Genomic DNA, 142,863 nt, shown 5'->3' on the forward strand with positions numbered 1-142,863 from the left:
CGTGCGCCCCATGTAGGCTGAGACCTTTCCAGTGGCCCGGGTTCGAGTCAGACCTGCGGCCCTTTGCTGTGTGTCATCCCCCATCTCTCTCCCACCTTTCCTGTCTATCCACTGTCACTGTCTAACAAAGGGAAAAGAAAAGCACGTGACCACCAAGAGACTGAGCTCCGGCACTCAACTCCATATTTCATTAAATAACCAGGTCTATTACTTTTTCTTCGACGCCAAATCGTTTTGTCTGTTATCACGGTGACTCTGTGAAACACCTGCAGGCTCGTAAAGGCAGGTCTTGTTGTCGCCTAAACCATCTACTCATTCAGAGAAATTTGCTAGCATGTCGACGGCTAATGGAGTAGTGGCTAAAATGTTCTCTAATATGGAGGAATTAATCAACCGGGTCTTGGAGAAGCAGCTAAGTGTGCTTAAATCAGTGATCTACAGCGCAGTGAAGAGAGTGCTGGCCGAAATTAATGCAGCAACACATCGGGGCAGAACCTGAGATGTAGGAAATCATGGTATGTGAACCGGACCAATCTGACTGCGTCATATTAAAGATCCAGCGGCTTTGGATGCCTGAAGGGATACAACATGAGCTGCACGCTGAACGCAACTCAGACTTGTTCATCTGCCGCGCTGCCCTGGGAGTAGAGCTGGGCAATATATGGATATTATATCGATATCGCGATATGAGACTAGATATCGTCTTAGATTTTGGATATCGTAATATGACATAAGTGTTGTCTTTTACTGGTTTTAAAGGCTTTCATATGCATTACAGTAAAGTGATGTCATTTTCTGAACTTACCAGATTGTTCTAGCTGTTTTATTATTTGCCTTTACCCACTTAGTCATTATATCCACATTACTTATGGTTATTTATCAAAAATCTCATTATGTAAATATTTTGTGGAAGCACCAATAGTCAACACTACAATTTTGTTGTGGTATCGATATGGAGGTATTTGGTCAAAAATATTGTGATATTTGATTTTCTACTTATCGCCCAACCCTACCTGGGAGCGACCCATGGAGGGAGAGAGTTCGCTGCAGCCGTGGAGTCGGGTGTTTTCTGGCTGGAATTAGAAGATGAGAGATGATCACCCCGCGCTGCGAGGAACCGGAGGGCGGCGGTGGGACTTTGTGTTCGATGCCGGGGCCGCGACTGGAGGATTCAGCACCTGTGGACTAACGGTATTTGGGCCACTGTACCAAGTTTGACTGGAGGACGCTGTGTGTAAGTTTTGGAACCAACCGTTGAAGGGACATCTAACCAGACTGTCAGAATTGACGACTGGAGAAGAGGCTTTTCAAGTTCCCAATTTGTGTTTTTATTACAAAAATGACACTAAACCATACTCAAAACCAAAATACAAAACAGAATATTAAAAGGTCCCATGGCATGAAAATTTCACTTTATGAGGTTTTTTAACATTAATATGCGTTCCCCCAGCCTGCCCATGGTCCCCCAGTGGCTAGAATTGGCGATAGGTGTAAACCGAGCCCTGGGTATCCTGCTCTGCCTTTGAGAAAATGAAAGCTCAGCTGGGCCGATCTGGAATCTAGCTCCTTATGACCTCATAAGGAGCAAGGTTACCTCCCCTTTCTCTGCTTTGCCCGCCCAGAGAATTTGGCCCACCCATGAGAGAGAGAGAGAGAGAGAGAGAGAGAGAGAGAGAGAGAGAGAGAGAGAGAGAGAGAGAGAGAGACATCATGGCTTTCAAACGAGCAAAGTGGCAGTTGGTCAAGGCCACACCCCCACCCTCCACCTTGCCCCCCCCCTCTCTCCTCCTCAATAGCTACAGACACAGAAATGGCACATACTAAGGGAAGCTCATTATGGGACTGGCTCTAGTGGCTGTAATTCTGCACCAAGGATGAATTTCAGGAAAGAGACTGCAGATACAGTATTAGGGGACCACTAAGGTCTATATAAAAGCATCCAAAGAGCACCATATCATGGGACTTTTAAACTGAGGCCAAATAACAACAAACAAATAAACAAATCCTCACGCTCACAGCAAGTTGCCAAGAGTCCCCGAGCCTTCTTCTACTGAAGCCCTTTTTAACTCAGCTTCCCCTAATTAGAACCTACCACCTACACAGGTGATTATAGGGTGAGCTATCCTGAGCAAGCACCAGTAACACTTGTTTCTCAAAACATCATTACAAATTGGATAGATCAGTTACTGCCAACATTACTATTTATACATAATATGTGCACCCACTACAATAGGTACCCCAAATATTAGAAACATGTCATCTACTACAGAACTATCTTACCTATTGTTCTTCACCTTAGGATTGCCCAGCCCCTCCCTACAGAAAAGACCTAATGAGGCAAACCTGCATCCACTCTCCCTGATTAAGCTGATGAGCAGCTGAGCTACCCCCCCACATCACAGGCAGAACCACAGCAAAACGCTATGAACCCATAAAACCTGCCGAACAGGCCTATGTCAGATAATAAAGTAACAAATACACTAAAACAATAACCTAAACATTAGTGATATTAAGAATTAAGCAGACACGAAACAGTCTTAATTTTGGGACTGTAAGAAATGATGAATGCTGGCTAAACAGTCTATCTATAGTTATGAGGACACTTAAAAAAGGGATGGTGATGAATCCTGAGGATGCGCTATGCAAGTTTCGTAACTAAGCTTTAAAGGGACACTTAACCAGTCTGAAAATACATGATGAATACTGGCTGGTCAGTTTACAGTCTATGTTTGATAACATTTAAGCTAGACTGAAAGAACATGAGGTATACGGTCTGTTCAGCTCTTAGTCTGCTTATTGGTCCAACTAGATTGGTCTGTTATTCACACAGCTTAGTCCAGAAATTGTTCAATGGTGTTTATAATATTGTTCACGATTAACATAAGAATTCACTATACCTGTTTCAATTAACCTGTGATTAAGACAGGAGGTATAGTTTTGAGCTGAAGTTTTGCGCAAACTGCGTTTGATGTGGTCACGCATCTTACAAATAGGGGAGGGGGTTTCAGAGGGTTAGGGGAATTATTTTACTTTTTATGTTTTTGTCACACCTTGCTCAGTCTTTCATTTAATGTGAAATATTTGTTTTATATTTCCCTTAGAAATGAAATGTCCAGCCGCTCTGCTCTCTTAAATAAAGCTGAAATTAAAAAAGAAAGATTTTAAATTAGAATCACTGTCTTTCTGTCCAAGCTCTCCTGCATTTCCCTTTTGTTTGATCAACAAGAAAAAAATGTCCACTGTCCAGAACGTCGTCTTTTATATGAAGGCAACGCCGCAAAAAGAACTTTGCCCCTGTGTTGCTGAAGTGATTTACTATCAAGTCTGAGTAATGTCTGAGGCAAGTCTGAAGTCAATAATCACGAGTTGCACATCAAATCTAAAGCCTGTGTGGGACTTCCGTGTAAGTCACTACCTCAAGAGTGCTGTTCTCCCTTACAAAAATGGTAATATCATTGGGCTAGTTATTCAAAACAGATTGTGTGCAGTGTTTTGCTCAAGAATGTGTAGTCAGGAGTCGGAGATTGAACTACAAAACCTGCAATTAACAACTGACCTTGTCGCCTGTAAAAATGTAGTGTGAAGTGAGGAAGTGAGACCACAATGGTTGTTAACCAGGATGGGAACAATCCCATAAATCTAACATTTCTCAATAGAACAGTATTGTCCCCCACATTACAAGATACAGATGGACAAGTTAAAAATCATTATATAATTATTTAAATGAATGTGCAAGAGCAATTTAAGTCAGTAAACTGTGTCTCTGTGTATTACTAAACAGTCAGATGCTAATCTTTTCTAAAATTCAGTCTGACTGTCTGACAGTGTCAAGTATTTGTGAGCCACTGTGGCTGGGGAATAAAAGGGTCAGTTTGCTGCTCTAGTTAAGAGCCTATTTTGTGATTAAAGGCTCATTCATGGTCTCTTAGAGAATTAGACTCCTCATTTCTTTCTTCACTTTGAAATCATATCATAGAAGGGGAAAAACAAGGTCTAGTGTGCCATTGAGAGGAGAAATTCAATCATGTGTATTTTGGGCTTTGGTCAAGGTGAATTAAAGAGCAACACCGTTGACTGTTTTAGTTGATTGTGTAAACTTCGTAAGTTGGCTGGTATTTGACATAAGTTAAGTCATATGAAAGCAGCTCTTTCTTTATTTAATTATGTAACAGGAATTCTTTTGTAATAAAATGGCATTTTCAACACACATATACTGTACATCATGTGCATACCACCAGAAGCATCTCCCACCAGACTGATCTTGTGTACCAGGCTGAGAAGTGTGGTACTGATCCTTGTATAAAAAAAAAAATCATGCTTCTTCTAATTTTACTTCCCAGCCTAACCTTAAATCGCACAGAAAACACAGCACCTTTTCATTGCTATTCTATTATTAGGATCTGTCAACCAATTCCTCTCCTATATTTGGGATTTGGGAGTCTAACACGTTTCATTTTAAGTCAAGTAAAGCCATGCCAGATCAAAGGTATTTCCTCTTTAAAAGCAAAGTGACCAGATCCTCATTTTGTTTCAGACAACATACAGTTCTAAAACACTTTGATGAATTAGATGTTTCTTAACATTTACCATAATAGCACTCTCTCTTTTTTAGTTTATGCTGAGAACACATCTTTTCTGTCCTATAGTAATATGTCTATATATAGTTGCTCTGCAATTGTTTTGGCAGACCTCAGACATCAAAGTACACATTGTTCCATTTTCAGCAGAAGATGGTAGTAAAATGTGACTCATTTTACATCAACTTAAAGGTCAGAAGAAACTGCATTTAAACAGTTTCAACTATTTTTGTTCAAATCTGATGAAGAGGGACAATTTGACCATGCAATTAGTAGCACAGTTGGTAGAAATACATTTATGTGACTTCCCTTTAAGTTAGTCACAGGGGATGAATCAACAGTGTGTGTGTGTGTGTGTGTGTTTTTTTTTTTTTGTGTGTGTGTGTGTGTGTGTGTGTGTGTGTGTGTGTGTGTGTGTGTGTGTGTGTGTGTGTGTGTGTGTGTGTGTGTTGTTCTTTCAACATAATCAGTTACAGTTAGCAGATCACTGCCCTTAGGCCTGTGTAGAGGTCTTGCTGTGCATCATTTTCAAAAATTATTTCCTTAATGTACCAATCAGCAATATTAATTTTCACATTCATCCTGCTTAGTGGCATTACAGTAAAATCTTCTCTGGCATCAGAATATATCTGGAATCTGAATATATCTGCACTTGGAAGCTAAATGTTTGTGACCAATACACATCAATGGTAGTTTCAAAGCTATACTTTTTTGACTGCTTTAGGGAAGATAGTAGAGTCCAAAACAAACTCATACCAACAAGCCCCGGTATGCCCATTTATGAAGTTTTTATGGCTAATGTACCAAATTATTGCATGATATTATTTACACATCAAAGAGAAACAGAGCAACATGGACATCCCACTGCGGTCCTTTGTCTGGCTGACTGCTGAGAAGAATATCTACCGGTAGCTCCCCTAGGCTTGTCGGATGTGAACCTTTTTTCACCAGCCCCTCATTTACTGCATCACCCCACCATTTCACTCTGGACAGGTATTGTAAAATCGGCTAGTGTGAGCTTTTGAGCAGCCCACAGTCTTAGATAAGGGGGAGTCAACCATACACGCTGGAAACAATGAGCTGAAAGTGGCTTGTAGCTATATACAGCTCCATAAATGGCAGTGGCAACATACAGTAGCCTCTCCATGTGTATCTACAGCAGGTCGTTATTCTCAACACACAGCCCATGTGGCTACTAATTATAGTTTGGCATTGAACGTTTCAGTGTGTCCAAATCAGAGCCAGGGATGGGTACCTCGCTCCTGACCTTTCTGTAGATCTGAGAGGCATCAGCTGTGAATAGCAGTAACAATGTCCTCAGTGACATTACCATTGGGATGTGAACAACATTTCACAGATCATGGAGCAAGACTGTCAAGTTGGGATCACTGCTACTGAGAAATGAAAGACGCCAAACTCTTAAAGTCTTAAATAAGTTGTTGTGGTCCGATATGACATCTTTTATTGAAAAGTTTTACCTTGCAATTTATCTTCCATCTCCAAATTCTCTCTCTCCTGTCTTGCTCTCTGGTTACTGTGTGTTATTATTGCGGGACTGTTCTCAAACCCAACCACCTGAAGGTAGGGGGGAGCTACCACTGCCATGTTGACCATATGGCCAGCTTATTATGCACTGGCAGAGCATCTTAATGAGAGTCCACAACCTGACAGAGACATCCTTTTGAGCCCACACCGACACAGATGCACGCAACACAGGCGCAATAACATGCAGGCACATGGCTTCGTAGATCCAAACACACACATATGGAAAAGACTGGTACAAATGTACACACACATGAAGTATGTACACAAACTCCTTTCACACACACTGCTGAAAACTGTGAAAAATCTTTCAAGCATAGACAGTGGCTAAAATCAAAGCTCTGTACTGACACCCAGTGGTAACACACTAAATTTGTCCTGGCCAACAAGGTCAGCAATTGACACAAACGTTTGTGCAGGTGCAATTGTTAATGCTTATATAGCCAAAATGCTGTATTACATGTAAGAATGGTGTACAGCCCGCAAGAAAAGGTCCTGACCATGTTTACAAAAGGTGACGTCAATGTTGAATGCTATGGCAAACAAGCCTGTTTACATTAACTGTGAAACCAAAAAACTGTGATCAGGTTAGGTTATAAAACAACAACAATAAGATGAACAGAGTACTGGTTCCCATGGTGTTGGTTGAGTCATAAGCTTTACAACCAGAATGAGATAAAGAAAAGATCAAACTTGCCAGCTCATGCTTCCATGGGGTCATTGCTCATCAACCCTAAAAATAAAATTTCATATGGCGCGCAACCCATGTACTAAGGCTGAGTCCTTATCACAGCAGCCCGGGGTCGATTCTGACCTGCGGCACCTTTTGCTGCATGTCGTCCATGCTCTCTCTCTCTCTCTCTCTCTCCAAATCTCAAGCTGCGCTATCAAATAAAGGTGAAAAAGGCCCCTCAAAAGACCCAACAATTTCATATATACACCAGTACAAAACAGTATCTTGGAGTCATATATAGGTATGGCATTATATCATAAGGAATGTTTTGTATATAACTGATGTACTCATGGAATAAAACGGATGCAGCATTTATGTGAGACCCCCAAACACAACACCAGTGCACTCTCCATAAAGCATTTCCATTGCCCAGGTTTATCCTTAGTATAGAAAACTAAGATAGGTGTTGGCCTAAGTTAAAGAGAGAGAGAGAGAGAGAGAGAGAGAGCACAGTGTGGTAAAAGCAGTTGTGTGAAGTACTGGAAATAGTCTGGAGTCCACGTTTGTGTGTTCCAGTGTAAATGATCCTTGTATGTTTTTATTGCCACTCATAAAAACTGGATATATGACTTGAAATTTCCAGTCACTGACAAACTTTGATTAGTGATTATCGCGCGCACACGCACGCACAAAAATCACGTACCTTGTTCATGTTGGGTGGTTACGGTATCTTATGCTCATGGTTACCTTTCAATATTGGTCAAACTCACACACACACACTTTCTGGTTTACATAGCTTTCATAAACTACGATCATCAGAACGCAAGCACGCACGCATGCGCGCATGCGCGCGCGCACACACACACACACACACACACACACACACACACACACACACACACACACACACACCTGAGGGGGCTGGATCTGACTGTATATGGGTGTCCCTTTCATGAACTAGTGATAACGCAGACAACTAGATGAGGACGAACGACTGAGACTTTGACACAGTCGGTTTCCAGTCGACTCAACAATTACAAACTTTTCAAAATGAGAGCAAATTAAAAATACATTTATGGGATTTCACATAATTTCAATATACTTTGAATGACTGGAACCTCTTTCCTGCAGATAAAAGTTTGCTGATATTTGAGTTTGGAAAAAATAATATTGTGACTTGGAGGTGAACTGAAAGTAGAGCTTCTGTGGGGATTGCTGAAGACTTGAGGAGAAAATCTAATCAACAGAATAATTAAACATAACAAGGTAAGATTTATCATATACTAACACGTTTTCTTATATTTAAACATGATTTAATGAGATCAATGCTGACCATAACATACATAACACAACTTGTATGTTTTACTTTTAAAATACATACTGTATCTGTCTGAAAAAAAACTCTGAACTTTTAATATTTTTCCTCTTAGACACAGACTCTACATTGGCCACCATAAGGAGTACGGAGGATAAGCAAGATGGAGGAACTGACATACAGAGGGAAAAAAAGAGAGGGAAGACACAGGTAAAAACTAACCTACAGTATTAGTGTTGCTCTTTGTCATCACATTTCATTTCTGCTTTATTTAAGGTGGTGACTGATGTTACAGTTGAGAGACAGAGGGTCATACTTGACATGAAATACATTTCCCACTGAGCCCAGCTACCACAGTTTAATCTTAATTAGTATGCTCACATACAATTGGAGAAAATAATGCGTCTTGCCGACACTTTCTTTTTAGGCAGCAGAAATCCATCTTCTTCTCTGGGGGCTACATTTATTCTGTTGTCTTTGTGAGACTTGATGGTAGACTTAAATTGCTTCTGTGATGTGAGTTGTAACACAAATCTGTTTCTGTGTATGTCACAATGTTATCTGTATTTGGATTAATACTGGAAGTATGCAGAGCCTATCACTGAAAACAAAGAAAGTGTTGGCTCAAGGGAATGTTTAGTACTCACGCTTGAATAATGACTTAAACAAGTAATCAATTATCAAAATAGTTAAATTATCAAAATAGCAGAAGCCAATTAATTTTCTGTCAAACAACTAATGGATTAATCGTTGCAGCTCTAGTCATTACATGACAAGGTTAGAATACCATATCATAAAAGCTATATCCTGTACTGCCCTACGAATCTAGTGAAAACTGATCAAAAGTTCTTGATAATAATGAATCTTGCTTAAATGAATATCTACGTGAACACTATATTATCACAAATGTTAATGCACAAATTCAGATGCGGCCATCTGTTCAGGGCCCATCAATCATTCCTAATTTATAAGAATAATGTATTAAAATTTGTTTACATATCTAGGTTTTAGTCTGAAATTACCAGTGGTCTGTCCAGATGAAAATAGATTGTATTGTACTGCCAGTTGTATTGTACAATAGTTGTAAAGGAGAGGTAAAGGTTACAGTTTACGATTTGGCTTCAATATGTGCTTAACCCCAACAACTTACTGGAAGTGAAAGCGCCTTTCACAGTGAACGTATTTCCTTCTTTATTTAAAGGGGTGATAGAATGATTATATAGGGTATTTCACACTGTTCCTTATGGTCTCCTAATGGGGTATGTAACATTGATTGGGCTGAAAATGGCCTGGTTGATATTTTATTGGCCCTTATGCATCCCTGTGTTTTGGCCCTATTTGTAACAAGAGCTTTTCTTCCAAATATGGTATTCTCATGAATATTTAGATGAGCTGCACGCTGATTGGTTGAGCGAATTGCCATACGCACACATTAGAGATGCGCGCTGATTGGTTGAGCGAATCCCCAATACACACACATTAGAGACGCGCACCGATTGGTTGAGCGAATCCCCAATACACATACATTAGAGAAGCGACAGAATCTCATATTCCAGACACTACAATGTTTCCTTACCAAATTCACTTCTGAGACTTTTTTATGTGAGAAATCAACTATATAAAGCTCAAATATGGGCCATTTTACGAAAATTGATGGCTAATTGCAAATTTGGTAAGACTGTGTGTCGGAGTTAAGCGGCGGTGCTGCTGCCTCGCCGCCCGGCCTGCTGTGAGCTCGATTGAGCTCTGTTACGGCTGGCAGCCCTGACAGAGCTCCAGGGCCTGCAACTCCCCTCTTCCTGCTAGCTAAATGGCCCGTTGTGTGAGAGTGAGAGCGCGGTCAGCGAGCTTGTTACACCAGCAATCTCTTACCACATGTTACCCACATGTCATGCCACTTATACAACATCTAACTAAATGTCTTATAAAGCTAACAACGGTGTCCGATTTCAAGTTAATGAATATTTGTGAAGATTAGCTAGGTGTTTCGTTAGCTGCGACTGTCCCTTCAATCCTAGCTGTGTGTAGCTAGCTACAAATCACGGATAGTTAGCTTCATTTTCGGCCTAATTCGAGTATATTTACAGTTTGAATTTCCTCACGCCACTTATACGACATCTAACTAAATGTCTTATAAAGCTAACAACGGTGTCCGATTTCAAGTTAATGAATTTTTGTTTTTTGTTTGTCAGTTTCAAAATATGAGATTTTCATAGTAAAGAGGTGTCAATGGGATTTTGAGCTTATATGTATGTCCTATTTACCCACCGAACTGTCGTTATTCAACTATGACAGGGTAAAATCGGTTTTGCATTCTATCACCCCTTTAAGCACAGTGCATTCATTTAACTAACAAAGCTATAGAAGAAAAATGCATCGTGCCATCAAGTTGTTAAAGTTGTGTGATTGGCTGTATCAGACAGATTTAGAAAGAAATACATTCAACACACCATTAAGCTTCGAACTAGTCAGCTATTCCACTTCCTGTCTGTAGGCACACAACCAAAATCTATTAACCTCTTCATCATCATCATTAGGACGTTAATTGTTAGCAGTGACACAGTATATCATTAAGTATCGTATTACCAGGTTTTCTAGTTGGTATAATACACAGTTTGAGGAAACAGTTAATTTCCCTAGTGCACCTCTGTGCCTCTCTTTATTGCTGTAGCTGATATCTTCCCTGCAGATACGACTGCTGCTAGGGGAGTGGTGCTCCATTTAAAATGTTAAATACGTACCACAGTTTTAAACACATTCTGCATGTTGGAATCTCTGGGGTCACAATTTTTTTAAATACACTTAATTGATGTGCTGCTATTCTCTATATAATTAGGAGAAAGTTTTATAGGAAAACAACTTACATTTTCAACAACAAATCATGATTTTAATAACTCTGAACTTCAAAAAGACAAATGTTATGTGTCAAATAGTATCTGTAAAGTCTGAGAATACTAGCAAATGACTACATGAAGTGTTATGCAACTGTTATGAGTGATGTGCATGTAAGTGTGTTGTAAGTTTACCAGAGGTCAACAAACAAAATCTAGGCAAGTTGAACCATTCCGCTATGTTATAAAAGTGTGCAGAGGCCTAGAGTAGAAAACAATAGTGTATCATTATAAACATACAGTTGGGCAGAACTACTAGAAAAGCCGAACTGAAATAAAATAATCTTTATTCAGTTTCCCTGAAAAGGAATGTGCCATGTAATCCAACACACGCCTAAGGTCATGTTTTGGGCGTTCACAGTTGGCAGATAAGGTCATACAATACATGATATGTAAAGATTTGTATCTGAAGTCTTCAGGTCCAGTCACTGTCCCTCATTCTACTACAGATTTTTTTAAATGCTTATGTAAATGCTTAGTATTTGCAGCAGACGTGACGTCACTTTTGTGTCGCCCGAGGGAGACATACCGGTAAATAAACTTAAAAAGAAGAAGTTTGTGCATGAGTGCACTGGACAACTGAAATAGAGAATCTCACCCAAACTGTGATTTTTCCACCTTTTTGGCCTTTTCAGTGCTAATGTCACTGCATGTTTGCTTTGGCACAAGTACACGCAACAATTGCCATTCATCATCAATTGTGACATTCTTTCACTAGACTGTAAATAATTAAAGTATTTGTACAGCTCTCTCTCTCTCTCTCTCTCTCTCTCTCTCTCTCTCTCTCTCTTTTTTTCTCTCTTTTTTTTTTTTTTTTTTTTTTTTTTTTTTTTTTTTTTTTTTTCTCTCTCTCTCTCTCTCTCTCTCTCTCTCTCTCTCTCTCTCTCTCTCTCTCTCTCTCTCTCTCTCTCTGGCTGTCCAGAGGAAATATGCAATTCAAACTAACCAAACTGATGATTCTGGCATCACGATTGAATCATTTAGCAACATGAAAAACTTAATGGTTAAAAATAGATAACAAAAATCCTTCCTTCCAAAAATCATTCCTTTCCTTACTGACATTCCTGCCTATTAAATGGATTCAGAATATGCTTGTGTTCTGGATTACTTACAGTTTTCAGTAATTCTCTCTGACAAGATACCGTCTTTGTACTTTGTACTATGTGATTATAGAACTGCCATTAACTAGTAAAAAGAAAAACTGTCTTTCAACCAGCATTACACACACACACACACACACACACACACACACACACACACACACACACACTTAATTGTGATTAACAGACAGCTGAAAGTTCTTTAAAGAAGCGCCTTTGCTCTTCTGAAATCAGCAGCTTTCCCTGGCTATTCATGTATTTATATGCTTTATTAAAAAAATTAAAATAAGAAAAATAAAGAAAAGGGTGTCATTGTGCACTCTCATCTCCCAAACACACCTTCTGCCAGCGTGGCCATATAAAGCAGGTTCACCTGAACAGGTGGTATTATTCATAGTTGCTATGGCGATGTCAAAGATCACAAAGTATTATCAATAAGGAAGACAAACCACACCCTGATAATAATTCTGTACTTGACATTAATCAGCCAGCAGGGATGACACAGGGGATGATAAAACCTCAAATGTCAACTCAAATATTTCTGTACCCTGACCTGTACTGTCTATATTTTATAGATGGATTTATATAAGAATCATAATTATCTATTGAACCTTCTGAAGACAATCCAAATCCACACCCTGATTATGACCTGTATCAGCCAATCATTTAAATTATCATATGATAATAAACATCTTTATATGGTCTCATTGGCTTCCTTGTGACAGGCTAATGCACCCTCTTGTTAATGAATTTTCCCGTATATCAAACCACATATTTACAGTCGCTTTCCTTCTGATACTCTGACCTATGCGTAACACTAGCACATTCAGTAAACTACACAGCATAACGTTTTCTCTGAGTTACACATAGATACAAACTAAATCTGGACTGTTAAAACATGTTTCACATCAGTCTATAATTCAATGGTTCTCCTAGGCGTTCTGCCATCTTGATCAAGTGAGTTGGGATGAATTCTGACCTTAATACATAGATAACTGCGATGAGACCTAATCAATAATAATAATAATAATAATCAATGTATGTGTTGATGTGTGTCTCAGGGATACATGGGATCCATTCCAGCTGAACCCAATTGGAGCTGAGAAGGAAACTAAGAGAAGATGTTTCCAACTGTGCCAGTACCTGGTGGCTGTTATTGTGGGGTTAGCTGTCTTGACCAGTGCCGTTATCGCTAAGGTAGGACTATCTGTCTGTCTGTCATTTAGTAAGTATTTCAATTGCAATTTAGTTTTTTGGTACAGGGATTGTAGTACATGTTTTCATCAAAACTTAAATAATTTATAAAAACTTGTGTCTTTTCTGTCTGTGCCTGCCTGTCCACAAAGTAACATGGACAACAGTGCTATTTGGTTGGGCAGAACTTAAGAGTACTTACTCCCTGTGTACCCTACTTTGTCTTTTTGTCGTATTATCTCTCTCTCTCTTTTTTTATATCGGTCTCCCTCTTTGCAGATGTCATCTTCATTTTCTTACTATCAATCTTTAACTCTGCAGTATGTGCATGCGTTTGCATCGTCTACCCCGCTGCTTCTGCCTCTATTCCTTTTCAATTTCTCATCTTACTCCTTTGGTCTAGTCTTTGTCACAGGACTATGCTCAGCCATAAAACAATGCATTCCCTGAATATCACAGTCTGTATTCCCATCTAATCAAAGAATTGAGTTCAACCTGATGAACTCTGTTATTGGTGTTAGGGTGAATGACGACAATAAAGCAATGATGAGTCCTTCAAGGTAATCAGGAAGGGATTGCCAGTAAATCATTTTTACGTTTACAGGATATGGAAGTACTGCTACACACAGGACTCTGCTGTAACTGCACTCAAAACAAGTGAAATGCACTCACTTAAATCTCAATCTAATGACAGAAACATGTATTAATTGTAAAACTAGTATATGACAGCAATTTTTTACTTTTGGTCTTCGGTCTCATCTGTCCACACTCTATGGTTTTCTTTAACATACTCTTGGTCTCTGTTCAATCAGGGCTCTCTCTTGGTGTTGTCAACTATGTCCAGTCCAACCTCCATGCGCAGCCCAAAGGAAAAACAGTTCTACATGCTGATGTTGGTTTTCTGCCTGGTCTGCCCCAACGTCCTGGTGTTTTTTAAATCATTGTGGAGGTGTGCCTTCAAGAGCTTTGTACAGCCCAACATGAAGACCATGTCACTTGTACGTTTTTCTAAAGCATACTCATTTATTATGTAATCTGCTTTGCATGTAATTACAACGGAATGGGAAAAATGTATCTCATGAATCCGTATTGACAACCTTACAAGGTAGGACTATTACTACAAGGATATTATAGCAATAATTGTTTTGATTTAGATTTAGATTTACTATACTCAGCAGCTCAGAATATAAATATTTTAGGAAGACCGGTTAGGGAATACTGTAAAATGGGTCCACACTGTCATTTATCTTACAAGTGCATGTGCAATCAGCAGATCTTGACCATAATATGACAATGGGTGTTTCCCCTACCATAGCAGACTTTTTGTGATCGCCCTCAAATTCTGAGATTGAGAGGTGTATCAATAAATAAATAAAAAAAAGAGGAATATCTTGACTGTGATGCTTAATGTAATGCTTTCACCTACCCTACTGAATAGCCAATAGAGTTAGTGTAATAATGTGTGTCTTTGCATCTTTTCCAGATTTGTGCCATTGAGTGTCTGGTGTCTCTTGGTACTTCAGTCCTGGTGCTAGTCGTTATGCCTCAGTTTGATGTGTTGACTAATCTCTTCATCAGCGGAGGAGTCTGTATTGTGTCTGCCATTCTGCAGATAGTTTACAAACTACAGAGAGACACATGGAAAATCCTGTTCCCAATCTGCTCCCTCATTCTCACAGTTGCTGGTAACTACCTTTATATGTATCTGCAACACTGTCTGTCTCTTTTTTGAACATAGTACTAGTATCACTAGTAGGCAGTGGATTGAAGTGGAAGACAATTTGTTATCCTCCTCCTACAGAACATGCGCTATAATAGATGTCATAAAACTGATCGTTTTTGCTCCGTTTCTCCACTTGTTTTGAACACATTTCAGTTATCGTGTGTGTCTTCAGGTTTTGACTGAGCTGAGGTGTCTCTAATTATTTGTCAAGTCGGCTCTTTCACTTTTTTCCCCACTGTTATGTTTTTTCATCCAATGTCTGGTTCAGTAAACCTGCCACCCTCACTATGACAACAGTCTGATGAATGATGTAAGATTTACCAACTGGCATGACAACACTGACAAGTTCTGATTTGAGCATTCACATACAAGTTGCATGTAGGTTACAAACTCCAGGAAAAACACCTCAGCTGGGCATCCGGATAGCTTAGTTGGTAGAGTGGATGCCCATATATAGAGGTTTACTCCGTCGACGCAGTGGGCCCGGGTTCGACTCCGACCTGTGGCCCTTTGCTGCATGTCATTCTCCCTTCTCTCTCCCCTTTCATTTCTTCAGCTGTCCTGTCATTAAAGGCCTAAAAATGACCCCCCCCCCAAAAAAAAAAAAAAAAAAAAAAACCTCAGCAGCACACATTGTTTAGAAATCGCTTTGATTACTGAGACACTTTTAGCTGCAAAGTGAACAAAGCATTTAGGTGCCAGTGACTACCTCAGTAACAAGTTACAATAGTGTGTGACTGTATATTGCATTTTTTAAGTAATTAGCTTGCATTTGAACTCACTGACATCATAGACATCGTTATCTAACTGCTTTACTCAACTAACTAACTTACTAACTGACAAACTAACAGGTTACTGCCTCTTGGGGGCTGACTACTATGTCCGTGTGTCATCATATGTGGATCGACAGAGCGCCGACTGCTATATCTACATTGGAATTGGAATTTTCTCTTCACTCCTCATCTCCCTCTGCTGGTGGGAAAATCCACTGCAAGCTACTAATCGCATGCAGGTATCATGTCTTTTTATAATGTGGTTATATTGTCTTCACCGCACCAACCTCCAAACTAAAGAACTACTTCTTTATCAGCCACCAAACTGGAATTTGCCCCATCCATTTATCCCAGTGTAGACTACAAGTTAATGATTTAAAAAGCTGAGCCCTTGCCTTAAAGTTACAACCTCGAAGATCTCTGTTTCGCTCTCCCTCTATGGTGATAAGCATAGAGATTTGTGTTTTTTATCTCACTTTTACTTGTTTTTGGTGTTTTCATTGTCGTTTCAACATTACGCCGTTTCACACACACGTGTTGTGTTCACTCTGCCGACCCTCTCCGGGGGACCAACCCCTGCTGGGTGATGGAAAGCTTGTGATTTTTCCCGGAAATGCGGCCACAGACAGCCAGTTCGTAATACATATTATATATATATATATATATATATATATATATATAAAAAAAACACATGGGCTTATCAATGGGCCATAGGCTCGTTACCTCATTCGGCAATGGATAGTGACTTGACAGATATTTAAATTGAAATCTTCCAGATTATTAATAAAAAATATAAATGTAATTGTTGCAACTTTACCTTTTTGGCCAGCTGTGCTGGTGTTTTTCCATGTGTTCTGATAGAGATACAGCTGCATGTCAAACTGTTTTGGGCCATTTGTAGTATATAAATATATTGACTTGATATGATCAGTTAGACTCTCCCCATCTGTCTCTCGCTGCAGGAAAAGTTGTCAGAATTGGAGGGTTTCAGGGACTTTGTGTTCGTCATCAGCAGTATTCTGAGGATCATAGTGATAGGTAATTATCTGCCATCAACGTCTGTATCAACATACAACACTCAAAAAAACCTGCTGACAAAATAACAGGCTCTTGAAATGTATTATCAACACCAACGTCACTGGGTTTTGCAGAGCTTTCTCGTCATCCCATTTCCAACATTCACACTGGAGAACAAACAGATTTCTGTGATGTTAGAGGTGCAGATGATTGCGGAGGATTTTCTCCAGCTGTCTATAATTGTTGTTTTCAAAATTTGTAAAGCTATGCTTTCTATTCTGCACAACAATTGTAGTCCTCTCTATACAACAGCCTAATTTCCTTATATTTACTTGCATCTCACTTGAATCTTTTGTAGTATTTCAAATCAGTACAGCTGATTTCATGTTAACCTATTTGAACATGTGCTCTTCTTTATATTGTATTTATTGTATATTAGCCTATTAATGATTGATATTTTGTTTTTCATATTGTACTTTTTCATAGTTAACTTTACTATTAGATTGTCTCTTTTACATCAGTGATACTGTGTGTTCTGTTGTAGGAGCGGTATACCTGTTCTACCATGTGCTTATTGAGAAATCCATCACCTGGTCGGACTTTAACCTTCAGAACAATGACTGGGAACTACTGCAAATAGGACTGGTGCTGTTTTTCTTACAGGTAGGTAGAAAGAAGACAGAAAAACAAAAAGGCACAGATTATCTTATATTAACTTTAATTTCCCATTTTTTGGATCAATAAAAATCTATCCATCCATCTATCTATCTCTCTGTATCATGTGCTACTGTCAGAATACAGTGAAAATTTGACAAAAAATATATTTCAGTTTCCGCTAGAAGATGTGAAAACAATGTGTAGTTCCTTTTTAGCAACAGTTTGCCTTATTTGTAATAATTTCTCAAAAGCATCATATGTCTTACAATCTTACTAGTTTTACATTTCAGGATATAATGTTAGTGTCCCTTGTCTGACCTTTCTCACACAAAGACTTTTTGGATCAGAATAAAATCAGTTTTAGCCTACTGTGAGTCTGTTCAGCTTTACAGATATCACATAGCTAATGAACAATTCCAGATACATCACACATTTAGCAACGTGCATCTCACAACACACTTTCACTCTCACTATGACCACTAACTTTACTACTGGCATTACTAAACATTGTGTCAAAATATGAATAACATCGCCTTCAGTGGGCTTATTTGCTAACATTAGCTAACCTTACCTCAGAAAAATCCAGCAAATAGACGGTACCCTAGGATACCATTACCTGAAACATTTTAAACACAGTTTAGCAACAAAACAAAATGCTGAGGAAATTACAAATTTTTTTTCATTTCGGTTTTGAGCATTATGCATCTTCACTAACATGGAAAAGGTTTGATAAGTAAGTGAATATACAGCATGTTGGGGGAATAAAACTTTATTTTTAATGGCTCACAGTCTAGATCAATAGATTTAAGCAGCCAGTTAAACACATATTAATCAGACCCGCTAGATTCATTTCCTGTTCTAATCCAGTCAAAGGTGTTTATACTTAAAAGGAGAATTCCGGCCGATTTTTACCTGAATCTTGATCGCTAGAGGTCTCCGAGTACTATCGATGGAAAAAAAACGACCAAAATCGGTGCCAGCAAACTGGAGTTGCTGCAGCTAATGGCCAGAGCTCCCAGTTAGCTAAAATGCCAGTTGTGAGGGCATGTTCTAAAGAGTGCCTTTAAGAACTACTAAAAATCTCCCACATTGATTCTTAATAATTCCAGCAGGTTCACCTCAATCAATGATCAGAATCAGATCCTACTGCACTCATTTGAGTAGTCTAAAAGTAATTGGCTAAAGTGAAAAATTTAATTTTGCGCCCTAACAGTAATTATAATTGGCTTAATAAATAATCTCTTGCCTCCTGCCTCAGGCATTCTGCTCAGCAGCCTGCCACTGGTTTGGTGTGGTGGCCTGTAAGATTCATGCAGTCAGGATGAGTTTTGCGCTGCCAGTATGCTGCACGGGACCTGCAGTTCTGCTGTTGGGACTGATACTTTTCCTAACCCAGGTACAACAATTGAACGGAGCACAGCACGGGAACATCACAGGTGAGTTTATTCTTTTAACACACTGAGAATTGTTTGTGCTCTGCTTAAATGAACTTTTGTTGTTCAGGTTAGTTTAATTTTGTTATGTTAGCGATAAATCAGAAAGCTGAACATGTTTGTACCCCATTAGTCATGTGGTAAACGGTGAGCAATCTTTGGCTACAAGTTACTCACGTCTATATACTTTGGAAGACAAATATATAATGGGAAGCTCTGTGTGATAATAGTAAGAAACATAATTCCACCATTTAGCTATGTTCCTATTGCAGAGTTTTGTGAAAGCTTGGTCTACTTGAGCACTAAGAACACAACTCCTGTGGTTTTACTGGAAATCACAAGGAGCATTTGTCGGACTTCACTCAACAGGTACATGTTTGTGTGTTTGCATCAGGTTTAAAGGTCCCATGGCATGAAAATGTCACTTTATGACGTTTTTTAACATTAATATGAGTTCCCCCAGCCTGTCTATGGTCCCCCAGTGGCTAGAAATGGCGATAGGTGTAAACCGAGCCCTGGGTATCCTGCTCTGCCTTTGAGAAAATGAAAGCTCAGATGAATCTGCTTGTTATGAGGTCATAACAAGCAACGTTACCTCCCCTTTCTCTGCTTTGCCCGCCCAGAGAATTTGGCCAACCCATGAGAGAGAGACATCATGGCTTTCAAACGAGAAAAGTGGCAGTTGGTCAAGGCCACACCCCCACCCTCCACCTTGCCACTCCCACTCTCCTCCTCAATAGCTACAGACACAGAAATGGCACATACTAAGGAAAGCTCATTGTAGGACTGGCTCTAGTGGCTCTAGTTCTGTACCAAAGCTGAATTTCGGGAAAGAGACTTCAGATACAGTATTAGGGGACCACTAAGGTCTATATAAAAGCATCCAAAGAGCACCATGTCATGGGACCATTAAACTGTGTATGCTTGTGTGTAGCTTAATGTGAGTAAAATGTCCTAGAATTACACATCATGCAAAGTAATCTATGTACAGGCATCTATATACACATCCAATCTATGTATATTTTGCCAAAAATGTTTATGGTCTATTTGATTGACAGCTACTACATGCAATGGCCTTTTTCAATGCTGGCACTGGAGGGAGTGTGTATGTGGTCAGGCTTCGTCACGTGTACCTACTATGTTTGGAAGATCAAGGTAGAGATATAAACGTGCACACACACACACACACACACACACACACACACGCACGCCTCCATGCCCTTCATTTATGTAAAGTTCTTTAAAAGGGTCAGTTCACCCAAATTATGAAAAGAAATATCCCCCTCTCTGAGATTTCTGCCGTCAACCCAATACAGCAGCAACATCTCTCCCCAGAAACAATGTCTATGTTAATGTTGATGAGCCTAAGAACAGTTTTTGTTGGAACTTCTATTTTACAAAAGAAAGAGTCCCAATCAAAAATGTTGTGAGGTTAGAGGGAAAGCTGTGTCTGGAAAGATGTTGCTGCTGTAGCTTTTAAATGTAATTTTCCAAGTCTGCACCAGATACAAAACCCCAATCACACCTTTGTATTAGGGTAGCAGCAGAAAATGTGGACATCTCAAAATCTGGCAAAATAAAACCAAAACTATTCTAGATAAGTAAATCAGGCAGAATTGGTTTTCTTTGTAATTTGAACGACTTAAAAAAGACAGGTTCTGCATTTCAAGCATCCATTTACTCTAAAACTACAGCTTATTGCCAGAGTCAAACTTAAAATCACATTACATGGCACACTACTAGTAATTTCATCAACCCAAGGACCTCTTATGTTAGCATCAGGCAGAAAGACATACACCTAAATACCTTTATGGTTTACCATGTCTTAGGTCCAGCGTATAGAGAGAACCTCTCAGCTCTTTGTTCGTCGACTCTATGAATCCGCTTTCATTGACCTGTCTCTGCTACTCAACACCAAGATGAAGGTGCCACGAGCCAAAAATCAAGACAGGTAAGAGTGGTATGAAGAGAAGTTTCCCTGATTATTTTGTGATGTGGTCATATTTTAAGCAGGTATATGGAACAATCACACTAGGGTGATAATTGTGTGCAGATGCAGTAGAAGCACGGAGTACATTTCTTGCACGAAAATAAAATATGTTGTCATGAGTAAAAGACATGCATTTAAGTGGAATGATTTAGCATATTTTAATATCTGTGTGATAATGCACACAGACATTGTTGTGATAAAGAAAATGTGGTGATGATGATTTAGAATCAACAAAAAATTGAAACACTTTTTTGCATTACAAAGTTAGTTGTATCTTTTTTCATTTCATTTATTTCGAACAAAACTAAAAAATACATATACGCATACAGTATGTACCCATATATACACATACACACATGCATACATACACATATGTATACACACAAATACACATACACACATTATGTATGTATGTATGTATGTATGTATGTATGTATGTATGTATGTATGTATGTATGTATGTATATATATATATATATATATATATATATATATATATATATATATATATACACACACATACACACACACATATATATACACATACACACATATACACATACATATATATACATACATACCTATACATATAAAATAAAGTGTGTAGCAACACACAAAAGGAAAAAGAACAATATCCATACAGTGTTTACAAATATTAAAAATACTATTACAATTTCTAATTTAAATCTGCACATGTGGTTATTGTATGAAATCATTGGCACCATGGGTCAGTCACCAGCAGCCATCAACGTAAAGCTTGTTTCCTACACTGTTGCATGGTCACAACATGAAAGGTTTAAAGCTTCTGCTGAAAACCTCTCCCCTCTCCTCAACAGCCAAGATGACATACAGAACTGCGTGATCTATCTTTGTGCCACCATGTGGCATGAGACTTATGATGAAATGCTGAAAATCCTCACCTCCATGTTCAGGTAAAATACACTGTCACTGCAGACACATAGGTGTACCAGTTGTTGTAATACACAACATGGGTTTCGTTCCTTTCTCACATGCTTTTAAAGAGCAATTGAATAGCAACTGAGAATGTTGTTTTTGCTGACCTCCCTTGGTTAAACGTCACACCTTGCTGCAGTGATGCAGAAGTGTACTCCAGGGTGTGTCCGTACACATGACATCAATATGTGTGTGAAGCTTACTTCTGATCAGAGGTGCAAAAGACGTGACATTTTCAACCAGAGAGGCAGTAAAACATCTTTTCAGCCTGGTGTTATGTTGCTTTTTTAAATATTAATTATGAATTAAATGTATTCACTTCATTTGCGTATGACTTAAGATATTCAAGGGGGCTAAAAAAACATTTGTGCAGTTTAACATTTGAAATTGTATTTTCCTATTTATTTCTTTTCTGTCATGCTTTGACGGTTTGTGCAAAAGAAGAAAACGCTTAAGTGAATAGTGTTTGCAGTATTGGTACAGTTGTTTGTTGTTGTTTCAGGTTGGACCGCTATCGAGGTGATCCAAAGGAGGAACATAAGGACTGTTTTAACTTTGAGAGTCACATTTACGTAGACGACGCCTTCATGACTGAAAAGGACACAGGCAAGAGGCTGGTTAACTCTTATGTTACCGACTTGATCCATGTTGTCCTAGAAGTTTATAGGTGAGATTATCCATCAGTCTCTTATCCAGCTTTACATTTATCTATCCATCCATCCATCCATCCTTCTAACCAACCATCTATCCATCCATCCATTCAGAGTGTTTACCAACAAAGAACCAGATGATGTGTCGATCAGTGAGACTCCCTACGGTGGCAGGCTAATGTTTGTTATGCCAGAAGGCAACATGCTCTATGTTCACCTAAAAGACAAAGAACTCATCAGGAACAAGAAAAGATGGTCCCAGGTATGGTTATGGTGAAGTAGTGGTGTTTTTTTCCCCAAAAGGTATTAAGGTACAAGATGCTATGCACTGGCCAACAGTAAAAGATTTTCACCAGGTAGTTCCCAGCTAAAACTGCATTAGTATGATGCAGGGTATTGCTAAAAGAAATGCCTGAGTCCTCTAATGAAATATACAGGCTTGCCTAGTAATAAGTAAGGTTTAGAATTGAGATATGCTTTATAATATTGTGGGTATATTTATACTGTTTCCTATTTGTATTATGGTTCCTTTACACACAATTTTATGTCTCTCGAATAATGAAATTAATAATAGATAAGTCACCTCTATGAAAAGTCTTTGTGGGAAAAATACACTATTTAAATTGCACCCATGTCTTTAAGAGCAGGTCTTGGATTTTTACACTATACATTACTGTATATGACTTTCAGATTATGTATATGTACTATCTACTTGGCTGGAAGGGCTACATCGTCAAGAACCCTCAGAAGATCACAGTAAGACTGTTCTGCTTTTTGTATGAAAAGTGTACATAATGGTATTTTGACAGTATACAAATATACAGTGTATACACTGTATACAGTATACAAAATATTTTAATATTTAAAATATCTATCCTGTTTTGTCCAGCGCCAGAATAACCCGTGCAGAGACAGTATGATCTCTATGTATGGAGAGATTTATATGATGCCTCAGTATGACAATGACTACAAGAGAAGATACATCTCAGATGACAATACATACATCCTGGCTCTGGACGGAGACACAGACTTCCAACCTAAAGCTGTGATTCTGCTTGTAGATAGGTCAGTGGCAGACACATCAACAATTGTTTTTCAGTTATTATTGTATATAAAACATGTTTAACAACATAGTAATTAAAAAAAACATTTATATTGACAGGTTGAGGATGTATCAAAACGTAGGTGCTGCGTGTGGTAGAATCCATCCTACTGGTATGGGTAAGTAGACATTGTTTTGGCCTTCATTTTACTTTACTTGTTGCCCTGTGCAGCTGGCATGTAGAGCCAGTATATTGTAACCATAATGGCAGCTGGGGTTATGTAGGAGCTTCCACTGGACCCATTCAACACAGTAGGACATAGCAAAATATCTACTAGCAGGAATTTGTAGACCCAGTTGCAGTGGGAAAGCAACCCAAATTCATGCCCTAAATGTATATTAGGGCTGCACAATATATTGTTTTTTTTTAAATCAACATCGCAATATAAACTGGGCCAATATACACATCGGCTGCGATACATCGCAAAAGACAGAGATTTGCTGTGTGAGTTGAAAGAAAATATCAGTAGAAAACTGCAAGAAAGGCAGAACTGATTACACTTTAATAACTGTTTATCGGTTGCTTAGGTGGGAACTTCATTACATAGTATCCTGTAGTTATTAATTGGAAATGTGTATTTTTTGTACATCAGGTCCCATGGTGTGGTACCAGAAGTTTGAGTATGCAGTAGGCCACTGGCTACAGAAGACAGCAGAGCATGTCTTTGGCTCCGTGCTGTGCAGTCCAGGATGTTTCAGTCTGTTCAGAGGATCGGCCTTAATGGATGACAATGTATTGAAGAGATACACAACAACTGCAACCAGAGCTTCGGAATATGTGCAATATGACCAAGGTTGGTTGGAAAGTGCACCGGCCATTTTTACCTCGCCTAGTTTTATCTCTTTGCCTTTTTTCGACTGTTCGCGTCTTGTCTCATATTTCCGTCTTGTTTGTGCATGTATATATTTGTAGGAGAGGATCGTTGGCTTTGTACTTTGTTACTGCAACAAGGGTGGCGTGTCGAATACAATGCTGCATCAGATGCATACACCAACTCACCAGAAGAGTTCAAAGAGTTTTATAACCAGAGGAGACGATGGGGACCATCTACACTGGCTAATACACTGGACCTTCTGCACAGGTTAGTGTTTTTTTATTATTAATAATAGTGGAGTTTACCCTTCTTGGGGGTTGTCTATTGACCGCAGTTGGGCAAACATATTCTTCTTCTCTATCATCTCCATCCATTTCCCCTTATCATACTTTTTTACGAGTCAGGGAGGTTTGAATGCATCAATCAGGTCAGGCTCTTTCTGCATTTAGATTAATTAAATAATATAATATAATAATAAAGCTTTATTGCAATCAGACAGAGCACATTTACCACCTTGGGCAGCTTTTTGTTATTATTTTCATTGAGAGTGAAGTATTTGGGAGCGAGGCATTTTGCTCGCTGTTTTTTTGCGTTGCTGAGCGCCTTGCGTTGTTTTGCTGGAGCGGCCTGAACGCCTTGAAGCTAAAAAACTCTGAGCCGAAAAAATGTCCACTGTCTTTTAACTTCACAGCAAAATAAAGTTTAGTAGAGACAAGAATAACAAAGACGCAACTGATCGGGGAGTCTTCAACAAGAAAGGCAGTGCAGTGTGCCTTGCATTTATTAATTGCATTGCTAAGTTCTCATTTGATTCTATTTTTTTTGTGGTATTTCAGTGATATCTACAGGCTATACATCTTCAATCAGACCCTATGACATGTACATTGTATTAATATGAACTTTTCTGTGGTTGTGACTTACATGGCAGTGGTGAAGAGACAGTGAAAAGAAACTCGTCCATCTCCAGGCTTTACATCTTCTACCAGATGTTCACTGTTGGTTCCTCTATCCTTGGTCCAGCTTCTGTGACTCTCATGATAGCAGGTAGGTTCAGGTCTAGTTCATTACTCTACAAGCCCTTCCTTCTTGGGGGTTGTCTATTGACCGCAGTTGGGCAAACATATTCTTCTTCTCTATCATCTCCATCCATTTCCCCTTATCATACTTTTTTACGAGTCAGGGAGGTTTGAATGCATCAATCAGGTCAGGCTCTTTCTGCATTTAGATGAATTAAATAATATAATATAATAATAAAGCTTTATTGCAGACCCAATTCCATATAGCACATAATACAGTATACATAGTATAAAAATATAAAAAGGTACAACAATACATAATAATTACATATTAGCCTATAGCAATTCAATATATATTCAAATAAATAATTGTTTTGCTAGTTAAGTGTATCTGTTCACAGACAATGGATTTAAAAAAAAAAAATATTTTTTTTTCAAAAAAATATTTATTTTTTTTTTTGTTTGTTTTTTTTTTTTTAAAAAAATATTTTTTAATTTAAAAAGATTTAAAAAAAAAAAAATTTTTAAAATCTTGGCTGATCTTTTTCATAAAACATCTATGGACTTGGCCTAAATCAAAACAGACTTTATAATAAAATGTAATTCTCTCTCTCTCTCTCTCTCTCTCTCTCTCTCTCTCTCTCTTTTTTTTTTTTTTTTTTTTTTTTTTTTTTTTTTTTTTTTTTTTTTTTTTTTTTTTTTTTTTTTTTTTTTTCTCTCTCAGGTGCTTTCCAGTTTGTCTTCCAACTCGCTGGAACACTTTCCATCATCATCGCAAGCATTCCTCCTGTGTTCTACATCATCATCTGTTTTATGGCCAAGCCTAATTCCCAAATAACCATTGCTGCCATTATGAGTGTTCTATACGCATTCCTTATGACTGCATCCCTTTTTTCCATCATCGGTGGGTAAAAACTCGTGACTTCATATTACTGTGTGACTTATTTTTTTCCTTTCTTCAATATTATTATCTAGTACATTTATTTTAAACCCCTAAATGTACATGCACACACTATGTTCCCCTTTTAGGTGACATGGTGATTCAGCAAACCTTCCTGACCCCGACGGGCTTGTTTTTGGTTTCTATGGCAATCATGTATGCAGTCACAGCTATACTACACCCAGAGGAGTGGGGTATGCTTAGATTATATTATTATAAACATTATTTTCATTTTATAATATGGACATTTTTGTTATACAGTATTATGAAATTTTTGTTATACAGTATTATGTTACCAGCTTTATGTTCTGTTAAATTATGTTCTTATGTTATGTAACGTTAACGGATTTATGATATGTTATTTTCTCCTCCAGGGATGATTATCTATGGTCTCATGTATTTCATCTGTATCCCCAGTGGATACCTCTTACTCACCATCTACTCACTGGTTAACATGCACATTGTGTCCTGGGGCACAAGGGAATCCAACAAGTAATGCATTGATCATTGTTAGAAGAAATAGTAGTACTTTCACCTGCAAACGATCATTTTCATTATTGATTCATCCATTAATTACTTTAATTTTTTATGATATTAAGCAAAGAAAAGCAGTAAACCCCCTAATTTACAAATCAAAGAATCCATAATCTAAAGCCAATCTATTGGTTGATTACCTGACTTCTGATTTCATCTAATGGTGTGGGCTGACTGAGGGTATATCATGATATGTGATACTGTACAGTTACGTAGAATTTAAGCTGATGAAATACATCCAGTCATCCATCCTTTTTGCCCTGCTTGACTAGTTCAGGTCATGGTGGGAGCAGGCTATTGTTGACCAATGATTCGCTTATCCAACAGATATGTGGAGGCAGCCAGGAATTATTTGTTTTAAATGTATCCAAATCTGCTTTCCCCATAATCCCTTGCTGTCACAATCACGATAATCTGTCTATATTTCATTGACAGTATGTTTTTTCTCACTGTCCATCATTCTGTCTGTCTCTCAGGGGAGAAGGAGAAGTGAAGAAGAACCAGAATTTACTGTGTGACAAGAACTGTAGACTCTGCTGCTGGGACATGAAGATACAGGTAGGTACTGTTACCAAACAGCTACTGAGAAGCCTTCCAGTGGAGGAATAGATTGACGGATTCATTAATTGTATCCCGTGGCTTTACAGGTAACACAGGAAACAGAGCACCTGATGCTTCGACAGATCACAGGCCAGACTGCACAGCAAGCCCTTCCCCTTACAATCACCAACCAGGCAGCTGCAGAGATGGAGCCTCAAACCAAAGTCGATTCAACCAAAGCTGTCGAAGAAGCTAAAGAACTTCCAACTGACAAACTCAATGAGAAGGCAGACAAAGGCAATGACGCTGCCTCCAGTAGCAGGTATTGATTTGTCTTTTCTCTTTCTCATCTTCTGTTTATCAATAATCTATTCGGACACTAGAAATTTCAGTCAATCCATCAGAAACCTGTTCTGCCATTAAGTTAATCAGCTACTTACTCATTTGGCCAAACTGACACTCATGAGATTAGTAACACACCCATGAACACAAACTCACTTCTACATACTGCTGACTTAGATTTAGATTATACTCTGTCCATGAAGAACAAAAGCACATGAACACTTGAATTGTGATATCCATACTACCCACACAAATGTGTGTTTCTCTGTGCAGTGATAACAGTGTCAAAAAAAGCAGCATGGAGAGTGGATCCGATGAAGATGATGATGATGACTTAATGATTGCTGACCTGGAGGAAACAGAGGAGCTTCCTGTCAAAGGTGAGAAGCACCTTAACTGTGTTTGTTCATACAAGTCATTATGTAGAACACAGTAAGTATAGTGTACAACAATGATGGGGTGTGTGTGTGTGTGTGTGTGTGTGTGTGTGTGTGTGTGTGTGTGTGTGTGTGTGTGTGTGTGTGTGTGTGTGTGTGTGTGTGTGTGTGTGTGTGTGTGTGTGTGTGTGTATAGACTGGGTACAGCCGGTAAAAGAGGAGTTTTTGAAGAAACTGACTTATGCCAACATGAAGAGAAATCTTCAAGAACAAATACGGTAAATAAATAACAGAGAAATGTCTTCAGGCTTTTGCCACAGTAGCCACAAAAACTGTGGCAATGTTTGCACGAAATGAACAGTGAAAGAAAAATGTATAAACTATTTTGTATCCATTTGTTTACACATTTTATACATGTGTCTGTACGTGTTGTTACTTATGTTATCACATGGGCTTTAGACACACTCATCGACCAATCTAAAATTTGTATCCAATGTTTTAATTGATAGTGAAACATTGTATAATATTACCCGCTCATGTGTGTGTGTTGTTTACTTGTAGGTATGTGTACAAGCATAAGTTGTATGTTTCTGTTATTCATTAAGTGTGTATTTTTTGTGTCCTAAGGCAGTTTAAAAAAAAAATCTTTTGCATCCGTGTAAATACTTGTTTATGTGCTTTTTTTGTCCTCAGATACACACTCCGTAACAAAGATGAGGATGATGTGTGTGAGGAGCTGGTCTTAATGTTAACAGACACTCTTAACCAAGAGCTAAGTGGAGTGGGACCTGAAGATGTTCTGTCAGAAAGCCAGCTCGAGGAGTTAGAATATGCACTGGAAGAGCATGTAATAATAATAATAATAATAATAATAATAATAATAATAATAATAATAATAATAAGCAACTGATTTGGTTTTAAAAGAAATAGTACTGATGTCTTAAAATAAGTGAAATATTTTCAGTTCTCTATTTTCAGGTATTTCCATTATAACATTACCATTATAAATAAGATATGTCATTGTATTTATTACATTTAAATGCTATTTCAGAGGATTTTCATTTCATTAAAAAACTAAACGTAAAACGAAAGAAGGACCAGCAGAATTATTGAATCCCTGAATGATTGATTTTCTTCCTCTTCCAGGCTCGGCGTATCCTCAAAACCAGTCATGTGGAGAAATTACATAAGAGAGTAACCAACGCCATCAAGAAAACACTCACCGCCCCGCAAGTGCAAAAACTTGATGAGGTAGGATGCTGATTCAGCCCCTGGCTCTGTGAGAAGCAAATACTGTACAACAGCTAGCAAGTCACATGTTGGCTGAAGAGAGCTGTAAATTTTTTTTTTTTTTTTTACAGATAAACTAATAGTAACTTAAATGGGTAATCAAAAGAATGTATTGCTACAATAATAGTTTATAACTGACAAGTCTGCGAGGGTAAGGGGACAAAGCCAGGTAGATGTACACGTTTTTGCAGCTTTACTTTAAATTAAGTTAATAAAAAGGTACATCAACAAAAAAAGAAGTAACCATACTGAAATATTATTTCATAATCATCTTTGTGGTAGCCTCAGTCAGATAAACCAGCATTGCCTATGGAGCCATTAACTTCCACTTTTGCCTTAATTCAAATAAAATGCATGCATTTGTGTGTGTGTTTAGGGTGAGCAAGACTTCTGGAACAAGTTACTGGAGCGCTACCTGTCGCCTATTAAAGACAGTAAAGCACATCTGGAGGAAGTTACCAAAGAACTAAAGTCACTACGCAACAAGGTCAGCTAACTGCATTTACTGTTTTTGCAAAGGTTTCTCTTTTTTTGTGTTTGTGGCATTCATTTTTGTCTCACATGAAGTGTGCATCTATTGCTTGGACCTTGAAATAGTGATAATGTGTTAGGACAGTTTATTTTTGTAACTATTTATTTATTAACTCATTAACACATAAGTCTGAATTGGTAGTGAGCCTACTGAGGGCTCTACTACAGAAAGGGCCAAAGACATAACAAACATAAAATTGCTATATCTATTTATGTTTATTGTTCTTCTGACTGGTGTGTGGTTGAATTGACCACTGTCAAGCCACTCACGAACAGGGGGGTTCCTGAAGTGCATATGCCATAATAACATCCAAGAAAGTTAAACGCAAAAACTCCGTCCAAGCAAGAGCTAAAATACCATTCACCTCTCTTTACTGTTGCACAATTTAGAACTAAGTAACAAGTTAGCATAGAATTGCAGGCTGTATTGATCGCGACATTTTACATTTGACAAACAATTGTCAGTGCAGTCTTGTGGACAAACTTAAGTGTATAATGATGACAGTTTTTAACCTTATGTGCAATTGCTATTTTTAAGTCCTACTCTAAGTAGAAATTGCTAGCTTCGTTAATTACTGTATTATTCAGAAAACACCCCTTGACTGGGTTGTTTGGAATGGGAATGACAATGAGCAAAGACTCATGGGACATTTTAGGTCTTTCTGGGACATTAATCCCAGTGAAATTTGAATCCATTTTGTATGCATTTTGACATTGCAGGCACTAAGATTGACATGTTCTTAGTAATTAGTATGAAGACTTAGGCTAAGAGTAGTAGGCTGTTTTAAATTCTCCTTCCTCCCCACAGGCCGTCTTCCTGTATTTCATCATCAACGTGCTGTGGGTGGTAGCTACCTTCTTCCTGCAGGCCATTGGAAATGATGTCATCAGCATCAAGATCCCTAAATACTTTCCAAATGGAACTTTATCTGATGAAGTCCTCAAGGTTTGGACAGACACATATACAAACATACAGACAGACAGTCGTGAATGCATGTGCTGCAGAGATAGAGATAGTTAAAGGAGGACTGGGGCATATTTCTGAACGTTTGTCAATACTGCTGTAACTCCTGCTAAAAGTAATCACCATTACTGTCATTTTGTGTTGACAGGTGGAGCCTGTCAGTTTGATGTTCCTGTTGTCTTTTGCTGTTCTTCTCATAATCCAGTTTCTGGCCATGTTATATCACAGGTACACACACACACACTGAATTTTCATAACTTCTAATCACTTCACATTCAGTTTTTATAGCTGTAATATCAGACCTGTATTTGACAGCCCCACTGCTAACTCACAGACTGACGTTGAAAAGTAAGCAGGAATTGGAACGTCCAAACTTTCAGATACTGGAGATTTGATTATGTGGCAAAGAAATACCAAATATTTTAAACTACTTCTGAATATTTCCCCCCACCATGAGCAGGGAAATTTTGATTAATAAATTCCTGCCTTTCGTGTCTCATCTTGGTGCCTCTCTGTTTACAGAGTCTACACTCTGATCCATGTGGTGTCCTATCGCAGCACAGAGAAAGACTACAAACAGAGAGACGATGTAAGCAACAACACTCAAACACATACACACACACCTAAATAAAACTACAGGGATTTTTTTTAATTGGTCTTGTCAGGTACAAGACTGGCAGAGGCTTGATTATATTAAGGCACATACCACTTGGGTCTGTCAACATAAACATGTTAAAGAAAGAGAACTAAATTGCCAAGGGACTTAACTATACACACATCTAAACTATCAATTCAAACATAATGACGGCTAGTTCAGACATCCAAACACTTAATGATACTCCATACTAAACCACATTCTCTGAAATGCAACCTAGTTGCAAACGAAGTACAGATCAGCCTTGACTAACAGGGAAATAATGAAAGACTTTTACAGTGTTTGAGTTTCATAAAGCAAATGAAACGAACAGCAGGGTACCCCACACAGGACCAACAACAACAGCTGGCTCCATATTAATGCAGTATTCCTTAGCAGGGTAGTTATTAAAACGAATTACTCATTATACAGCACAACTTAAAAAGAAAAGGAAGGATGATAACAATCCAATAAGCAACTACCCAACTTCTGCATGGACTGCAAACAGTCACATACAGCCAAATAGGTGAACTAAAATATCAAACTGCAGTAGCCCTGACTATGGTGCCCCACAAACAGCTAAATTCAGGCAAACCCATTACAAGCAATATGTCAACATCAACAATTGCACACGTATACAACAGTAAAGTTATGTTAAGGACAGTAAAAGCTGGTCATCAGGAAAGCCACAGCACGAGCAGGGAGAGGGATGGGGGGCGTGTTTAACTCACGTACCGGTGTTTGAAGAAGACCGCTGTCCTCCCTATGTGTCCTCCATGGTAGCAAAGTGTCCAGATATTTCCCCGCTGTAACGTTACTCCTTGTCTGAAATATTTTTATAAGTCTTTGGACTGCCATGCGCTGCGACTTCGTCCTCCTTGTGTATCAGTGTGTAGGTCCAGTTTCGGAGTTATTTTCAGGTTAGTCTCGCATTGCCAGACCTATTTTTTTTTTCAGGTTAACTGGCTCTAAACAGTCTCTGTTTTAAGTTAGCTAACTTAAGCAACGTTAGCTCATGGACGTTAGCTAGTCTCGCAAAGGCACGTAACGTAAACTGATATAATTAACGTTAGCTGGAAAACTCGCTAACAAATTTTATCAAGTTTGTTTAATGTGAACAACCTTTCTAACTTTCTACTTTAATTGGAGTAACGTTAAAACGTTAACAATGTTTCCCCGAGCCCTGGCCGCTCTCTCTCTCTCTGTTGTTTCCCAGTGGCGTAAAGTTACTAATCAAGGGACGTCAACTTCACCTGCGCATCTTGACCAATACTATGTGCAACACCATCTATCACCACCAGTCTATGGTCACCACACAAGCTCATTAACATTGACCACATATTGCCATCCAGAGGGCGCTGTTTTACTCATTTTCACTGAATAGGAAAAAAAAACTTGGGGATAGATTAATTTAATGGAAAACTGAAAATATTCAATGATCTGACAAATGAGAATGTAATGGAAAAGGATTAGGGCCACACATAGGACCAAAAATGTATTGCGTTCTGAGATTAAAGTAATTTTAATCTCAGAACTCAATACATTTTTTTTCACGTAATCCTCCTTCACCCTAATCCTCTTCCATAAGAATGCTACTGAACATATGAGATTTCAAAAATATTTAAGATTGATACATTACTTAATTAATCCCAATCAGTTTTACCTACTTAGCTAACACTTCTGTAATTTAGTCCAGTGGTAGATAGATAGATAGATAGATAGATAGATAGATAGATAGATAGATAGATAGATAGATAGATAGATAGATAGATAGATAAATAGATAGTAAGATAGATAGATAGATAGATAGATAGATAGACTTTATTAATCCCAAATTGGGAAATTACTCTGTTACAGCAGCAAGTTACAAGTAACCAAGGACATACACACATACTACCTCACACACATACAGAAAATACAAGAAATATACTAGAAATAATAAATAAGATTAAAAAAATAAGACAATAAAATAAGACAGCAAAATAAAAATGTCAGAACAACTAATGACAATGACATTCATACAGACAACCTCCAATCTTTTTGAGATACACTCACTAACAAAGCCATCTAGGTGAAATCAATGAACACAAAACTAATTGTCTTTGTTTGAATAGCTCCAACTTCAATAATCTACATTTAAACATCTATTTTTGTATAACCATGTGGGTATAATTGTGACATTCCAACATTTTAAAAAGCATAAATTGGCAGGCTGTACTAATTATGTTTTACAAAAGCTCAAATCTTTTGAAGACAAAGCAGCTTTTCAAAAGGTTTTGATTCAGTATTGTATCTATAATATTTATTTCAATAATAAATCAAATTTTGTGTTGATCAGAACAAAAGCTGGGTGCAACAAACATGGCCAAAGAACAGTTAGTAACATTTAAAGCCAGAGACATCATCATTCTGTTAACATAGAACATAGAAACTCAGTTAGGATAAGTCTCACCAATGCTGCCCATGAGATCTTATGTGTGTGTGCTTTCCTGTCACCTAGGTGGAAGATGATGATTATGAGTTGACTCTGGAAAACCACTCCGCCAATGGACTTTCCATTACCAGTGATGATCTGTAGTCCATAACAACCAACTGTAACCAGTACAACCTAACAACCAGCACTTATTTGGATCACCAGCAGGCCTCTCACCATCTAAGGGCTGCCAATCAAATACTTATTTTCCAGCTTTCACAATTTCCCAAATACAGTACATTTTAATGATTGAACGGTATAGAGGGCATCTTGTCACACAGTCTTTGTAGACAGGCTATGTATTAATCTTGATGTCACAGGAAATCATCTCGTTTTCAGCTATTCAGCAGCAGGTGTTTTAGCTCCAAGCTAGTGAGATTTGAGTAGCACAAAGAAAACCAGTTATAACCAATCCAATACGCTTTGTTTTACAATTGATAATGAGGAATTATTAAGATGTTAGTTCTTGTTTTTACACTATGGGATCTCAGGTAGTATTGTCTTTAATGATCAAGCATTTTATTTAATGCATTTGCTCTAAGGACTTGTATTTATTGTATTTGAAGTGTGGTTAAATGCACCGGGTCCACAGAGTAAATGAATGTCCTTATCCAAATCAGGGTCAGCACGTTGGTCCAATGGTTAGCACTGTGGCCTCACAGCAAAATGGTACCGGATTCAACCCTTGGTCATCCCGGGCCTTTCTGTGTGGAGTTTGCATGTTCTCCCTTGTGTCTGCGTGGGGTTTTCTCCGGGTGCTCCGGTTTCCCCCACCACTAAAAACATGTTCCCCTCCTTCTCACTTAATTGGAAGTCGCTTTGGATAAAAGCATCAGCTGAATGTCATGTAACGTAATGTAAAAAGTGTTATGTTGTCCAGACTGCACATCCCATCGGAAACTATTTCTAAAAAATCCTTAAAGATACACTTCACATTTAATCACATAAATTATCAAAAGGTGTGCAGAAAAATCGGTTAATTGGTGATTGTTCCTGATTGCCCACCTGTATTAAAATCATTTCTTAATCAGAAGGAAGTAGATATTGATGGAAGGAAATCATTTTCATTTGTCCAAGAAAAATGAATATCTGAGCTCCTTGTCTAGTAGGATCCTTGTTAAGTTAGAAAGTCAAATACAAAAAGCAGTACCTTCCTTTTAAGATTTTTTTTAATGTGATATTTGAACTTGAAATATTGTAAGAAATACTTTTAACATTTTATTGTTAACCCCCATTATTTATATTATGAATAGTTTCTGGTGTCATTTACACTGTGTTTTCTTTTTAATATTGTGTTAAGATTGCATCAGTGTAAATATGTATACCACTTGTAACAATGCACTTTATAAAGGGTTAGAATATTGTAAACTCCCTGGAAAACTACTGAATTGATTAACATAATGGGTGGACAATCTCTTTGTAAACTACATTTGTCAGAAATATATATCATAATCAGCAGCTGATATTCACCTTCTCATCCCATTACATGAGTAAAAAGTATATTTTATGTCCTTTGAATGGATGCAGAAATTTAATTTGGTTCCATGTTTTTTTTTCTTCTAATTGACAGACTTGGTCAAAAAATAAATGACATCAGGAATCCGACCACAGCTTATAGTTCTCAGTTTGGTGTTCTTTCCTGGTAGTCTCAACTTTACAACACTGACTTGTTAGTGATCCATTCACGCACTTAAGACTAAATCTTCTAGAAGGCCAGGTGAAATGAAAAAGTTAATTACCACATAACCGTAAAAGCTGCTGACATTGTAATGTATACTTTAAAACATTTGTGCTTGTATATATATGCTTATTTAGCACCCCTTTAAAAGAATAAAACACAACCTGAGTTGACCTTTTTTTTAATTAGTCTTTACATTCAAATGAATGGAAGCACTAGGCACAGTTATTAAATAGAGGCAATTGCAACGCAATCATCCAATACATCTTTGGGGACAGAGGTTTGAGCAGAGGGTAAGGCAGCCATCGGACACTGAGCACAACTTTAAAGGTTAACACCCGTTTCATCACTGTTCTCATTGTGTGCAGAGCAGAAACAATTACTGTGTCACCTAAAAGAAGCACACATCAGGCCTTTAAATATGGCTGCCAGTGGTCAGGTCTTAATATACTGTACACAGAAAACCTGATCTTAAACCAGTAGGAAATGGCTAATTGGACATAAATCCAACTTATCAGATAACATGCAATTGGTCATTTCATGTACTGTATATGAAACTCGAATATGTAAGAGTTTACAATTCAGCCTATGGAGACAGATTATAAGCCAGCCCACAGGTTGGCACTTCAATAATCAAAAGCTTGACTGAAGTTGCGTTTGTGTCCTCCTCTGTTGCTATAGCCACCACCGCCGCCACCATTCCGGAACCCGTTACTACGGCCACCATTTCCCCCAAAGCTCCGCCCCCTTCCACCTCTGAACCCTCCTCCTCTATCGCCGCGGCTACCACCGCCAAAGCCTCTGTCGCCACGGTTACTGAACTGCTTCTCCTCCAGCTCTGGGAGCTCGGTGGCTACAGTCAGTTGCCAACGGCGACCGTCCTTCCAGCTGTCCTGTTGAAGGATCAAGTGGGGTGAAAAGGATGTTAGCAGGACTGCCACAGTCTGTCAACTACAACAAGAAACACTGTAAAAACTATTGATATTTTACTTTGGATTATTTATCGTCACAAATTTAATCTTGAAGACACTAAACAGTCCACCCCGCATCTTGACCAGATGCGAGTTTTTGCGGTTGTTCTCACCTGAATCTCCTTGACTTTGTCAGCTGGGACATCAAAACAAACTCCCTGTTATAAACACAACAAAGGTGAGATGGTGAGCGTTTCTGTGTCACTATCTTTTTGAGAGGAGTCAGTCTATGTACGTACCTGCTGTGCTATCAGAATAAGAGCCATTTTCCATTTGCTAAGTCTATTAGTCTATTCCAAGTGAGATCTAACGAAGGTACTCTTTTTTTTTTTTTTTTTTTTTGTCATCTGAGCCAATTATTTGTGGCCTCCATGCTCAACTTTATAACTGTATACACCAAATCAACTGTTCCTAGTACAGAGATTACTCAAACACCTATTCTTAACCTTAAAAGTAGAATCTGACAAGCTGAAGTTTCACAATGACTTCCACACTAGACTACAAAAACAGGAAATATAATATAATTTCTTAAAACACGTTTATAAAGCTCAGCAGCACATATGTACATATTTGTGTGTTTACATCAGGGGTTCATGCATAGAGTGTATAAGTGAAGCCAAATGTATTGATTGCCCCCTGGTGGCCAGCTGCAGTATAGGTCATAAATCCCCACCCCTCCATGTTATGGATTGGACATGGGCCAAACTTAAAAATCTAAGTACACGTCAAATACATTTTTCCCCAAAAATAGTTCCTGTCATTTTAGATGTTTGTTCAAGTGTTCATTTTTCTGATAGGTTTCTTTTTTTTTTATTAGTTATTTGATGCTATAAAAATGGGGCGAAACGTCATGATTGACAGCTGTGATTGAGTCGTGATTGGTCGGGCGGGTGTATGGGGAGGACCGCCAGATCACTACTGCACAGACTCTAGCTGGCGGCAGCGCCCGTATCCAGGACATTTTGGCTTCACTTTTGTACAGTGGGAGGAAGTGGAGACACGTCGTCCATATTTATTTACAGTCTATGGTTTACATACCGTTTTGCCTTTGAGGAAGGTCATTCTCTGAATGTGGTTCTCAAACTCTTCTCCAAGTTGTTCTTTGATGCATTTCCAGGCGTAACCCAGATTATGCATCTCCTGAGAACACACCATCTGCACAGTGGTGTAACCCTGCAAAAGCAAACAGAAACATAAAGGCCCCGACACACCAACCCTATAATTGGCCGTCGGACAGTCTGGCGAGGTCAGTGACTCCAGTCTGTTCGGTGTGTTCCGCGCCGTCATCCGTTGGAGGGGCCGTCGGCCTTCATTTGAGCCGATTTGACATGTTGAATCGGAAGGCGGGCAGTCGGACTCAATGGCCAATCTGATCGGTGGAGCGCTAACCCGGAAATGACGAGCGGGATGAGCCTGACTAAAGCCTCTCAAAATCTGACGAAAATCTTTTAAAACTGACCTTTGTCGATCTGAAATTAAGACAGATTCAGCAACTGCATGGCCCATTTCTCGCTTAAAATGTTTTCAGAAACACGTCTCGGTGAACTATCTTCGTAAAATATGAGATCGTATTCACAATGAAGCCGCCATTATGCCCGGTTGTAAAATCCAGGAGCAGCCAGACCCACGTGACGCGTTCGTCCAATCAGCTGCCGGTTTTCATTTTTTGGGCGACAATACAGATTAGCACCGCCTGCTGTTATGGAGACGTATTCAGTATTGTGCACGCGCAGAACGTATGCTCAAGTCAGCGTCGCTTCGGTGTCAATGACTTTGTGGTTTACAGCACCTAAAAGCACAAAAATTCATGATGGAATCTAAATGGAGAACAAGTGTAACATTAAGTGTGGAACAGGGATAACCTGTGTGTGTAAACAAACATGAGGTTACCTGTCTGGCAATGCTTTCAGGGTGAGCAGTGGCCGCTGTTATACAGTACTGTGTCCAGATTTGTTGCTATACTTTATGAGTGTGTGTGTATGTATAACTTTTTGTGTCTTTTGTTCTGGGTTTCTACTTCCTTTTTTCTTAACTTATTAGCGTGTAATGTAAAGGTGGTTTATGACGAGAATAAAAACCAAACTTACAGCATCAGAGTTGAGCAGTGACCTCTGCTCTAGACTTGTGGCTCCAGAAATATGTGCCAGGGCAGCAGCTAGTGCATCGACTGCTCCTCTCTCCTCAATCAGCTTCTCAGCTGACGCTCTGAAGTACCCGATGGCTGCAGCTGGAACAGAGTCCAGAAACCTGGACACAATACAGAAACAAAATCATAACAATCCGACACTTTGCTTACTGTAGGGAAATTAGTTTCACATTGAGCGGTATCATCTCATATGACCTACCTGACAGCATCCTTGCTTGATGACTTGATGATATCGTTGGCGGTGGGGACACCAACTCTTCTGAATGTGATACCCTGGAATAAATAAGGTCAAATGTATTTACTGTAGGTTGATGTTCAATATAGAAACATTTGAAGTAGTCACACAGGTTGAATAGATAATAAAATGTGCAATTTTACACACTATTTCCGACTGCTAATGTGGCTTTCGTTCTTAATGTCCATGTAGCACAGCGGCCCATTCCTCAACTCTTGCCTTTCTCATAAAACATTCTCACTCCTCTTCTTTTCTAACCACTATTTATTCACCCCTTTCTTCTTGTTCATTCCCATCCCATGTGTAGCACAGATGTCATTGAAAGCAATGTTTCATATTTTCACATAACTCCTCAAAAGACTAAAGTTGCCGCTCTTTTTTGCCCCACTTTCTTCTTATACTTCGACTGAATTTAAAAAGGGCACGTACTGCTTTGTTTTCCACGTAGCGCAGCTGGTCCTCCTCTTTCCTCTGGTAGAAACAGATGCAGACTCCAGTCCTGCCTGCCCTGCCCGTACGTCCTGAACGATGGATGTATGACTCCACATCCTGACACCAACCACAGACACAGAAACATTTTGAGAAAAACGAAATGTGACAGGCCTTTATGATTCATATTTTATGCAACACTGTTTACGACAAAGTGTGCAGTACCTTCATCCCCCAAGTTTATTTCACTATTTTTAATTGATCAACCAGTGCACATAAGTGTACTGCACCAATATCCATTTTCAATTCAATTCAGTGTGCAAATGCCAATTTATTTACATGTATTGTCTTATGTGAATGGAATCTGAACCTTAAAATCTGAACATATTTATGAATCTAAAACATAACATCTACACAGCAACGAAATAGCACGTCCAATAAACGCCAAGATATACTCTCATGTGGTGAAATTCTTGTTGAACACTGGCAACGCATCACACCTTGGGTGGAGAACACTGGACCACCAGGTCGACTTCAGGGATGTCTAATCCACGGGCTGCAACATTGGTGGCAACCAGAACCTCAAAACCCCCATTCCTGAAGCCCTTCAGCGTAATCTCTCTCTGTTTCTGAGGAATATCACCATGGAGGGACTGGGTGCTCTGATAACATACAGACAAAATGAAATAAGAAATGAACACCACACATTCTTTTTCTAATGGTATTGTTGAAGTGACACATTAAACACTCAAAAATAAAAGCAGAACAACATAGGTTTTAACCCAACAGCACTGGTTTTGCCTTATCACACAGTTCAAGATGTAATGTATTGCCGCCGTTATGAATTGGCTATTAATAAACTGTTAACATATGTTAAGTGTGGGTGCGTCTACCTGTTTGATGGATGCATTAAGGGAAAGTTCATTGGCCTCTTTCTTTGTCTCGCAGAACACGATGGTTCTGCCATGGCTGCCGCTGTAAACCTGGATCACATCTCCGATCACGGCTGCACGCTGTGACCAGTGGCACGCTATGGCCAGATGCTACAGAGGAAATGACAGCGAGAAACAGAAGGAGAGGAAAAAACCAGGGAGGACAGACATTTTCATGAATCCAGCTGGCAGATTTTTAACTTGTCCTCGATTACAATTTCACTGATGTTCATGATGATAAATACTGCAGTTTTTTCTCCAAACGAACTTCCTGGATTATCCTGATGGAGATACTGTATATGCGAGTGTATTTTTCTGTCTCAATTACGATAACTGCCCTGCTTATAGGCAACTTTGAGAGATCTAAGAGAGCTGTAACTCTTGTTAAATTGCACCCATCACCTCTGCCAACACACACACTTACTTCTACAGTTGTTGCAGCTTTCTGTGTTTTCTTGCCAATCAGATCAACATGTTTGCACTCTGGTCTCATGTATTTCTTGGCAACCTCGTAGACCCAGGGGGGGCAGGTGGCCGAAAACAGAAGAGTCTGTGGGTTGGAGTCAGAGTCTGGAGAAGAGCACAAGCACACATTCCTATACCAATCTTTGAATCTACTTCCACATATGATACACACACCAGAATGTTAACACTCCACCCTATACACATTGAAAACAACAACACCTATAGATCTTCGACCCGAAATAAGTGTCAGTTAACACTTTCAAAAACATACACACCAAATTACTTTAATTACCTTTCTGATATGATGAAGACAAAATCTCTTCAACCTGTTCTGCAAATCCCATGTCCAACATTTGGTCTACCTCATCCAGAACAACATGTTTCAGTTTAGAGAGGTCCAGTTTATTGTTCTGGAGGTGGTCTTTGATGCGACCAGGGGTGCCGACCAAAATATCGATACCGTTACGGATAGCTTCGACTAGACAAGAGTAGAGGAGTGGAAAGATATTTTATTTTAATGAATTAAAGTTGTTAAAACAGAACACAGAAACCACATTAAAAAAATTATATATATTTAAATAACATAAAACATAAAGAACCCATCAATGAAAATAAATTGACTATTTCAATGATTTGAACTATTTCAGAATTACTTTTATTTAAAGGGAAACGCCACCGTTTGTTGAAATAGGGCTTGTCACGATCCCCCCTAGCTGTAGATAGGTGGGCAAACGCACTTTGTGTGCATGCAATGTTTTAGTCCGGTGCAACACCGGCAGCGCCACCGCTAGTTAGCTTAGCGTAGCGAATGGAATCCTATGTTGCCGGTTAGCATGTTGTGAGTAAAAGTGAGCCAACAAAAAAAACAACAACAACAACAACCTAATTACTTGCAGTGAGACAAAACATGCGTTGGCCCACCTATCTACAGCTAGGAAGACCGTGATAAGCCCTATTTCAACAAAAGGTGGCATATCCCTTTAACAGATATTTATGTGTTTGCACAAGACTTACGCTGTGGATTGTATGAGCTGCCTCCATAGAAACAGGTGAGAGCCAGTTTCTTGGTGATGTCTTTAAAGTCCTTTGCAACCTGGATAGCTAACTCTCTGGTTGGCGTTAACACCAGTATCTACAGACAGACAGGAACGAGACTAAGTCGTACAACAAACATACTCAGAGAACAAACTGATACTGGGACTCTGACTGATGCTAGTTTTAAGCTATCGGTGTGAAAGTGTATGAGTGTGCACCTTGGGAGCGCGGCCTCTGGCAAACTGCACTGTCTCCCTCTGGAGCTTCTCCACCAAAGGGATGGCAAATGAAAAAGTCTTTCCCGTTCCTGTTCGGGCTTGGGCAATTACGTCCTCTCCATCGTATACAGAATTAAATGTCTTCACCTGAATGTCAAACAGGTAAGAGACTCCACGAGCTGAGAGAAAAAAATAGAGAGAGAGTTGACAGAGAGTGAAAAAGGCAGAAGATCCATGGAAATTTGTTATTTAGCAAACCCCAAAGCATCCCAACAGCGCCAAACCTATGTTAACAGTCTAGAGCACATTTTAAGTACAAAAAGAGTTAACATGAATTAATGCATTTCAGTCCATGAAGTTGCTCACCAAATTTCTAATTTAAATGTTTTAATGTCAGATTATCAAACCATGTGTATTCAATAAAAAAAGCAGTTGTTCAGACACAACAAATATGTTATAAAGTAAAGATCATCAAATATGTTAAAGTCTGGGCAGCTTCTCTTTTTTTTTGGCAGAGCGGCAAGCATGTCTGATTTCGGACGTATACCTGTACACCTCTGTTGTCAAGCAACAGTGGAAGAAACTAAGGATGAAAATGTAAGTATGATGTTTACCTTTTAGTTTATCGATGGTGAATTGGGAGATCCTGAAGTTGGAGAAGGCCCCTTCCTTTTGCTCTGGTGTCTCCTCCTAAACAAATAAACAGAGTCAGTCTATAAATTAAATGGAATAATTCAAGTGTATATAATTCATGAAACTTGAAAACATGCAAAAGTAGTTGCTTTGAAGTCATCTTTGTGGTTATTTTGTTTAACTTAATTTATTATTATTTAATTTCCAACATCTTGCGGGCCAGGCCATTCTTGTGAACAAAGTCTAACCACGCTGTGCCTCTACTTTTATTTTACAGTTACAGGATGAGTTAAGCTCAAAAGGTGAGCAATAAAATATTACAGAATGGACATTTTCCAATATAACGAAATAAAAAGCAGTAATATATTATAACCAAAATGTATTAACACCTAGAAAGAAGGGTTTAGAAACCGCGTCCATGGTGGTCACCTTGATTTCTCTTGAACTATCCAACAGAACCCATACTTCACCACTTAATTTCCACAAAGCAGAGTTATCATTCAGTAAGTAACAACACACTGTGAAGTTCTCCTGTGAGGAAGAAATGAGCACAATCTGTCTGCGAGTCGTACCGGTTCTTTTTCGCTGTCACTAGCAGAGTCTTCACTTGATTGTGCCGGTGTCTGGATGGGCGTCTGGACAGGGGTGTTTGGGGTGGAATGTCCGTTGGTTTCTGCCTCTTCGATTGCTTTCTTTTGCTTCTTCTTCTTTTTCTAAACCCAAAAATAAAAGTAGAGACGATGTTACCACAGGGGTTCTGCAGGTTTCACCAAGTCAAATTTAAGATTTTTTTAAGACCTTTTTAAGACCATTACGAATGAAATTTAAGACCTATATCACAACACTAAATAAGAAAAACATACAGAGTCAGGGAATGCAGTCACAAAATGCCTTGCAAAGTAAATGTATTCATTAAAAAAAATATATATATAAATAAAATGTAATTTTGAAATGTGTATTTTTCAACTTAGAGCAGTAGTGGTAGTGTGCACATCCCCATCGGTGAGGTGCAGGGCAAAAAGGAGCTGGATAAAACTGAAAAGAATGAGATGCCCGCACTCTGCTAATACTCCCATATGTTTATTGTGGTGCAATTCTTTTTCGGGTCTTCCTCACCCATTTGCCTGAGGAAGACCCGGCTGGGTCGAAACGTTGCAGCACAATAAACGTATGTGAGTATTAGCAGAGTGCGGGCATCTCATTCTTTTCAGTTATTACTCAATTTAAACATAAGAAGTTAAAAAAAAAAAGAGCATAAAAAATAAATACATAAATGTAAAATATTGTTTTTTAAATAACTTATTTTACAAAATTAAATAACAAAAAGCAATATTTTCAAAATAGACATTTTTGCTTTGCTCAATAGTACAAATGAAATAATTAAAACAATAAATAGGCTAATAAAAATACTACAAATAATACATTATGTATGCCCTTTTAAACAATGACAATTAAAATGGGTGTAATAGAATAACTAGCGATTAGGTAATGAAATATACTTGCATGCTCTAAAACCCTCTACACTTGATACTCACGTGACCATACGCAACACACAGGCTACTGCCGAAACAGACTGACTGGTCATATCTTCTGTAGACGTTTTTACGAGGGGTGCGTAAACTGCGCATGGTAAGGGCTCCTGCACACCGACTTTGTGAGCGTGGCGTTTCTGTTGCGTGGCCTTTTTTAATGTCTTTGCACACCAGAAACATGTCTGACGCGGCGCTGCTACTAGCCTTGTCTGTACACATGTATGTTTCCCATTGATAAAATGAAATAGCTATATATACGTATATACTGATTTGATTACAGCAAAGACAACGTCTGCAGTATTCACGGCAAAATAGGCTACAGAATATTCGTAATTGACAGGTGCTATAATTATTTATTATACTTTTTTTTTAAATTATGTTTATATCTGCATTTATGTCTAAACCTAGAAACTTTCAAACATCAGAATGTCATTTTTTAAATTTATTCGTGTCAAAATGGCATATAAGTATGAATTTCGTATGATAATGTAAAGCAAGTTAACAGTAAACTAATAAAAACACCAAGCTTCTTAAGACACGGTGGCTTCATCTGTAGTTAATACTGTCCGTGAAGTGACGGGTGTTACAACGTGGAAACTGCAGTGTACACAGATTGTCACCTACACAGCACACCTTTTTGTTTACTTAAATCGCAATTTTTTCACGGTTATGTAATCGCACAGAGTGGCATCGTGATTGCGATTAGATCGTGCGGCCCTAAAAGAGACTTGCGCCAATAACATAAAAACTGATTGGCTGCAATAGAAGTTGCATGTTGGTCTCATTTGTAGTAATACAGGCCGATTATATTTGGACTCGCAAAAGAAAGAACTACAACACCATGGAAACAAAATAAAAACATTCTAAAAAGCGTTGTGGAGCATTTCAATGAGCATTAGAGGTAGTGTTACATTAATATGATCTAAGACCCAGAATGCAAATTTAACCTGAAACTTTTTATTTTGAAATTCTAGACTTTGGACTTACCCTGTAGCAGGACAGATTTTCCAATGTCTCACTAAACAACTTGATGGATAATAAATATAGTTTGTTGTCCATTTAGTGCCATGACTAGGCCTTTTTTCGTATGGAAAACGGTTCACTACATATTCAGACTAACAACACAGCACTGACCTCTGTGTCTCCTTCGGCTTTTTTCTTAATCTTCTTTGGTGTTTTGAGACCATTACTGTTGCCGTTCACTTCTGTGGCCTCATCTATGTTGCCGTTCACTTGGTCCACTGCCAGCTTGTCTTTTTTCTTTTTCTTCTTCGGTGCTGGAGGTTCACAGTCCGGGTCCTCTTGCTCTGCCTGGTCCTGCAACTGCTTCTTCTTCAGTTTCTTGCCCTCCTTGGTCTTGTTCTTTTTTTAAAACAAAAACAATGAAGGCAAATAGGTTTCAGTTGAACCAAATACTGTGCAGCTCCTCAACGTTTTCAGACAAAACAATGTTGGCAGCTTGAGTACAATCTAGTTTGCAGTTATCTCATGGTATTGCAATTTCACTGACAAGCAACTTTTAATTGTGGTTATGTGAGGTATAATTAAAATATGGGTGGATGATTTCAAAGCTCTGAAGCTTGTTTCACTACATTGTGTCGGCGCTGTGTCTCAAATAAATTATACCTCGTGACGTCTAAAGTTTCAAACGTCATTGGAGCTTCAGAAAGCGCTTCATTCAGTTTGATTACTCAGCTAAACTATGCGATCGGCACATTAGCGGGATAAAAAGAGAGGAGAATAACGGAAAACTAAGGCAATGTACACTAAAATGACATAATCATAAGTAGGAGAACATTCCACCTGATACCAAGTAATCTAATCTAAAGTAAGCTAATTTAATGAATATCATTCTCCCATCACACCGCATCACTTTGTGAATTGTATGAAACGTTACATAAATATCAACCATGAAGTTAATACACATGTGCACACAGTGAACACTACTAGGGCTAAAATACTCCAATAAGTAGCATTAATAGTTAGTATCAGCTAAATTATTTTATATCTCGGCTTTTTGTACCAGGTGGCAGCACCTCTGAACAAGAGCATTACATATTGAATAATAACATGCAGGCTTGCTGAACTTTCATTGCACACATGTCTATAAGTCAGTGAGGTGTTGAGGTGCTTTGGCTGACAGATGGGACTGTGCTTGCTGCCCCGAAGCTTGGAATCTTTTTTCAGCACAAACAGAAAGAAAGCCCCAAAGCTTCATAATGCTTTATCAGCCCATCACTATGTATAATATACCCAAGTGGTTTAAGAACACCATTTTATTTGTTATAATTATTTGGAAAACTAAATATAAATATTATAAGAAATAAATCATTTTTGAAGTGAATCTAAATTATTGTTTGTTTATAATTAAATAAAACGTTTCAGTTCAACACCACATAATAAATATTAGTTTAGCATCAGGTTCATTATCTACCTAGTAGTTCGACCAAACAATCCCAATTAAACGTTCATCTTACTGTAAGTAAGTGGAGCTTGAGTTGGGAATGTTTCGTGAAAACATATCATTAATCAACATTAACAAGCATTAGTAGCAGGCTAGCGGTTATCATGAAGTTACATTATTGTTTGTACTATTAGGAGCAGATTGTTTTGTATAGACTACCAGCTGACGAGCCCAGCTGTATAAAACGTCATCAGGTCGCGTCCACAGCGCATATAGCCTAGCCTAGATAGCATACATATTCCTTTTTTTTTTTTTTTTTTTTTTAACTTTTTACTTCTTACAAAAAAGACAACTTCTTTTCTCAAGGGAGTTCACCAGTAAACACATTTCAGGAGATGTGCCCTTGATTTCTCTTTCTAAATACAGGATATCTTGCATTTAACATACGGATGTAAGCAGTAGCCTGTGTTAAGCCTTCCACGTTGTCCACCCGTGAAGCTCACTAACACATGGGCATGCCATGTGAACTTCTAGCTAGGCTAAGTTATGCTAATGTTGACTTTCTTAATTCACACCGCTGAACGCTATGTTAATAACAATTCACTACTAGTGTTACTCCATAAACCTCTTCGTTGGTCTCCTAACAGTTAGCTGGCCGGTTAGCCGAGTGCTAGCACGTTCAGCCATGGCTGTATTAAAGGCTCAGCCACATGTTGTCAAACATGGAGACGCCGCACTAAAGCTAGGTGGATATTTAAGTCTATCCAGGGCGACACGACACACGCTGCTCACCTTTAGGGGTTTAGCCTCCGCGACAGTGTCCACATCGTCCTCCATGGCTTGATCTTCGGTATCAAATATGATTTTTGACGGCATTTCTCTTCTTGATGGAATCCCTCAGTGTAGACACACAGGCTAACACACGGGCACGCGGATGGAAAGGAACGCGCAAAGCTGCGCGACTCGACTCGCGAGGAAGTGTGTTCACCAGACATAACAGCAATGACAAGCAAATTGTTAATTTGATTTTAAGATAAACATGAAAGACAATCAACACATCGGCGTTGACAGCTCTGACTCAGCCTGTACAAGGACTAGCATAATTAAAAACAGTAAATCAAGGACAGATAATCGTTATATGTTATGTGTTATCAAATGAGATGTTGATATTAGCCTGTATTTATATATTAAAAAAAACGTATGTTATAATGGTTGCACATATTCTGACAAGAAATTGCAGAGAATTTAATATTTTCCTAATATCATTTTTATCATAGACTGAGACTTGGGCTAGACAGCACAGGTGTGGACTTCTCACATGAATAGGTTATAGGTATTAAAATAAATCTTGAGTGATAGGCCCAGCCCAGCACTGCTGAAACTTTATAGAAAAATGTGAGAGAAAAAAAACGGAACTGGACACAGTGACAAACATGCAGCACCACACAGAGATCTAAGTCCGGTCATATTCTGTTTCAGGTATCAGCACCTTGATGGCAATGTTTAAAGCTGTCATAAAATATTTACTGTTTAGCAGAAAAGGTAGACTGTTTGTCCTGTCATGTGTGTCCCCAAGTGTCAGGCAGCAGCTATGATCTGCCTTCAGCTTAGGCAAACATGTTATTTAAAGCAATGTGAATATATTTCAGCCTGCCAGCAATGAGCCGTCCCCTCACTTCCAGCACCAAATGGTATGCAGGCATCTTGACCAACCACCAGGGCCACTTGTTCAGCGACAAATAGAAGAAGGTGAACAGGCTTCCCACCCACAACATCGCTGATTGTGCTGATGATGGATAAAGTGAATTTCAACGTCAGGAAAATACCAAACTGTCAGAACACCACACACATAGAGCCTAGAGGTGTTGAAATTAATCAAATAATCGATGCATCGAATTGTGGACATAGACGATGCTGCATCGATAATCGGCAGGCTCATAATAGATTATTTCTGTTTACAATTTAATGTAGGCCTAACAACATTTCTGTTTACATATTCTGTTATGTTTTGCACATTCAGCAAGTGCCATGTGCTCAGTGCTGTAGTTTTATGTATCCAATTTATTTAGTATTAGAGCACTGCAGAATGTTTTGTTTTTGAAGCTTGAAAAGCTATGAATTAAATATCCTACATGACTTTAATAGAAAAATGTATTTGACGCATCGTGATGCTTCGAGATATCGAATCAAATTGAATCGCTGACATGATAATCGTAATTGAATCGAATCGGGAGATCACACACCTCCATGTGTTTTTCACAGACAGAACATGAAAATATACTCCCTGTCATAAAAGCTAAACTGTGAAAGAACTCAAGAATGCATAAACTCATGACTGCCAGCTGTTTTTAGCCCTTTGAGAAATGTTTAGCCAGCTCTTTACAAAGAACATTTTAGGGTAAGAATGAACCCAGTGCTTCACCCCACCACTATAAATCCCTGTCCATCACAATTAAAAATACATCATGCAGGATTGCCAAAACAACAGGAGCACCTGGCAGTGTAAAGCAATACAACAATACTATGCCCACAAGTTACCCTAGTATTGAATCAAAAAAGGAACCTTTTAAGTTTTCCTGCAGGGTCACTGATCCAGATTGCAATATATTATCGGGCGTTACTGCTGATTTTGTAAACAGCTTGTATGTATGTATCTAACATCTTTCTTCTGTTATCAGGTTTCATCAGGTTTTTGTTGTCACAAACAATCAAATAATTTACTAAAACAGTCTTGTTCTTGGTGCTCATGACAATATGAGGAAAATCTAGCTTGAATGTGTTATTAAGACAGTGTTTTTCCTACTATGACAAATTAAAATATCATAGTAAGATATGAAGCCTATTGTTGCAGAAAAACTCAGACTTATTCAGCCATTAATTTGAAGCTGTGCGATGGGCAAGAGTGTCACCAGCACACCGCGTGCATCTCAAAATGCAAGCTAGTGCTATTCTCTAAGCTTGTTTCTAATTCAATGCAGAAATATGGTCCTCAAGCTTTCAATAATTTAAATTATCTGGAAAGTGGTCATTCAGTTATGCTGGTTTCAACAACATTCTTTGTCACAAATATCTCAGTCCAAACACACAGCAGATGTACTGCAAGCTATAAAGAAAATGTCGGTGAACATTTAGTTCCCTACTTAAATAGCAGGTGAACATTAACTTCTTGAGTCTGAGAAACATGGCATGATTAACAACAGTGTATACCATCAGTAGATAATGTGGCTAAACTTGAGCTTTCTAAATGTAGAGACTGTTACTAAATCTATTTTCATACTCGATACAGAGTATTGCAATTTTATAATTTTAATTAAACATGAAAAAAAAAACGTATTTTTCAATTGATCAGAAATGAGATTTGATCTAGGCAATGTATGCTTTGGGTCTGAATGAGACGTTCTATTGGCTGATATATTGACCTGCTGAGCTTGTAACTTTTTATAGCTCAGAAACATTAACTTGATAGTTCAAAATCCACACGCTTCCTTTACAATGTTAGCATGGCTGAAAGAACATCAAATGTTAGAGTAGTAAAAGCAGCACAGAAGATCATTGACTGCCCTCTCCCCTCCCTGATGGACATTTACACCTCCTGCTGCCTCAGCAGAGCAAAAAACATCACCAAGGACTATCTCCCACCCTGGCTTTGATCTGTTTAACCTGTTGCCCTCAGGGAGGCGCTACAGGTGCATCAGAACAAGGAGATTCAAGAACAGTTTTTTTCCAAAAGCCATAACCATTTTGAACTCACACATGTACTGACTTAACAGTCTAACCCCCCAACCCCCAGACTTTCTTCTACCCACCTACTGTGCAATATTGAATATTTAATACTATTGATAATACTGTGCCATTCCATTACTATACAATATCTGTATACTATGCAATATCATTACTATCATTGTCCAATATCTATTACTCATTGAATATGATCACCACTATTAGGCAATATTCAAATAATGTGCAATAACCCACACTGTAAATAAAACCATATCTATTTTTTTTATATGTATAGCGTCTCAGAACTGTGCACCTTACCCCCCTTTTTTTTGCACTACTTATTTTATTTATATGTTGTTACATTTATTTTACGTACATGTTGGCACTGGGAAAGGGGTTGCTTATAATCTCATTGTACATGTGTATAGTGACAATAAAAGGCATTCTATTCTAAATGGCTGGGGCCTGTGGGGTTTTTACACATCTTCTGTTTCCTTATCTGCCTGTGCTGTAGGCTACACGGGCTGTATCAGGTGTGAGAACACAACAGGTGAAACTCGGACTTCCCTGTCAAATATAAGATGCAGAAAAGCAGGTTTTCTTTTGACACTGTTCAATTGAATATGGTTGATATTGGCTTCCTGTACACCAACTAAAAGAGGATGCTCCAACAAACAACATTATCTCTTTTCTTTGTTCTTATTGCACATATTTCTTTAAAGGCTTCGTCCTTCAATAATTTACTTGCCATTTTATGCAGCTATACATGATGGTGATGATGTCAGTCCAACACTGCGCTCCTTCCCTCTCCCCTCTGTCTCTTTTTTTAGACCCTGTTTGATCTGTCTTCACGTTCAGTAGAAATTTCACCTGTGCCGTAGTAGGTTTTGGAAATACCTAATGCGCTGCCTTTGTTAGGTTACATAGGCTCTTAGTTTAGTTTAGTCTCTGTTATCTTGTTTTTCTGATGTTCAGTAGTGTTGCAGTTACAGTTACAGTTAATATTAACTATCCAGAGAGTGGATATGTTGTACTACATTTCCAGGATCCATATTTTGGTCAGTCTTTCCAGTCTTCTCGTCTTTTTTGGGTAAGACTGTTAACTGATTTTCTTCTTTACTACACTAAAACTTGTTATTAAATGAATAAAAGGTAAGTACATTTCCAAAATTATAAATGTCTTTTTTAATATCTTATAGCTAGATTCTGCATGGTAAAGGCTTTTTCAGGTAATAAAGTTTGTAAATATGACTCATGGACATATTTTACCCAAATAGGTTAAATATTGTGCTCCATTTCCAGGACATGTTTTTTTTTTCTTTTTGGTGTAAGATTTTTAAAGATTAATAGCTGCATGTATTTACACACTAAACCTGCAAGGTTTATTACAAAGAGAATAAAAGCGAAAACATTAAACGAAAAATGATGTAGTTGCCTAAAATGTTGGGGGAAAAGATGCAAGGCTAAAATACACTGAAAATTATTTTGTACCGCCAGTGATAACAGCGTGTACTGTGCTTATGTTTAGTTTTTAGGCTACAAAATGTATATTTATTATATTGACTTTGAGTGTGAATTGTCTCTTACGTTTCACACTGCAGTGCAGTCTTCTCTACACATAAATGAACATGGTGGTTTTGCTCAGGTCATGAAGGGGGACTTGCATACCTGTTGATGTTAACCTGTAAAAGTTATTTTTATAGCTCATGTACAAAGTTCTCTGGGAGTGTGATGTTAACATCAGCAAAAAAAGTACAACTGCTACTCAACTGTGTGTTTCAAAATGTCTGACTTCACAATGAGACTGATTAACAACACAATATACTTGGACTTACTTGGACCAGACTTACTTGATTTTTTACACTGGTTTGTGCTCAATTTTATGCTAGAATTAAGTTAAAATTTCACACATATATACTTCTTCAACAAGTACATGCAATACAATAATTGATTAAAAGTTTTAGATTGAATTATCATCCATAACTTTGCTGTTGTGCTGTTTACTGTTACCATTATTTAGTTTAGTCACATGGCTGCAGGCACAATTTCATGTCAGGGACAATGATGATTGAACTGAATTTAGCTATGTGTGTGGCTAGCCCACTGCTAGCCAACTGCAGTATTCAATCTTCATTTCTGTTGTCCTTACATGTATTTCATTTTTGCGCTATATGGCACAACAACAAAAAGTTTTATTTCTGACCTGTACACTCTCATGTAGAAACCTTGTAAATACCACTGTATTCCTTTTTACTGGCTGTTAACTCGTATCTGTGTGTCTTCACAGGGGCATCTACATCTACTTAGGACATAGCATACCATCCTTCAGGTGAGGTCACTGTAAGACAGAAAGGATGTATCAGAGCATGAAACTAACCTTTAAGTAAAGCATTATTAGTTAAATCCTGTCATATTATAAATACATATTGTGTGTTTTCCTTTAAAGCGTTTGCCCAGACAATGGCTGGAGGATCGGGGACCTAACAATGCAAACTGGGTGAGAATCAGGAACAGCTGGTTCAAATAGCTTTTTATTTACTCTTGCTAGTGACTCTGGGTCACATCCTCGCCCTGTTGCAGAACACTTGATGCGATCTCTTGCTTGTAAGCAAACTGAAAGGGGTCAAATAGTGCATCTACCTTTTAGGACACCACGATCCTCTGTTGTTATTGTTGTCTGTCTTCGTTGTATGGGTTGTTGCTTGTTATATTTATGTATTTACCCCTGCATTTTGTCTTTGGAACAGTAAAGATGCATTTGATTTAAATGTTGCTCTTTTTTCCCAGACTGAAATATGCTCAGCCAAGCACACAGAATGGGTAAGCTATTAAAACCAGATATCACATTATTCTAGTGTGCAAAATCTATACATGATAACCTTTTATCTTCCTTTTACCACTCTTATCATAAAGACTTCACTTCATTTAAATGTCCTGTAATTTTGTGTAATTATTTAGTTATTTAATGTACATCTTTGAAGGCACTTCAAGTGAAACCTGACATTGTGTCCCTGTTTTAGGGAACTGTGTATATGCTGAGATGAAAAGTCATAATTTATTTTAGAATCGTCTTGCGAGTGCCACAACTTCAATCAGACAGAGCCAAACTACTTATAGCTGGACTAGGACAGGAAAATTGCTAAAAAAAAGTTTGAATCCACAATTTTTCTGTTCTCCCCAGACGCACTGATGTGAACTCTGTGACGAACTGGAATGCTCCTCTGGTTTGGGAGGGAACCTTTGATCCAGTGGTTATCGATGCAATCTATAAGAAAATGGACCCACGAGTTGCTGTGGTGGTGTTTGCTGTTGGCAAGTAGGTACACATTATATTCTTGTACACCTGGGAATTTGAAGCTACCTCACATAAATACCACTTATTCTTTGAATCGTTGTTGTCTTTTCTTGTCTTAATTGATAATCCTCCTGGCAGATACACACGTTTCCTGAAGGGCTTCCTGGAGTCAGGTGAAAAGTATTTTCTTGTTGACTTCAGGGTCACTTACTACATCTTCACAGACAACGAACAAGATGTCCCCAAAGTGAGTTGTTGTTTATTAATATGTATAGAAGTCGTTTTGTGCATGACACTGCCACACAGCTTAACTGATACCCATTCAACAATAAATGCTCTTAAATAACATTGTTACTCTCTTTTGTTGATTGCTTATTCTTTAAACAGCAAAGAAGACGAAAGGGGATGGTGTATCAGGATTTTTTGTGTTCACGAAACTCGAGTCAGCTGCACTCTTTTCATGAAACATTTACAGTGTGTTTGACAGCCTTTTGACCACCGTAGTGAAGGGGTCCGAGGATCAGCACCTCGGACAGTGGTCGAGACACACAATAGAGAGCCGAAGTCACGCCCTTCTACTTCCGGCCAATGGGACCTATCTTTCGAAAAAGTATGAACTAGAGTCAATGGAGAGATAATAATTATTTTTTGATCCCGTTTGAATTGAGCCATGGATTACAAATATGATGTTCGTCAATTTAAAACATAATTTTTCAACCGAAGAAAGTCTCAGTTTATTGTTAAACCGTTGAAGTATAAGACTGTGAAAATACGTAATTACAAACCTGATTCCAAAAAAGTTGGGACACTGTACAATTGTGAATAAAAACTTCAATATTTTATTCAGAATACAACATAGATGACTTATCAAATGTTTAAACTGAGAAAATGTATCAATTTAAGGGAAAAATAAGTTGATTTTAAATTTCATGGCATCAACACATCTCAAAAAAGTTGGGACAAGGCCATGTTTACCACTGTGTGGCATTTTTATAACAGACTGCAAACGTCTGGGGACTGAGGAGACAAGTTGCTCAAGTTTATGAATAGGAATGTTTTCACATTTTTGTCTAATACAGGCTTCTAGTTGCTCAACTGTCTTAGGTCTTCTTTGTCGCACCTTCCAAATGTTTTCTATGGGTGAAAGATCTGGACTGCAGGCTGGCCATTTCAGTACCCGGATCCTTCTTCTATGCAGCCATGACATTGTGATTGATGCAGTATGTGGTCTGGCATTGTCATGTTGGAAAATGCAAGGTCTTCCCTGAAAGAGATGACGTCTGGATGGGAGCATATGTTGTTCTAGAACTTGGATATAACTGTCAGCATTGATGGTGCCTTTCCAGATGTGTAGGCTGCCCATGCCACACGCACTCATGCAACCCCATACCATCAGAGATGCAGGCTTCTGAACTGAGCGCTGATAACAACTTGGGTTGTCCTTGTCCTCTTTAGTCCGGATGACATGGCGTCCCAGTTTTCCAAATGAACTTCAAATTTTGATTCGTCTGACCACAGAACACTTTTACACTTTGCCAGTCCATTTTAAATGATCCTCGGCCCAGAGAAAACGCCTGCGCTTCTGGATCCTGTTTAGATACGGCTTCTTTTTTGACCTATAGAGTTTTAGCCAGCAACGGCGAGTAGCACGGTGGATTGTGTTCACTGACAATGTTTTCTGGAAGTATTCCTGAGCCCATGTTGTGATTTCCATTACAGTATCATTCCTGTATGTGATGCAGTGCCGTCTGAGGGCCCGAAGATCACGGGCATCAAGTATGGTTTTCCGGCCTTGACCCTTACGCACAGAGATTGTTCCAGATTCTCTGAATCTTTGGATGATATTATGCACTGTAGATGATGATAACTTCAAACTATTTGCAATTTTTCTCTGAGAAACTCCTTTCTGATATTGCTCCACTATTTTTCGCTGCAGAATTGGGGGAATTGGTGATCCTCTGCCCATCTTGACTTCTGAGAGACACTGCCCCTCTGAGAGGCTCTTTTTATACCCAATCATGATGCCAATTGACATAATGAGTTTCAAATTGGTCCTCCAGCTGTTCCTTATCTGTACATTTAACTTTTCCGGCCTCTTATTGCTACCTGTCCCAACTTTTTTGGAATGTGTAGCTCTCATGACATCCAAAATGAGCCAATATTTGGCATGACATTACAAAATGTCTCACTTTCAACATTCGATATGTTATCTATATTCTATTGTGAATTAAATATAAGTTTATGAGATTTGTAAATTATTCCATTCCTTTTTTACTCACAATTTGTGCAGTGTCCCAAATTTTTTGGAATCGGGTTTGTAGAAAGACTACAAACTTCATGGATGACGTCTCGCTGAATCTACGATGTCTGTGTGTATCGTACCGGGGATGTAACATTACTCTAATGAGCAGAGGATCTTGCTTGTTCTTTTGCTTATCTGCTGAGAACACTTGACCGGATAAAACCCAGCAGTTAAGATAACGTTACATGTGTTGTGGAACAGAGCTAAGCTAGCAAGCAAGCCGAGCATCAAGCTAGGTGAGGTAGGTTGTGTGAGACGGGAGATGTAGTCCACTGAGCGGTTTCACACAAAACTAAGAAAAGTCATAATTGAAAAATTATCTTTTAAATTGATGATCATATTTGTAATCCATGGCTCAATTCAAACGGGATCAAAAAATAATTTGCTTCTCCCCGTTCACTACCGTTCATATTTTTTCTGAGTTTAGATCCCATGAGGTCCACCGGAAGGGGCGGGACTTCGGCTCTCTATAGTGCAGAACGCAACATGATTCACCTGAACAGGAACAGCCTGGATGTAGGCCTACTGACAGCCTTGAACCTTCAAAATAGTTGAACATCAACAGCCTGATAATGTATATGCAATGAACATGGCCTGTGCGGTTTATTCCTCTTAGCTCAAAAACTAGCAAATATTAATGTGCCAAGAACTAAAGAGATGACAATTGATTTTAGAAAGTATCCTTCTCTCCTGTGGCGTTTAATGATCAGGCTGTTGAGGTTGTGCAGCAGCATAAATATCTTACTGTTATTGATGAAAAGCTGTCAAAGTCAGAAAAGACTCAAAAGACACAGGTAAAAAAGGAAAAGGTCACATTTAGAATTTTACTTTGCTTAATATCAGCGCTTTTCTTTGTCGTGTACACTTTACACATTATTTTGCCATAACATCTTATTTTGCACCAAAAATTAAAGTGGCAAGACATAACTGAAACTTATTTTCCTAAAGACTTGATCGGATGTTACAAAAGATGTTTGTAATTAATTTGTTTTCTTTTTTTTATTTGACTGGGCAGATTAAACTGGGTAAGGGCCGGACAATTTCAGTTGTCACCATCCCTAGTGCCAAACGCTGGCAGGAAGTAGTACTTGGCAGGATGAAATGGACCACCATCACTATTGACAAACAGGTAAGTATCAAAATACAAAATACTGTTGGCCATACACACCACGAAAGCTAGTGGCTTTTTCATTTGGTTACAATTGCTGATGCTTAAAAATTAGCATAGTTTTAACTTGTTAGTCAACATATCTCTTACAAAGAAAAACAACAACAAATGGATTCATGAACAGCTGTCATTTCTCTCACTGAGGTGCATAAAAACTCAAATTTAGTACTTTGAAATATTATTTAATGATCATCCAATTGAGTCTCTCCGTGGTGCATTCAGTCTCACATCTCAACTGTAATGTTTTCAGATCCGTAATGAAGCAGACTATCTTTATATGATGGACATCGACAGTGTCTTCCACAGCCGTTTTGGAGCAGAGTCTCTCAGTCAGCTGTCGGCTGTGCTTCACCGTGGCTACTACAAGGTTTTACTCTTGTTCCTACAGTATTTTAATTTTGAGTTAAAAAGTATTTTCTTATGTTGTATTAATAATGTCATGTCATGTATTTCTTGATCATTTTCTGATCAGCCACAGCATTAACCGTTGTCACAAGTATCAGCCATAGCCTCTCACCCTTATAACATGTTTTTTTTTTTTTCATTTTATTTACTCAGAATACACAGAGGGATCAGTTCCCGTATGAGCGTCGGGCTGAATCCAAGGCCTTCATTCCTTATGATGAAGGAGACTATTATTACACTGCTGCTGTCTGGGGTGGATACCTGGAGGACATGTACAAGCTTGTCAAGTAACCATAGCTATATATATATATAGTAGCTCAGTCCGAAGGGACTTGGGTTGGGAACCAGAGGGTTGCTGGTTCAAGTCCCAGTATGGACCAAAGTACAACTGGTAGCTGGAGAGATGCCGCTTCACCTCTTGGGCACTGCCAGGTGCTCTTGAGCAAGACACTGTACCCTGCTCAGGGTGCTGGTTCAGCACTTGCAGCCCACTCACTCCGACATCTCTCCATTTTGTGCATGAATAGGTCCTGAGCATGTCTGTGTGTATTTCATGCCTGTGTGTAGAGATTTCTGACAGAGTGTAAATTGTAATTTCCCCACTGGGGATCAATAAACAGTATACATTAAATTAAAAATTAAAAATTAAAAATTAAAAATTGAATATAATTTATAATGTTAACATAAAGTATAACATTACTAATTATCAGTAAACATTGTAAATCACTATTTTATTGTTTGTTAACAGTACATATTAGCCTAACTAAAGTTTTATCAATTTATCATTTTTTAATGATGGTTATTATAAAGTGTTACCATTCTGGCATTTGTGTCTTTTGCACCTATGTAAGCTTCTTATTGGTTTTTGACATTACTGTAGTGCCACAACTAAGTTACCAGTTTTTTTCTTTCTTTCATTACTCGTTTCCTCAAACACATTTAAAAATAAAATTAAACAAGCAACAGAGTCTCAGAGTTCTACCTCTTTTATTTTTTCTCAGATACTGTTACACACAGTCGGAGGAGGACGCCAAGAATGAGATTGAAGCTGTGTGGCAGGAAGAGAGTCACCTCAACAAGTATTGTGTCACATTTCATTGCCTAGTCTGCAGTGGTTTTTGCTGCTGTCCTTTTTTCAAGTTTCCAAACAGCTGCTCCTCATTTCCTGCCAGTCTTTTCTATCTGTCAGTCTTTGTCACATTTCCTAATCCTGTTTTCTTAAAATACCTTCATCAATAAGACTGTATTAAGTTTTTTCTTGTCTTCTGTACTGTGGACACATAACATCTCATCTACAGTATTTCTAAGATTTACAGCTTATCAGCCTGTCTCTCTGCCATGCAGGTACCTGCTGTACAACAAACCAACCAAGGTGCTGTCTCCAGAGTACCTGTGGTCAGATTATGATAGCATACCACAAGACATTAAAGTTGTCAGGATCTCCCAGTTGGTCAAGAACTATGCAGAAGTGCGGCCCAATGGTGGACAGTGATTCAAGTCGCTGATATTCAGGGAATAAGCAACCGGGGCCTTTATTAACCGGAACTGCAGAAGGTACCAGGCTGTATTTGAAGCAGGCTTTTGTTAGAGGCAGGTCTTTATTTCTAATTCCATCTGTTTGATAAGTATAATTGTTTTAAATAAACTGTTTTAAATGAAAAGCCATAGAGTTCCAGTGGACAGAGATCATTCATTTTTTAAGAAAAATTTGCAAAAATATCACCATATATATATATACATACATACATGACTATAACCATATACAACAACAGCCAGAAGGGCGACAAATCTATCTGTCTATCTATCTATCTATCTATCTATCTATCTATCTATCTATCTATCTATCTATCTATCTATCTATCTATCTATCTATCTATCTATCTATCTATCTATCTATCAGTGGTGGAAGTGTAGTGGGAAAAATCACATTTAAGCATAGGAAACTTCCACTACAGAAGAAGTATTCAGATCCTTTTTAAGTAAAAGTAGTCCTACTAATACGACACTGTAAACATACAAAGTAAAAGCCCTGAAAAAATGTTACATAAGTAAAAGTGTGTAAGTATCATTAGGAAAATGTACTTAAAGATTTAAAAGTACTCACTGCAGAAGAATCCTCATATTTTAGAAACTGGAAATAATCCTAACAGTTCTGTGTTCTATCGTCTAATCATTTCAGCTGTAGCCTATGTCTAATTTTAGCCTAGGCCGTTATATTATTGGGTTTAATTTATGATAAAAAAACAAAAAAATCGTATTTTATAAACTACATGTTTTTTGTGTGCAACAATCAATCTATCTTCCGGTGTCTATCTAATAATAATAAATAATAATAATGCATTTTATTATATAGCGCATTTAAACTTTACAAAGTAAAACAAATTGACAAAACGTTCTCTTAATACCATAGACAGTATATAAGAAGGTTAATACATCCATGGACAAAACAGATCGAGTAATTGCGACAGTGTCGTAAAGCGCCAATGTTATGGTCGTAAATTGGAGCAGTCGTCCTCTGAGCTGAGCTTCGGTTTCCAGTCGCCCTTCAGCCTTCAACACAAGAGTGCACTTCTCGGCCAAAACAGACATCAGTCCAGCGTTACACCATGGCAGGGACAATTGCACGGAAAGCTATTGACCACCTGAAGAGCAAAGACTTCAGGGATTATTTGATGAGGTATGCAACGTTAACATGGAAGCTGTTCGAATTTCTATTAGCGCTCATGCTAAAGCGACGTTAGCTTTTTGGGTTCTAGTGATAAGATTCAGCTCGGAAACGTTGGTTAGTGTTTAACAGCCGGCTGAATTTACTGTCCTGTTCTGTCTAGACAACGTTTTAATAAAAGTCCGTTACTATTTTTAACCATTTATGTTACTATTTTGTTACATTGGCATCGTTTATCTCGGTTCTCTTCTAGTTTTCAAGGACGATTGAACTTTCTGTTAATGTTAACTCTGTTTCTTTAGTTAAACATTTCTATCGAAGCTAACGTTTCATGGGAGGGATATGTTGTCAGTTGTTCTAGAAACACCCCAAAACAATCAGAAAACCTTAAAATGGGTCGCAACTTGTGAGAGGCTCTGAAATAGGGTCGCAACTACTTCAACAACAGTATTGCGACTTAAACTGTGTTGTTCTTCGAAGTTGGGGCCAGTGTCAAATCTATCCTTATAGATAAAGGCATGCAGAGTAAACTACTTTTTTATTACGTTTTAACCTATTTTTATACAGTCTATGGTTTTGACATGTTGTCAAGACGTTGGTTAATGTGTACATAATGCCATGGTGGTGTGTGCACTAGCCACAGTTTAGATTAGGGCTGCACAATTAATCTCAATTTTATCGAAATCGCAATATGAACTAGTGCAATATCCAAATCGCAGGGAGGTGCAGTATTTGTTAAAGGCAAAATATGTGTCAAATCATTCTAAAATAAAGTATTGTGGTGCTGCAGAGACATCCCGGCCTACAAATTGTATCTATAGACTAAAGGAAAAAAAATCTTTGTTTGGTACAGATCCTTGCCAAAAATCACACTTCAATCATTTTTTTTTTTCAATGACAATAATGATACAAAAATGATGATTCCCTCCAATATCGTGAATCATATCGCAATCGCAATATCAGTCAAAATAATCGCAATTAGATATTTTCCTAATATCGTTCATCCCTAGTTTAGAAGCATGCTTGATATTTAGAGTAAAGACTCAATGATGCAAGAGGCCATCTTTGTTTACATTTGTCACAGGTAAATATGTTATCTCTTGGTTATTTTTTTTTTATCCAGTAGAAAGTCAAGCAACTGCACTGTAGATGTGGGTTAGACACACATTATGTATGACCTTTGGCACCAGCTCTTGTGTTTCTTCAGCTTTCTGACAAAACAAGGTCCTTTTTTTTTGGTGGTTGTGTGTTTCATTTAGTCGATAATACAGTAATCAATAAGTTTTCTTTTTTTTAAGATACATTAGTAATCATTAAGTTAACCTTTAACTTGTTATGAATGATGTGGCAGACATATGACTTTAAGCATAGATCAATATTTTCATCCAGGTATTAAAATGTTTCCCGTCTAAAACTGACTCATGACCTATTTTAGGTGGCAGCAGCTCTTGTATCACAAAGCGCATATCAGCATGACTTATCTGTATTTATGTTGTTATCTTTTCTATGTGGCCCTAAAAAAAACAACCTGTTCAACAGCACGGTAAGTACTTATCCTTTCTGTCTGTCATTCTATCTGTGTCACTCCTCATCTGTGACTGCCCGCTTGTTTATGTTTACCTTTCTGTTTCATACCTAATATGGGTGTATCATGTTCAAATCTTTCATGTCATGCTTTTCTCTTCTCAGTACTTTTAATAATGGGATTCACAATACATATTTTACTATTATGTATTCACATGGTAGCTATGGTATTGTTCTGTTCTTCTGTACAACCACATGTCCAAACCATTTATCTATGGTCTTGGCTATGTTTTTTCACTTTTATCTTTACAGCATTTCTGGGGTCCTGTAGCAAACTGGGGTCTTCCTATAGCTGCCATCACAGACATGAAGAAGAGCCCTGAGATCATCAGTGGCAGGATGACCTTCGGTAAGACACAGAGACATGTACTGATAAACCCAGATGTGCACATGCAGGCCACGCGCAATACCCCCGTCCTTTTTGGTTCAAGTTTGTTATAGGGTTAGGTTTGTAATTTGTACTTTATCTCAAGGTTACTCAGACATAATATATTCATTAAAGTAAACAATTATTTTGGGTGACTTTTGATATTTTCTGTTACTGCCCTTTTCTACGTTACATTCGGAATGATGTGTCAAATGAACAGAAAACCTGGCAGAAGAATTGCTTTTTGTGTGCAATTAGGCTAGGTGACATGTTTATGTAACATGTTTGAGTAGTAGTAAGTAGTTTAAAAGAAGACAGTGCTGTAATAAACTAATGCATGTGTGTTTTCTCACTCCTCTCAGCTCTGACCTGCTATTCACTGCTCTTCATGAGGTTTGCCTACAAGGTGCAGCCACGCAACTGGCTACTGTTTGCTTGCCATTTGACCAATGAGGCAGCACAGCTGATGCAGGGAGCTCGTCTCATCAAATACAAGTAGGCAATATTCTATGCCGTGGTATGCTGTTGTCATTGTAAAGGTGGCTTAGCAGGCTACTATTTATATAATTTGCATAGTCGTGAAGATTGTCTTTCTTTCCAGTTACTTTGAACCTGGTCTTTAATTTTTCCACAATGACTTTTGACCCAGTTCACCATTTGATCAATGACTTAACTAAAGAGTTATGATAAAGAGCAATGTTATTAAAGTGCCTTTAGCGCTTATATGATAGTGAGATTTAGGATAATAAGACTTACAGTACAGGCCAAAAGTTTGGACACACCTTCTCATTCAATGTGTTTCTTTATTTTCATGACTATTTACATTGTAGATTCTCACTGAAGGCATCAAAACTATGAATGAACACATATGGAATTATGTACTTAACAAAAAAGTGTGAAATAACTGAAAACATGTCTTATATTTTAGATTCTTCAAAGTAGCCACCCTTTGCTTTTTTGATAACTCTGCAAACCCTTGGTGTTCTCTCAATGAGCTTCATGAGGTAGTCACCGGAAATGGTTTTCACTTCACAGGTGTGCTTTGTCAGGGTTAATTAGTGGAATTTTTTCTCTTATTAATAAAAAAGCAAAGGGTGGCTACTTTGAAGAATCTAAAACATAAGACATGTTTTCAGTTATTTCACACTTTTTTGTTAAGTACATAATTTTTTGATGCCTTCAGTGAGAATCTACAATGTAATTAGTCATGAAAATAAAAAGGAAACGCATTGAATGAGAAGGTGTGTCCAAACTTTTGGCCTGTACTGTATGTTCAAAATAATTTTTTTTTAATCATCAAAATGATCTTTAAACTTAAGGTCATAGGATAAAACAGAATTATATTCACTCTGACTGTTTCTATATTATTACAGCATTGAGAAGAAGAAGGGATCCTAGTGAGCAGAGTGAAGCAGATGCAGAACATTCATTGCGGAGTGGCACCATGCTGCTTAATCAGCCATCTAAACCTGGACATCAAAACTAATGTATCTAAACATCTAATTATTGATACTGTGGTACTTGCACCATTTTTTAAACCTGATGTTACTATGATTGATCTTCCTCATGAAGTTTTAGTCACTTTTTACTGCACAAACTCCTCCAAGAATTTAGGTCAACTGCTGTAATTTATTTTTTTTGATTTTGCAATATTCAACACATTGACACACAAAACTATAACATGGGTGAATGTACTCTCAGCTAATCAGCCTGACAGTCTTGTCATTAGCATTACTGTTTTTATTACTATCTTACCTGCTTAGTCAGAATCAGAAATACTTTAATAATCCAAGGGGGAAATTATTTAAATTAGTAATTTAAATATTAATGAATTTCACAGAGAACTTAGCCTGAGGTCAGTTTGTGCTAAACATATAGACTTTGTTGATTAACCTTTACTTAAACACAGAAGACACACTGAGTGCTAAGCTAAGAGTGTGTATGGGCATACAATTTGGTATAGTTTTATTGCAGTATGACAAATAAGACAAGTTGCTTCTGTCAGTGCTGCCCAAACATATACTGTATATTATGTGTTGTCATATGTCATTCACATTAATTTATTGTCATTGTATAATTCACATTATTCTTTCTCCAATTAGTGAATTGATTCTCAGAGTTTGTTCAAATAAACTGGCTATAACCAACTTGAACACAATTCAGCGAGTGAGTGATTTCCTTTTTAATGAAGATCAGCTTTGCAATTGCAGTTTTCATTTGATCCTTGTTGGTCTCAAAGTCCTGTTCCATGGTCACTGTTAGGGATCAGGTCACCTTTACAATGTCAGATATTTCACCATGGCAATAGGCCACTGCTCCATATTTACACTCAACACTTTGTTCTCCAACCCAATGCCCTTGTTAAATTACCATCACATCTTTTTAACTAAGTTAAGTACAAATCAAATAAACAGGAAATTAATGGTTATTTCATATATGTTTTATGTACACACACCCCAGCTTTTATGAAGACATTTTTTTAATTTAAGCAATTCTAAAGAATCTAAGAATATAGATAATAATTCTTTCAGGAAGGTTGTAAAACATGGAATAGCTTTCAGGAATTTGCATTTGTGTATAAACTATTTAGCGAGTATTATCAAATTAGTGAACAAAAATTCTAATTTTGTTGTCCTTCGAAATCAAACTATTACTATAAATCAGGGCTGGCATATAGGACTGTGCAATTAATCAAAATTTAATTGTGATTATTATTTCGGCTCCCAATGATCACAAAAACAGAATAATCGAGAAAAAAAATAATTTAGCTCATTTTTGCAAGTAAACTCTTATTTTCTCTCGTGTTCTGAATGAAAAAATAAAGTTTCAATAGGAAAAGTATTAAGGCAAAGTTCACAGTTGTATGTTGTTTTTTTTTCAACTTTTTCCACAGTTTTTAAGTTCAATAATTGCAACATCTTTCCAGAAGTCAACGAGTAATCGTTTTAAATGATCGTGATTTCAATATTGACTGAAATGATCGTGATTATATTTTTTCCCATAATCGAGCAGCCCTATGGCATATCCAAATTATTAGTTGAAATCCAACTGTAGAAATCCTCCCCAAATGAATTAGATGCATTACGAGAAAAAAATAAAGATGTTCCATTATTTCTATTCCTGAGCTACAAAATGTGCATTCATTAAGGTCAATGTTAAACCTCAATCGTAAAAACTCCTTGAAGGATAAATATCAATCATTAATTTAAAGTGCACTTATTTGGCTTTGGCTGGTAGAGGGAACGTAATATATTAACATTTTATTGAGAAATCCTTCATTAAATATCCCCATTTTAAAGACATTATTTTGAAAGTACAGATCTTAAAAACGTATTACATTTATTATTTGAAAAAAAAGGCTATCCATTAATAAACAATGGGTACAGTCCATGGATGTGGTACTGTCTCGGTACTGTAGGAAACAAAAATTTGCTTCCAGGAGATGGCAGTAGTGCAACAAAAAGAACCCAGTTGTGCTAGTTGTAGGGAAACGACAAAGAAGAAGAAGACCATCATGGCGTCAGCGAGCAGTGATGAGTGGAGAACTGTTTGCGACAAATTCACCAACGCCCAAAACCTTACTGTTGTAGAATCACGAAATGACCCTGAGAATGACCCGTTCCGCTCCAAATACAAGGCCAGGGAGCTCCTCAGAGAGATACACTGCTCGCTTAAGAGTTTCGAGGCCGGCGAAGGTGAAGCGGAAAGCGGTGAAGAGATCGGCGACCAGCGGCCGATAGAGCCGCCGGTGGACGGACAGAGGGAGGACGGGTTCGGTCAGGGCTTCAGCGGCGACTCGCCTGCCGGGCTGCGGGCCGCTAAACTCGGGGCTGTGGAGTACTATCTGGGCGTCAACCATGTTGACACAGAGGAGCTGTCAGCCGGACAGGAGCATCTGATGAACTGCATGAAACAGCTTGAGAGATGCAGAGTGTCGTCGGAGAATGTGTCGCTGTTTATCCATGTCAGGGTAACGTTGACGTTAACTTTCCAACAGAATACATACGCAGGCCATGGCTGCAGCTAACGTTAAGCTCAACCAAAGTTTTCTTAACAATAATGTTTGAAAGATATGATAGATCGTGACCGAGCTGCTACATATCAACCATAACGAATTAACTGACCATAATATTGTTAAACTCCAATACAATTGCCAATGTCATCATCAATAACGCCATTGAAGTAGCGTGTAGGCCGGTGGTAAAGCATTTAAACCACAAAATTGCCCTTTTACATAGCTACGTTACGGCGTTGCATGATTTGTAATAACATATGAACAAGAATCATCAGAGTACATCAGAGCCATCAGGTTTTTTTTTATAAAGTCTTGTCTTGTGAATAGATTAAATGTAGTAGGAGATCAGATGATGCTGATCACTTGCTCATGTATTGGCTGTTTGTGTTATCAGAACCAGTTGGGTATCCTGTGGGCAGGCCGGGATGAGACGGAGACAGCTCAGGGATTCCTTGAAACAGCAGAATCCATCTACCAACGTTATATAAAGGAGGTACGGTTGGAGTCCTGTGTGGGACTGTTTATTTGAAGCCGCTTGTACATTGACTGATTGATGAAAGGACAGGAGAGACTGTAGCGAAGAAAACCATCACTGCTATCATGTAACTGTTTGCCTCCCAGGTTACTGTCAGACTGATCAATAGCTAGCTTCTTTATTGTCTCACAACTCATCTACTATTTGGGTATTGTTAGAAAAGTTATGCGTACTTTTCTTTTAGTGCCTCTCATGAGATAATGAGAGCCACTGACCTTGTGAAAAGCACAGAATTCCCCTTAGGGCAGAGTGCATGTGGAGGAGATGCCGGGCCTGACCAGAGATAATTAGACAGTATCTCCTTTGTAATACACTCCCTGATTGTTATAAAAGACACTGCTGTGAACAGAATAAAAAAAAAAAGTCATTTTTTTTTCTGTACTTACGGGGTGCTGTAAAATTGACTCTGCTTGAGCAAGTAAAAAACTTTGAGAGAAACTCCAGTGATTTCTGTCCATTCTTTGATAAATAATTATCCTAACAGGTATCATGACACTTGACATCGTACACCGTAGTGAGTAGTAAAGTAGTAGTAGTAGTAGTAGTGATTAATACAGTTCTATCTTTTCTTAGTACATTTTAGATTTTGTACACGTATTAATCATCGTTGATTTACCTCACCGTCAACAGGTCGAGTGTCACATAACCGTAATTTACCTGTCTGTCAGTAGCCAAGGCATAGTATTATTATTGTTGTATTTTTAGTAAAAAGTTGTGTATGTGCTGTTGAAATTGCATTTTTCTTCATTCTCTGATTGTGTCCAGGGCTTAAAAACTATTCCTACCCTGAAATTAAGATTAAATGTGAAGTAGGTAGCAAAAAGGGAGCAATTAAGTATGTGGCCTAACTGTGCCACTTGCTGTAACTGTGTTGATGACACCAGCATTCAAGTATTAGTTTCTTGCAACCGCAAGACAGGCAAGATCATGGAGCCATGGTTGTTGTGTTTTTCAGGACGGGAGTCCACCCACTGATATGGCAGAGTACTTCACTACTGAAGAGAAGCTGCTGACGCATCAGGAAAGGACCAAGAGGTAACTTGTAAACTCCAACATTCCCATAGAGAAGGCCCACACACATATTTACATTTACGGACTTCCCACCTGTTTAAATAATACTATCGTCCAAAGGTTTGCATAAGAGGGGTCATTCATGCAGCAAACCCTTGGTTTGATTTTTATCTTTCTCTATTACGATCTGCCTTCCCCATATACCCATTCTACCTTTCACTCTTTCTCCAACTGCCCTTTCTCAGGTTTGAGTTGGCCTACACCCATACCATGTACTACCTTGCTCAAGTCTATAAAAACCTTGGTGAGTCTTTTCTTGCTTATGTCAAAAAGTAATAACAGTATATATTTATTGACTCATGTAAATTAAATACCTAAAACATGCATGTAGCATAATCATTAATATTTAAACAGATATAGACAGAAGTAGTATTTTAAAGTTGCATCATTTCCCTCAATATTTAAGGCAATTCAGACGTCTATTACTGAACTGGATTCCTATTTATCTATGTGGACATAATGAATCTGAGCCTTGTTGTGTTACTGTATTACTTTACTTGATGAAAGTAATAATAACTATAGTGTTTGGTCTCCCAGGTGAAACTGAGCGTGCTGCTACCTACTGCCACAGCACCCTGCAGAGACAGTTGCAGTTAAATCAGTACAGTCCAATGGAGTGGGCTCTGAACGCTGCTACACTATCACAGTATTACATCACTAAGGTAGGTCACATATTGATTCAAATTGTTTTGTAAACAATTGATTTAAAACCTCACATCTAAAAGGATTTAGCGTGTTATCCAAAATCAAAAGAAATCTATTGCTTCTGCACAATTTTATGGATATATTTTTCAGAGACTTTACATGGAGTCAAATCACTGTGTGTGTATGTGTGTGTGTGTGCGTGTGCGTGTGTGTGTGTGTGTGTGTGTGATTTCTAGGGCCGATACATGGAAGGCAGACATTGCCTCTCAGCAGCTACTGTCATATCAGGTTTGGCAGGAGAGGTTCCTTCTGAGGCAGCAGCACAGGAGAGTAAGCATCTATCTAAATCTTTAATATACACATCCAAATAAGCATAGTTATTTGCTTATTTCCTTTTGTATTGTATAGTCCTAATCAACTACAATGAGTCTGGCAGGAACGAACACAACTGTGTAGCAAATGTTTGCTACAATTATTTGACCAGTCCTACCTCCCTTTCTCAGTTATTCCCTCCCTCCCTTCCTCTCTCTGACTCCTTCCCCCTCACTTCCTCTCACTTCCTCCAGATATACTGTATCTCAGATATACTGTATCTATCCTTCCTTCCGGCATATCTTAACATCTTTTTCTCCTTTTGTCTCACCCAGGTGAGACAGAGAGTGAGCGTAGGGAGCAGCTCATGCAGAAGAGGGCCGAGATTGCGAGATGTTGGATCAAATACTGTCTCAATGTCCTGCAGGACTCTAAGAAGCTGCTAGAGGTACGGCATGGTTGTATGTGTGTGGGCACTGATGTGTGGCTGTTTCTCATATCTTTATACTCAAGTCCACACCTCTCATATGAACAGCGATAGCCACCATGGCTGAAGGAAAAAGCACCATCCACAATAACCTAAAACCTCAACTTTATCAGCAGACAACCCAAGGAAAAAGAAGTTGGACTGTTTTTATAACAACTATGGTATCTGTATATCTGTGTGTTTACCTACCGAAGTTTATGTTTACATGTTCACATGCTCAAGTGTCTCTCTACATCAGTGATCTTCAACAGGGGGTCCTCAGAGTCAATGCAGAGGGGCCTCCAAAATTCTTGTTAATTTTTGAAAGATTTTTCAAAAATTAAAAAGTCTTAACATGGATCCAACATATTAGCAAATATAAATCCCCACTGCTTACTGGCCTATTTGGTAGTCACTAAGGCCATACACAGATAGTTAATCCTAACAATTCACTGTAATGTTTAACATTAAAACATGATTTATAAAATCATGCCAACAATTTGAATAGTTTAGTATTCTATGCAAAAAAGATATGTATAAAGACTTTAGGCCGCCCTACAGGTTATTGTAGGCCCAGTTTAATATGCAACTTGATTATATACCGTAGGGGGTCCCTGCTCCATCGCTCTTTCAGTTAAGGGGTCCTTGGCTTAAAAAACGTTGAAGACCCCTGCTCTACATAATTATATTGAGTGTGTCTTAAAATGTGCTTGCACATGTTTGTGACCAGGACAGCATCGGGGAGCTGGATACTGATCGTCAAGAAGAGTTGAAAAGAGCGAGGAGACGTGAAGAGGAGGAGGAAGAGAAGGGCAGGAAGAGCGCTCTGCTGTTTGGCTCTGAAGACACCTTTGACTCCATTGCTAGCCTGGAAGAGAAGGTCTATATACTGTGTCTGATGCTACTGCTAGTAGTAATGTTTTTTGTTCTACCTATTAGTGTTACAGATCATGTTATACCTGTTAAAAGTCACCATTATCTCTGTGTCAGTAGCAGCAGCAATGCTTTCCTTTATCGATACTTTAAATAACAGTAGCTATCTTTGTAATGTCATGTCTTAGTAATACAAGGTTTTTAGCATCAGAGGGCGCCATTCTGCAAATGAATACTTAACCCATTGTAGCAGATGGGGTCAAACTCTGCTTTCTGTTTTCCAGGTGCGCTGTTTGTTACCATTGGACTTCGCTGAGGCCAGAGCTGTATTTCTGGTGGGACAGAATTATGTCACGCAGGTACACACACACGCACGCACACGCACACACTGAAACTGGTTTGGACAGACTCATCATCAGTTTAGACACTCTTATACAAGTACACAGACTCAAACGGCAGTGGAGCACAGTTAAATAATCCCATGAAGCTGAGTTATTGAAGTTAGCAGAGAAAGACTGGACTTGACTTGAAACATCAGTGAATGTACCAAGCAGACAGCTGCAGATGTTTTTAACTGCACTGGTACTACTTTCCTGTCCCTGAAGTCCTCAACCATATTGTCGACTTAAATATTTACTTCAAGAAGTAAATTGCATTATGATGTTAAGCTGATATTAATGGCAGAGTTGCCCCTCAAAAGAATTTTGTATTAAAAGGCAATGAGGGAAATTGTGCATGGAGCACAAAACCAGGTTTTCTGTAAGTAAAAAAATGTATCTGACAATCCTTCATCCAGACAGGTTTACATTTGGAAAAAAAATGCCCCAAGCGTCGAACCCACAATGTATACAGTAGTTTCAACTGCTAAACGGGGCAAAGTGTCTTCATCCTTTCACTCACTCTTGCAGGCCAAGGAGTACTTTCAGATGGACGGCTATGTGACGGACCACATAGAGATCTTGCAGGATCACAGTGCTCTGTTCCGGGCCCTGGCTTTCTTTGAAGAGGATCTGGAGCGGCGCTGCAAAATGCACAAACGCAGAGTGGACATGCTGGAGCCAATCTGCAATGGTACTGCACTAACTTTGTTGTGGAGTTGCATTTTTTTTTTTGTCATTTGGAATATTTTCATAAAATAGATTACAGTAGGCAAAGATGACACAAAATAACTTGTAACAATTTTCAACCCGAATGTCTTTGCAAGCTGACATAATTGATTAAATCTGACTTTCTCTCACCCTCTGTGTTTGTCTACAGACTTGAACTCCCGGTACTACCTAATGATCCGCAGACAGATGATGTTTGAGTTGGCTGAGATCTACAATGAAATGATGGACCTGAAATTGACACTGGCCAACAGACAAGCTGATACACAGTCTCTAGATAACCACACTATTAAGAAATTCAACCATCTCTGCTCTGCCTCTGCCAAGTGAGTGTGTGTGTGTGTGTGTGACATATTGGTACTTATCTGTGCATCTGTAGTTATTCCATCTAAATTATTTGAAATACTCTAATCTCCTCTCCAGATACTTCCAGATGTTCCTAGACTCTCTGTGTTCTCCAGAGGGGAAGATTCCGGAGCACCTTGAGGAGGAGGTGCTCAGACCGGCTCTGGTGGCCCGCTTCAGATTGGCCCGACTCCACAGCCGGCTTATCAGCTCTTCAGTCTCTGTTCAGCTGGAAAACCTTGACAAGTCTCTGGAAAACTACAAGTGAGAATATATATTTGTTATTTTATGGTGTTCAATCCAAACACTTTCTGGTTTGCATATTGAAAGATGTGCTAGTAATGTTAATAGTTATAGGTTGATGTTAGTCTTGCATTGCCAGACCTTCCTCCCCAGCGCTGCGGAGGATGATCTGGCTGGTCCACACAGCATTCCAGGATGGGAGTAAAACAGTGCTCTGGTTTATTGGCATTTAAACCAATCACAATCGTCTTGGGCGGTGCTAAGTGCTGGACGGAGCCCCAGTGCCGCTGCAAAATAGCCTTGGGAAGGAACTTGTTTTGGTGGAACGTGTGTACGTTCAAAAGTTGTTTTAGTCGTGCAACAGAAAACTCAGATTTGACAGATAGTCTAGCTAGCTGTCTAGATTTACCCTGCAGAGATTTGAGGAACAGTTAACCATAGTCCTCATAAATCCACCGGAGTTTAGAATTCCAACACAAAGACAGCAGAAGGTAACGGACATCCAGACAAAAGAGGGACATCCGGCTGAATTACGGATGGCACCAGAGCAATCCCAGAAGTGGAACGTCATGGATATAGACTAGGTTAATGTAGAAACATAAGGTCAGAGGTGGAAAAAGTACAAAAATGTTCTACTCAAGTAAAAGTACCAAGACTTTGATTAAATATTACTCAAGTACAAGTAAAAATACCTATCTAAAAAATTACTCAAGTAAAAGTAATAAGTAGTTCATTTAAAATGTACTTTAAGTAAAAGTTACTTAGTTAGATTAAAAAAACAACAACCGTAAAACGGGGGGGCGGGGGGGGATCTCTCCCATATAGTGAAAATAGGACAAGGGGTCATAAATCCAAAACTATTTTGTTTTTAATTAAAGAAAAATCTATACAAAGGTATAAACATCTAAACAAATGTATACATATGTAATAACAACATAATACATGTCACACATGTTATTTAAGACCCTTAGAAAGGTATAATCTGCAATTTTAGTTCAGACCATCCCATAAAATGTTTTCAAACAATCAATTGAAAGTAAAAGTACCATACATTGTTAGTTCTGAGGGCCATATTTCTTTTCTTCACAAACAAACAACAGTTAAAATGCAAATCAAGGCCAAATCACGTGTTTTGACTCCATAAATGGGTTAGATTGTATCGCTGGGCGATAAGGAGAAAATCAAATATCACAATATTTTTGACCAAATACCTCAATACCGCAAAGATATTGGATTGTTGACTATTGGTGCTTTCACAAATTATTTACACAATGCGATTTTAGATAAATAATCATCAGTAATGTGAACATAATGACTAAGTGGGTAAAGGCAAATAATAGAACAGTTACAACAGTCTGGTAGGTTCAGAAAATGACATCACTTTACTGTAATGCAGCCTTTAAAACCAGGAAAAGACACCACTCATGCCATATTACGATAAATCTAAATCCAAAATCTAAGACGATATCTAGTCTCATAACACGATATCGATATAATATCGATATATTGCCCAGCTCTAGTTAGACCCATAGACTGTTACTTAAATTAATATAAACAGACCCTAATGTTCACAGCCTAGACTAGCATCCAGCTTCTGTAGTTTGTCACAAAGCTGGTCTTGACTGCTGCATCCCTGGATGCCTTGTTGCTTTTAAGGGCTAACAGCTCATTTACGTCCGCTAACGTCTCCCACTCAGTTCGCTGCTCGCTAACACATCCCTGGGTCCGACACATTGCAGTTCTTCTTCTACTTATTTTTAATTGCGACTTGCAACCAGAGAAGAAGAAGCTGCATATGTTCGCGCAAAATAAAGACTGCTGGTGCATTACATATGTCGGTACCATTGACCTATATAAAATGGACCAACAGAGTCCCTTGCTCTGGACGGAGACCAGTGAAGGATATTAGAAGCACTTTTCCGGTGATCACTTGCTTTACTGCGCAGCCTCCAACTGAGAGAGACAACGTAAATGTGACGTGAGCAACGTATCTGAAAGTTGTAAGTCTTCTGGTAGCTGTGCCAAGAGAAATCTCAATCATTCCCAATCTTACAGAGACTGAGAGTGTAGGTATATGTAAGGAGATAACATAGGCACAGGCTAATTATTGATCACTAACATGCTAGTTAACGTTAGTAATTAAACCTAAACAGCTAACGTAAGTCGAAACTGCCTGCGAGCTTCTCCTGTACTATATGGTAATTCCTCTACTGTGCGACAGTAAGTCACTTGGTTATGACACAATCGTTAGCCTATTTTTATAAAAACGTTTGCTACGGAGCCATAACGTGAGCTACAAGGTAATGGAGCCTTTTATAAATTGTCGTGTTTCTTTAGAAATAAACAATGGACAAATAGAGTCTTTAAACACTTCAGATGTAAAGTTATTCGCTGTCAAAGTGGCGCCAAAATGTATGCTAGTCAGTGGAATGCTAACGGGAGGTGATCTCTTTGTAGCGTCAAAATGGCGCCATAGGAGGTTCAAGTTCAGAAGCGCAGCTTACCCCCTTTGTCGGTACACGATCTGTTCTGCCTGCACGATTCGTTCTGCACATCTGCGACACATGCGCGATCCGTTCTGCACATGCGCAAAATGTTCGCATGCGCTGTTGTACGAGGATTCACGACCCTGTACGATCTGTTCCACGCTTCCGGTCGACAGCCAAGCTAACGTTAGTTTAGCTAACAGCTAATTCGGCTAACCGCTAGCTGAGACAGCATGTAATAACTTTAAAAGACCCTCAAAATAAAACTTGAAAATAAACGTTAACATATATAACAGCTGTTATGTCAGTTCTACTTTACTTGTGCTCATTTAAAATACAATCACTCAATATTTGTCTTTATTGGTATTACTGTAAAGTCTTAATGTAGCTGTAGCCTGCTTTTCCCATTAAGTTTGACTTAACGTTATTTTAGACTGAATCTAACGGTCAGCTAGCGGTTAGCCGAATTAGCTGTTAGCTAAACTAACGTTAGCTTCCCGGTGGAGGCTAGCCATAGGCTAGCGTGGAACAGATCGTGCAGGTCGTATCCTTGGTAAAACAGTATTATCTTGCGCATGCGCAGAACGGATCGTGCAGGCGGCACGGATCGGGTACTGACAAAGGTGCATTACAGTCTATGGTCTGGTGTAGTCATTCCGGGCGCGATATTTTTTCTTCCTTTCATGTTTTTTTTTTACTCAGTAACGGATAGGATTTGTAATGTAGCGAAATACAATCCTTCAGTCAAAATGTAATCCAAGTACATTTTAAAATACCGATTTTAAAAACTACTTGAAAAATACAAAATACACAACAAAACTACTCAATACAGTAACGTGAGTAAGGGCGTTTTCACACATACCTCGTTTGGTCCGGACTTTCGGACTTTTTAGTTTGATCCGAACCAAAATTACAGGTGTGAAACCTCCCCCGGACCATGGTCCGGATCAAAAGACCAAATTTTGGTCCGACAAAAAGAGGTGGTCTCGGTCCGGACCAAACTGAACCATGATCCGGTTCGTTTATAGTGTGAAAGCATTTTTGGGATGGTTCGGACTTTCGGACCAAATACAGGAATCTCTGGCAGGCTCTCCTCGTGTTACAAGACCGGGGAAGCTTCTTTAAGGAACAGCTCGGTGCTTAGTGAGAGAGAGAGAGAGAGACTGTAAATGCGCTCAGAGCAGACAGCTGTCAGCTATCAGAGCAGATAATACATCAGCAGTTTATTTGTTAAGTGGTAGTAAATGTAGGCTACAGTGTATGTTTCCGTTTGTCTCTGAATAAATGCTCCAGAAAGAAAGTCCCGTGTCTTGCTTCTCTACATCACAACAAAACAAAAAGAGCCGCGGCAGTAGGGGAGAGCAGCGGTCAGTTGAATAGCCTAAACTCGGACCCAGAGAGAGGATACGAGAGGACGGGGAAGCCGTCAACAAACCAATCAGTTCTAAGTATCTGGAGACGCAGCTCACGTATGTGATGACGGCAGGACGTAGTTTTGTCACGTAGAGATCTTTAGTGCGCTTGCAAAACTGCAGTGTGAAACCAAAACTTACCGGATCAAATGTATACAATGTAACAAAAACATGAACCTTGGTCCAGACCTTGGTTCGGACTTTCATGTGTGAAAGCGCCCTAAATGTATTTCGTTACTTTCCACCTCTGCATAAGGTATATATTGTAGTAAGACAGGTGTATTTGGTGGAAAAGAAAGGACTTTGTTGAAAGCAGTTAAAATTAGTGGGCTGGGATAGGTTTTATCTGGATGTACCTGTATAATGTTGATTGTCACTTTCACTCTCCACCTGTTGTCTAGTTATGTGGTGCAGTACTGTGAGGCCCACCCTGAGGCAAAAGCCGCTGTGGAGACGGAGCTAGAGCTGAGTACGGAGATGGTCGGTCTGCTCCCTCTCAAAATCAATCGCCTCAAAGTTAAGATGACTGCAAACAACTGAAGGACGCCACTGCTCACTGACTGAGTTATTGTTTGACTGAAAGTGTTGAATCCATCCAAATGAGGCATGCTGCTTCCACAGGACCTTTTAACATATTACACGCTGTACATATGTGCTCCCCTCTGTGAAGTAAAATGTGTGGTCAATTTACTTTTAATTCAAATGGCACCGTAAATTTACTCACTTCAAAATTAATTTGACAATGTCTTTCTCATAGTACTAATACATAATTAGAATAGTTGATGATATCTTTTCAACACTTTGAAGTGAATGTGGGTTGACCCAGACCTGGTTTTTCTCTTTACATCGATTCTTTCTTCCCACTCAGAGTGGTGTGAAGAAATCTTTGTTGATCTATCGCTAAAATGCTCCCTTTGCAAGAAAAAATAAAAACTAGCTGCTTGGACTAAGGCAGTCCCCTTAACATCCTTGAGTTGGCTATGTACATAACAGATTTTTATTTTATATTGTGTCATTTCATTTTATTTTACAGTCCTATGTGACCATAGTCTGATGCATACTTGTTTTCTATTGTTAATCATATTGGTTTTCATTTAATGTGGCTTCATTTTGTGTAAAGCCCTCTAGCACACTAAAATTATTTCTTTTAGCTACTTTATGTCTCTGATGGTTAAACAATTGTTGAGGCCTACTGTAACCAGGGTTAGTGTTGTAATATGCAGGCAATGATGAAGAAACTTAAATATAAACCATCTTCTGTACCACATATGTAGTAGAGTTGTTGCATTTGTGAAACTGATGTTAGGGCTACAAAATATTCAGCTAACTATAACACATACTCCGACCCCACAGTCCATACTGATAACCTACCCTTGTCTTATTTCACCCAGGGCGTTTGGTTAATAATGAATGTGATTCCAGACAAAAGATTTTCTATCCTTGTACTCTCTTACAGCCATTTCTCTTTTTGCTTTCACTTCTGGCTTCTGGGAATTGTCATCACTTCAGTACAGATGCACACAGTTATGACCTCTTCTGTAAAGAAGGGAAATATGCAGTAGTGGGGGTGTTGGTAGGCTGGAAGGGGCTTTGTAATTTTGGGAAAGTGCTAGTGAGATTTTTCCAGAATTTAAATCATTGATCCTTGACTGCAATGCTAGACTGACAAAAGGGCTTGCTTTTATTTAAAGGATGTAGAGGAAGTGAGGTACAGTACCCAAATGCCAAAGTTTGAATGCATTAGAATAATATTTATTTCTCCTGAATGTTTTTTTGCACAGTGAGAAAAATAAACAGAAGAACATAAACATAGAGATATGAAATGGTATGAAAAAGAGGAAAAACTTCAAGAAGAGTTAGAAACAATAAGAATAGGCCTCATTCACCAAGAAGAAATACGAAGAAATGTGTTCTTAAACCCCACTTACGCAGTTTTTACGAAGATTCTTACATTCACTAATGTTTTCTTATCTTGGATTTGTTCTTAGAACAAAATCTACGAACACTGAAAAGCACTCTTACGCACATTTGAGTGATGACAATTTGCTCCAAATAATTGGTTACTGCATTTTATTTAATTCTACAGTCGTTTACAATGATAGTATTGTACTGTAATGTATGTAATGATCATTTGTTGAAAAAACCTCATAGTATGCAAAGAAACACTAACACTGCAATTAACATCAGCAATTAAACTGATTAAATCCTGCGTTATTTGGTGATTGATCGCTATTTATAGGGCCAAAATGCAGTGGTGGAATGTAAGAAAGTACAAATTCTTCGTTAGCCTACTGTAGGCTACTTAAGTAAATAAATGTTTCACGTAGGTACTTCACTTAAGTAGAATAAATAGTGCATACTTTTTACTTTTACTTCGTTACATTTTGCAACAATTATCTATACTTTCTACTCCACTACATTTCTACAACGTTCCGTTACATTTTCTGATCAGTTTTTCACCCTGCCAAAAGGTCTTCCTGACCGTCACACATTTGTCTCACCAGTGAAGTTTGGTTGCCATAGATATATATGGGGCGCCGCTAATCCTTGCTTCCAAGCCGGCTCCGGTGCTCCAGAGCTGGGCGCAGCGCCGCTGACCCTCGGTAATACATCCTCCAGTAAAAGTAAAAGTTTTTTTTTATTATTCCCGTTTTTTTAAATCATAGTTGCCTCTCCACAGCGTCGTTTACTCCTCTGCCAGGCAGCGTAAGACGCGTTCATATCTTATTTATTTGGCTGGACCTCTTCACATCTCTCCATTTTCGCTGCTTCACACACTTCCTTTGTTTACTTGCATGGTTAAAGAAAATAAAACCGTTTTAAAACACATCCATGAATAAAACCAACCGCATTCCGATTCTAACAATATATTTCCTTTTTATCAAACCCCTCATGGATAGGAACTTCTTTTAAAAGCCAGGCCTTGTTTGTGGTAGTGGACATCTACTTTTACTGAAGTAAATATGTCTCTGGTTATTTGTACTTTTACTTAAGTACTGAGATTCAGTACTTAATCCACCACTGCAATGTACAAGTCATCTGCGACTCCAACAACCATCTCTTGAACGCAGTCTCCCGCTTCCCAGGAGGTACACAGGAAGAGTCATGTCCTTATATGGGAATTTGCGGGGCGTTTTCTTATGCTAATTAGGAACAACTGGCACGCGCTTTCAGTTACGAAGACGTGGGATTCATCAATCCTAAGAACACAGGTGCGAACCATTCTGTTGTTTAAGAACATGTCATGAATCCGACGTAGACTTTTTTTTTTTTAAACCATGTTTTTATTCAAGAAAGGCAAAACAATACAGATCTAATCATTTGGTTACAGTGTCTTGATTTCTTTTTTCTTGTGTGAAAATCGATCCCATCCCACCCACACACACTGCCATTACCAACAAAACAAAAGCGAGAGATTGGGCAGAGCTGTTAGGGCCTTATATTATCTGGGGGGAGAGTGTTAAGCCTTTCATAGTACAACAACAACGGATCCCATATCTTATGGAATGTATCAGTTGATCCTCTAGAGAAATACTTAATTTTTTCTAATTTCAGGAATAGCATCAGGTCGTTAAGTCAGACTGACGCATATGGTGGTTTAGGAGATTTCCAAACACGTTTCTCTTATTAGTGGTCATTAAGACCTCACTCACTAATACACCAAAAATGGCCATTTCTGAATTTGGCCTCACATTCGTGGCAAATGCTTCATTTAAAGTTTTGCAGTTGACCAAAAATCTCTTAACTTTGGACAAGTCTAAAACATATGAGCCATGTTTGCTGAAGTAGAATTACAGCGGTCACACGTGTCATCAATGTCTGGGTATATCTTGGACAGTTTTGATTTGGTATATTAAATTCGGTGAAAGACTTTAAACTGTATCAAGTTAAGGCGGGCACAGGAGGATGTGCCGTTAACTCTACTCTGAGCGCAGTCCCAGGCTGCATCAGATATCTCCATCTCATCCCAATCCCATTCTTCAGTCCAATCAGTTCTGATTTTATCTAATGACACTTTTTGAAAAGATAAGATTGTGTTGGATATATTTGAAATCTGGCCTTTATGCTGCACAGGAGTTTGTAAGATATTGTCCAACCCTGACTTTACTGGTAAGGCTGGAAAGGTTGAGCTCCATGTTTGAATAAAGTGACGGACCTGGAAATATCTAAATAAATCTGACCGTTGTAGTTTAAATTTTTTAGTAAGATCATTAAAGCTGCAAAAAAGACCATCTATATAAAAGTCACTACATCTAAGAAGACCAACTCTGTGCCACTGTGTAAAGGTATGATCCAATCTGGCTGCAGGAAAGAGGTGGTTATTGGAAATAGGGTTTGCACATAGAAAAGTCAAGAAGTTTTAAGTGTCGCCTAAATTGTGCCCATATTTTGAGAGTAGTGTACTACAAGGTTTGGAGTATACTGTGATGGTGAGAAAGGTAACTTTGCTGTAATTAAAGCGGAGAGAGAGTTTCCTTCAACTTGGCACCATTCCCTTTCTGGAGACTGAAACCAGTAAATAACTTTTTGTATGTTTGACGCCCAATAATAATTCCTTAGATTGGGAAGTGCCTCTCTAGGAACTCTTTCCGGATTCTAGGATTTTTACCATCCCACAGAAATGAAAAGATCAATTTATTTAGAGACTGAAAAAAGGATTTGGGCAAAAATATAGGGAGACACTGAAACAATTACAAAAATCTAGGTAAAACATTCATTTTTATACAATTAACTCTACCTGTGAGAGAGAGGTATAGGGCTGACCACCGTTGAAGGTCTGATTCTAGATTTCTCATGAGGGGTTTGAAATTCTTTTTGTAAAGATCAGAGAAGATACAGGTGATCTGTACGCCTAAGTATTTAAAGCCAGATTTGGAAATACGGAAAGGGAGTTCATTATAGGAAATCTGAAGAGCCAAATTATTGAGTGGAAAACATTCACTTTTAGACAGGTTCAATTTGTAACCGGAGAAAAGCCCAAATATATGTAACATTTTCACAATATTAGGGACACAGGATACTGGATCAGCTATATAGAGCAATAAATCGTCTGCATATAGAGAAATTATATGTTCAACTCCCATCCTGTGAAGCCCGCGAATGACGTGCAATGTCCTCAACTTAATCGACAGAGGCTCTATAGCTAATGCGAACAGGAGTGGGCTGAGGGGACAGCCTTGTCTGGTGCCCCTTGACAGAGGGAAAAGTTGGGAAGCTAATTTGTTAGTTATCACTGATGCTTTTGGGGAAGTATATAACAGGTGGATATAAGAGATAAAATTAGAACCAAAGCCAAATCTTTCTAGGACGGCAAACAGATAACCCCACTCGATTCTGTCAAATTCCTTCTCCGCATCCAGGGAGACAACCACTTCTGGAATCCCCCTGGATGCTGGAGAGTGCACAACATTCAAGAGTTTACGAATATTTGTGAAAGAGTGGCGGTTCTTCATCAATCCGGTTTGGTCAATTGAGATTATATGGGGCAATACAGTATCTAATCTTGAGGCAAGGAGTTTAGCTAATATCTTTACATCTGTGTTTAGGAGTGAAATTGGCCTATACGACCCACACTCAAGCGGGTCCTTACCGGGTTTCAAAATTAGTGAGATAGAAGCCTCTGTTAAGCTCTGTGGTAGGTTTGATTGACTCAATGAATGATTGAACATTTCCAGAAGATTGGGAGCTAGCCGGGATGAGAATTTCTTGTAAAATTCCACAGGGTAGCCGTCTGGCCCTGGGGTTTTACCACTTTGCATTTTCTGGATGGAATCAAAGATTTCTTGAAGTCGCAAGGGTTTGTCCAAGTCAGTTTAACAGCCATATCTATTTTAGGGATATCTAGATCATTGAAAAACTGTGACATGTTTGATGTATCTTGAGGAAATTTAGATGTATTCAAGTCCAAGTAAAATGCTTTAAAAGCATTGTTTATTTCCACTGGATCTATTGTTAACTGTGAACCACTGCGAATCTGTGGGATGTACAAGATGCTGAACTACATTTCAACTGGTAAACTAACAAGTGGCCTGCTTTTTCCCCATGCTTTTTCCTCCTCTGACCAGAGGAGGTGTCTCTCTGTTTTTTTTGTCGATAATGACTCATGCTGAGTTTTCAGAGCGATTTTGTCCCTATATAGTTCCGGAGTTGGGGCTGAGGAATATTGGTATGGGCTCTAGAGTGCGACCAATTTGGTCGCATTATTTTTAAGGGTGCGACTAAGATTTTCCTAGGTCGCACCGGTGCACGTAACGTCCTCACATCCGCTGCCTCTCCACGAACGAAGCAATGTCGTTTATATGGATATGGTTTAATGTTGCGTTACATGACCCGTTCCTTCTGTAAAGCCGTGCCTGTGTTTGGATCTCTCCTCCGCGCAGCCCCGCCCCCATTCACTCATACAGCGCCGCCGGTCCACACTGCTTACACATGTCTACAGTTTTTGTTATTAACACAGCTGTATATTGTTAAGTATGAGAGGAAAACCTGTATTTGTACCAGTGTTTCCGCTGGTAACTCTCTGTTATTGCGGCCCATACAAGATGTGCGTAACACGCCAAAGCGCATCAAAATGCTATAGTGCGCAACGCTCATGTGGATGATGATGACATGTTTGTTAATTGAGCTTGATGGACACATGGTTTCTTGCACGGTGACATGAAGAACTTTTTGATCAATAAATGTCCAGCACAATGCAACGGTGACTATTGGAGTCTGTGATTTCAACAAAAGACTACTGAGCTGTGTCAGGTAGAAGAGAGCGCGTCAGCTAGTTTACTAGCCATAGATTGTTTGATTGTTTAAGTCCGCATAGCAGCCCCCTCAGTGGCTTTAAGTTTTAGGCTTAGCCATTATATAAAAAGTCAAAACTTTGCTCAAACAAAGGAAACTGGAGGAGTTTCATCTCGGCCGCGTCAAAGACGGAAGCGGCTGGAAATGGACAGCTTGTCACCGAATCAGCTGTAGCATCCAGCTGATCAGCGAGAGGCCGCGCGGCGGATGGCGTACGGTGTAGCGGTGTGTAGCCTACCACGTTTCAACCATCAAGATCCCATTCAACTGCGCCAGGAAAGGAGCTGCTCTTCAAATGCCAGACAGCTGAGTCGTTCACAGGGGTTGGAAGGGCTCCAACGCGAGGTATGAGTAGGGCTACATTATCAATGGCCATTTTTGTTTGTGTGCACACTAGTCATAAATCCAATGCATTGGTGATCAAAGATAAATTACAATTGACTTTGTGAATTACTGGATTGAACTGAACAATGGATACGCGTGAAGTCGTGGACAGGCCCGAGGCTATTGCGCAATCGGCTGAAACGAACATTAGCGCAAATGACTGTGATACACAAGGAGAAAAAAGGGAAAAACGTGTTGTGAAATTAACTACTAAAGCGCATATTGAAAGGTTGGAAAGGTTACAGAGTGACAGGAAAGCTAAGCTAAATAAGGCTAGTAATTTGAGGAAAAAGCTACAAGAGCTTTAAACAAGAAGGTGATAATAAATCAGAGATAAAATGTGCTCTTGATGATCTGGTAAATGTGTGTGTGTTGAAGTAAAAGGTATTCATGATTCTTTAATGGGTTTGCTACCTGATGATGAAAGGGAAAGGCATAACATATGGTTCAAAGCAAAAATGTTATGTAACAATGACCTTATTTCCAATGTGAAAATGTGGGTAACAGGTTCTGAGCAGTATGGAAATCAGGTTGACAATAATGATGACGTTGGTGATGATGAGGATGATAAAATAAATCCAGAGGACAGTGTTTCAAATGTTTCAAGCAAGCACACAAGCAAAAAGTGTGTGCAATGGAAAATCAAGTACTGCTTCCTCTGCTAGAGTCAAGGAAGAGGCAGACAGAGCTGCACTGCTCATTCGCATGGAAGCTTTAAAGAAAATACAGGCTTTGGAAGAGCAACAGCTAAAAAGGCAAAGGGAACAGCTGGAGCTGGAAGCTTTGCTAGAAGCATCCACTGCTAAATTAGCAGTTTTGCAGGCCTCAGACAGACACAGTGTTTCAAGGACATCATTAAATGCTATGAATTCCTACCTGAAAAAGGCACAAAGAAAGGAAGCAAGTGAGCTGAATGCAATGGCAAAGGAATACCAGCCAGTTCAGCAAAACAAACCAAAATCAAGTAAAGATTTGTCATTGCCAGCAACTAACCCAACACCAAATGTTAAGGAGCCACAGGAGGCAAGTTGGCAACAAATAACTCAACCAAATGAGTGGAAGGAACCACAAAACCGGGTTTATCCTCACAATTCACAACAGTACAGTAACACGGATCAACAGTTACAACCCTCTTTGCTTCACGCTCAGCCAGCAAATAAAAGGCATCCTACTCGGCATAACCTGCAGCTAGAGGATGAAATTCAGCCATATCTGTTCAATGCTCAACCAGTGGAGGACAAACATCTTGGAGATATTTGCACCATTATGAAAAAGCAAAATGAAATTACAAATGCCCTTGTTCAACAGCAACGTTTAATGGTATTGCCTGCCAGAGATATTCCTGTATTTGATGGGGATCCTCTTCAATATATCTCATTTAAAAGGGCATTCGAACAAGGTGTGGAGGAAAAGGTCAGCTACTGACTGCTTGTATTACCTGGAGCAGTTTACTAGAGGGCAACCAAGGGAGTTGGTTCATAGTTGCCAACATGCTGAACCTGCTGAAGGTTATGCTTATGCAAAGAGGTTGTTGCATGAACATTTTGGAAATGAATATAAAATTGCTACTGCATACATGGAAAAGGCTTTGGCTTGGCAGTTAATAAAATCAGAAGATGTGAATGCATTACAAGCCTACTCTCTGTTCCTGCGTTCATGTGGTAATGTCATGGAGAAGTTACAGTACAGGCAAGAGATGGATATGACGAGCAACATGAGAGCAGTGATGTCCAAGTTGCCATTTAGGTTAAGAGAGCGAAGGAGAACTGTTGCACATGAAATTCTGGAAAAATCCAACCGCAGAGCTCTGTTGAAGGATTTGGTTGCATTCATCGAAAAACATGTAAAAGTCCCCTCAGACCCTTTATTTGGCGACATTCAGGAAACATCGTCAGGAAATTCTGGATCAAGGGTTGTTAACAGGTTAAAACACAGACCTGGAATAGAGCTAAAGGAAATAGCTTTGCAACCACCGTTGCACCGGTGTCATCAAATGAGAGCCACAGAGACTTAAAGGCGGTCTCATATGTCTCTACAGTTGATTCTACTTGTGTGTGTTGTTCTCAAGATCATTCTTTGGTACACTGTCAAAGGTTCAAAAGAAAGCAGCATCGAGATAAAATACATTTTGTGAGGGAGAAGGAGCTCTGCTTCGGTTGTTTATGTGCAGGACATAGGAGTCGAGACTGCAGTGAGCGTCTGACCTGTAGGAGTTGTGGTCAGAACCATCCAAGTGTGCTTCATATCGACAGGAGAAATGAAGTTAACACAGACAAGGAACATTCCAAAGGAAATGTCACTTGCAACAGCACAGCATCTCATAAAACCTGTGGTCATACAGGGGCCGGTAGGGATCGCTGCCTTCTTTCCATCTTGCCAGTCCAAGTCAAGTCCATCAAAGGAGACCGGATAATTAACACCTACGCATTTTTGGACCCTGGCAGTACTGCCACCTTCTGTTCAGAACATCTCATGAAAAGACTCAATCTGCCTGGTAGAAGAACGCACTTTTTGCTGCAAACCATGGAGAGCAACCTGTTCTATAATCTACCAGCAGTCCTCACCCAAGAGAAAATGCCTGTCAGTACAGATAACATTGTGACCGAAGGACATTTGGCAAAATGGCCATATCTGTCAAATGTTCAAATCCCCAGCATTAAGGCTAATGTGGACCTGTTGATTGGAAGCAACGCACCCAAGATGTTGGAACCTTGGGAGGTCATTAATAGCAGAGGGGACGGACCATATGCTATAAGGACAGCATTGGGTTGGGTTATTAATGGACCTTTAAACGGTAACGACTGCAACATCTCTTCAGCAATAACTGTCAACAGGATTTCCATGTCTAGATTGGGGGAAGTGCTTAATCAGCAGTATAATCGTGAGTTCAAAGAGAGAGCTACAGAAGAGAGAGGTATATCAAGAGTGGACGTCAAGGTCATGGAAAATGAGGACAAACCTTTCCATACCTTTGTGGCTAACAGGGTCACAACAATCAGGGAAGCCACCAAAACATCTCAATGGCGGCATGTTGGATCAAAGGAAAACCCAGCAGAATATGTATCCAGAGGAGAGAGGGTTGGAGATTTCATGCAAAGTCATAGGTGGAGTAGTGGTCCAGAGTCTTTGCATGGACCAGAAGAGGACTGGCCGGCAAATGTTGTGAAAACTGCAATAGGAGCAGATGACTTGGAGGTCAAGCAGGAAGCCATAGTGAATGTTGTTAAGGTGGACGATTCACCTGATGCCACGACTAATCGACTAATGGCCTACTTTTCAGATTGGAGGAAACTGAAAGTAGCAGTGGCCTGGTTCCTCAAGATCAGAAAGACTCTTTTGGAGATGAGTCACAGGAGGCCTGTGCCAGTAGCTCAATGTCACCAAAAGAAACGAGGGCAGCATTTGTCGACAGGGGATCTTTTGGAGGCTGAGCATGCCATTATTCGATATTGTCAGCAACAACAATTTGCAGAGATTTCTATGTTGGCATCTGGGAAACCCATAATGAGACAAAGTGCTATCTACAGGTTGGACCCATATGTGGATAATGGGATTGTGAGAGTTGGACGGTTGACAAAAGGCTCCTTACCAGAAGAAATGAAACATCCAATTATCCTCTCAAAGGATCAACACATAGCCACTCTCATCATCAGATACATACATCAACAGTTTGCCCATAGTGGTCGTAACCATACGCTGTCCACGCTGAGGAGAAAGTACTGGGTTACAAAGGCTAACTCAGCTGTGAGGAAAATCATAACTGAATGTTCCTTCTGTAGGAGATACAATGGCACAATGTTGGAGCAAAAGATGGCGGATTTGCCAAAGGAGAGGATTCTTCCTGACCTTCCGCCATTTACTAATGTTGGAATCAACTATTTTGGACCTATTGAGGGGAAGAAAGGACGAGGCACAGTGAAGCGCTATGGAGTGATATTCACTTGTATGTCAAGCAGAGCAGTACATCTGGAAGTGGCAAATTCTCTGGATACAGATGCATGTATTAATGCTTTGCGTTGTTTCATTGCTAGGAGAGGTCAAGTTGCTCGCATACAGTCTGACAGACATGGGGAACTCCAACTCAAAAAGAAACCAAACTAAATTCTCACATTTCTAAACATAGAATCACTGAGACTGATGTTCCCTTCACAGCATTTTTCCAAGAAAAGTCAAAATCTTGTTTATAAAAAAAACCTAGATCTTTGTAAACACAAGAAACACAGGACATGTATCCTAGGATTCTTCTCGTGTCTGGCCATCCTAGGTTTCTCACCGCGTCTGGCCATCTTAGGTTTCTCATCGTATCTGGCCATTATAGTTTTCTCATAACATCTGGCCATCCTAGGTTTCTCATCACGTCTGGCAATCCTAGGTTTCTCATCACGTCTGACCATCCTATGTTTCTTATAGCGTCTGGGCATCCTAGGATTTTTATCGCATCTGGCCATCCTAGGTTTCTCATCGTATCTGGCCATCCTAGGTTTCTCATTGCGTCTGGACATCCTACGTTTCTCATTGCGTCTGGACATCCTACGTTTCTCATTGCGTCTGGACATCCTACGTTTCTCATCATGTCTGGCCATCGTAGGTTTCTCATGGCGTCTGGCCATCCTAGGTTTCTCATCGTGTCTTGCCATCCTAGATTTCTCATTGCATCTGGCCATCCTAGGTTTCTCCTCGCGTCTGGCCATACTAGGTTTCTCCTCACGTCTGGCCATCCTATGTTTCTTATCGCATCTGGGCATCCTAGGATTCTTATCGTGTCTGGCCATCCAAGATTTCTCATCCAGTCTGGCTATCCTAGGTTTCTCATTGCATCTGGCCATCCAAGGTTTTTTCACAGTGTCTGGCCATCCTAGGTTTCTCATTGCGTTTGGCCATCCTAGGTTTCTCATCGCGTCTGGCCATCCTAGATTTCTCATCGCTTCTGGCCATCCTAGGTTTCTCATCATGTTTGGCCATCCTAGGTTTCTTATTGCGTCTGGCTATCCTAGATTTCTCATCACATCTGGCCATCTTAGGTTTCTTAGGTTTCTCATTGCGTCTGGACATCCTACGTTTCTCATTGCGTCTGGACATCCTAGGTTTCTCATCACGTCTGGCCATCCTAGGTTTCTCATCGCGTCTGGCCATCCTAGGTTTCTCATCATCTCTGGCCATCCTAGGTTTCTCATCATGTCTGGCCATCCTAGGTCTGTGATCGTGTCTGGCCATTCTAGGTTTTTTGTCGCGTCTGGCCATCCTAGGTTTCTCATAGCGTTTGGCCATCCTAGGTTTCTCATCGCGTCTGGCCATCCTAGGTTTCTCATCGTATCTGGCCATCCTAGGTTTCTCATTGCGTCTGGACATCCTAGGTTTCTCATTGCGTCTGGACATCCTACGTTTCTCATTGCGTCTGGACATCCTACGTTTCTCATCATGTCTGGCCATCGTAGGTTTCTCATGGCGTCTGGCCATCCTAGGTTTCTCATCGTGTCTTGCCATCCTAGATTTCTCATTGCATCTGGCCATCCTAGGTTTCTCCTCGCGTCTGGCCATCCTATGTTTCTTATCGTGTCTGGCCATACAAGGTTTCTCCTCGCTTCTGGCCATACTAGGTTTCTCCTCACGTCTGGCCATCCTATGTTTCTTATCGCATCTGGGCATCCTAGGATTCTTATCGTGTCTGGCCATCCAAGGTTTCTCATCCAGTCTGGCTATCCTAGGTTTCTCATTGCATCTGGCCATCCAAGGTTTTTTCACAGTGTCTGGCCATCCTAGGTTTCTCATTGCGTTTGGCCATCCTAGGTTTCTCATCGCGTCTGGCCATCCTAGATTTCTCATCGCTTCTGGCCATCCTAGGTTTCTCATCATGTTTGGCCATCCTAGGTTTCTTATTGCGTCTGGCTATCCTAGGTTTCTCATCACATCTGGCCATCTTAGGTTTCTTAGGTTTCTCATTGCGTCTGGACATCCTACGTTTCTCATTGCGTCTGGACATCCTACGTTTCTCATTGCGTCTGGACATCCTAGGTTTCTCATCGCGTCTGGCCATCCTAGGTTTCTCATCACGTCTGGCCATCCTAGGTTTCTCATCATCTCTGGCCATCCTAGGTTTCTCATCATGTCTGGCCATCCTAGGTCTGTGATCGTGTCTGGCCATTCTAGGTTTTTTGTCGCGTCTGGCCATCCTAGGTTTCTCATAGCGTTTGGCCATCCTAGGTTTCTCATAGCGTTTGGCCATCCTAGGTTATTTGTCGCGTCTGGGCATCCTAGGTTTTTTGTCGCGTCTGGGCATCCTAGGATTCTTACCGCGTCTGGCCATTCTAGGTTTCTCATGGCATCTGGCCATCCAAGGTTTTTCACCGTGTCTGGCCAACCTAGGTTTCTCATTGCATCTGGCCATCCTAGGTTTCTCATAACATCTGGCCATCCTAGGTTTCTCACTGCCACCTGGTCCATGTACTTCACCTAGGTTTCTGATCCTGGCCACTAGATTCTTCCATCTGGATACTAGGTTTCTCCTCACGTCTGGCCATTGTTTTCTTATGCATCTGGGCATTCTATTCTTATCGTGTCTGCCATCAAGGTTTCTCACAGTCTGGATCTAGGTTCTCATTGCATCTGGCCATCCAGTTTTTACAGTGTCTGGCCATCCTAGGTTTCTAGTCTGGCAACTAGGTTTCTACCCGTCTGGCCATCCTAGGTTTCTCATCCCGTCTGGCCATCCTAGGTTTCTCATCCCGTCCTGGCCATCCTAGGATTTTGTCGTCTGGCCATCCTAGGTTTTTTGTTGCGTCTGGGCATCTTAGGATTCTTCTCATGTCTGGCAATCCTAGGTTTCTCATGGCGTCTGGCCATCCAAGGTTTCTCATCCAGTCTGGCCATCCTAGGTTTCTCATTGCATCTGGCCATCCAAGGTTTTTTCACAGTGTCTGGCCATCCTAGGTTTCTCACCCCGTCTGGCCATCCTAGGTTTCTCATCACGTCTGGCCATCCTAGGTTTTTTGTCGCGTCTGGCCATCCTAGGTTTTTTGTTGCGTCTGGGCATCGTAGGATTCTTCTTGTGTCCGGCCATCCTAGGTTTCTCACTCCGTCTGGCCATCCTAGGTTTCTCACCGCGTCTGGCCATCTTAGGTTTCTCATCGTATCTGGCGATTATAGTTTTCTCATAACATCTGGCCATCCTATGTTTCTCATCAAGTCTGGCTATCCTATATTTCTCATTGCATCTGGCCATCCAAGGTTTTTTCACCGCGTCTGGCCATCCTAGGTGTCTCATGGCATCTGGTCATCCTAGGTTTCTGAATTGCATCTGGCTATCCTAGGTTTCTCCTTGCGTTTCTCCTCTTTCTCCTCGCGTCTGGCCATCCTAGGTTTCTCATCCCGTCTGGCCATCCTAGGTTTCTCATCCCGTCTGGCCATCCTAGATTTCTCATTGCATCTGGCCATCCTAGGTTTCTCCTCACGTCTGGCCATCCTATGTTTCTGATCGTGTCTGGCCATACAAGGTTTCTCCTCGCTTCTGGCCATACTAGGTTTCTCCTCACGTCTGGCCATCCTATGTTTCTTATCGCATCTGGGCATCCTAAGATTCTTATCGTGTCTGGCCATCCAAGGTTTCTCATCCAGTCTGGCTATCCTAGGTTTCTCATTGCATCTGGCCATCCAAGGTTTTTTCACAGTGTCTGGCCATCCTAGGTTTCTCATCGTGTTTGGCCATCCTAGGTTTCTCATCGCGTCTGGCCATCCTAGGTTTCTCACCCCGTCTGGCCATCCTAGGTTTCTCATCACGTCTGGCCATCCTAGGTTTTTGTTGCGTCTGGCCATCCTAGGTTTATTGTTGCGTCTGGCCATCTTAGGTTTATTGTTGCGTCTGGGCATCCTAGGATTCTTCTCATGTCTGGCAATCCTAGGTTTCTTATGGCGTCTGGCCATCCAAGGTTTCTCATCCAGTCTGGCCATCCTAGGTTTCTCATTGCATCTGGCCATCCAAGGTTTTTTGTCGCGTCTGGCCATCCTAGGTTTTTTGTTGCGTCTGGGCATCCTAGGATTCTTCTTGTGTCTGGCAATCCTAGGTTTCTCATGGCGTCTGGCCATCCAAGGTTTCTCACCCAGTCTGGCCATCCTAGGTTTCTCATTGCATCTGGCCATCCAAGGTTTTTTCAGTGTCTGGCCATCCTATGTTTCTCATTGCGTTTGGCCATCCTAGGTTTCTCATCGCGTCTGGCCATCCTAGGTTTCTCATCGCTTCTGGCCATCCTAGGTTTCTCATCATGTTTGGCAATCCTAGGTTTCTTATTGCGTCTGGCTATCCTAGGTTTCTCATCACATCTGGCCATCTTAGGTTTCTTAGGTTTCTCATTGCGTCTGGACATCCTACGTTTCTCATTGCGTCTGGACATCCTACGTTTCTCATTGCGTCTGGACATCCTAGGTTTCTCATCGTCTGGCCCTAGGTTTCTCATCACGTCCTGACCATCCTAGGTTTCTCATCGTCTGGCCATCCTAGGTTTCTCATCACGTCTGGCCATCCTAGGTTTCTCATCATGTCTGGCCATCCTAGGTCTGTGATCGTGTCTGGCCATTCTAGGTTTTTTGTCGCGTTTGGCCATCCAAGGTTTCTCATCGCGTCTGGCCATCCTGGTTATTTTCGCTCTGGCATCTGTTTTTTGTCGCGTCTGCATCCTAGGATTCTTACCGCGTCTGGGCATCCTAGGATTCTTATCGTGTCTGGCCATCCTAGGTTTTCTCATGGCGTCCGGCCAACCCTAGGTTTCTCATTGCATCTGACCATCCTAGGTTTCTGATTGTGTCTGGCCATCCTAGGTTTCTCATTGTGACTTGCCATCCTAGGTTTCTGATTTCGTCTGGCCATCCTAGGATTCTCATCCCATCTGGCCACCTAGGTTTCATATCGCGTCTGGGCATCCTAGGATTCTTATCGTGTCTGGCCATCCTAGGTTTCTCATCCCATCTAGCCATCCTAGGTTTCTCATTGCGTCTGGCCATCCTATGTTTCTCATCATGTCTGGCCATCCTAGGTTTCTCAGGTTTCTCATTGCGTCTAGCCATCCTAGGTTTCTCATTGCGTCTGGCTATCCTATATTTCTCATGGCATCTGGCTATCCTAAGTTTCTCATGGCGTCCTGCCATCCTAGGTTTCTCATTGCATCTGGCCATCCAAGGTTTTTTCACCGCGTCTGGCCATCCTAGGTGTCTCATGGCATCTGGTCATCCTAGGTTTCTGAATTGCATCTGGCCATCCTAGGTTTCTCCTTGCGCTTTCTCCCTCTTTAAGCCTGCAGCGTCTGGCCATCCTAGGTTTCTCATCCGTCTGGCCATCCTAGGTTTCTCATCTCGTCTGGCCATCCTAGGTTTCTCATTGCATCTGGCCATCCTAGGTTTCTCCTCACGTCTGGCCATCCTATGTTTCTTATCGTGTCTGGCCATACAAGGTTTCTCCTCGCTTCTGGCCATACTAGGTTTTCTCTACGTCTGGCCATCCTATGTTTCTTATCGCATGTGGCATCCTAAGATTCTTATCGTGTCTGGCCATCCAAGGTTTCTCATCCAGTCTGGCCATCCTAGGTTTCTCATTGCATCTGGCCATCCAAGGTTTTTCACCGTGTCTGGCCATCCTAGGTTTCTCCTCGTGTCTGGCCATCCTAGGTTTCTCATCGCGTTTGGCCATCCTAGGTTTCTCATCGCGTCTGGCCATCCTAGGTTTCTCATCGCGTCTGGCCATCCTAGGTTTCTCACCCCGTCTGGCCATCCTAGGTTTCTCATCATGTCTGGCCATCCTAGGTTTTTTGTTGCGTCTGGGCATCCTAGGTTTCTCATTGCGTCTGGCCATCCTAGGTTTCTCATCGCGTTTGGCCATCCTAGGTTTCTCATCGCGTCTGGCCATCCTAGGTTTTTTGTCGCGTCTGGGCATCCTAGGTTTTTTGTCGCGTCTGGGCATCCTAGGTTTCTTATCGCGTCTGGCCATCCTAGGTTTCTCATCGCGTCTGGCCATCCTAGGTTTTTCGTGTCTGGCCATCCTAGGTTTCTCATCGCATCTGGCCATCCTAGGTTTCTCATTGCGTCTGGCCATCCTAGGTTTCTCATTGCGTCTGGCCATCCTAGGTTTCTCATTTCGTCTGGCCATCCCTAGGATTCTCTTCCATCTGGCCATGCTAGGTTTCTCACCCTGTCTGGCCATCCTATGTTTTTTGTTGCGTCTGGGCATCCTAGGATTCTTCTTGTGTCTGGCCATCCTAGGTTTCTCATGGCATCTGGCCATCCAAGGTTTTTCACAGTGTCTGGCCATCCTAGGTTTCTCAGCCCATTTGGCCATCCTAGGTTTCTCACCCCGTCTGGCCATCTTAGGTTTTCTCACCCGTCTGGCCATCCCTAGGTTTCTATCACGTCTGGCCATCCTAGGATTTTGTGGCGTCTGGCCATTCTAGGTTTATTGTTTGCGTCTGGCCATCCTAGGTTTCTTCTCGTGTCTGGCCATCCTAGGTTTCTCATGGCGTCTGGCCATCCAAGGTTTCTCATCCAGTCTGGCCATCCTAGGTTTCTCATTGCATCTGGCCATCCAGGTTTTCACAGTGTCGCGCCCATCCTAGGTTTCTCACCCGTCTGGCCATCCTAGGTTTCTCATGCCGTATCCTGGCCATTATAGTTTTCTCATAACATCTGGCCATCCTAGGTTTCTCATCGCGTCTGGCCATCCTAGATTTCTCATTGCATCTGGCCATCCAAGGTTTTTCACGCGTCTGGCCATCCTAGGTGTCTCATGGCATCTGGCCATCCTAGGTTTCTGAATTGCATCTGGCTATCCTAGGTTTCTCCTTAGCGTTTCTCCTGGGTTTCTCCTCGCGTCTAGCCATCCTAGGTTTCTCATCCCGTCTGGCCATCCCTAGGTTTTCATCCGTCTGGCCATCCTAGATTTTCTCATTGCATCTGGCCATCCTAGGTTTCTCCTCACGTCTGGCCATCCTATGTTTCTTATGTGTCTGGCCATACAAGGTTTCTCCTCGCTTCTGGCCATACTAGGTTTCTCCTCCGTCTGGCCATCCTATGTTTCTTATCGCATCTTGGCATCCTAAGATTCTTATGGCGTGTCTGGCCATCCAAGGTTTCTCATCCAGTCTGGCTATCCCTGGTTTCTCAGTGCATCTGGCCATCCAAGGTTTTTTCACAGTGTCTGGCCATCCTAGGTTTCTCATCGTGTTTGGCCATCCTAGGTTTCTCACCCCATCTGGCCATCCTAGGTTTCTCATAACGTCTGGCCATCCTAGGATTTTGTTGCGTCTGGCCATCCTAGGTTTATTGTTTGCGTCTGGGCATCCTAGGATTCTTCTCATGTCTGGCAATCCTAGGTTTCTTAGCACGCGTCTGGCCATCCAAGGTTTCTCATCCGTCGGGCCATCCTAGGTTTCTCATTGCATCTGGCCATCCAAGGTTTTTGGCCAGCGTCTGGCAATCCTAGTTTTTTGTTGCGTCTGGGCATCCTAGGATTCTTCTCGTGTCTGGCAATCCTAGGTTTCTCATGGCGTCTGGCCATCCAAGGTTTTCTCACCCAGTCTGGCCATCCTAGGTTTCTCATTGCATCTGGCCATCCAAGGTTTTCAGTTCGTCTGGCCATGCCTAGGTTTCTCATTGCGTTTGGCCATCCTAGGTTTCTCATCGCGTCTGGCCATCCTTAGGTTTTCTCATCGCTTCTGGCCACCCTAGGTTTCTCATCATGTTTGGCAATCCTAGGTTTCTTATTCGCGTCTGGCTATCCTAGGTTTCTCATCACATCTGGCCATCTTAAGGTTTCTTAGGTTTCTCATTGCGTCTGGACATCCCTACGTTTCTCATTGCGTCTGGACATCCCTGGTTCATTATGGCGTCTGGACATCCTAGGTTTCTCATCCGTCTGGCCATCTTAGGTTTCTCATTGCATCTGGCCATCCAAGGTTTTTTGTCGCGTCTGGCATCCTAGGTTTTTGTTCTAGTCTGGGCATCCTAGGATTCTTCTTGTGTCTGGCAATCCTAGGTTTCTCATGGCGTCTGGCCATCCAAGGGTTTCTCACCCGATCTGGCCATCCTAGGTTTCTCATTTGCATCTGGCCATCAGGGGTTTTTTCACGTGTCTGGCCATCCTAGGTTTCTCATGCGTTTGGCCATCCTAAGGTTTCTCATCGCGTCTGGCCATCCTAGGTTTCTGCTCACTTCTGGCCATCTAGGTTTCTCATCATGTTTGGCAATCCTAGGTTTCTTATTGCGTCTGGCTATCTAGGTTTCTCATAACATCTGGCCATCTTAGGTTTCTTGCTCATTGCGTCTGGACATCTCGTTTCTCATTCGCGTCTGGACATCCTTCATTAACGTCTGGACTAGGCTACGTCTGGCCATCCTAGGTTTCATCCGCGTCTGACCATCGTAGTTTTCTCATCGCTGCGCATCTTAGGTTTCTCATCGCATCTCTGGCCATCCTTTTCTCATCATGTCTGCCATCAGGTTTGTGATGTGTCTGGCCATTCTAGGTTTTAATGGCCATCCAATTTCTCCCTTACTGGTTTATTTGTGCGTCGGCATCTAGGTTTTTTGCGCCGTCGGCATCCTAGGATTCTTACCGCGTCTGGCATCCTAGGTTTCTTTATCGTGTCTGGCCAACCTAGGTTTTCTCGCCGTCTGGCCAACCTAGGTTTCTGATTGTGTCTGGCCATCCTAGGTTTCTCATTGTGACTTGCCATCCTAGGTTTACGATTTCGATCTGGCCATCCTAGGATTCTCATCCCATCTGATCACCCTAGGTTTCATCTGCGTCTGGCATCCTAGGATTCTTATCGTGTCTGGCCATCCTAGGTTTCTCATCCCATCTAGCCATCCTAGGTTTCTCATTGCTTCTGGCCATCCTATGTTTCTCATCATGTCTGGCCATCCTAGGTTTCTCAGGTTTCTCATCGCGTCTTGCCATCCTAGGTTTCTCATTCCGTCTGGCCATCCTAGATTTCTCATTTCATCTGGCCATCCTAAGTTTCTCATGCGTCCCTGGCCATCCTAGGTTTCTCATTGCATCTGGCCATCCAAGGTTTTCACGCGTCTGGCCATCTTAGTGTTCTCATGGCATCTGGTCATCCTAGGTTTCTGAATTGCATCTGGCCATCCTAGGTTTTCCTTCGCGTTTCTCCTCTTTTCTCATCGCGTCTTGCCCTCCTAGGTTTCTCATCCCATCTGGCCATCCTAGATTTCTCATTTCATCTGGCCATCCTAGATTTCTCATTGCATCTGGCCATCCCTAGGTTTCTCCTACGTCTGGCCATCCTATGTTTCTTATGCGTCTGGCCATACAAGGTTTCTCCTCGCGTCTGGCCATACTGGGTTTCTCCTCCGTCTGGCCATCCTATGTTTCTTATCGCATCTGGGCATTCTAGGTTTTTAGTGTCTGGCCATCCAAGGTTTCTCATCCGTCTGGCTATCCTAGGTTTCTCATTGCATCTGGCCATCCAAGGTTTTTCACCGTGTCTGGCCATCCTAGGTTTCTTCTTCCGCGTTTAGCCATCCCTGAGTTTTCTCACCCGTCTGGCCATCCTAGGTTTCTCACCCGTCTGTCCATACTAGGTTTCTCACCCGTCTGGCCATCCTAGGTTTTCTAGTGCGTCTGGCATCCTAGGATTCTTGTCGCGTGTCTGGCCATCCTAGGTTTCTCATTGCGTCTGGCCGTCCTAGGTTTCTCATCACGTCTGGCCATCGTAGGTTTCTCATCATGTCTGGCCATCCCTAGGTTTTGCTCATCGATTCTGGCCATCCTAGGTTTGTGATGCGTCTGGCCATCCTAGGTTTCTCACTCCGTCTGGCCATCCCTAGGTTTTTGTCATGCCGGTCATCCTAGGTTTCTACTCGCATCTGGCCATCCTAGGTTTATTGTCGCGTCTGGCCATCCTAGGTTTCTCATCGCATCTGGCCATCCTAGGTTTCTCATCGCGTCTGGCCATCCTAGGTTTCTCATGTGCATCTGGCCATCCTAGGTTTCTCCTCGCGTCTGGCCATCCTAGGTTTCTTATCGTGTCTGGCCATACTAGGTTTCTCCTCGCTTCTGGCCATAGTAGGTTTCTCCTACGCGTCTGGCCATCCTATGTTTCTTATCGCATCTGGGCATCCTAGGTTTCTCATTGCATCTGGCCATCCAAGGTTTTTCACAGTGTCTGGCCATCCCTAGGTTTCTCATCGCGTTTGGCCATCCCTAGGTTTCTCACTTTCCGTCTGGCCATCCTAGGTTTCTCATCACGTCTGGCCATCCTAGGTTTTTATCGCGTCTGGCCATCCTAGGTTTATTGTTAGGTCTGGGCATCCTAGGATTCTTCTCGTGTCTGGCATCCCTAGGTTTCTCATGGCGTCTGGCCATCCTAGGTTTCTCATCCGTCTGGCCATCCAAGGTTTCTCGCGTCTGGCCATCCAAGGTTTTCACCGTGTCTGGCCATCCCTAGGTTTGTCATTGCGTTTGGCCATCCTAGGTTTCTCATCGCGTCTGGCTATCCTAGGTTTTCGTGGCGTCTGGCCATTCTAGGTTTTCATCGCGTCTGGCCATCCTAGGTTTTCTCACTCCGTGCGGCCATCCTAGGTTTTTGTCGCATTTGGCCATCCTAGGTTTCTCATCGGTCTGGCACATCCTAGGTTTCTCACCCGTCTGGCCATCCTAGGTTTCTCATCGCGTCTGGCCATCCTAGGTTTTTCACGCGTCTCTGGCCATCCTAGGTTTCTCCTCCGTCTGGCCATCTAGGGTTTTCACCGTGTCTGGCCATCCTAGGTTTTTCATCGCGTCTGGCCATCCTAGGTTTCTCATCCGTCTGGCCATCCTAGGTTTCTCATCGCGTTTGGCCATCCTAGGTTTCTCATCGCGTCTGGCCATCCTAGGTTTCTCATTGCGTCTGGCCATCCCAAGGTTTTTTAACCGTGTCTGGCCATCCTAGGTTTCTCATTGCGTCTGGCCATCCTAGGTTTCTGTCAGCGATTCTCATGGCGTCTGGCCATCCTAGGTTTCTCATCGCGTCTGGCCATCCTAGGTTTCTCATTTCATCTGGCCATCCAAGGTTGTTTCACCGTGTCTGGCCATCCTAGGATTCTTCTCGTGTCTGGCCATCCTAGGTTTCTCATTGCGTCTGGCCATCCTAGGTTTTTCAACGTGTCTGGCCATCTAGGTTTCTCATCGCATCTGGCCATCCTAGGTTTTCTCATCGTCTGGCCGTCCTAGGTTTCTCATCGCGTCTGGCCATCCTAGGTTTCTCATCATGTCTGGCCATCCTAGGTTTTCTCATTGCATCTGGGCATCCTAGGTTTTTTGTCGCGTCTGGCCATCCTAGGTTTCTCATCGCGTCTGGCCATCCTAGGTTTCTCATCCGTCTGGCCATCCTAGGTTTCTCATCGTGTCTGGCCATCCTAGGTTTTTTGTTGCATCTGGGCATCCTAGGTTTCTCATGGCGTCTGGCCATCCAAGGTTTCTCATCCAGTCTGGCCATCCTAGGTTTCTCATTGCGTCTGGCCATCCAAGGTTTCTCATTGCGTCCTGGCCATTGTACTAGGTTTCTCCTCACGTCTGGCCATCCTAGGTTTCTTATCGCATCTGGGCATTCTAGGTTTCTCATTGCATCTGGCCATCAGGGTTTTTCACCGTGTCTGGCCATCCTAGGTTTTCTCATCTCGTCTGGCCATCCTAGGTTTCTCATCCCGTCTGGCCATCCTAGGTTTCTCATCTCGTCTGGCCATCCTAGGTTTCTCATCGCGTCTGGCCATCCTAGGTTTTTTGTCGCGTCTGGCCATCCTAGGTTTCTTCTCGTCTCGGCCATCCTAGGTTTCTCATCGCGTCTGGCCATCCTAGGTTTCTCATCCGTCTGGCCATCCTAGGTTTCTCATTGCATCTGGCCATCCAAGGTTTTTTCACCGTGTCTGGCCATCCTAGGTTTCTCACCCGTCTGGCCATCCTAGGTTTCTCACCCCGTCTGGCCATCCCTAGGTTTCTTTGCCGATCTGGCCATCCTAGGTTTTTGCGTCATGGGCATCCTAGGTTTCTTCTTGCATCTGGCAATCCTAGGTTTCTCATGGCGTCTGGCCATCCAAGGTTTCTCATCCGTTCTGGCCATCCTAGGTTTTTTTCAGTGTCTGGCCATCCTAGGTTTTGTCATTGCGTTTGGCCATCCTAGGTTTCTCATCGGCGTCTGGCCATCTAGGTTTTAGGAGTCTGGCCATCCTAGGTTTCTCACACCCGTCTGGCCATCCTAGGTTTCTCACTCACGTCTGGCCATCCTAGGTTTTTCGTCGCGTCTGGCCATCCTAGGTTTTCTCACTCCGTCTGGCCATCCTAGGTTTTTCTAACTCGTCTGGCCATCCTAGGTTTTCTCATGCGTCTGGCCATCCTAGGTTTTCTTTCGCGTCTGGCCATCCTGGGTTTCTCTGCCGTCTGGCCATCCTAGGTTTCTCATTGCATCTGGCCATCAAGGTTTTCACCGTGTCTGGCCATCCAAGGTTTTCACGGTGTCTGGCCATCCTAGGTTTCTCATCCGTCTGGCCATCCCTAGGTTTTCTCCTTCGGCGTTTGGCCATCCTAGGTTTCTCATCCGCATCACGGCCATCCTAGGTTTCTCACTCAATCTGGCCATCCTAGGTTTTCTTATGCGTGTGGTTCATCCTAGGTTTTCTCCTTGCCTCTCGCCATCCTAGGTTTTATGTGCGATTCTTATCGTGTCTGGCCATCCTAGGTTTCTCATCGCGTCTGGCCATCCTAGGTTTCTCATTGCATCTGGCCATCCAAGGTTTTTTCACCGTGTCTGGCCATCCTAGGTTTCTCATGGCGTCTGGCCATCCTAGGTTTCTCATTGCGTCTGGCCATCCTAGGTTTTTGCATCTGGCCATCCAAGGTTTTTTCACCGTGTCTGGCCATCCTAGGTTTCTTCTCGTGTCTGGCCATCCTAGGTTTCTCATTGCGTCTGGCCATCCTAGGTTTTTTGTCGCGTCTGGCCATCCTAGGTTTCTCATGGCGTCTGGCCATCCTAGGTTTCTCATCGCGTCTGGCCATCCTAGGTTTTTTGTCGTGTCTGGCCATCCTAGGTTTTTGTTCGCATCTGGGCATCTTAGGATTCTTCTCGTGTCTGGCCATCCTAGGTTTCTCATCGCGTCTGGCCATCCTAGGTTTCTCATTGCGTCTGGCCATCCTAGGTTTTTGTCGCGTCTGGGCATCCTAGGATTCTTGTCGCGTCTGGCCATCCTAGGTTTCTCATCGTGTCTGGCCATCCTAGGTTTCTCATTGCGTCTGGCCATCCTAGGTTTCTCATCATGTCTGGCCATCCTAGGTTTCTCATCATGTCTGGCCATCCTAGGTCTGTGATCGTGTCTGGCCATTCTAGGTTTTTCATCGCATCTGGCCATCCTAGGTTTCTCACTCCGTCTGGCCATCCTAGGTTTTTTGTCGCATTTGGCCATCCTAGGTTTCTCATCGCGTCTGGCCATCCTAGGTTTCTCACCCCGTCTGGCCATCCTAGGTTTCTCATCGCGTCTGGCCATCCTAGGTTTCTCATCGCGTCTGGCCATCCTAGGTTTCTCATTCCGTCTGGCCATCCTAGGTTTCTCATCGCGTTTGGCCATCCTAGGTTTTTTGTCGCGTCTGGCCATCCTAGGTTTCTCATCGGCGTCTGGCCATCCTAGGTTTCTCATCGCGTCTGGCCATCCTAGGTTTCTCATCGCGTCTGGCCATCCTAGGTTTCTCATCGCGTCTGGCCATCCTAGGTTTCTCATCACGTCTGGCCATCCTAGGTTTTTTGTCGCGTCTGGCCATCCTAGGTTTCTCATGGCGTCTGGCCATCCTAGGTTTCTCATCGCGTCTGGCCATCCTAGGTTTCTCCTCCGTCTGGCCATCCTAGGTTTCTTATCCGTGTCTGGCCATCCTAGGTTTCTCCTTGCGTCTAGCCATCCTAGGTTTTATGCGGCGTCTGGGCATCCTAGGATTTTTTATCGTCTGGCCATCCTAGGTTTCTCATGGCGTCTGGCCATCCTTAGGTTTCTCCTTGCATCTGGCCATCCTAGGTTTTTGCAGCCGGCTCATCTAGTGATCATCGGTGTCATCAGCATCATTCTATTATAATCATTATCTGGCCATCCTAGGTTTTTTTCACCGTGTCTGGCCATCCTAGGTTTCTCATTGCGTCTGGCCATCCTAGGTTTTTGTCGCGTCTGGCCATCCTAGGTTTTTGTCGCGTCTGGGCATCCTAGGTTTCTTCTCGTGTCTGGCCATCCTAGGTTTCTCATCGCGTCTGGCCATCCTAGGTTTCTCGTCGCGTCTGGCCATCCTAGGTTTCTCATCGCGTCTGGCCATCCTAGGTTTCTCATCCCGTCTGGCCATCCTAGGTTTTGTACGCGTCTGGCCATCCTAGGTTTTTTGTTGCGTCTGGGCATCCTAGGTTTCTTCTCGTGTCTGGCCATCCTAGGTTTCTCATGGCGTCTGGCCATCCTAGGTTTCTCATTGCGTCTGGCCATCCTAGGTTTTTTGTCGCGTCTGGGCATCCTAGGTTTCTTGTCGTGTCTGGCCATCCTAGGTTTCTCATTGCGTCTGGCCATCCTAGGTTTCTCATTGCGTCTGGCCATCCTAGGTTTCTCATCGCGTCTGGCCATCCTAGGTTTCTCATCATGTCTGGCCATCCTAGGTTTGTGATCGTGTCTGGCCATTCTAGGTTTTCTCGCCATCTGGCCATCCTAGGTTTCTCATCCGTCTGGCCATCCTAGGTTTTTGTCGCGTTTGGCCATCCTAGGTTTCTCATCGCGTCTGGCCATCCTAGGTTTCTCACCCCGTCTGGCCATCCTAGGTTTCTCATCCCGTCTGGCCATCCTAGGTTTCTCATTGCGTCTGGCCATCCTAGGTTTTTTGTCGCGTCTGGCCATCCTAGGTTTCTCATCTCGTCTGGCCATCCTAGGTTTCTCATCTCATCTGGCCATCCTAGGTTTCTCATCGGCGTCTGGCCATCCTAGGTTTTTTGTCGCGTCTGGGCATCCTAGGTTTTTTGTCGCGTCTGGCCATCCTAGGTTTCTCATCGCGTTTGGCCATCTTGGTTTCTCATTGCATCTGGCCATCCTATGTTTCTCATTGCATCTGGCCATCCAAGGTTTTCACCGTGTCCTGGCCATCAAGGTTTTTCACCGTGTCTGGCCATCCTAGGTTTCTCACCCGTCTGGCCATCCTAGGTTTCTCATCGCGTTTGGCCATCCCTAGGTTTCTCATCGGCGTCTGGCCATCCTAGGTTTCTCACTCCATCTGGCCATCCTAGGTTTCTCTTGTACGTATCTGGCCATCCTAGGTTTTCTCCTTCGCGTCTAGCCATCCTAAGTTTTTATGTCGCGATTCTTATCGTGTCTGGCCATCCTAGGTTTCTTCCTTGGCGTCTCTGGCCATCCCTAGGTTTTTTATTGCATCTGGCCATCCAAGGTTTTTTCTAAGTGTCTGGCCATCCTAGGTTTCTCATTGCATCTGGCCATCCAAGGTTTTTCACCGTGTCTGGCCATCCTAGGTTTCTCATCGCGTCTGGCCATCCTAGGTTTTTTGTCGCGTCTGGCCATCCTAGGTTTTTTGTCGCGTCTGGGCATCCTAGGATTCATCGCGTCTGGCCATCCTAGGTTTCTCATTGCGTCTGGGCATCCTAGGTTTTTTGTCGCGTTTGGCCATCCTAGGTTTCTCATGGCGTCTGGCCATCCTAGGTTTTTCATCACGTCTGGCCATCCTAGGTTTTTTTTATGCGTGTCCGGCCATCCTAGGTTTTTTGTTCGCGTCTGGCCATCTTAGGTTTCTTCCCGTGTCTGGCCATCCTAGGTTTCTCATGGCATCTGGCCATCCTAGGTTTCTCATTGCGTCTGGCCATCCTAGGTTTTTCATTGCGTCTGGGCATCCTAGGTTTTTTTTCGCGTCTGGCCATCCTAGGTTTCTCATTGCGTCTGGCCGTCCTAGGTTTCTCATCGCGTCTGGCCATCCTAGGTTTCTCATCATGTCTGGCCATCCTAGGTTTCTCATCATGTCTGGCCATCCTAGGTTTGTGATCGGTGTCTGGCATTCTAGGTTTTCATCGCATCTGGCCATCCTAGGTTTCTCCTCCGTCTGGCCATCCTAGGTTTCTCATCGCGTCTGGCCATCCTAGGTTTCTCACCGCGTCTGGCCATCCTAGGTTTCTCATCCCGTCTGGCCATCCTAGGTTTCTCATCGCGTCTGGCCATCCTAGGTTTCTCATCGCGTCTGGCCATCCTAGGTTTTTCATCGCGTCTGGCCATCCTAGGTTTCTCACCCCGTCTGGCCATCCTAGGTTTCTCATGGCTTTTGGCCATCCTAGGTTTCTCATCGCTTTTGGCCATCCCTAGGTTTTTATGCGTCTGGCCATCCTAGGTTTCTCATCGTGTGTCTGGACATCCTAGGTTTCTCATCCGATCTTGGCCATCCTAGGTTTCTCATCGCGTCTGGCCATCCTAGGTTTCTCATCCCGTCTGGCCATCCTAGGTTTCTCATCACGTCTGGCCATCCTAGGTTTTTGTGCGTCTGGCCATCCTAGGTTTCTCACTCTGTCTGGCCATCCTAGGTTTCTCATCCCGTCTGGCCATCCTAGGTTTCTCATCGCGTCTGGCCATCCTAGGTTTCTCATTGCGTCTGGCCATCCTAGGTTTCTCCTCAATCTGGCCATCCTAGGTTTTCACCCCGTCTGGCCATCCTAGGTTTCTCACGGCGTCTGGCCATCCTAGGTTTCTCATCGCGTCTGGCCATCCTAGGTTTCTCATTGCATCTGGCCATCCAAGGTTTTTTCACCGTGTCTGGCCATCCTAGGTTTCTCATGGCATCTGGCCATCCTAGGTTTCTCATTGCGTCTGGCCATCCTAGGTTTCTCATTGCATCTGGCCATCCAAGGTTTTTTCACCGTGTCTGGCCATCCCTAGGTTTCTCATCGCGTCTGGCCATCCTAGGTTTTTGTCACGTCTGGCCATCCTAGGTTTTTTCTCGCGTCTGGGCATCCTAGAGTTTCTCATCGGGTGTCTGGCCATCCTAGGTTTCTCATTCGGTCTGGCCATCCTAGGTTTCTTATCGTGTCTGGCCATACTAGGTTTCTCCTCGCTTCTAGCCATACTAGGTTTTTCTCACGTCTGGCCATCCTAGGTTTCTTATCGCATCTGGGCATTCTAGGTTTCTCATTGCATCTGGCCATCCAAGGTTTTTTCACAGTGTCTGGCCATCCCTAGGTTTCTCATCGCGTCTGGGCATCCTAGGTTTTTGTCGCGTCTGGCCATCCTAGGTTTTCTCATGGCGTCTGGCCATCCTAGGTTTCTACATCCGTCTGGCCATCCCTAGGTTTTGTTCGCGTCTGGCCATTCTAGGTTTTTCATCGCGTCTGGCCATCCCTAGGTTTCTCCTCCGTCTGGCCATCCTAGGTTTTTGTCGCGTTTGGCCATCCTAGGTTTCTCATGGTCGCCTGGACATCCTAGGTTTCTCATCCCGTCTGGCCATCCTAGGCTTCTCATCACGTCTGGCCATCCTAGGTTTTTTTTTATTCGGCGTCTGGCCATCCTAGGTTTCTCATGCGTCTAGCCATCCTAGGTTTTTTTCGCGTCTGGCCATCCTAGGTTTTTATGCGTCGTCTGGCCATCCCTAGGTTTCTGCATTCACCGTTTGGCCATCCTAGGTTTCTCATTGCGTCTGGCCATCCTAGGTTTCTCATTGCATCTGGCCATCCAAGGTTTTTTCACCGTGTCTGGCCATCCTAGGTTTTTTCACCGTGTCTGGCCATCCTAGGTTTCTCATTGCGTCTGGCCATCCTAGGTTTCTCATCGCGTTTGGCCATCCTAGGTTTCTCATCGCGTCTGGCCATCCTAGGTTTCTCACTCCATCTGGCCATCCTAGGTTTCTTATCGTGTCTGGCCATCCTAGGTTTCTCCTTGCGTCTGGCCATCCTAGGTTTTATGTCGCGATTCTTATCGTGTCTGCCCATCCTAGGTTTCTCATGGCGTCTGGCCATCCTAGGTTTCTCATTGCATCTGGCAATCCAAGGTTTTTTCACCGTGTCTAGCCATCCTAGGTTTCTCATCGCGTCTGGCCATCCTAGGTTTCTCATTGCATCTGGCCATCCAAGGTTTTTCACCGTGTCTGGCCATCCTAGGTTTCTCATCGTGTCTGGCCATCCTAGGTTTTTTATCGCGTCTGGCCATCCAAGGTTTTATCGCGTCTGGGCATCCTAGGTTTCTTCTCGTGTCTGGCCATCCTAGGTTTCTCATTGCGTCTGGGCATCCTAGGTTTTTTGTCGCGTCTGGCCATCCTAGGTTTCTCATCGCGTCTGGCCATCCTAGGTTTCTCATCGCGTCTGGCCATCCTAGGTTTCTCATCTCGTCTGGCCATCCTAGGTTTTTTGTTGCGTCTGGGCATCTTAGGTTTCTTCTCGTGTCTGGCCATCCTAGGTTTCTCATCGCGTCTGGCCATCCTAGGTTTCTCATTGCGTCTGGCCATCCTAGGTTTTTGTCGCGTCTGGGCATCCTAGGTTTTTTGTCGCGTCTGGCCATCCTAGGTTTCTCATGGCGTCTGGCCATCCTAGGTTTCTCATCACGTCTGGCCATCCTAGGTTTCTCATGCATCTGGCCATCCTAGGTTTCTCATTGCATCTGGCCATCCCTAGGTTTGTCATACGTGTCTGGCCATTCTAGGTTTTCTTCTCGATCTGGCCATCCTAGGTTTCTCATCGCGTCTGGCCATCCTAGGTTTTTGTCGCATTTCGGCCATCCTAGGTTTCTCATCGGCGTCTGGACATCCTAGGTTTCTCATCCCGTCCTGGCCATCCTAGGTTTCTCATCGCGTCTGGCCATCCTAGGTTTTTTCTCGCGTCTGGCCATCCTAGGTTTCTCATCCGTCTGGCCATCCTAGGTTTCTCATCGCGTTTGGCCATCCTAGGTTTTTCACCGCGTCTGGCCATCCTAGGTTTCTCATCGCGTCTGGCCATCCTAGGTTTCTCATGCCGTCTGGCCATCCTAGGTTTCTCATCGCGTCTGGCCATCCTAGGTTTCTCACCCCGTCTGGCCATCCTAGGTTTCTCATCGCGTCTGGCCATCCTAGGTTTTTTGTCGCGTCTGGCCATCCTAGGTTTTCTCATCGGCGTCTGGCCATCCTAGGTTTCTCATCGCGTCTGGCCATCCTAGGTTTCTCACCGCGTCTGGCCATCCTAGGTTTCTTCTCGTGTCTGGCCATCCTAGGTTTCTCATTGCGTCTGGCCATCCTAGGTTTTTTGTCGCGTCTGGGCATCCTAGGTTTTTTGTCGCGTCTGGCCGTCCTAGGTTTCTCATCGCGTCTGGCCATCCTAGGTTTCTCATTGCGTCTGGCCATCCTAGGTTTTTTGTCGTCTGGCCATCCTAGGTTTCTCATCCCGTCTGGCCATCCTAGGTTTTTGTCGCGTCTGTCCATCCTAGGTTTTTATGCGATCTGGCCATCCTAGGTTTCTCATCGCGTCTGGCCATCCTAGGTTTCTCATTGCGTCTGGCCATCCTAGGTTTCTCATTGCATCTGGCCATCCAAGGTTTTTTCGTGTCTGGCCATCCTAGGTTTCTCATCACGTCTGGCCATCCCTAGGTTTTTGTCGCGTCTGGCCATCCTAGGTTTTTTATGCGCGTCTGGCATCCTAGGTTTCATCGTTGCCTGGCCATCCTTAGGTTTCTCATTGGTCTGGGCATCCTAGGTTTCTTTCGCGTTTGGCCATCCTAGGTTTCTCATGGCGTCTGGCCATCCTAGGTTTCTCATCGCTTCTGGCCATCCCTAGGTTTTTGTCGTGTCTGGCCATCCTAAGGTTTTGTTGCGTCTGGGCATCTTAGGTTTCTTCGTGTCTGGCCATCCTAGGTTTCTCATGGCATCTGGCCATCCCTAGGTTTCTCATTGCGTCTGGCCATCCCTAGGTTTTTTTGCGTCTGGGCATCCTTAGGTTTCTTTTCGCGTCTGGCCATCCTAGGTTTCTCATTGCGTCTGGCCGTCCCTAGGTTTCTCATCGCGTCTGGCCATCCTAGGTTTCTCATCGCGTCTGGCCATCCTAGGTTTCTCATCATGTCTGGCCATCCCTAGGTTTGTGATCGCGTGTCCGGCCATTCTAGGTTTCATCGCATCTGGCCATCCTAGGTTTCTCATTGCGTCTGGCCATCCTAGGTTTCTCATCGCGTCTGGACATCCTAGGTTTCTCACCCCGTCTGGCCATCCTAGGTTTCTCATCCGTCTGGCCATCCTAGGTTTCTCATTGCGTCTGGCCATCCTAGGTTTTTTGTCGCGTCTGGCCATCCTAGGTTTCTACTCCGTCTGGCCATCCTAGGTTTCTCTTGCGCTTTGGCCATCCTAGGTTTCTCATCGCTTTTGGCCATCCTAGGTTTTTCATCGCGTCTGGCCATCCTAGGTTTCTCATCCTCGTCTGGCCATCCTAGGTTTCTCATCCGTCTGGCCATCCTAGGTTTCTCGTCCACGTCTGGCCATCCTAGGTTTCTCGCGTCTGGCCATCCCTAGGTTTCTCATCACGTCTGGGCATCCCTAGGTTTTTTTATTCGCGTCTGGCCATCCTAGGTTTTTCACTCGCGTCTGGCCATCCTAGGTTTCTCATCCGTTTGGCCATCCCTAGGTTTCTATTCGCGTTTGGCCATCCTAGGTTTTTCTCATCGTCTGGCCATCCTAGGTTTCTCACTCCAATCTGGCCATCCTAGGTTTCTTGTCCGCGTCTGGCCATCCTAGGTTTCTCCTTCGTCTGGCCATCCTAGGTTTCTCATTGCATCTGGCCATCCAAGGTTTTTTCACCGTGTCTGGCCATCCTAGGTTTCTCATGGCATCTGGCCATCCTAGGTTTCTCATTGCATCTGGCCATCCAAGGTTTTTCACCGTGTCTGGCCATCCTAGGTTTCTCATTGCATCTGGCCATCCAGTGTTTTTCACCGTGTCTGGCCATCCCTAGGTTTTCTCATACGTCTGGCCATCCTAGGTTTTTGTCATCGTCTGGCCATCCAAGGTTTTTATCGGCGTCTGGGCATCCTAGTTCTCTTCGCGTCTGGCCATCCTAGGTTTCTCATGTGCGTCTGGCCATCCTAGGTTTCTTATGCGTGTCTGGCCATCCACTAGGTTTCTCCTCGCGTCTGGCCATCCTAGGTTTCTCATCACGTCTGGCCATCCTAGGTTTCTTATCGCATCTGGGCATTCTAGGTTTCTCGACATCTGGCCATCCTAAGGGTTTTTCACCGTGTCTGGCCATCCTAGGTTTCTCCCCGTCTGGCCATCCTAGGTTTCTCACCCGTCTGGCCATCCTAGGTTTCTCATCACTTCCTGGCCATCCTAGGTTTTTTCAGTACGTCTGGCCATCCTAGGTTTTTATTTAGCGTCTGGGCATCCTAGGTTTCTTCTCATGTCTGTGATCTAGGTCATGATCATTCTATCGGTTTCTCATCCCGTCTGGCCATCCTAGGTTTCTCATTGCATCTGGCCATCCAAGGTTTTTCACAGTGTCTGGCCATCCTAGGTTTCTCATCCCGTCTGGCCATCCTAGGTTTCTCATCACGTCTGGCCATCCTAGGTTTTTTGTCGCGTCTGGCCATCCTAGGTTTTTTGTCGCGTCTGGGCATCCTAGGTTTCTTCTTGTGTCTGGCCATCCTAGGTTTCTCATCGCGTCTGGCCATCCCGAGGTTTCTCATCGCGTCTGGCCATCCTAAGGTTTTTCATGTGTCTGGCCATCCTAGGTTTGTCATTGCGTTTGGCCATCCTAGGTTTCTCGCCATCTGGCCATCCTAGGTTTTCCTAGGTTTTTCTGGCGTCTGCCATTCTGGGCGATCTGGCCATCCCTAAGGTTTCTCCTCCCGTCTGGCCATCCTAGGTTTTTCGTCGCGTCTGGCCATCCTAGGTTTCTCATCGCGTCTGGCCATCCTAGGTTTCTCATCGCGTCTGGCCATCCTAGGTTTTCGTCTGGCCATCCTAGGTTTCTCATCGCGTCTGGCCATCCTAGGTTTTTTGTCGCGTCTGGCCATCCTAGGTTTCTCATGGCGTCTGGCCATCCAAGGTTTCTCATCGCGTCTGGCCATCCTAGGTTTCTCATTGCATCTGGCCATCCAAGGTTGTTTCACCGTGTCTGGCCATCCTAGGATTCTTCTCGTGTCTGGCCATCCTAGGTTTCTCATCGCGTCTGGCCATCCTAGGTTTCTCATCGCGTCTGGCCATCCTAGGTTTCTTGTCGCGTCTGGCCATCCTAGGTTTCTCCATCGCGTCTGGCCATCCTAGGTTTTATGTCGCGATTCTTCTCGTGTCTGGCCATCCTAGGTTTCTCATCCGTCTGGCCATCCTAGGTTTCTCATTGCATCTGGCCATCCAAGGTTTTTTCACCGTGTCTGGCCATCCTAGGTTTCTCATCGCGTCTGGCCATCCTAGGTTTCTCATTGCATCTGGCCATCCAAGGTTTTTTCACCGTGTCTGGCCATCCTAGGTTTCTCACCGCGTCTGGCCATCCTAGGTTTCTCATCGCGTCTGGCCATCCTAGGTTTTTCTCGCGTCTGGCCATCCTAGGTTTCTCCTCCGTCTGGCCATCCTAGGTTTCTCATCGCGTCTGGCCATCCTAGGTTTCTCATCGCGTCTGGCCATCCTAGGTTTTCTCATCGCGTCTGGCCATCCTAGGTTTCTCATTGCGTCTGGCCATCCTAGGTTTCTTATTGTGTCTGGCCATCCTAGGTTTCTCATTGCGTCTGGCCATCCTAGGTTTCTCACCGCATCTGGCCATCCAAGGTTTTTCACCGTGTCTGGCCATCCTAGGTTTCTCATCGCGTCTGGCCATCCTAGGTTTCTCATTGCATCTGGCCATCCAAGGTTTTTTCACCGTGTCTGGCCATCCTAGGTTTCTCATTGCATCTGGCCATCCAAGGTTTTTCACCGTGTCTGGCCATCCTAGGTTTCTCATCGCGTCTGGCCATCCTAGGTTTCTCATTGCATCTGGCCATCCAAGGTTTTTCACCGTGTCTGGCCATCCTAGGTTTCTCATTGCATCTGGCCATCCAAGGTTGTTTCACCGTGTCTGGCCATCCTAGGTTTCTCATCGCGTCTGGCCATCCTAGGTTTTTTATCGCGTCTGGCCATCCTAGGTTTTTTGTCGCGTCTGGGCATCCTAGGTTTCTTCTCGCGTCTGGCCATCCTAGGTTTCTCATCGCGTCTGGCCATCCTAGGTTTCTCACCCCGTCTGGCCATCCTAGGTTTCTCATCACGTCTGGCCATCCTAGGTTTTTTGTCGCGTCTGGCCATCCTAGGTTTTTTGTCGCGTCTGGCCATCCTAGGTTTCTCCTCCGTCTGGCCATCCTAGGTTTCTCAGCGCGTTTGGCCATCCTAGGTTTCTCATCTCGTCTGGCCATCCTAGGTTTCTCATCGCGTCTGGCCATCCTAGGTTTCTCATCCCGTCTGGCCATCCTAGGTTTCTCATCACGTCTGGCCATCCTAGGTTTTTTGTCGCGTCTGGCCATCCTAGGTTTTTTCTCGCGTCTGGCCATCCTAGGTTTCTCATCCCGTCTGGCCATCCTAGGTTTCTCATCGCGTCTGGCCATCCTAGGTTTCTCATTGGCGTCTGGCCATCCTAGGTTTCTCATTCAATCTGGCCATCCTAGGTTTTTTGTCGTGTCTGGCCATCCTAGGTTTCTCATCCGTCTGGCCATCCCTATAGGTTTTGTCGCGTTTGGCCATCCTAGGTTTCTCATCGCGTCTGGCCATCCTAGGTTTCTCATCCCGTCTGGCCATCCTAGGTTTCTCATCCCGTCTGGCCATCCTAGGTTTCTCATCGCGTCTGGCCATCCTAGGTTTTTTGTCGCGTCTGGCCATCCTAGGTTTCTCACTCCGTCTGGCCATCCTAGGTTTCTCATCGCGTCTGGCCATCCTAGGTTTCTCATCGCGTTTGGCCATCCTAGGTTTTTTGTCGCGTCTGGCCATCCTAGGTTTCTCATCGTGTCTGGCCATCCTAGGTTTCTCATCGCGTCTGGCCATCCTAGGTTTCTCATCACGTCTGGCCATCCTAGGTTTTTTCTCGCGTCTGGCCATCCTAGGTTTCTCATGCGTCTGGCCATCCTAGGTTTTTTATCGCGTCTGGCCATCCTAGGTTTTTCACTCCGTCTGGCCATCCTAGGTTTCTCATCCGTCTGGCCATCCTAGGTTTCTCATCGCGTTTGGCCATCCTAGGTTTCTCATCGCGTCTGGCCATCCTAGGTTTCTCACTCAGTCTGGCCATCCTAGGTTTGTTGTCGTGTCTGGCCATCCTAGGTTTCTCCTTGCGTCTAGCCATCCTAGGTTTCTCCTTGCATCTGACCATCAAGGTTTTTCACTGTGTCTAGGCATCCCTAGGTTTCTCATATCGCTCTGGCCATCCTACGTTTCTCATTGCATCTGACAATCCAAGGTTTTTCAAAGTGTCTAGCCATCCTAAGGTTTCTAATTGCATCTCCCATCCAATGTTTTTTCACCGTGTCTGGCCATCCTAGGTTTCTCATGCCGTCTGGCCATCCTAGGTTTTTGTCACGTCTGGCCATCCAAGGTTTTTATTCATCTGGGCATCCTAGGTTTCATCTCGTGTCTGGCCATCCTAGGTTTCTCATTCCATCTGGCCATCCTAGGTTTCTTATGCGTGTCTGGCCATTACAAGGTTTCTCCTCGCGTCTGGCCATACTAGGTTTCTCCTCACGTCTGGCCATCCTATGTTTCTTATCGCATCTGGGCATTCTAGGTTTCTCATTGCATCTGGCCATCCAAGGTTTTTCACGCGCTCTGGCCATCCTAGGTTTCTCACCCGTCTGGCCATCCTAGGTTTCTCATCGCGTCTGGCCATCCTAGGTTTTATTGCGTCTGGCCATCCTAGGTTTATTAGTTGCGTCTGGGCATCCTAGGTTTTTTACATGTCTGGCAATCCTAGGTTTCTCATCGCGTCTGACCATCAAGGTTTCTCATCCCGTCTGGCCATCCTAGGTTTCTCATTGCATCTGGCCATCCAAGGTTTTGCCGCGTGTCCAGCCATCCTAGGTTTTTGCCCGTCTTGCCATCCTAGGTTTCTCATCCGTGTGGGGATCCCTAGGTTTTTATCGCGTCTGGCCATCCTAGGTTTTGTTTCACGTCTGGGCATCCTAAAGGTTTCTTCTTCGTGTCTGGCAATCCCTAGGTTTCTCATGGCGTCTGGCCATCCAAGGTTTCTCATCCCGTCTGGCCATCCAAGGTTTTTTCCGTGTCTGGCCATCCCTAGGTTTGTCAGGTTTTGTCCGGCGTCTGGCATTCCTAGGTTTTTCATCGCGTCTGGCCATCCTAAGGTTTCTCACTCCGTCTGGCCATCCTAGGTTTTTTTATTCGCGTTTGGCCATCCTAGGTTTTCTTCGCGTCTGGCCATCCTAGGTTTCTCTTACGATCTGGCCATCCTAGGTTTTCTCATCGCGTCTGGCCATCCTAGGTTTTGTACGTCTGGCCATCCTAGGTTTCTCATTCCGTCTGGCCATCCTAGGTTTTTCGCCGTCTGGCCATCCTAGGTTTTTCATTCGGCGTTTGGCCATCCTAGGTTTTCTCATTGCATCTGGCCATCCTATGTTTCTCATTGCATCTGGCCATCCTAGGTTTCTCATCCGTCTGGCCATCCAAGGTTTTTTTCACGGTGTCTGGCCATCCTTGGTTTCTCATCGCGTTTGGCCATCCTAGGTTTTCTCAGCCGCGTCTGGCCATCCTAGGTTTCTCACTCAATCTGGCCATCCTAGGTTTCTTGTCGTGTCTGGCCATCCTAGGTTTCTCCTGTCGTCTAGCCATCCTAGGTTTTATGTGGTATCTTGCGTCGTCTGGCCATCCAAGGTTTCTCATCGCGTCTGGCCATCCTAGGTTTCTCATTGCATCTGGCCATCCAAGGTTGTTTCACCGTGTCTGGCCATCCAAGGTTTCTCATCGCGTTTGGCCATCCTAGGTTTCTCATTGCATCTGGCCATCCAAGGTTTTTCACCGTGTCTGGCCATCCTAGGTTTCTCACCCGTCTGGCCATCCTAGGTTTCTCATGGCGTCTGGCCATCCTAGGTTTTTTGTCGCGTCTGGCCATCCTAGGTTTCTCATCGCGTCTGGCCATCCTAGGTTTCTCATCTCGTCTGGCCATCCTAGGTTTCTCATTGCGTCTGGCCATCCTAGGTTTCTCATCGCGTCTGGCCATCCCTAGGTTTCTCACTCAATCTGGCCATCCTAGGTTTCTTATCGTGTGTCTGGCCATCCTAGGTTTCTCCTTGCGTCTAGCCATCCTAGGTTTCTCCTTGCATCTGGCCATCCAAGGTTTTTCACGGCGTCTAGCCATCCTAGGTTTCTCATCGCGTCTGGCCATCTGTGGTTTCTCATTGCATCTGGCCATCCAAGGTTTTTCAAAGTGTCTGGCCATCCAAGGTTTCTCATCCGTCTGGCCATCCTAGGTTTCTTATCGTGTCTGGCCAATCACTAGGTTTCTCCCTCGCGTCTGGCCATATAAGGTTTCTCGGTCTGGCCATCCTATGTTTCTTATCGCATCTGGGCATTCCTAGGTTTCTCATTGCATCTGGCCATCAAGGTTTTTTTTCACGTGTCAGCCATCCTAGGTTTCTCATCGCGTCTGGCCATCCTAGGTTTCTCACCCCGTCTGGCCATCCTAGGTTTCTCACCCCGTCTGGCCATCCTAGGTTTCTCATTGCGTCTGGCCATCCTAGGTTTTTTGTCGCGTCTGGCCATCCTAGGTTTTTCATCGCGTCTGGGCATCCTAGGATTCTTCTTGGTGTCCGGCCATCCTAAGGTTTCTCATCGCGTCTGGGCATCCAAGGTTTCTCATCCGTCTGGCCATCCAAGGTTTTTCATGTGTCTAGCCATCCCTAGGTTTGTCATTGCGTTTGGCCATCCTAAGGTTTCTCATCGCGTCTGGCCATCCTAGGTTTCTTACGTCGTGTCTGGCCATCCCTAGGTTTTCGCTCGCGTCTGGCCATCCTAGGTTTCTTAGTGCGTGTCTGGCCATCCTAGGTTTCTCATCGCGTCTAGCCATCCTAGGTTTTATTCGCGATTCTTATCGCGTCTGCCCATCCCTAGTTTTCTCATCGCGTCTGGCCATCCTAGGTTTTCTCAGTGCATCCTGGCAATCCAAGGTTTTCACCGTGTCTAGCCATCCTAGGTTTCTCTCGCGTCTGGCCATCCTAGGTTTTCTCATTGCATCTGGCCATCCAAGGTTTTTCAACGTGTCTGGCCATCCTAGGTTTCTCATTGCATCTGGCCATCCTAGGTTTTTGTCACGTCTGGCCATCCTAGGGTTTTTATCGCGTTTGGGCATCCTAGGATTCATCTGGCGTGTCTGGCCATCCTAGGTTTCTCATTGCGTCTGGCCATCCTAGGTTTTTTGTCGCGTCTGGCCATCCTAGGTTTCTCATCGCGTCTGGCCATCCTAGGTTTCTCATGCGTGCGGGCCATCCTAGGTTTTTGTCGTGTCTGGCCATCCTAGGTTTTTGTTAACGTCTGGGCATCTCCGAGTTTTCTCATGGGTCTGGCCATCCTAGGTTTCTCATGGCGTCTGGCCGTCCTAGGTTTCTCATTGCGTCTGGCCATCCTAGGTTTTTTGTCGCGTCTGGGCATCCTAGGATTCTTGTCCGTGTCTGGCCATCCCTAGTTTTCTCATCGCGTCTGGCCGTCCTAGGTTTCTCATCACGTCTGGCCATTGTAGGTTTCTCATCATGTCTGGCCATCCCTAGGTTTCTCATCATGTCTGGCCATCCTAGGTTGTGATCGTGTCTGGCCATTCTAGGTTTTTCATCGCATCTGGCCATCCTAGGTTTTCTCCTCCGTCTGGCCATCCTAGGTTTTCTTCGCATTTGGCCATCCTAGGTTTCTCATCGCGTCTGGACATCCTAGGTTTCTGCCTTCTGGCCATCCTAGGTGTCTCACTCCGTCTGGCCATCCTAGGTTTCTCATCCGTCTGGCCATCCTAGGTTTTTTTTCGCGTCCGGCCATCCTAGGTTTCTCACTCGTCTGGCCATCCTAGGTTTCTCATCGCTTTTGGCCATCCTAGGTTTTTGTAGCGGCGTCTGGCCATCCTAGGTTTCTCATCGCGTCTGGACATCCTAGGTTTCTCACCCGATCATGGCCATCCTAGGTTTTTCGCCCGTTTGGCCATCCTAGGTTTCTCATCGCGTCTGGCCATCCCTAGGTTTCTCACTCAATCTGGCCATCCTAGGTTTTTGTACGTGTCTTGCCATCCTAGGTTTCTCCTTAGCGTCTAGCCATCCTAGGTTTTATGTCGCGTCTGGCCATCCTAGGATTCTTATCGGCGTCTGGCCATCCTGGGTTTCTCATGGCGTCTGGCCATCCTAGGTTTCTCCTTGCATCTGGCCATCCTAGGTTTTTGTCGCGTCTGGCCATCCTAGGTTTCTCCTCCGTCTGGCCATCCTAGGTTTTTATCGCGTCTGGCCATCCCTAGGTTTTTGCCGCGTCTGGCCATCCTAGGTTTCTGTTCGCGTTTGGCCATCCTAGGTTTCTCATTGCATCTGGCCATCCTATGTTTCTCATTGCATCTGGCCATCCCAAGGTTTTTCACAGTGTCTGGCCATCCAAGGTTTCTTTACCGTGTCTGGCCATCCTAGGTTTCTCACCCGTCTGGCCATCCTAGGTTTCTCCTTCGCGTTTGGCCATCCTAGGTTTTCTCATGCGTCTGGCCATCATAGGTTTCTCACTCAATCTGGCCATCCTAGGTTTCTTATCGTGTCCGGCCATCCTAGGTTTCTCCTTGCGTCTAGCCATCCTAGGTTTATGTCGCGATTCTTATCAGTGTCCTGCCCATCCTAGGTTTCTCTTGCGTCTGGCCATCCTAGGTTTCTCATTGCATCTGGCCATCCAATGTTTTTTCACCGTGTCTGGCCATCCTAGGTTTCTCATTGCATCTGGCCATCCAATGTTTTTTCACCGTGTCTGGCCATCCTAGGTTTCTCATCACGTCTGGCCATCCTAGGTTTTTTGTCACGTCTGGCCATCCAAGGTTTTTTGTCGCGTCTGGGCATCCTAGGATTCATCTCGCGTTTGGCCATCCTAGGTTTCTCGTGCGTCTGGGCATCCTAGGTTTTTTCCGTGTCTGGCCATCCCTAGGTTTTCATTATGCGTCTGGCCATCCTAGGTAACTCATCACGTCATGCCCATCCTAGGTTTTTGTACGTCTGGCCATCCTAGGTTTTTGTTCGTCTGGGCATCCTAGGATTCTTCTTCCGTCTGGCCATCCTAGGTTTCTCATTGCGTCTGGCCATCCTAGGTTTTTTGTCGCGTCTGGGCATCCTAGGTTTTTTGTCGCGTCTGGGCATCCTAGGTTTTTTGTCGCGTTTGGCCATCCTAGGTTTCTCATCCCGTCTGGCCATCCTAGGTTTCTCATCGCGTCTGGCCATCCTAGGTTTTTTGTCGCGTCTGGCCATCCTAGGTTTCTCACCCCATCTGGCTATCCTAGGTTTCTCATCGCGTTTGGCCATCCTAGGTTTTTTGTCGCGTCTGGCCATCCTAGGTTTCTCATCGTGTCTGGACATCCTAGGTTTCTCGCGCTCCTGGCCATCCTAGGTTTCTCATTGCGTCTGGACATCCTAGGTTTCTCATCACGTCTGGCCATCCTAGGTTTCTCATCACGTCTGGCCATCCTAGGTTTTTTGTCGCGTCTGGCCATCCTAGGTTTCTCACTCCGTCTGGCCATCCTAGGTTTCTCATCGTCTGGCCATCCTAGGTTTCTCATCCCGTCTGGCCATCCTAGGTTTTCTCATTGCATCTGGCCATCCAAGGTTTTTCAAAGTGTCTGGCCATCCTAGGTTTCTCATTGCATCTGGCCATCCAATGTTTTTTCACCGTGTCTGGCCATCCTAGGTTTCTCATCACGTCTGGCCATCCTAGGTTTTTTGTCACGTCTGGCCATCCAAGGTTTTTTGTCGCGTCTGGGCATCCTAGGATTCTTCTCGTGTCTGGCCATCCTAGGTTTCTCATTGCGTCTGGCCATCCTAGGTTTTTGGCGTCTTGGCCATCCTAAGGTTTCTCATGGCGCTGGCCATCCTAGGTTTCTCATCACGTCTGGCCATCCTAGGTTTTTTGTCGTGTCTGGCCATCCTAGGTTTTTTGTTGCGTCTGGGCATCCTAGGATTCTTTTCGTGTCTGGCCATCCTAGGTTTCTCATCACGTCTGGCCATCCTAGGTCTGTGATCGTGTCTGGCCATCCTAGGTTTTTGTCCGTTTGGCCATCCAAGGTTTCTCATCGCGTCTGGCCATCCTAGGTATTTGTTCGCTTCTGGGCATCCTAGGTTTTTGTCGTCTGGGCATCCTAGGATTCTTACCCGTCTGGGCATCCTAGGATTCTTATGTCGTCTGGCCATCCTAGGTTTCTCATGGCGTCTGGCCAACCTAGTTTTCTCATTGCATCTGGCCATCCTAGGTTTCTGATTGTGTCTGGCCATCCTGGTTTTCTCATTGTGACTTGCCATCCTAGGTTTCTGATTTCGTCTGGCCATCCTAGGATTTCTCATCCCATCTTGCCACCTAGGTTTCATAGCGCGTCTGGGCATCCTAGGATTCTTATCGTGTCTGGCCATCCTAGGTTTCTCATCCCATCTAGCCATCCTAGGTTTCTCATTGGCGTCTGGCCATCCTATGTTTCTCATCATGTCTCGCCATCCTAGGTTTCTCAGGTTTCTCATGCGTCTAGCCATCCTAGGTTTCTCATTGCGTCTGGCTATCCTATATTTCTCATGGCATCTGGCTATCCTAAGTTTCTCATGGCGTCCTGCCATTCTGGCTTCTTGCATCTGGCCATCCAAGGTTTTTCACCGCGTCTGGCCATCCTAGGTGTCTCATGGTATCTGGTCATCCTAGGTTTCTGAATTGCATCTGGCCATCCTAGGTTTCTCCTTGCGTTTCTCCTCTTTCTCCTCGCGTCTTGCCCTCCTAGGTTTCTCCTCACGTCTGGCCATCCTAGGTTTCTCATTGCATCTGGGCATTCTAGGATTCTTATCGTGTCTGGCCATCCAAGGTTTCTCATCCAGTCGCGCTATCCTAGGTTTCTCATTGCATCTGGCCATCCAAAGGTTTTTCACAGTGTCTGGCCATCCTAGGTTTTTGGTCGCGTCTGGGCATCCTAGGATTCTTGTCGTGTCTGGCCATCCTAGGTTTCTCATTGCGTCTGGCCGTCCTAGGTTTCTCATCACGTCTGGCCATCGTAGGTTTCTCATCATGTCTGGCCATCCTAGGTTTCTCATCATGTCTGGCCATCCTAGGTCTGTGATCGTGTCTGGCCATTCTAGGTTTTTCATCGCGTCTGGCCATCCTAGGTTTCTCACTCCGTCTGGCCATCCTAGGTTTTTTGTCGCGTCTGGCCATCCTAGGTTTCTCATCGCGTCTGGCCATCCTAGGTTTCTCACCCCGTCTGGCCATCCTAGGTTTCTCATCATGTCTGGCCATCCTAGGTTTTTTGTCGCGTCTGGTCATCCTAGGTTTCTCACTCAGTCTGGCCATCCTAGGTTTATTGTCGCGTCTGGCCATCCTAGGTTTCTCATTGCATCTGGCCATCCTAGATTTCTCATTGCATCTGGCCATCCTTGATTTCTCATTGCATCTGGCCATCCTAGGTTTCTCCTCGCGTCTGGCCATCCTATGTTTCTTATCGTGTCTGGCCATACAAGGTTTCTCCTCGCTTCTGGCCATACTAGGTTTCTCCTCACGTCTGGCCATCCTATGTTTCTTATCGCATCTGGGCATTCTAGGTTTCTCATTGCATCTGGCCATCCAAGGTTTTTTCACAGTGTCTGGCCATCCTAGGTTTCTCATCGCGTTTGGCCATCCTAGGTTTCTCACCCCGTCTGGCCATCCTAGGTTTCTCACCCCGTCTGTCCATCCTAGGTTTCTCATCACGTCTGGCCATCCTAGGATTTTGTCGCGTCTGGCCATCCTAGGTTTATTGTTGCGTCTGGGCATCCTAGGATTCTTCTCATGTCTGGCAATCCTAGGTTTCTCATGGCGTCTGGCCATCCAAGGTTTCTCATCCAGTCTGGCCATCCTAGGTTTCTCATCACGTCTGGCCATCCTAGGTTTTTTGTCGCGTCTGGCCATCCTAGGTTTTTTGTTGCGTCTGGGCATCCTAGGATTCTTCTTGTGTCTGGCAATCCTAGGTTTCTCATGGCGTCTTGCCATCCAAGGTTTCTCACCCAGTCTGGCCATCCAAGGTTTTTTCAGTGTCTGGCCATCCTAGGTTTGTCATTGCGTTTGGCCATCCTAGGTTTCTCATCGCGTCTGGCTATCCTAGGTTTTGTTCGCGTCTTGCCATTCTAGGTTTTCATCACGTCTGGCCATCCTAGGTTTCTCCTCCGTCTGGCCATATCCTAGGTTTTTGTCGCGTTTGGCCATCCTAGGTTTCTCATCGGCGTCTGGCCATCCTAGGTTTCTACTCCGTCTGGCCATCCTAGGTTTTTGTCGCGTCTGTCCATCCTGTAGGTTTTTTGTCGCGTCTGTCCATCCTAGGTTGTGTCGGCGTCTGGCCATCCTAGGTTTCTCATTGCATCTGGCCATCCTATGTTTCTCATTGCATCTGGCCATCCAAGGTTTTTTCACCGTGTCTGGCCATCCAAGGTTTTTTCACCGTGTCTGGCCATCCTAGGTTTCTCATCCCGTCTGGCCATCCTAGGTTTCTCATCGCGTTTGGCCATCCTAGGTTTCTCATCGCGTCTGGCCATCCTAGGTTTCTCACTCAATCTGGCCATCCTAGGTTTCTTGTCGTGTCTGGCCATCCTAGGTTTCTCCTTGCGTCTAGCCATCCCTAGGTTTATGCGTGGTGATTCTTATCGTTTCTGCCCATCCTAGGTTTCTCATGGCGTGCCTGGCCATCCTAGGTTTCTCATTGCATCTGGCAACGTCCAAGGTTTTTCACCGTTCTAGCCATCCTAGGTTTCTGCGGCGTCCTGGCCATCCTAGGTTTCTCATTGCATCTGGCCATCCCTAGTTTTTTTGTCACGTCTGGCCATCCAAGGTTTTTCTCGCGTCTGGCGATCCTAGAAGTTCATCTCGTGTCCTAGGTTTCTCATGGCGTCTGGCGGATCCTAGGTTTCTCATTCGGTCCGGCTATCCTAGGTTTTCTTCGCGTTCGGGCATCCTAGGATTCTTGTCGTGTCTGGCCATCCTAGGTTTCTCATTCGTCTGGCCGTGCTAGGTTTCTAATCACGTCTGGCCATAGTGGTTTTCTCATCATGTCTGGCCATCCTAGGTTTCTCATCATGTCTGGCCATCCTAGGTCTGTTATCGTGTCTGGCCATCCTAGGTTTTTTGTCGCGTCTGGCCATCCTAGGTTTTTTTGTTGCATCTGGGCATCTCAGGATTCTTCTCGTGTCTGGCCATCCTAGGTTTCTCATGGTGTCTGGCCGTCCTAGGTTTCTCATTGCGTCTGGCTATCCTAGGTTTTTCGTCGCGTCTGGGCATCCTAGGATTCTTGTCGTGTCTGGCCATCCTAGGTTTCTCATTGCGTCTGGCCGTCCTAGGTTTCTCATCACGTCTGGCCATCGTGGTTTCTCATCGTGTCTGGCCATCCTAGGTTTTCTCATCATGTCTGGCCATCCTAGGTCTGTGATCGTGTCTGGCCATTCTAGGTTTTATCGCATCTGGCCATCCTAGGTTTTTTCACTCCGTCTGGCCATCCTAGGTTTTGTCGCATTTTGGCCATCCTGGGTTTCTATCGCGTCTGGACATCCTAGGTTTCTCACCCGTCTGGCCATCCTAGGTTGTCTCACCCGTGCGCCATCCTAGGTTTCTCGCGCTCAGCGTCTGGCCATCCTAGGTTTTTGTCGCGTGCGGCCATCCTAGGTTTCTCACACCGTCTGGCCATCCTAGGTTTCTCATCGCTTTTGGCCATCCTAGGTTTTGTTGGCTTGGACATCCGAAGAGTTCCGGCTCCGGCGGGCTTCTCAACCGGCTTTTGGCCATCCTAGGTTTCTCATCGCGTTTGGCCATCCTAGGTAACTCATCACGTCTGCCCATCCTAGGTTTTTTGTCGTCTGGCCATCCTAGGTTTTTGTTCGTCTGGGCATCCTAGGATTCTTCGCGTCTGGCCATCCTAGGTTTCTCATTGCGTCTGGGCATCCTAGGTTTTTTGTCGCGTCTGGCCATCCTAGGTTTCTCATCGCGTCTGGCCATCCTAGGTTTTCTCATCACGTCCGGCCATCCTAGGTTTTTGTCGGTGTCTGGCCATCCATAGGTTTTTGTTTCGTCTGGGCATCTTAGGATTCTTCTCGTGTCTGGCCATCCTAGGTTTCTCATGCATGTCTGGCCATCCTAGGTCTGTGATCGTGTCTGGCCATTCTAGGTTTTTGTCGCGTTTGGCCATCCAAGGTTTCTCATCCGTCTGGCCATCCTAGGTTATTTGTCGCGTCTGGGCATCCTAGGTTTTTGGCGTCCTGGGCATCCTAGGATTCTTACCGTCTGTGCATCCTAGGATTCTTTTGTATCTGGCCATCCTAGGTTTCTCATGGCGTCTGGCCAACCTAGGTTTCTCATTGCATCTGGCCATCCTAGGTTTCTGATTGTGTCTGGCCATCCTAGGTTTCTCATTGTGACTTGCCATCCTAGGTTTCTGATTTCGTCTGGCCATCCTAGGATTCTCATCCCATCTGGCCACCTAGTTCATTGCGTCTGGCATCTAGGATTCTTATGCGTGTCTAGCCATCCTAGGTTTCTCATCCCATCTAGCCATCCTAGGTTTCTCATTACGTCTGGCCATCCTATGTTTCTCATCATGTCTGGCCATCCTAGGTTTCTCAGGTTTCTCATTGCGTCTAGCCATCCTAAGGGTTTCTCATTCGTCTGGCTATCCTATATTTCTGGGCATCTGGCTATCCTAAGTTTCTCATGGCGTCCTGCCATCCTAGGTTTCTCATTGCATCTGGCCATCCAAGGTTTTTTCACCGCGTCTGGCCATCCTAGGTGTCTCATGGCATCTGGTCATCCTAGGTTTCTGAATTGCATCTGGCCATCCTAGGTTTCTCCTTGCGTTTCTCCTCCTTTCTCATCACGTCTTGCCCTCCTAGGTTTCTCATCCCATCTGGCCCTCCTAGGTTTCTCATCTCATCTGGCCATCCTAGATTTCTCATTGCATCTGGCCATCCTAGGTTTCTCCTGCGTCTGGCCATCCTATGTTTCTTATCGTGTCTGGCCATACAAGGTTTCTCCTGCTTCTGGCCATACTAGGTTTTCCTCCACGTCTGGCCATCCTATGTTTCTTATCGCATCTGGGCATTCTAGGATTCTCATCGCGTCTGGCCATCCAAGGTTTCTCATCCAGTCTGGCCATCCTAGGTTTCTCATTGCATCTGGCCATCCAAGGTTTTTTCACCGTGTCTGGCCATCCTAGGTTTCTCATCGCGTTTGGCCATCCTAGGTTTCTCATCGCGTTTGGCCATCCTAGGTTTCTCACCCCGTCTGGCCATCCTAGGTTTCTCACCCCGTCTGGCCATCCTAGGTTTCTCACCCCGTCTGGCCATCCTAGGTTTCTCATCACGTCTGGCCATCCTAGGTTTTTTGTCGCGTCTGGGCATCCTAGGATTCTTGTCGTGTCTGGCCATCCTAGGTTTCTCATTGCGTCTGGCCGTCCTAGGTTTCTCATCACGTCTGGCCATCCTAAGGTCTGTGATCGTGTCTGGCCATTCCTAGGTTTTCATGCGCGTCTGGCCATCCTAGGTTTCTCACTCCGTCTGGCCATCCTGGGTTTTTTGTCGCGTTTGGCCATCCTAGGTTTCTCATCGCGTCTGGACATCCTAGGTTTCTCACCCCGTCTGGCCATCCTAGGTTTCTCATCATGTCTGGCCATCCTAGGTTTTTTGTCGCGTCTGGTCATCCTAGGTTTCTCACTCAGTCTGGCCATCCTAGGTTTATTGTCGCGTCTGGCCATCCTAGGTTTCTCATTGCATCTGGCCATCCTAGATTTCTCATTGCATCTGGCCATCCTTGATTTCTCATTGCATCTGGCCATCCTAGGTTTCTCCTCGCGTCTGGCCATCCTATGTTTCTTATCGTGTCTGGCCATACAAGGTTTCTCCTCGCTTCTGGCCATACTAGGTTTCTCCTCACGTCTGGCCATCCTATGTTTCTTATGCATCCTGGGCATTCCAAGGTTTCTCATTGCATCTGGCCACCAAGGTTTTTCACAGTGTCTGGCCATCCTAGGTTTCTCATCGCGTTTGGCCATCCTAGGTTTCTCACCCCGTCTGGCCATCCTAGGTTTCTCACCCCGTCTGTCCATCCTAGGTTTCTCATCACGTCTGGCCATCCTAGGATTTTGTCGCGTCTGGCCATCCTAGGTTTATTGTTGCGTCTGGGCATCCTAGGATTCTTCTCATGTCTGGCAATCCTAGGTTTCTCACGGCGTCTGGCCATCCAAGGTTTCTCATCCAGTCTGGCCATCCTAGGTTTCTCATTGCATCTGGCCATCCAAGGTTTTTTCACCGTGTCTGGCCATCCTAGGTTTCTCACCCCGTCTGGCCATCCTAGGTTTCTCATTGCGTCTGGCCATCCTAGGTTTTTTGTCGCGTCTGGCCATCCTAGGTTTTTTGTCGCGTCTGGGCATCCTAGGATTTTCTTCTTGTGTCTGGCAATCCTAGAGTTTTCTCATGGCGTCTGGCCATCCAAGGTTTCTCACCCAGTCTGGCCATCCAAGGTTTTTCAGTGTCTGGCCATCCTAGGTTTGTCATTGCGTTTGGCCATCCTAGGTTTCTCATCGCGTCTGGCTATCCTAGGTTTTTTGTCGCGTCTTGCCATTCTAGGTTTTTCATCGCGTCTGGCCATCCTAGGTTTCTCACTCCGTCTGGCCATCCTAGGTTTTTTGTCGCGTTTGGCCATCCTAGGTTTCTCATCGCGTCTGGACATCCTAGGTTTCTCATCCCGTCTGGCCATCCTAGGTTTTTTGTCGCGTCTGGCCATCCTAGGTTTTTTGTCGCGTCTGGCCATCCTAGGTTTCTCGTCGCGTCTGGCCATCCTAGGTTTCTCATTGCATCTGGCCATCCTAGGTTTCTCATTGCATCTGGCCATCCAAGGTTTTTTCACCGTGTCTGGCCATCCAAGGTTTTTTCACCGTGTCTGGCCATCCTAGGTTTCTCATCCCGTCTGGCCATCCTAGGTTTCTCATCGCGTTTGGCCATCCTATGTTTCTCATGCGTCTGGCCATCCTCGGGTTTCTTACTCAATCTGGCCATCCTAGGTTTCTTATCGCGTGTCTCTGGCCATCCTAGGTTTCTCGCTTGCGTCTAGCCATCCTAGGTTTTATGTCGCGATTCTTGATCGTGTCTGCCCATCCCTAGGTTTCTCATCGCGTCTGGCCATCCTAGGTTTCTCATTGCATCTGGCCATCCAAGGTTTTTCACCGTGTCTGGCCATCCTAGGTTTCTCATGCGTCTGGCCATCCTAGGTTTCTCATTGCATCTGGCCATCTTAGGTTTCTCTCGCGTCTGGCCATCCTATGTTTCTTATCTGTGTCTAGCCATACCAAGGTTTCTCCTCGCTTCTGGCCATACTAGGTTTCTCCTCCATCTGGCCATCCTATGTTTCTTATCCGCATCTGGGCATTCCTAGGATTCTTATCGTGTCTGGCCATCCTAGGTTTCTCATCCCGTCTGGCTATCCTAGGTTTCTCATTGCATCTGGCCATCCAAGGTTTTCACAGTGTCTGGCCATCCTAGGTTTCTCATCGGCGTTTGGCCATCCCTAGTTTCTCACTCTGAGCCATCCTAGGTTTTCTCACCCGTCTGGCCATCCTGGGTTTCTCACCCGTCTGTCCATCCTAGGTTTTCTCATCACGTCTGGCCATCCTAGGTTTTTGTGGCGATCCTGGGCATCCTAGGATTCTTCTCGTGTTTGGCCATCCTAGGTTTCTCATGGCGTCTGGCCGTCCTAGGTTTCTCATCCAGTCTGGCCATCCTAGGTCTGTGATGCGTGTCTGGCCATCCTAGGTTTTTCATCGCGTCTGGCCATCCTAGGTTTCTCATTGCGTCTGGCCATCCTAGGTTTCTCATTGCGTCTGGCCATCCTAGGTTTCTCATTGCATCTGGCCATCCAAGGTTTTTTCACCGTGTCTGGCCATCCTAGGTTTCTCATCGCGTTTGGCCATCCTAGGTTTCTCACCCCGTCTGGCCATCCTAGGTTTCTCACCCCGTCTGGCCATCCTAGGTTTCTCATTGCGTCTGGCCATCCTAGGTTTTTTGTCGCGTCTGGCCATCCTAGGTTTTGTTGCGTCCTGGGCATCCTAGGATTCTTCTCGTGTTTGGCCATCCTAGGTTTCTCATGGCGTCTGGCCATCCAAGGTTTCTCATCCAGTCTGGCCATCCTAGGTTTCTCATCACGTCTGGCCATCCTAGGTTTTTTTGTCGCGTCTGGCCATCCTAGGTTTTGCGTCTGGGCATCCTAGGATTCTTCTTGTGTCTGGCAATCCTAGGTTTCTCATGGCGTCTTGCCATCCAAGGTTTCTCACCCAGTCTGGCCATCCAAGGTTTTTTCAGTGTCTGGCCATCCTAGGTTTGTCATTGCGTTTGGCCATCCTAGGTTTCTCATCGCGTCTGGCTATCCTAGGTTTTTTGTCGCGTCTTGCCATTCTAGGTTTTTCATCGCGTCTGGCCATCCTAGGTTTCTCCCCGTCTGGCCATCCTAGGTTTTTTGTCGCGTCTGGCCATCCTAGGTTTCTCATCGCGTCTGGCCATCCTAGGTTTCTCATTGCGTCTGGCCATCCTAGGTTTTTCGTCGCGTCTGGGCATCCTAGGATTCTTGTCGTGTCTGGCCATCCTAGGTTTCTCATCGCGTCTGGCCGTCCTAGGTTTCTCATCGCGTCTGGCCATCCTAGGTTTCTCATCCTGTCTGGCCATCCTAGGTTTCTCATCACGTCTGGCCATCCTAGGTTTTTGTCGCGTCTGGCCATCCAAGGTTTTTATCGCGTCTGGGCATCCTAGGATTCTTCTCGTGTCTGGCCATCCTAGGTTTCTCATTGCGTCTGGCCATCCTAGGTTTTTTATCGCGTTTGGCCATCCTAGGTTTCTCATGGCGTCTGGCCATCCTAGGTTTCTCATCGCGTCTGGCCATCCTAGGTTTTTTGTCGTGTCTGGCCATCCTAGGTTTTTTTGTTGCGTCTTGGCATCCTAGGATTCTTTTCGTGTCTTGCCATCCTAGGTTTCTCATCACGTCTGGCCATCCCTAGGTCTGTGATCGTGTCTGGCCATTCTAGGTTTTTTGTCGCGTTTGGCCATCCAAGGTTTCTCATCGCGTCTGGCCATCCTAGGTTATTTGTCGCGTCTGGGCATCCTAGGTTTTTTGTCGCGTCTGGGCATCCTAGGATTCTTATCGTGTCTGGCCATCCTAGGTTTCTCATGGCGTCTGGCCAACCTAGGTTTCTCATTGCATCTGGCCATCCTAGGTTTCTGATTGTGTCTGGCCATCCTAGGTTTCTCATTGTGACTTGCCATCCTAGGTTTCTGATTTCGTCTGGCCATCCTAGGATTCTCATCCCATCTGGCCACCTAGGTTTCATATCGCGTCTGGGCATCCTAGGATTCTTATCGTGTCTGGCCATCCTAGGTTTCTCATCCCATCTAGCCATCCTAGGTTTCTCATTGCGTCTGGCCATCCTATGTTTCTCATCATGTCTGGCCATCCTAGGTTTCTCAGGTTTCTCATTGCGTCTAGCCATCCTAGGTTTCTCATTGCGTCTGGCTATCCTATATTTCTCATGGCATCTGGCTATCCTAAGTTTCTCATGGCGTCCTGCCATCCTAGGTTTCTCATTGCATCTGGCCATCCAAGGTTTTTAACCCCGTATGGCCATCCTAGGTTCTCATGGTATCTGGTCATCCCTAGGTTTCTGAATTGCATCTGGCCATCCTAGGTTTCTCCTTGCGTTTCTCCTCTTTCTCATCGCGTCTTGCCCTCCTAGGTTTCTCATCCCATCTGGCCATCCTAGATTTCTCATTTCATCTGGCCATCCTAGATTTCTCATTGCATCTGGCCATCCTAGGTTTCTCCACGTCTGGCCATCCTATGTTTCTTATCGTGTCTAGCCATACAAGCTTTTCCTCGCTTCTGGCCATACTAGGTTTCTCTCCCGTCTGGCCATCCTATGTTTCTTATCGCATCTGGGCATTCTAGGATTCTTATCGTGTCTGGCCCTCCAAGGTTTCTCATCCAGTCTGGCTATCCTAGGTTTCTCATTGCATCTGGCCATCCAAGGTTTTTCACAGTGTCTGGCCATCCTAGGTTTTCTCATCGCGTTTGGCCATCCTAGGTTTCTTCACCCCGTCTGGCCATCCTAGGTTTCTCACCCGTCTGTCCATCCTAGGTTTTCTCATCACGCTGGCCATCCTGGGTTTTTGGTGCGTCTGGGCATCCTAGGATTCTTGTCGTCTGGCCATCCTAGGTTTCTCATTGCGTCTGGCCGCGTCCTAGGGTTCTCATCCGCGCTGGCCATCTAGGTTTTCTCATCATGTCTGGCCATCCTAGGTTTCTCATCATGTCTGGCTCCTAGGTCTGTGATCCGTGTCTGGCCATTCTAGGTTTTCATCAGCGTCTGGCCATCCTAGATTTCTCATTTCATCTGGCCATCCTAGATTTCTCATTGCATCTGGCCATCCTAGGTTGCTCCTCGCGTCTGGCCATTCTATGTTTCTTATCGTGTCTGGCCATACAAGGTTTCTCCTCGCTTCTGGCCATACTGGGTTTCTCCTCACGTCTGGCCATCCTATGTTTCTTATCGCGTCTGGGCATCCTAGGATTCTTATCGTGTCTGGCCATCCAAGGTTTCTCATCCAGTCTGGCTATCCTAGGTTTCTCATTGCATCTGGCCATCCAAGGTTTTTCACAGTGTCTGGCCATCCTAGGTTTCTCATCGCGTTTGGCCATCCTAGGTTTCTCACCCCGTCTGGCCATCCTAGGTTTCTCACCCCGTCTGGCCATCCTAGGTTTCTCATTGCGTCTGGCCATCCTAGGTTTTTGGTCGCGTCTGGGCATCCTAGGATTCTTGTCGTGTCTGGCCATCCTAGGTTTCTCATTGCGTCTGGCCGTCCTAGGTTTCTCATCACGTCTGGCCATCCTAGGTTTCTCATCATGTCTGGCCATCCTAGGTTTCTCATCACGTCTGGCCATCCTAGGTTTTTGTCGTCTGGCCATCCTAGAGTTTTTGTTTGCGTCTGGGCATCCTAGGATTCTTCTTCGTGTCTGGCAATCCTAGGTTTCTCATCGCGTCTGGCCATCCAAGGTTTCTCACCCAGTCTGGCCATCCAAGGTTTTTCAGTGTCTGGCCATCCTAGGTTTGTCATTGCGTTTGGCCATCCTAGGTTTCTCATCAGCGTCGCGCTATCCTGAGTTTTTGTCGCGTCTTGCCATTCTAGGTTTTTCATCGCGTCTGGCCATCCTAGGTTTTCTCACTCCGTCCGGCCATCCCTAGGTTTTTGTCACGTTTGGCCATCCTAGGTTTCTCATCGCGTCTGGACATCCTAGGTTTCTCCCCCGATCTCTTTGGCCATCCTAGGTTTCTCATCACGTCTGGCCATCCTAGGTTTTTTGTCGCGTCTGGCCATCCTAGGTTTCTCACTCCGTCTGGCCATCCTAGGTTTTTTGTCGCGTCTGTCCATCCTAGGTTTATTGTGTTGGTCGTCCATCCTAGGTTTCGTCGCGTTGGCCATCCTAGGTTTCTCGTGGCATCTTGCCATCCTATGTTTCTAATACCTCTGGCCATCCAAGGTTTTTACCGTGTCTGGCCATCCAAGGTTTTCACCGTGTTCTGGCCATCCTAGGTCTCACCCCGTCTGGCCATCCTAGGTTTTCATCGCGTTTGGCCATCCTAGGTTTCTCATCGCGTCTGGCCATCCTAGGTTTCTCACTCAATCTGGCCATCCTAGGTTTCTTGTCGTGTCTGGCCATCCTAGGTTTCTCCTTGCGTCTAGCCATCCTAGGTTTTATGTCGCGATTCTTATCGTGTCTGGCCATCCTAGGTTTCTCATCGCGTCTGGCCATCCTAGGGTTTCTCATTGCATCTGGCCATCCAATGTTTTTTCACCGTGTCTGGCCATCCTAGGTTTTCTCATGGCGTCTCGCCATCCTAGGTTTCTCATTGCATCTGGCCATCCTAGGTTTTTGTCACGTCTGGCCATCCAAGGTTTTTATCGCGTCTGGGCATCCTAGGATTCATCTCGTGTTCCTAGGTTTCTATGCGTCTGGCCATCCTAGGTTTCTCATCGTGCCTGGCTATCCGTAGGTTTTTCTCCGCTGTCTGGGCATCCTAGGATTCTTGTCGTGTCTGGCCATCCTAGGTTTCTCATTGTGCCTGGGCCATCCTAGGTTTCTCACACGTCTGGCCATCCTAAGTTTCTCATCATGTCTGGCCATCCTAGGTTTCTCAATGTCTGGCCATCCTAGGTTTGTGATCGCGGTCTGGCCATTCTAGGTTTTCATCGCATCTGGCCATCCTAGGTTTTTGTTCGCGCCTGGGCATCCTGGATTCTTCTCGTGTCTGGCCATTCTAGGTTTTTCATCGCATCTGGCCATCCTTAGGTTTTTATTGCGTCTGGGCATCTCAGGGTTCTTTCTCGTGTCTGGCCATCCTAGGTTTCTCATGGCGTCTGGCCATCCTAGGTTTCTCATTACGTCCACATCCCAGGTTTTTCACTGCCTGGGCATCCTAGATTCTGTCGTCTGGCCATCCTAGTTTCTCATTGCGCCTGGTCGTCCTCACCGCCTGGCCATCGGTTTCTCATCGCGTCGGCCATCCTCGGTTTCTCATCGCGTCTGGCCATCCTTAGGTCTGTGACGTGCCTGGCCATTCTAGTTTTCATCGCATCTGGCCATCCTAGGTTTCACCCGTCTGGCCATCCTGGTTTTATCACATTTGGCCATCCTAGGTTTCTCATCGCGTCTGACATCCTCGGTTTCTCACTCGTCTGGCCATCCTAGGTTTCTCACCCGTCTGGCCATCCTAGGTTTCACCGCCTGGCCATCCTAGGTTTCTATCGCGTCTGGCCATCCTAGGTTTCACTCCGTCTGGCCATCCTAGGTTTCTCATCGCTTGACCATCCTAGGTTTTTGTCGCTTGGCCATCCCTAGGTTTCTCATCGCGTCTGGCCATCCTGGTTTCTATCGCGTCTGGCCATCCTAGGTTTTATCATGCACGTCTGGCCATCCTAAGCCATCATCGTCTGGCCATCCTAGGTTTCATCGCGTCTGGCCATCCTAGGGTTTGATCGCGGTTGGCCATCCTAGGTTTTTTCCGTCTGGCCATCCTGGTTTCTAGCATTAGCCTATTGCTCATAGCTGCCAGTTATTTGTCGCCCGTCTGGGCATCCTAGGTTTTTGTCTGCCTGGGCATCCTAGTTTCTTACCGCGTCTGGCCATCCTAGGTTTTCATTGCGTCTGGGCATCCTAGGTTTTTCACCGTGGTTCACTAGGTTTCTCATTGCGTCTGGCCATCCTGGTTTCATCGCATCTGGCCATCCTAGGTTTCTCATTGTCTGGCCATCCTAGGTTTCTACCGGCCTTGCCATCCTAGGTTTCTGATTTCGTCTGGCCATCCTAGGGTTCTTCCCCATCTGGCCATCCTAGGTTTCTCATCAGCGTCTGGCCATCCTAGGTTTCTATCGCGTCTGGGCATCCTAGGTTTCTTATCGTGTCTTGGCCATCCTAGTTTCTCATCCCGTCTGGCCATCCTAGGTTTCTCATTGCCTTCACATCCTAGTTTTTTCACTGTCTTCACATCCTAGGTTCTATCTGGCAACTGAGCACCCCGCTTGGCCATCCGGTTTTCACCTGCCTGGCCATCCTAGGTTTCACCTTTTCGTCTGGCCATCCTAGGTTTTTACCGCCTGGCCATCCTAGGTTTCTTATTGTTACGCCTGCCATCCTAGGTTCTCTCGCGTCTGGCCATCCTAGGTTTCATCGCGTCTGGCCATCCTAGTTTCTCATCCCGTCTGGCCATCCTAGGTTTCATTGCATCTGGCCATCTGCGTTACATCCTAGGTTTCACCCCGTCTGGCCATCCTAGTTTCTCATCGCGTCTGGCCATCCTAGGTTTCTTTCGCATCTGGCCATCCTAGTTTTTGTTCGTCTGGCCATCCTAGTTTCTTCTGTGGCACATCCTAGGTTTCTCAATTCGTTCATCCTTCCCGTCTGGCCATCCTAGGTTTCATCTGCGATCTGGCCATCCTAAGTTTTCTCATCGCATCTGGCCATCCGGCGTTTCATCATTCATCCCCATCCTATGTCTCATTGCATCTGGCCATCCAAGGTTTTTCACCGTCTGGCCATCCTAGGTTTCTCATCGCATCTGGTCATCCTAGGTTTCTCAATTGCATCTGGCCATCCTTGGTTTCTCCTGCCTCTTGGCTCATTATCCTAGTTTCTTTACGCGCCTGGCCATCCTAGGTTTCTCATCCTGCCTGGCCATCCTAGGTTTCATTGCATCTGGCCATCCTAGGTTTTCTCAATGCCTGGCCATCCTATGTCGTGTCTGGCCATCCTAGGTTTTCATCGCGTCTGGCCATCCTAGTTTCTCCTCCCGTCTGGCCATCCTATGTTTCTTATCGCGATCTGCCCCATCGCGGTTCGGCCATCCCTAGTTTTCATCCTGTCTGGCCATCCTAGGTTTCTCATTGCATCTGGCCATCCGGTTTTTTCACGGCTCGCCCCATCCTAGGTTTCATCGTCGCCTGGCCATCCGAAGTTTCTCATCCGTCTGGCCATCCTAGGTTTCACCGCATCTGGCCATCCTAGGTTTCATCGCGTCTGGCCATCCTAGGTTTTTATTGCGTCTGGCCATCCTAGGTTTATTCTCATGTTCCATCCTAGGTTTCTCTACGTCTGGCATCCGGTTTATGCGCCCACACCAAGGTTTCTCATCCCGTCTGGCCATCCTAGGTTTCTTCATTGCATCTGGCCATCCTTAGTTTTCATCGTCTGGCCATCCTAGGTTTTTGCGTCGCATCCTAGTGATTCTCTGTGTCTCAGGTATCGCGTCTGGCCATCCTAGTTTCTCACCCGTCTGGCCATCCTAGGTTTCATTGCATCTGGCCATCCGCTTCAGCGTCTGGCCATCCTAGGTTTCATTGCGTTTGGCCATCCTAGGTTTCTCATCGTCTGGCCATCCTAGTTTCTCATCGCTTGCACATCCTAGGTTTCATCCGCGTCTGGCCATCCTAGGTTTCATTGCGTCTGGCCATCCTAGGTTTCTCATCACATCGGCCATCTTAGGCATCCTAGGTTTCTCATTGCGTCTGGCCATCCTAGGTTTCTCATTGCGTCTGGCCATCCTAGGTTTCTCATTGCGTCTGGCCATCCTAGGTTTCTCATCGCGTCTGGCCATCCTAGGTTTCTCATCGCGTCTGGCCATCCTAGGTTTCTCATCGCGTCTGGCCATCCTAGGTTTCTCATCGTGTCTGGCCATCCTAGGTTTCTCATCGCGTCTGGCCATCCTAGGTCTTCTATCGTCGTCTGGCCATCCTAGGTTTCTTTCGCCCGCTTAACATCCAAGGTTTCTCATCGCTGTCTGGCCATCCTGTATTCTTCGTCGCTACTGCGCATCCTAGGTTTTTGCTCCGTCTGGCCATCCTAGGTTTCTTACCGCCTGCCATCCTGTGTTTCTTATCGTTCCCATCCTAGGTTTCATCGCGTCTGGCCATCCTAGGTTTTCATTGCATCTGGCCATCCTAGGTTTCTGATCGCATCTGGCCATCCTAGGTTTCTACGTGACTTGCCATCCTAGGTTTCTGATCTCGTCTGGCCATCCTAGTTTCTCATCGCATCTGGCCACCTAGGTCTTATCGTCTGGCCATCCTAGGTTTCTTATCGTCTGGCCATCCTAGGTTTCATCGCATCTAGCCATCCTAGGTTTCTCACTGCGTCTGGCCACCCCATGTTTCTCATCATGGCTTCCCATCCCAGGCTTCACGGTTTCTCATTGCGTCTAGCCATCCTAGGTTTCATTGCCATTATCCTATTTCTCATGCATCTGGCCATCCTAGGTTCTCATCGCGCTCCTGCCATCCTAGGGTTTCATTGCATCTGGCCATCCGTTTTCACCCGTCTGGCCATCCTAGGTTTCTCATCGTATCTGGCCATCCGCAGGTTTCTAATTGCTCTGGCCATCCGGTTTCTCCCTGTGTTTCTCCTGTTTTCATCGCGTCTGGCCATCCTAGGTTTCTCATCTCATCTGGCCATCCTAGGTTTCTCATCTCGTCTACTATCCGATTTCATTGCTTCCGCCATCCGGTTTCTCACGCCTGCCATCCTACGTTTCTTTATCGGTTCGCCATCCTAGGTTTCTTCCTGGCCATACTCAGGGTTTCTCCTCACGTCTGGCCATCCTATGTTTCTATCGCATCTGGCATCCTTAAGTTTCTTATCGTGTCTGGCCATCCTGGTGTTTCTCATCCAGTCTGGCCATCCTAGGTTTCTCATTGCATCTGGCCATCCAGGTTTTTCACCGCGTTCCCATCCTGTTTCATCGTCTGGCCATCCTAGGTTTCATCGCTGTTTTCATCTTCATCCTAGGTTTCTCCCCGCCTGGCCATCCTGTAGGTTTCATCACGCCTGGCCATCCTAGGTTTCTCATCGGGTCTGGCCATCCTAGGTTTCTATCGCGTCTGGCCATCCTAGGTCTGCTTGTCGCTGCCATCCTAGTTTCATTACGCCTGGATGCCGCTACTCCTTTCCGCTACATCCTAGGGTTTCATCGCTCCGCCATCCTAGGTTTCACCCCCTCGTCTGGCCATCCTAGGTTTCATCGCACCCATATCCAGTTTTCACCCGTCTGGCCATCCCAGGTTTCTCATCGTGTCTGGCCATCCTAGGTTTTTGTCTCGCGCTTCTTTTTCCTGCTTCCGTCGCTGCCATCCGGTTTCATCGCGTCTACCATCCTAGGGTTTCATCGTTCTGACATCCTGTTTTCACCCTCTGGCCATCCTAGGTTTCTCATCGCGCCTGCCATCCAGTTTTCACTGCTCTGGCCATCCAGGGTTTTTTCCGTTCTTATCCTTTTTCTACCTTCCATCCAGGTTTCTATCTCACCTGGCCATCCTAGGTTTCTTTATCCGTCTGGCCATCCTTGTTTTCATCCTGTCTGGCCATCCTAGGTTTATCGCGTCTGGCCATCCTAGTTTCTTCTCGTGTCTGGCCATCCTAGGTTTCATCGCCATCTGGCCATCCTTAGGTTTTTATCGCCGGGGCATCCTAGGGTTTTTGTCGCTGCCTGGTCACGGTTTCTCATCGCCTGGCCATCCTAGTTTCTCATCGCGCTATCATCCGTTTTCCTCTGGCCATCCTAGGTTGTTTCACCGTCTTCGCCATCCTAGCTCTCTTCTCGTCTGGCCATCCTAGGTTTCTCATTGGCGCCTGGCCATCCTAGGTTTTTTGTCGCCTGCATCCTAGGTTTTTCTCCCGCCTGGTCATCCCTGTAGGTTTCATCTCTCTGGCCATCCGGTTTTCACCCCGTCTGGCCATCCTAGGTTTCATCATGTTCGCTACCCGGTTTTTCTTGCGTCTGGGCATCCTAGGTTTTCTTTACATCGCCTGGCCATCCTAGGTTTCTCATTACGTCTGGCCATCCTAGTTTTGTCGCGCTGACCATCCTAGGTTCTTCTCTGTTGGCCATCCTAGTTTTCTCGCCTGCCTGCCATCCTAGGTTTCTCATCCTCGTCTCCATCCTAGGTTTCTTATCCTCGGCATCCTAGGTTTTTGTCGCTGGCCATCTTAGTTCTTCTCTCGTTCCATCCTAGTTTCATCGGCTACCGCATCCAGGTTTTTGTTGGTGGTCATCTCTAGGTTTCATCGCCTGGCCATCCCCAGTTTCATCGGCACGCCTATTATCCTGTAGGTTTTTGCCACCCACACCCTGGTTTTCGCACCCAGTCTCGGCCACCGCGAGGTTTCGCGCCATTACTCCAGTTTTGCTGCGCCAATATCCATAGCTTTTCATCCCAGTCCGGCCATCCTTAGGTTTCTCGTATTTAGATCTGGCTATCCTGAGCTTATTGCATCTGGCCACATCCGGGCGGTTTTTTCCGTTCCTGTTCGATCATCCCAGGTTTTCACCCTTGTCTGGCTATCCTAGGTTTCTATGGCGTCTAATATCCTGAGCCTTTTACCGCCGCCATTAAATCCCAGGCTTTTATCGCTACCAGCCAATCCCAGGCTCGTTATCAGCGCCAAGAACTAGGATTCTTTCAGTTCACATCCCCAGGTTTTTCGCGGCGCCCTGGTCGTCTTCTATTGCGGTCTATTAACCTTAGGTTTCTTTATCGGCGCTTCTGTCAATCCCAGTTTCATCGCTTAATATCCGGAATTTCATCGCTTAAGGATCCAGGGATCTTCCTCGTCTTGGCCATCCTGGTGGGGCTCTCGCCATTATACCTATAATCCTAGGTTTTGTCGCCAGCCCTTTACAATCCCAGCTTTTGTCGCTAGTTCGTCAGCCTCCAGGCGCTCTTTACCCGCCCGGCAATCTTTAGGTTTCAATAATCTTGAGGTTTCACCAGCGTCTCAATAATCCCAGGTTTTGCCGCGCTCAGCAATTCAGGTTTTCATGGCGTCATTATCCGTTGCTTCATCCCCAGTCTGGCCATCCTGTTTTCTTTCATTGCATCTCAAATACCCGCTGGTTTCGTTCCGTCCGGCCATCCCAGTTTTCAACGCTGGCTGGCCATGCTGGTAGCTCTTCAATCAACTGCATTAACCAGCGTTTTTGCCGCCTCAGCATCCGGATTCTTTTCTCGTGGTTCGGCCATCCGGTTTCTCATGGCATCTGGCCATCCATGTTTTTCATAGTGTCTGGCCATCCTAGGTTCTCGTCGCCACACCGGTTTCATTGCATCTGGCTATCCACGACCGTTCGGCTAATTTAGGTTTATCATCAATGCCTGGCCATCCTAGGTTTTTGTCGTCATTATCCTAGGTTTTTGTCACATTTGGGCATCCTAGGGATTCTTTTCTCGCTGCTTGGCCATCCTCTAGAGTTTTCGATCGCGCCCGCCAGTCCCAGTTTTCTCGCCCCGTCAATAACCTGAGGTTTTCACGCCGGCCAACCAGGTTAGCCAGCCAGCCATCCTGAAGTTTCACTGCGTCTGCATAACCTTTGTTTTTTTTGTCACCACAATTTGTTTTCACCCCGTCGTCCATCCTGTGGCTTCACGCCATTATCCGGTTTTTTTGTCACGCCTGGCTATCCGTTTTTGTCGCTATTCAGCGGTCCTGAGATCATCTCGCATCTCAGTCATCCGGTTTCAGCTCCATTTATTATCCGGATTTTCAAATTTTCCCGGCCGGTCTTGTGTTTCACGGCACCGGCCATCCTGTAGTTTTGTTAAGGCCTCGAGCATCCCGATGCCGTACCAGCCATCCGTTTTTCACCGCTGTCTGGCCATCCTAGGGTTTCTCATCCAGTCTGGCCATCCTAGGTTTCTCATTGCATCTGGCCATCCAAGGGTTTTTTCACCGTGTCTGGCCATCCTAGGTTTCTCATCGCGTTTGGTCATCCTAGGTTTCTCATTGCATCCCGCCATCCAATGTTTTTCACCGTGGTCTGGCCATCCTAGGTTTCTTATCACGTCTGGCCATCCTAGGGTTTTTATGCTGGCTCTAGCCATCCTAGGTTTATCACCCGTCTGGCCATCCGTTAGGTTTGCCCGCCTGGCCATCCTAGTGTTTCTACTGCGCTAGCCATCCTAGGTTTTTGTTCGCGTCTGGGCATCGTAGGTTTTTGTCGCTTGGCCTATCCTGTGGTTGTCTCATCGCGTTTGGCCATCCTAGGTTTTTGTCCTCGTCTGGCTATCCTAGGTTTCTCACCGCATCTGGCTATCCTAGGTTTCTTAGTCGGCTCGCCATCCTAGGTTTTTGTCGCCTGGCCATCTTAGGATTCTTCTTGGTTCCAGCCATCCTAGGGTTTCATTCTCAATCGCCTGGCCATCCTAGGTTTTTGTCACGTCTGGCCATCCTAGGTTTCTCATCGCGTTTGGGCATCCTAGGATTCTTCTCGTCTGGCCATCCTAGGTTTCTCATGGCATCTGGCCATCCTAGGTTTCTCATTGCGTCTGGCCATCCTAGGTTTCTCATTGCATCTGGCCATCCAAGGTTTTTTCACCGTGTCTGGCCATCCTAGGTTTCTCATCGCGTTTGGCCATCCTAGGTTTCTCATTCGGCCATCCGGCGTTTTTCACCGCGGTTCTGGCCATCCTAGGTTTCTCATCACTTTGGCCATCCTAGGTTTTTGTTACATGGGCATCGGGGTTTTTGGCGCGTTTGGCCATCCTTGGTTTCTCATCGCTTGGCCATCCTAGGTTTTTGTCTCGCCTGGCTATCCTAGGTTTCTCACCCCATCTGGCTATCCTGTGGTTTCTTGCCCGTCTGGCCATCCTAGGTTTTTGTCGCCTGGCCATCTTAGATTCTCTTCGTGTCTAGCATCATCCTAGGTTTATCACCGTCTGGCCATCCTAGGTTTTTGTCGCCGCCTGGCCATCCTAGGTTTCTATCCGCTTGGGCATCCTAGGTTTCTTCTCGTGTCTGGCCATCCTAGGTTTCTCAGCGGTACCTGGCCATCCTAGGTTTCTCATTACCGCCTGGCCATCCTAGGTTTCTCATTGCATCTGGCCATCCAAGGTTTTTCACCGTGTCTGGCCATCGTCCTAGGTTTCATCCAGTCTGGCCATCCTATTTTTCATTGTACCTGGCCATCCGTTTTTCACCGTCTGGCCATCCTAGGTTTCTCATCATGGCTATCATCCTAGGTTTCTCATTGCATCCCGCCATCCAATATTTTTTCACCGCGTCTGGCCATCCTAGGTTTCTCATCGCTTTGCCATCCTAGGTTTCTTATCTACATCCCGCCATCCAATGTTTATTCACCGTGGTTCCCATCCTAGGTTTCTCATTGCGTCTGGCCATCCTAGGTTTTTTGTCGTCTGGGCATCCTAGGTTTTTGTCGTCTTGGGTCCGCCCTAGGTTTCCTCATCGCCTGGCCATCCTAGGTTTTCTCATTCCGTCTGGCCATCCTAGGTTTCTCATTCTGCCTGGCCATCCTAGGTTTTTGTCGCTGTCTGGCCATCCTAGGTTTTTGTCGCTCATCTAACGTTTTGTCGCCTGGCCATTTAGGATTCTTCGTGTCTGGCCATCCTAGGTTTCTTATCGCGTCTGATCCTAGTTTCTCATCCAGTCTGGCCATCCTAGGTTTCATTGCATCTGGCATCTTCAAGGTCATCACCTAGGTTTCTCATCGCGTCTGGCCATCCTAGGTTTCTCACCCCGTCTGGCCATCCTAGGTTTCTCATTGCGTCTGGCCATCCTAGGTTTTTTGTTGCGTCTGAGCATCCTAGGATTCTTCTCGTGTCTGGCCATCCTAGGTTTCTCACCCCGTCTGGCCATCCTAGGTTTCTCACCCCGTCTGGCCATCCAAGGTTTTTCAACGTGTCTGGCCATCCTAGGTTTTTCATTGCATCCCGCCATCCAATGTTTTTTCACCGCGTCTGGCCATCCTAGGTTTCTCATCGCGTCTGGACATCCTAGGTTTCTCACCCCGTTTGGCCATCCTAGGTTTCTCACCCCGTCTGGCCATCCTAGGTTTCTCATCGCGTCTGGACATCCTAGATTTCTCATCGCGTCTCTCTGTCCTAGTTTTCTCATCCCGTCTGGCCATCCTAGGTTTTTCTTTGTGTCTGGCCATCCTAGGTGTCTCATCACGTCTGGCCATCCTAGGTTTTTCATCGTGTCTGGCCATCCTAGGTGTTTCATCTCATCTGGCAATCCTAGGTTTCTCATCACGTCTGGCCATCATAGGTTTCTTATCGCTTCTGGCCATCGTAGGTATCTCGGGTTTCTCATCGCGTCTAGCTAACCTAGGTTTCTTTTTGCGTCTGGCCGTCCTAGGTTTCTCATTGTGTGTGGCCATGCTAAGTTTCTCATCGCGTCTGGCCATACTAGGTTGGCTATCCTAGGTTTCTCCTTGCTTCTGGCTATCCTAGGTTTCTCATCGGGTTTGGCCATCCTAGGTTTCTTATTGCGTCTGGCTATCCTAGGTTTCTCATCACATCTGGCCATCCTAGGTTTCTTAGGTTTCTCATCGCGTTTGGCTATCCTAGGTTTCTCATCGCGTCTGGCCATCCTACGTTTCTCATCGCTTCTGGCCATCCTATGTGTCTCATCGCGTCTGGCCATCCTAGGTTTCTCATCGCATCTGGCCATCCTAGGCTTGTGATCACATCTGGCCATCCTAGGTTTCTTAGGTTTCTCATCGCGTCTGGCCATCCTAGGTTTCTCATTGCGTCTGGCCATCCTAGGTTTCTCATTGCAACTGGCTAACCTAGGTTTCTCATCGCATCTGGCCATCCTAGGTTTCTCATCAAGTCTCTCTATCCTAGGTTTCTCATCGCATCTGGCCATCCTAGGTTTTTTGTCGCGTCTGGGCATCCTAGGTCTTTTGTCGCGTCTGGGCATCCTAGGTTTTTTGTCGCGTTTGGCCATCCTAGGTTTCTCATCGCGTCTGGAAATCCTAGGTTTCTCACCCCGTCTGGCCATCCTAGGTTTCTCATCGCGTCTGGACATCCTAGATTTCTCATCGCGTCTCTCTGTCCTAGTTTTCTCATCCCGTCTGGCCATCCTAGGTTTTTCATTGTGTCTGGCCATCCTAGGTGTCTCATCGCGTCTGGCCATCCTAGGTTTTCATCCTTTTTTTGCATCCTTTTCTCATCACGTCTGGCCATCCTAGGTTTCTTATCGCTTCGGATCGGTACTCAGGTTTCTCATCGTCCATTCCATTCTTTCATCTATTTCATTCCATTCTGCCATCCATCTTTTTTTTTTTTCCATTGTTTGGCTATCCTAGGTTTCTCATCCGTCTGGCTATCCTACGCTTCACCGCTTCCATCCTAGGTTTCTCATCGTCTGCCGATCCTATGTTTCTCATCGCATCTGGCCATACTAAGTTTCTCTTTGCGTCTGGCCATACTAGGCTAGCCATCCTAGGTTTCTCATCGACTGTGGCATCCTAGGCTTGTGATCACATCTGGCCATCCTAGGTTTCTTAGGTTTCTTCCGCGTCTGGCCATCCTAGGTTTCTCATTGCGTCTGGCCATCCTAGGTTTCTCATTGCAACTGGCTAACCTAGGTTTCTCATCGCATCTGGCCATCCTAGGTTTCTCATCAAGTCTCTCTATCCTAGGTTTCTCATCGCATCTGGCCATTCTAGATTTTTCATCGCGTCTCTCTATCCTAGTTTTCCCAGCACGTCTGGCCGTCCTAGGTTTTTCATCGTGTCTGGCCATCCTAGGTGTTTCATCTCGTCTGGCCATCCTAGGTTTCTCATCACGTCTGGCCATCCTAGGTTTCTTATCGCTTCTGGCCATTGTAGGTTTCTCAGGTTTCTCATCTCGTCTGGCTAGCCTAGGTTTCTTTTTGCGTCTGGCCGTCCTAGGTTTCTCATTCTGTGTGGCCATGCTAAGTTTCTCATCGCGTCTGGCCATACTAGGTTGGCTATCGTAGGTTTCTCATCGCATCTGGCCATCCTAGATTTCTCATTGCGTCTAGCCATCCTAGGTTTCTCATCACGTTTGGCCATCCTAGGTTTCTTATTGCGTCTGGCCATCCTAGGTTTGCATTTCAGAACAGTTTTTAAAAGGAACACGCCGACTTATTGGGAATTTAGCTTATTCACCGTAACCCCCAGAGTTAGACAAATTGATACATACCTTTCTCTTCTCCGTGTGTTTTGTAAAGCTGTCTGACGGCTCCATCGCATCAGGCCAGCACAGAACATGCAGGTGAATGGTTCTAGTAATCCTACTGCTCCGAATAAGTGACAAAATAATGCCAACATGTTCCTATTTATATATTGTGATTTGTAGAGTCACAGCGTGTACAAAAAACAACGTAACATGAGACACAGCCATCTTCTAAACCTAAACAAAATATAGTACTTGGGCTGAATGATTTGCTTTGCAGCAAGCCTGTCTGAGAATATAGTTCCCGGTTTGTTTACGTTTAGAAGATGGCTACGTGTCATGTTAAGTTATTTTTATTTTTACAGTTGACTCTACAAATCACAACATGTAAATAGGAACATGTTGGCATTATTTTGTCACTTTTGTCACAATTCGGAGCAGTAGGATTACTAGAACCATTCACCTGCATGTTCTGTGCTAGGCTAAGCTACTGGTGGAGCTGTCAGACATCCTTACCGCACACACGAAGATGAGAAGGGTATGTATGGACTTATCTAACTCTGGGGGTTACAGTGAATAAGCTAAATTCCCAATAAGTCGGCGTGTTCCTTTAAGTACATATGGAAAGCAATTCTTACCAGTGTATCTTGATTGGGAATTAAATGAATGCAAAGAAAGTGACTTTATGAACTTGATTTTAGGATTTGTATTTGTTTATTATTTATTAATTTACTCTAAACAAAAGAAAAATGTGTGAATCTAGTCACACATTTGAATCTAGAGTCAATATAATGTGCAGTAACTCCTAAAAAATGTTGATTACTGACTGACTCCCCTTGCTATATTATAATCCAATAATATGTATGAAATATGACTGATCATTTAAATAACATGTTTTATTTAATTCAAGTAGTCTACTTGTATATCATTATTTTTTAGGGTTTAAAATTTATACAGATTTGACATTCCCCTCATACTTCTGTTGAAATGGGTACGAAGTTGGCATTGAATGTCATTTGAAATGGTATTAAAAAGGTCTTAAAAAGCCTTGAATTTAAGTTGGAGGATCCTTGGGGTATCCTGAATAATAGGCAGCCAGAAGTTCAGATCAGAGTCCAGCAGGGATCCAGTTTTGCAAGCCCACACGCGCTAAGCTCAGTACCGGAACCGGCCCGTTACCCTAAATTATTTCCAAGTCAAAACCAGACCTGATTCGACCCGTTTATATAAGTATATAAGCAATTTTGCGGTAATCTGTCCACATATCCAAAGTAACTGCCTGATTGCTATCAGTCAGCTGCATCCTCAGCTTGTCAGTCTGCATGATACAGTTATCAGATCAGGCAGAAGCTGAGTGTCCAAACGCCCACTGATGTCAATCAAACCCTGTCCCAGTTCGTTTGAGACTAATAATGCACAAACATTTTTATTTCTGATTTCTCCAGAAAAGTCCAACATATTTTTGTCACCCGCTGCCCACCTGCATTAAGTTCATTTTTACCCGTGCCCGTGAATTTATATAAATATATTGTTTACCTGTTACACAACTTTTTTGCAGGTTTTATCTGTCGGGTACCCAACCCGGTGCAGGTCTCCAGTACACATAGTAGAGTTGACCCAGTTTGTACTGTTGATAGGTTGTTGTTGCGCCTCAAACTGAGATGCTTATTCTGCAAATCATCAGAACAACTGCCTGAACTGTCAGAAACAACCGTTCCAGTGTCATTAAGTGGACTTAATGTTGGTTTGAGATATAATAATCTGCATGATGCCAGCTTCATCCAGTTCCAGTTAGTGTATTTTCTTCCTGTCTGAGGACTCACAATGTCATCCTGTTTTATGTACAGTAGATACTGTATGTAATAATAAACCAATTAAGTAATACACACATCACAATCAGAATATGTGCTTTTTTTACTTGCAAATAGATGCTGTGTGTAAAATGGGTCCTCAGTCTTTTCTCTATTATATCTCCATATAACAGAAGTACCCAAGTTGATTTAATGGCTCTGGGTCCTGGAATAAAAGGCTAAAATGTCTCAGTTTGTCTTAGTTTAAAAACTTTACCAGTCTGTTAAATTACTTAATGCAAAGAAGTGTGAGGATCTTCTATGAAAGTAACAATAGGCTATACCTCAACTTAGATCTTTTTTTGTCAATTATGTCTTTATATTGTTTGTCTCACACAGCTGTGTCCTGCATTTAATATACCATATTGTCATGTTACATACATTTATCTACACAGTGTATTGAGTAATAACAGCATACACGTGTTACAGCTGGCAGAGAT

General features: G+C 43.3%; 5 protein-coding genes across 7 annotated transcripts; 4 read left to right on the plus strand and 1 right to left on the minus strand.

Annotated features, from left to right (window-relative positions):
- Positions 1–7,785: 7,785 nt before the first annotated feature.
- chs1 (chitin synthase 1) lies at positions 7,786–34,222 on the plus strand. 2 transcript variants are annotated; one of them, XM_039795574.1, is made up of 36 exons: positions 7,786–7,802; positions 7,924–8,058; positions 8,223–8,317; positions 13,160–13,295; positions 14,105–14,290; positions 14,776–14,977; positions 15,867–16,027; positions 16,751–16,826; positions 17,350–17,468; positions 18,721–18,898; positions 19,168–19,264; positions 19,954–20,050; positions 20,725–20,846; positions 21,722–21,817; positions 22,342–22,506; positions 22,604–22,751; positions 23,180–23,245; positions 23,379–23,554; positions 23,652–23,710; positions 24,185–24,385; positions 24,505–24,673; positions 25,335–25,450; positions 26,147–26,326; positions 26,452–26,556; positions 26,737–26,854; positions 27,373–27,454; positions 27,544–27,758; positions 28,052–28,158; positions 28,352–28,433; positions 28,849–29,002; positions 29,302–29,406; positions 29,822–29,932; positions 30,785–30,922; positions 31,089–31,168; positions 31,463–31,529; positions 34,075–34,222. In XM_039795574.1, exons 3-36 carry the CDS (start codon positions 8,271–8,273, stop codon positions 34,150–34,152), a joined length of 4,239 nt encoding a protein of 1,412 aa, XP_039651508.1. In that variant the 5' UTR covers positions 7,786–7,802; positions 7,924–8,058; positions 8,223–8,270; the 3' UTR covers positions 34,153–34,222. The 2 variants fall into 2 exon arrangements, with proteins under 2 accessions (XP_039651508.1, XP_039651509.1); XM_039795575.1 differs by lacking the exons at positions 7,786–7,802; positions 7,924–8,058; positions 8,223–8,317; positions 13,160–13,295; positions 14,105–14,290 and having other exon boundaries at positions 14,877–14,977; positions 15,926–16,027.
- Positions 34,223–35,889: 1,667 nt separating this feature from the next.
- ddx21 (DEAD (Asp-Glu-Ala-Asp) box helicase 21) lies at positions 35,890–47,686 on the minus strand. The gene is made up of 16 exons (XM_039795576.1): positions 47,518–47,686; positions 45,456–45,683; positions 43,362–43,502; positions 42,771–42,846; positions 42,157–42,335; positions 41,918–42,035; positions 41,196–41,381; positions 40,863–41,008; positions 40,400–40,549; positions 40,007–40,168; positions 39,507–39,626; positions 39,042–39,115; positions 38,784–38,943; positions 37,735–37,869; positions 36,810–36,854; positions 35,890–36,618 (listed from the first exon to the last, which is right to left on the minus strand). Exons 1-16 carry the CDS (start codon positions 47,599–47,601, stop codon positions 36,352–36,354), a joined length of 2,271 nt encoding a protein of 756 aa, XP_039651510.1. The 5' UTR covers positions 47,602–47,686; the 3' UTR covers positions 35,890–36,351.
- A 3,606-nt stretch (positions 47,687–51,292) lies between these two features.
- LOC120556166 (globoside alpha-1,3-N-acetylgalactosaminyltransferase 1-like) lies at positions 51,293–59,235 on the plus strand. Of its 2 annotated transcripts, XM_039795578.1 has the most exons (11): positions 51,293–51,535; positions 52,733–52,774; positions 52,892–52,942; positions 53,233–53,265; positions 53,627–53,761; positions 53,879–53,987; positions 57,058–57,171; positions 57,461–57,577; positions 57,769–57,902; positions 58,617–58,694; positions 58,960–59,235. In XM_039795578.1, the coding sequence occupies exons 1-11, from the start codon at positions 51,471–51,473 to the stop codon at positions 59,105–59,107; spliced, it is 1,026 nt and encodes a 341-aa protein (XP_039651512.1). In that variant the 5' UTR covers positions 51,293–51,470; the 3' UTR covers positions 59,108–59,235. The 2 variants fall into 2 exon arrangements, with proteins under 2 accessions (XP_039651512.1, XP_039651511.1); XM_039795577.1 differs by having other exon boundaries at positions 58,617–59,096.
- Positions 59,236–60,094: 859 nt separating this feature from the next.
- On the plus strand, positions 60,095–64,389 carry mpc1 (mitochondrial pyruvate carrier 1). Its single transcript, XM_039795580.1, has 5 exons — positions 60,095–60,292; positions 61,820–61,823; positions 62,117–62,213; positions 62,594–62,726; positions 63,605–64,389. The coding sequence occupies exons 1-5, from the start codon at positions 60,222–60,224 to the stop codon at positions 63,627–63,629; spliced, it is 330 nt and encodes a 109-aa protein (XP_039651514.1). The 5' UTR covers positions 60,095–60,221; the 3' UTR covers positions 63,630–64,389.
- Positions 64,390–65,658: 1,269 nt separating this feature from the next.
- Positions 65,659–77,009, plus strand: LOC120556167 (kinesin family binding protein). Its single transcript, XM_039795579.1, has 13 exons — positions 65,659–66,201; positions 66,641–66,739; positions 67,737–67,816; positions 68,038–68,096; positions 68,390–68,514; positions 68,734–68,827; positions 69,145–69,257; positions 70,006–70,155; positions 70,433–70,507; positions 71,057–71,219; positions 71,406–71,580; positions 71,678–71,863; positions 76,142–77,009. Exons 1-13 carry the CDS (start codon positions 65,674–65,676, stop codon positions 76,278–76,280), a joined length of 1,986 nt encoding a protein of 661 aa, XP_039651513.1. The 5' UTR covers positions 65,659–65,673; the 3' UTR covers positions 76,281–77,009.
- Positions 77,010–142,863: the final 65,854 nt, after the last annotated feature.

This window comes from Perca fluviatilis, chromosome 3, assembly GCF_010015445.1.
Source record: "Perca fluviatilis chromosome 3, GENO_Pfluv_1.0, whole genome shotgun sequence".
NCBI lineage: Eukaryota > Metazoa > Chordata > Actinopteri > Perciformes > Percidae > Perca > Perca fluviatilis.

Bases quoted from the DNA above. Each gene is read 5' to 3' on its own strand.
- chs1 (XM_039795574.1), top strand. From the start codon at position 8,271: ATGGAGGAACTGACATACAGAGGGAAAAAAAGAGAGGGAAGACACAG. The intron at 14,978-15,866 runs GTAACTACCTTT...ACAAACTAACAG, and splicing joins CCTCATTCTCACAGTTGCTG to GTTACTGCCTCTTGGGGGCT. The intron at 22,752-23,179 runs GTATGGTTATGG...TATGACTTTCAG, and splicing joins ACAAGAAAAGATGGTCCCAG to ATTATGTATATGTACTATCT.
- ddx21 (XM_039795576.1), bottom strand. From the start codon at position 47,601: ATGCCGTCAAAAATCATATTTGATACCGAAGATCAAGCCATGGAGGAC. The intron at 45,684-47,517 runs GTGAGCAGCGTG...TTTTAAAAAAAG, and splicing joins CGGAGGCTAAACCCCTAAAG to AACAAGACCAAGGAGGGCAA. The intron at 39,627-40,006 runs GTGTGATGCGTT...GGTTGGTGTCAG, and splicing joins TCCAGTGTTCTCCACCCAAG to GATGTGGAGTCATACATCCA.
- LOC120556166 (XM_039795577.1), top strand. From the start codon at position 51,471: ATGTTGTACTACATTTCCAGGATCCATATTTTGGTCAGTCTTTCCAGT. The intron at 52,943-53,232 runs GTGAGAATCAGG...CTTTTTTCCCAG, and splicing joins GACCTAACAATGCAAACTGG to ACTGAAATATGCTCAGCCAA. The intron at 53,762-53,878 runs GTAGGTACACAT...TCCTCCTGGCAG, and splicing joins GTGGTGTTTGCTGTTGGCAA to ATACACACGTTTCCTGAAGG.
- mpc1 (XM_039795580.1), top strand. From the start codon at position 60,222: ATGGCAGGGACAATTGCACGGAAAGCTATTGACCACCTGAAGAGCAAA. The intron at 62,214-62,593 runs GTAAGACACAGA...CACTCCTCTCAG, and splicing joins CAGTGGCAGGATGACCTTCG to CTCTGACCTGCTATTCACTG. The intron at 62,727-63,604 runs GTAGGCAATATT...ATATTATTACAG, and splicing joins GCTCGTCTCATCAAATACAA to CATTGAGAAGAAGAAGGGAT.
- LOC120556167 (XM_039795579.1), top strand. From the start codon at position 65,674: ATGGCAGTAGTGCAACAAAAAGAACCCAGTTGTGCTAGTTGTAGGGAA. The intron at 70,156-70,432 runs GTCTATATACTG...TCTGTTTTCCAG, and splicing joins TTGCTAGCCTGGAAGAGAAG to GTGCGCTGTTTGTTACCATT. The intron at 71,220-71,405 runs GTACTGCACTAA...GTTTGTCTACAG, and splicing joins GCTGGAGCCAATCTGCAATG to ACTTGAACTCCCGGTACTAC.